Raw genomic sequence first — 144,179 nt, 5'->3', positions numbered from 1 at the left:
GCGCTTACATATTTCACATAGTGAACATATAATTCTCTAAATTCTGGACTTTTTCAGTGTAACATTATGTTATAAACATATTTTCATAACACTGGCTTCTTATTTTAATTGTTGCATAGCATTCCTTCAAGTTGCTGTACCGTAATTGACTTAGCCAGTCCCCTCTTTTGGACATTTAGATGGTTTCTAGCTTGTCATCATTTAAAAAGAAAAAAAAAATTTTTTTGCTCCCATTTTGTTTTTTCTGTGATTGAATGCCTTGACTCTGTCCAGATAGAGGGGAGCCACTTCACCTGTGCAACTGGAGCTGTGTTGATAACCTGTGGCCTCCACTCAAGGTTTATTCGAAGGTTAGAAGTGAAGTATGTGAGCTAGAAGGGCTTCATTAGGTGCTATTCTTTGCTGAATGGCACAGTTTGTGCTGAACTAGTCACAGAAAGATTGGTGGTTTGAATCCACCCAGCAGCACTGCAGAATCAAGGCCTGGTGGTCTGCTTCCATAAAGATTGTTGTTGATACCAGTGTTAATTTCTTGGTTTTGATCATTGTATTAGGAGTGTGTAAGACATTGCTATGGATCGAATCGTGTCCCCCTCAAAATATGCGTTGTACATTCTGCTCTACCTGTGGTTATAATCCCATTGAGGAGTAGGGCTATCTTTGTTACGTTAATAAGGAAGTTTTAATATAGGGTGTGTTTTAAATCAATCTCTTTTGAGATATAAATGAGCAGGTTAAGCAAGCAAGCAGAGACAGGGGAAGATAGATGCCATGCCACATGAAGGTCACCAAGAAGCCAAGGAACAGAAGCTGAAAACAGACAAGAAGTTACCCCAGAGACAACAGAAAGATAAAGCCTTCCCCTAGAACCGGTGCCCTGAATTTGGACATCTAGCCTCCTAAACCATGAGAAAATAAAAAGTCACCCATTTGTGGTATTTCTGTTATAGAAGCACTAGATAACTAAGATAGACATTAACATTAAGGAAAGCTGTAGAGAATTCTGCATTATTTTCACAACTTTTCTGTAATTCTAAAGTTATTTCAAAATAAAAAGTTTTTTAAATGTAAAAAAAAGAAAAGGAAAAAAGACTGTTGTTGAGTCCTGTCAAGTCGATTCTGACTCACAGCGACCCATGTGACAGATAAAAGTGCCCCATAGGTTTTCTAGAAGCTGTAATCTTTACGGGAATAGATCGCCAGGTCTTTCTCCAGCAGAGCCACTCAGTGTATTTGAACCACCAACTTTCTGGTTAGCAGCAGAGCTCTTAACGTTGTGCCGCCAGGGCTCCTTCCATAAAGATCACGGCCAAGAGAAGCCCTATGTTTTTTTTCTGTCACACATGAGGTCGCTGTGATTCAGAATTGACTCAATGGTTATAGGTTTGGTTTGTTTTCTTCCTTGCTGAAGGACTTGGCGGAAATGAAAGGATGAATGGAATTACACTCAAATACTGAGGCCAATGTGCTAGAAACGGGGTGTTTAACAGACTCAAACCAAGCAGGCTGAGCAGCAGACTTTTAACTTGGTAACAGATGGTTCACTGGTCAGAGCTCAAAAGGCCCGGGCTCCTTAGACCCAACAGTCTTGTGGGCATATGATTCAAATGGTCTTGAGGGCCAGAGGACCGGCCTCTGTCCACTTGCCAAGTCCAGACATGAATTATGTAACAGACATGAATTATTTCTCCTCCCCAGCCTGTGATAGAGACTTAAAACTCTGAATTACCACAGGCTGCATCCCCAACTCCATCTGAGCTCATCCTGTCTGGCCTAACGGGAAACCTCAGACTCTGGTGTTGCTTAAGCCAAACAGCACTCAGTTTAAACCCTGGTGAAAATGATCTATCTCCCCAAATCCTAGAAGCTCGATTCTGGACACCAAGTCAGTCTAGAGAGGTAAAGGGGTCCCTAGGGCCAAGACTAGGCTGAGGCAAGTGAGATGCCTAGGGTACAAAATTTAAGGGGGCACTTACCCTCAGGTGCTGAACCTGCACTTGTATGACCCAGACAGTGAGTGCCTCCTTACATTTTGCGCTCTAGGCACCTCGCTGGTCCCGCAGTAAAGTCACAAGCAAGGTCCTGGCTTGATCATTATCCTTTTTATCAAGCCCACTCTCCCCATCCCCCCACAATTAGGTGCTGAATAACTAGTTAAACCTGAGTCCCCAACATTGGCAGGTGAAAAAAATAGGCCACATGCCTTCTAAGAGGAAGCCTAAGGGAAAGGGCTAGGCAGACTTCTTCCCATGACCGGCCTGGGCTTCACTGACAAACAAAAGGGCAAGACAATCCAAGCCATGACTTAATCAACGGCTGGCACTTGTGTTTTAAAGCCCTGCTGAGAGAATTAACATTCAACAGCTGTGCGTATTCACACTGCCGAATGCGTATTACACAATATTATCAGACATTCTCCTACGCAGAGCAGAAGTATTGGCCCATTGGGTGATTCATGAGGTTCCAACACAAGCCGCCAGAGAAAGGGAGCTATCAAGATTTGGGTGATGAGAGAAACTGTAGCACATGGTAACAGAGGAAGATAGACCGGATATCTTTTCAGGCTGGATCAAGAGAAAGCTTTGACAGAATGAGACATGATTTTCTTTTATTTGAAGTGTTGCAGGTCTACAGCTCTTGGTGCAATTTGTTCCGTATACAGAACAACGCAATGAGTATTCCAAACCTGAACAGCTGGGAAAGGAGAGACATGTGAAAAACAAGGAGGGAGCCAGGTGAGTTCACACTTGAATAATAAATTCTGTTGGTAACAAAACCAGAGGAAGGGTTGGGGGCCTGCCCAGCTACCAAGGAACTCTTCACCAAGTCTCCACCAGCTTTGTTTCCTCTATGCTACTATGAGCGTGCCTCTCCCAGGAACAACAGCCTTCAAAGCTTCCCCGTTGTCTGAGCCAACAGCCTCCAATGATGAGATGTATGTACACTGAGCTTTGGGGTACAGGAAAATGCTAGAATTTTCTGTAATCTTCATGCGACCTTATCTGCTTTACTTTCTGTTCTTGAATATGTTTTATAATGTTCGTGCTAGTACAGCAGTGACTAATATTCATTCTGACAAGTTGTGCTCGAAAACTTCAAACGTTTGGAAGCCCCTGGCCCAAACAAGAAGACGAAACCCCTTAGCTTGATGTACAAGGTCCTTTGCAATTGACCTCTTTGACCTCCTTTCCCACTATTTGATTTCTTAGAGAACCAACTACAATAAAATGGATCTGGCCATCCAGTGACTCCCTTGCTCTTACGTCTTTGCTGGTAGAGCAAACAAGGTCGTATTTATCTGAATATGTGCAGCCTCTGACTACTTCACTAGCAGAAATTCCAGTCCTTTCCAGGAAACCCCTTCCTAAATAAGCTCTCCAGGGGTAACCGCCATGTTTGTATTTCTCACTGAAACATAGCCCATTGCTGTCTGCCAGGGAGAGGTGGTGACTCAGAAGCAATCAACTCTTGCTCACAAACATTATAACCACTCCCTCGTCCACTCCCAGCCCAGGATCAGCCGCTGCAGCTGCCCCCCGCCCCCACTACCCCCCTGCTTGGGAGATTAGAGACCATCAGCATCACTGCAATCATTACTCGCTGTGCACCCAGCCACACCAGCCTTGGCACTAAGACCTTGGCAAAGCAAGGTAAGTGAATCTGGGAGGTACAGTACGAGGATCCAGAAAAAAATTCCCTCCTCCTGGAATTCCCTCAGTCAGGGGTTTCCCAAACCAAAACTGCTGGGGCTGAGAGTGCTGTGTGTATTTTGCAGTTTAGTATCACACCTTGATGCCCAGGCAGCCAGGGAGTCAAGCCTTCCATCTACTGACGGTTCCCCAAGGTACCCAAGGCAGATCATATTTTCCAAGGATGGTATCCACAATATCTCCCACCCTGCATGATCTCTGATAACGAGACCTTGACCCTCCTCCCCTCAAGTGGTGAGGAGTCCCCTCCCCTTAAACTTTCAAAAGATAGGTTGAAGTCCCAACTCCCAGTAATTATGAATGTGACCCTGTTTGGAAACAGAATCTTTGAATATGTTGTCAGTTAACGTAAGGTCATACTGAAGTTGAATTGGGTGGGTCCCAATTCAATATGAGTGGTGTCCTTATGAAAGAGACAGGGAGAGAGACACATAGAGGGAAGACAGCCATGTGAAGATGGTGGCAGAGATTGGAGTGATGTATCTCTAAGCCAAAGAATTCCAAGGATAGCAGCCATCACCAGAAGCTTAGAGAGAGTCACGTAACAGAATCTCCCTAAGAGAATCAATATCCCTAAGAGAAGGAATCCACATGGCTGATACCCTGATTTGGACTCCTAGCCTTTAGAAGAGGAAGACAATAAATTTCTGTTCTTATAAGCCACCCAACTTGTGCTACTTTGTTACAGCAGTCCTAGGAAACAAATACACGAGGCCAGGTCATAAAAATGACATGTACTTCTACAAGGACCTCTCCAGGTATTACTTCATCATCCATGGCACCTAGCACAATAAAAAAAAAAAAAAAAAGCACAATAGGCAATAATATATACCAGCTGTGTGACTATGGGCACACTGCCTAAGCCCTTGGAGCCTCAATTTCCTCAACCACAGAATGGGGATGATATTAATGCCTACTTCATGAGGATTAAATAAAGTAACCCATGTTCGTACTTAGAGTGATGCCTGGCACACAGTAAGTAGTCAATACATGTTAGATGGGGCAGTGGCGGTTCAGTGATAGTTTTCTCACCTTTCACATGGGAGACTGGCTTTGATTCCCTGCCAGTGCACGTCGTGCTTAGCCACCACCCACTGTCAGTGGAGGCTTGAGCGTTGCTATGATGCTGAACAGGTTTCAGCAGATCTTCCAGATTAAGACAGACTAGGAAGAAAGGCCTGGCAATCTGCTTCTGAAAATCAGCCAGTGAAAATGCTATGTACCACAACAACCTAATCCTATCAGTCAGGGACCGACTCGACCGCAACTAACAACATTATTATCACCACCTGGCATTTGGTAGGTGGCCAATAAATATTTGTCCATTGATAAGTCGAATTGTGCTATACACAGACTGAAAAGTAGATGAAGATCTAATTTGCATCAAATGGCACAGAAGGTTCTCTGTGTCCCAGCTCTGTGAATGTCTCCCCCCTCAAGTCTTATTTATGTCAGCTGCCCTGCGAGCACCACCAGGTGACATCCCCCTACCCTGCTCCTGAGCCCAGTCTTCTCTGCATCTTTGCTCTTGCAGTTTCCTCTGCCTGGACGTTTACCTTCACTTGTCATTCCTCTTTCAGCTAATTTTAATTACACTTCAGTTCTCAGCCTACAGGGCATGCCTTTGGAGGCCTTTCTTGATCTCAAGACCAGATAAGGTGCCTCTCTCAGTGTACCCCACCATGGCAGTAGCTCACCATACAGCAGTTTTTTGCCTCCTAACCTCTGTCTCCCCCATCATCTGGAAGCTCCTAGAGGGCAGGATTTATGCACTATTCACGAGGTGTTCCTAGGATTAGAAGTGTCCAACCAATAATAAAAACCAGTTGTCGCAGAATGGACTCTGACTCCTGGCGACCCCAGGTATGTCAGAGTAGAACTGTGCCCCATAAGGTTTTTAATAGCTGGTTTTCCAGAAGTAGACCATCAGGCCTTTCTTGCAAGGCAACTCTGGATGAACCCAAACCTCCAACCTTTTGATTAGCAGCCCAGCATATTGCCATGTGCACCACCTGGGGGCTGCCCAACCAGTAATCCTGCTGCTGTCAGGTCGATTCTGACTCGCAAAGACCCCATAGGGCTTCCAAGGCTGGAAATCTCTACAGAAGCAGACTGTCACATCTCTCTCCCGTGGAGCCACTGGTGGTTTCAAACAGCCGACATTTTGGATTACAGTTGATTGCTTTAACCACTGCCCCACCAGGGCTCCTTCAACCAATATTAAAAAAAAAACAAAAAACCCATTGCCATGGAGTCAACTCTGACTCATAGTGACGCTATAGGGCAGAGTAGAGCTGCCCATACAGTTTCTAAGGAGCGCCTGGTGGATTCAAACTGCCGAACTTTTGGTTATCAGCCATAGCTCTTAACCACTATACCATCAGGGTTTCCCAACCAATGTTAATCACTCAACAAATACTTGTTGAACAAATGATTGCTAATGAACAGAAGTCTTGAAACATAGAAAGTTTACAAACTGTTCAGTGCCATTAGTTTAAGAAAAAGGAGAACTGTGCAATACATTTGGAAAAGATTTCCATCAAATAAAGTCCTACACTTAATAGAGTAACCTTAATTTATCTGGAAAACTAATTGGCCTGAAATGCTTTACAGAAAATGTTAAATAAATGAGAATGCCGTTCTCTAGTTTTTTCATTAGTTTCTCAAATAGACAAGCTCTCGGGAGGACAGAGGATGGGAAGAAGAAACCATGTAACCTTCACAGTGGCAGGATAGTGCCTTGAATACTTAGTTACTCAAATCAATATTTGATGACAGACTCAGAAATTTAGAGCTGAAAGGGACCTTGATGACTGACTGAAACTTGCTTGGTTGAAAACTGAACCAGTTAGACCCTGGGGTGTGAACCACAAAGCAGCTGCCACTGGCAAACAGAAGAAGGGAATACCTCCTTGCTACTCCAAGGATCTGGCCCCAGACGTCTGCATCAGGGCTTCCAATGGTTCTTTCTGGTTCAAACCTCTGCTAAGAATTTGCATTTCCAACCCCAGATATACTGAATCAGAATTCACAGTTTAACAAGATCCCCAGGTGGTTCGTAAGTATAACTTCCTCAGAACTTGTTAGAAATACAAATTCTCAGCAGGGAACTTGCTAGAAAGGCCAATTCTCAGCAGGGGTTCGAACCTGAATGAACAGTTTAGAAGCCCTGGTCTGCGTTGAATGGCTTTCCAGGAACCCCTGAGCAGCCCCTGCCAAGACTGGATTTTCTAGTTTAACTACCCAGGATTTCTTTATGGAGCAAGGAAATACCTGCAATAGTTTTTGTCTAAATGTGATTAGCACAGCTTTCTCTAGTATTCCTTTCCAGGGAAAGCACACCCTACTTAAGCTGGGAAAACATCCAACATTTCCATTGTGACAGGATCCACCACAGTGAGGCTAATAGCAATTTCTAACATAACCAAGGCCACTGTAATTTCCCAGGGAAGACTTTCTGGTGCCCAAGGCTCCACCTTGGTTTGCATGGTCAGAACCTGTTGGACCATGGCATGCCATAACCTGTGCTTCTCCATGGGTTGCATGTCTATTATCGAAAAATCCAAGACCATGACATAATGGTGCTCACCTTCAGAAAGCTGAGTGTGTCTCCTCCCTGCCCTGGAAAGTCGTATTCTTGACAGGACATGAAACGCTGGTCTGGGAGATTTTGGGTTACATTTTTTTTTTGCCACCACTCAGGGTAACACCGAGGTAGGTATGTCCACTCATAGACTATGCCCATCGTCTCTGAATCCTCCTTAGTTTCTCTCCTGCCGGTAGGTACCCACTTCATAAACCAAAGAAAAAACAAACCCATTGCCATCAAGTTGATTCATAGCAACCCTATAGGATAGAGTAGAGCTGCTTCATAGGGTTTCCAAGGCTGTAAACCTTTATGGAAGCAGACTGCTGCATCTTTCTCCCACAGAGTAGCTGATGAGTTCAAACCACTGACCTTTTAGTTAGCAGGAGAGTGCTTAACCACTGCTCCACCAGGGCTCCTTATTTTAAAAAAAGAAAAATGTTGCCTTTGAGTTGATTCCGATTCATAGTGACCCTATAGGACAGTGTAGAACTGCTCCATAGGGTTTCCAAGGAGCAGCTGGTGAATTTGAACTGCTGCCCTATTGGTTAGCAGCCAAGCTCTTAACCACCGTACCACCAGGGCTCCGCTGGCTCTCCAATCAGCCTCAAAGCTCTTCTACTTATTTTTAGGACCCCATGAAGATTAGCATGTGCTCATGAACAAGTCCTTTTAGCTACCACGTGGCACCTTCCATTACCTTCCTTTCCTTGTCTGATTGGCATCAGTGAAGTCTCCAGCTAGGTCCGCAGCTGCTCTGCTGCTGGTGCCTGCTTTCAGGGGCAGTGGAGCTATATCTCAGTGCCATAGCTGCCATTTTGTCAAGCCACCAATTTAGTTTGAGGAGCGGGAGGGAAGGAAGCCTGGAAACATCCCAACTTCTACTGTTTTCCTAGGGCAAGTACAGGTACCACTAGAGAATAGGAGGTACTGGGACAAGTTTGTGTGTCTGACTCTTTCTTTAGAAAGACTTCTTTTCCAGTGGTCCCTTCTCCCATACCTCTCCATAGCCTTTCAAGCAAATAGTCTCCTGGTGGCCCTGCCCCTTTAATCCTCCAGATACACGTGTTGTTGTTGTGTGCCCTCCAGCCGATTCCAACTCCTATCGACCCTATAGGACAGAGTAGAACTGCCCCCTGGAATTTCCAAGGCTGTGATTTTTATAGGTGGTATAATGGTTAAGAGCTACGGCTGCTAACCAAAAGGTTGGCAGTTCGAATCTATCAGGTGTTCCTTGGAAACCCAGCAGGGCAGTTCTACTCTGAACTATAGGGCCACTATGAGTTGGAGTTGACTAGACAGCAACAGGTTTGGTTTGGTTTTAATATTTACAGGAGAAGATAGCCAAGTCTTTTCTCCCGCAGAGCTGCTGGTGGTTTCCAACCACCAACCTTTTGGTTCACAGCCAAGCACTTAACCATTGCGCCACCAGGGCACCTCCCAGATATGCCTAGATGCATCTAAATTTCAATCAGAGCTGGATTAAGAAGATCTAATCAAGCAACTGCCCAGGGTACCAACCTACTACGGCACCACAACTCCACTGGAATAAATTGGAACTATTGCTACTTAACTCAAGTCCCTCCCCAACCCATCATTGTGAATGTTGGTCTGTCTTCCAGAGCAGACAGCACCTTTGAGCGGTAAAATGCAAAACATCCTTTGCTAGGACTGTCCTATCTCTGTGGACTATTTTCTCTATGTACATACATGTGCAAGTGGCTCAATGCAACCACACCTGAAGTCACCAATCGTAAAGATGAAGTTCTGAGCCTGAATCGGGGAAACAGTGCCACTTACTGAGATCAAGCCTTCTAATTTAAAAAATTTACGTATTAAATCTTTTCATAGTCCAATTATGTGTCATCTCGTTCAGAAAATTGTAACAGACAGAACACTGAAGGGAGGACAAGAATATCAGAAAAGAGGACCATATTTTTCCAGCCTTTATCATTACTTGGACTCTGTTTTGACTAGTGGGCATAATCTTTTTCTATATACAATTTTTATTAATAGAAAGTCAGTTTATTGCTGGAGTCACTAAATACATGTTGAATGCATATTTCAAAACTATCATATGGAAGGGACACCAACTTATTACCTGCGGGGTACTCCTGATTTCTGGTCCAGCCTTGAACCTAGAAAGAAAATCACCTCAGGCCTGGCCCCACCTGGGCCTTGGTTTGCTGTTCTGTGCAATGAAGAAAATAAACTAGAAGCTTAGCAAATGTTAGTTAATTGAGTGCCTTTAAATATCATATGGATTTTTGCCGTTAAAAAAAAAAATTTTTTTTTTTTTTTCCTGAAAGAAGTGGACAGCTGGAATATAAAGAAATCTTTACTGTGGAAGGGGTTTTGCCTTGACAATTTTGCTGCGGTAGTAAGATTTGATCTGAGGAAGTAGCGACAATTCATTGCCCCACCCAGGCAGGCTGGAATCCTTTCTTACAGCTCATTTTTCTCTGCTGCTTATATAAGCCCGGTTCAGTCACCGTTCTGGAGAAAAGTTGTGGGCGAAACTAGAGCCAGAATGAATGATGAGAAAGGATGTTTCCAGAGGCTACCATTTAGGGCCTCCACTTGGCGGGGGGAGGGTCAGAACCTGTAAAATGTGCGTGTGAACACACACAAACACATACTCATCACTCACCTGTACTAGCCTCTCACCCAAACCAAAAAAACCCAAACTGGAGTCGATTCCAACTCATGGCGACCCCACGTGTGTCAGAGTAGAACTGGGCTCTGTAATGTTTCCAATGGCTAATTTTGGGGGAAAAGATTGCCAGGTCTTTCTTCCTTCTGCATCACCTTTGGGTGGACTCATACCTCCAATATTTCAGTTAGCAGCGATGCACTTTAACTGTTTGCACTACCCAGAGACTCCAGTCTCTGTCTAACCCAGGTCTTCTCAAATTTGAATATGCATACAAGCCACCTGAGAAAACCAAAAAACCAAACCCGTTAGGTCAAGTCTGACTCACAGCAACCCTATAGGACAGGGTAGAACTGCCCCATAGAGTTTCCAAGGAGCACCTGGTAGATTTAAGACAGGGAACAGAGGGGTCCCCAAATCTGCAATTCACAAACAAATTAAAGTAACAAAATAACAGGAAATGGGCCAGGGTGCAGAAACAAAGCCATTCCCCAGAGCAATGGGGGAGCATATCAGAAAACAGCCTGGAAACTTCCTTAAAGTTGTCTTTCAGAAGCAGCAGAATGAAAGCAGCCCCAGGGACATGCACAGAACATCCACCTGTGACCGCTGTATGACCTTCCACCAGGGGCAGCGAGGGACTGCAAACGCAGCCAGGGAATCAAACTTGGGGAGCAAGAGACTGCGCAAGAGCAATACCCCATAATAAGTCCTGCTATGAATCCCAGAGGCCTCTGGGACAGGAGCCATCTTAGAAAGCTACTGCATGTGCACCTTAGTTAACATATCCCCCTTAGTTAACACATCCCTGTCCAGATGGGCCGCTTGCCAGAAAACCCTGCTTATACCTATGAATAAACATGCATCTTTCCCCACAACTCTGCTCAAGAATTTTTAAAAACCCATGCAAGTACTTTGTTCTGTGAGACAAGGGTAAGTGTTGCTTAGGCCCTCCTCATCTCCGCTTGCAAGCCTCTTCAATAACCGTGCCTTATCTTCTCATTCTTGACCAGTAAGAGATAAGCACCTTATTAATTAAAGGCATAGAAGCACTGGTAAAAGATTTGAACTGCCGACCCTTTGGTTGGCAACCATAGCACTTAACCACTATGCCATCAGGGTTTATCCTGTTAAAAATGCAGATTTCAATTGAATATGTCTGGGATGGGGCCTGAGAATGCACATTGCTAATAAGCTTCCAGGTGATGCTGATCTCCTGGTCTTAAGGCCACACTTTGGCACACAAACTGCATTCACTGTGTTACCGGCTAGGGATCAGGGCGAATCAGGGAGGTCAGAATCCAAAAGAAGAGATAAATATATGGGCCAGTGGGGACATTCTAATGTAAGTGCTAGTAAGGGTATGTATAGATGTGCATAAGCATAGAGGAAAAGAGACTCAGTAGAGGGGTCCAAGACTTAAAAAAAAAAAAAAAGTCCGGCAGAAATCGATGGACTTCCATCTGTGGATTCTCTTGACGGGGTCTAGGAAAGAAATGAGATCAGTTTGGCAAGGCTGTATTTAATTCCTTAGATGGTCACTTCCCTGGGCACAGTAATATTTTTAACTTACCTTTGTAGGAGTCCCTGGGTAGTGGACATGGTTAACTCCTTTGGCTGCTAACCCAAAGGTTGGCAGGTAGAACCCACTCAGAGGCTCCTTGGAAGGAAGCCCTGGCAACCTGCTTCCACCAAGTTGTTGTGGTGGTGGTTTGGTGCCACCCAGTTGATTGTCAACTCATAGCAACCTCATGTGACAGAGTGCAATTGCCCCATAGGGTTCTTAGCCTGTAATCGTTACAGGAGTAGATTGCCAGGTCTTTCTCCTGTGGCGCTGTTGGGTGGGTTTGAACTGCCAAACTTTTTTTTTTAATAATATTTTATTGTGTTTTTGGTGACAGTTTACACAGCAAGTTAGGTTCCGCTTTGACAATTTCCACATAAATAGATCGATGATATTCGTTACATTTTTCACTTTCTGTCAACTTTCTCATTAACTGTGTTCTGGTTCTTCCATTTCCAGTTCCCTAGTTTCCCTGCTCTCTTATCTTCTTACCTTTGCTTTGGAATAAATGTTGACATTTTGGTCTCATACAGATGTTTTTTAGTAGAGCACCTATCTAACGGGTAATATCCTTTATTTTTTTTATTGTACTTTGGATGAAGGTTTACAGAGAAAATCAGTTTCTCATTAAACAACACACATCTTGTTTTGTGACATTGGTTGCCAACCCCATGGCATGTCAACACTCTCCCGTTCTCAACCTTGGGTTCCCTGTTACCAGTTTCCTGTCCCCTCCTGCCTTCTTGTCCTTGTCCCTGGGCTGATGTGCCCATTTAGTCTCATTTTGTTTTATGGGCCTGTCTAATCTTTGGCTGAAGGGTGAACCTCAGGAGTGACTTCATTACTGAGCGAAAAGGGTGTCCAGGGGCCATATTCTCAGGGTTTCTCCTGTCTCTGTCAGACCAGTAAGTCTGGTCTTTTTGTGAGTTTGAGAAATTCTCATTATTACTATTTTTTTCTTTCTTGTACATTAAATGAAGGTTTGCAGAGCAATTAGTTTCTCAATAAACAATTAATACACATTGTTTTGTGACATTGGTTGCCAAACCCACAACAAATGTTAACACTCCTCAATCTTGGGTTCCTTGTTACCAGCTTTCCCGTCCCTTCCTGCCTTCTCTTCCTTGCCCCTGGGCTAGTGTGCCCATTTTGTCTCATTTTGTTTTATGGGTCTGTCTACTAACCTTTGGCTGAAGGAAGTGACTTCAGTGCTGAGTTAAAAGGGTGCCTGGGGGCCATGCTTTTGGGGTTTCTCCAGTCTCTGTCAGACCAATGAGTCTGGTCTTTTTTTTTGTGAGTTAGAATTTTGTTCTACATTTTTTTCCAGCTCTGTTCTGGACCCCCTATTGTGATCCTTGTCAGAGTAGTCGGCAGTGGTAGCTAGGCATTACCTAGTTGTGCTGGACTGGCTAGCGGAGGCTGTGGTAGTTGTGGTCCATTAGTCCTCTGGATTAATCTTGCCCTTGTATCTTTGTGAACTGCCAACCTTTTGGTTGCAACCATGAAAATGCTATGGAGCACAGTTCTGCTCTGCAACACATAGGATTGCCATGAGTAGGATTTGATGACAGCTGTGTTTTTAGAGCCCTGGTGGCACAGTGGTTAAGAGCTCAGCTGCTAACCAAAAATGTGGGCAGTTCGAATCTACCAGGCACTCCCTGGAAGCCCTGTGTGGCAGTTCTACTCTGTCCTCTAGGGTCTCTATGAGTCAGAATCTACTCGACAGCAAAGGGTTTGGTTTTTCTTTTTGTTCTGTATTCTGCCTAGTACCAGTACCAGTTTCCAAGTTGATTCTGACTCATGGCAACCCCATGTGTGTCTGAGTAGAACTGTGCTCCATACGATTTTTCAATGGCTAATTTTTTGGAAGTAGATCACCAGCCCTTTCTTACGAGGAACCTCCGGGTGGACTCCAACTCCCAACCTTTTGATTAGTAGCCGGTGTATTACCTGTTTGCACCACCCAGGGACTCCCTGCCTAGCACAGTGCTAGCATATAAATTCTCCATGAATATTTGTTGGCTGAATGAATTAATGACTTACCATGTTCCACTTAATTTAAAATTTAAATTAATTAAGAAGTATAAAAGATAAGCCATTTAAGCATCTGGGTTCTCCTTGCTGCGTGTAACGGGTAACGACCTTCAACCAGGTGATTTATCAAACGGGTCATCCTTGCCTGTGCTGTCCTCCCCACCCACCCTGTGGAATGCTGTGAGGGTAAAGCTGGAGGGTGGGCTGTGTGTCTGTCATTTCATGCACGCTGGAAGGACCATTTGGCAAGGGGACTGTCAGGCCTTTGCAGTTCTTGACTGCCCAGCCCAGGTCTCTCAGCAAAGTCCCTGCTGACCCTGCAGCTGCAAAGGAGAGATGGCCCCACGTCAATCTGCATGGTCTCTCCCGCCCTGGTGAACCCAGGAAAGCAAAGCCAGCAGCGCTCCTCATGCCAAAGGGTTTCTGCTAACGGTAACACTGGCAATAAGATTTTCCAGAGGGCTGCTTTAACTCGAAGGAGCCAAACCTCGAGTAGCGTAGCAAGGGCTGCCCAAAAGCAGAGGGGTCTGAGGGTGCGGCTGGGGCCTGGGAAGGGCTGGCCCGGCAGCTGGATGCCATTAAACTGTGGCAAAGGCTCACTTCTTTGTTGTTAGGATCAATTTAAAGTGCTACCAGCCCCTAGGGCAGGGAGTTAAATTCCAGGAAGGGGAGGACTCAGGAATATCCAGACAAAATCCTAACTTTCAAAAATAGGATGTCGTTTTTAAAAAGCTATTTATTGAAATAACAGACTCTTTTTTAATATCCACAATCCCACACCCCACCCCAGCAAATTCCCTGTTTTCATTTTGCCATGTTCTCGTCCATATCAAATGCAATTTTTATTGCTCTTTTTACCAATGAGTCATGCCTAGATTGTCTCTTCTTGCCCCTCCCCACTTCTGAAGCTGCTTCTACCCATTAATTACTGCCATTTTTAGGTTTGTGGGATTAAAAGGGGGAGTCTCCTCCCTTCCCTATGTTTCTTCGCTCACCATTACCCCCAACACATGCCACTGCTCCCTCCAGATGCCCCCTTCTTGGTTGGGATGTGTTTCACTCACTCACTCAAAAAATAAGTTGCCACGAAGTCGATTCTGACGTTTGGTGACCCCATGTGTCAGAGTAGAGCTATGCTCCATAGGGCTTTCGGTAGCTGATTTTTTAAAAGTAGGTCACCAGGATTTTCTTCCGAGGTACATCCAGGTAGACTCGAACCTCCAATCTTTCAGGTAACAACCGAGCATGTTAATCATTTGTACCACCCAGGGACTACAGGTTTATTGTCCAACCTCTGTTGGAAAGGCACCAACTAGGAAGATAAATGTGGTTTTTTAGCCTTATGCCTCTTCCCATCTTGAGTTGAACTAGAGTTGATCATTATAAAAGGATGAATGTTGTTAGGTGCTGTCAAGCCGGTTCCAATTCATAGTGGCCCTATGTACAACAGAACGCAACACCGCCCAATCCTGCACCATCCACACAATTGTTGTTATGCTTGAGCCCATTGTTGCAGCCACTGTGTCAATCCATCTCGTTGAGGGTCTTCCTCTTTTTCTCTGGCCCCCTATGAATAGGTGATGTTTACCGCCTAGAGCCCCAGCTCTGTGTGTTTTGCCCAACCTCAGTGTCTTAGTTTCCAAGGGCTGCTGTAACAAAATACCACAAATTGAATGGCTTTAAGGAAAAGACATTTATTTTCTTACAGGTCTGGAGGCCAGAAGTTCAAACAGGGTCTCGACTGTGTCCATTCCTTCCGGGGGCTTTGAGAGAAGAAGCACCACTGTGATAGTGTCAGTTAGGTTTTTGCCCCTAGCAGGACTATAACATGGGGCTTTTCCCCAGCTCCTTTTGTTTCCCATCTCCTTTGTCCCTGGCACAGACTTGAAAAAGTCCTTCGGCTCAGGTGGTCCTGATGATACTTCCTGGCTGCTGTTTCAACCTTGCCCCACATCCAGATCTCTTGTTTCTGGAGACTTCACTCTAATTCCCTTTGCTCACTTGCTTAGGTTTTCTGTAGAAGTATTCTTTATTATGACTAGGCTAATCCTCATGACTTACTAAAAAGTGCACTAACCTTTTTCCTTAGAAAATGGTAGGCAGGGGAAGTTAGGATGCAGAACGGAAATTAGAACTTTCGCTCCCTACAAAGTCTGGGCTAACATTCAGGTCTCCTGGGTCCCCATTTTGTAAGGCATCATTAGTGGTTAAGTGCTATGGCTGCTAATCAAAAGGTCAGCATTCGAATCTACCAGGTGCTCCTTGGAAACTCTATGGAGCAGTTCTACTCTGTCCTATAGGGTTGCCATGAGTCGGAATTGACTTGATGGCAACGGATTTGGTTTGGTTTTGGTTTTTTATTTTCATTGATAAGTTTCTGCTTTTCAGTGAAAAATAACTATGGTTTAGATTAAATTGAGGGTCTTGAAAACTGGTATTATGAAGACTAAGTAATAGTATAACTTTGAAGTCAGATAAGCCTAGATTGAATCCTGGTTGTGCCATGGATTAAATTTTGTAAACTTGAGAAGTGTACTGTTCTCTCGGCCTCAAGTTCTACATCTGTAAAATGGGGCTACTACTACCTGTCATGGATTGAATTGTGTCCTCCAAAATATCTGTCAACTTGGCTAGGTCTTGATTCCCAGTATTGTATGATTGTCTACCGTTTTGTCATCTGATGTGATTTCCCTATGTTTTGTAAATCCTATCACTATGATGTAATGAAATGAATTAGTGGCAGTCATATTGATGAGATCTACAAGATTAGACAGTGTCTTAAACCAATCTCTCCTGAGATATAAAAGAGAGAAGTGAGCAGAGACACAAGGGGACCTCAAACAACCAAGAAAGTAGTTCCAGGAGCAGAGCGTGTCCTTTGGTCCTGAGGTTCCTGCGTGAAGAAGCTCCTATGCCAAGGAAGGATTGATGACATGGACCTTCCTCCAGAGCCAACAAAGAGAGAAAGGCTTCCCCTGGAGCTGATGTCTTGAATTTGGACTTGTAGCCTACTAAACTGTGGGAGAATAAATTTTCTTTGTTAAAGCCATCCACTTGTGGTATTTCTGTTATAGCACAGTAGATAACTAAGCTACTGCCTATCTCCTAGGTTTGCTATGACGTTAAATGAGAAAATGTATATAAGACTCAGCACACTATCTATGTCGTACACAGTGCTCTACAATTGTATTTAGAAGTTGCTTACTAACAATTCCTGGGCACTAACTTTTGCATTAGAATACTAGTTTGTATTAATTAGGAAGTTTTTGACTGCAAATAACAAAAACTCCAACTCAACCAGCTTAAAAAATACGAAAAAGATTTTTTTTTTTTTAATCTCACATAACAATAAGTCCTCAAGATAGGGTTCCCCCAGGGTTGGTTAACTTGCTCGATCAACAATGCCACTAAGGACCTGGGTTACTTCCGTCTTTGTTCACTGCCATTCTTGTCACATTGGCTTTGTCTGCAGGCCAGTTGCTCTCATGTCTATAACATGGCTTATACACAACCAGCATCACAAATAGTCATGACAGCATCTAAGCAAGAGGAGACCATGTTTATGTATCTTTTAAAGAAAAAAGACCTTCTATTTCAGGCCATGAAACAGTAGCTGGTATTGGACACATCCTCCTGCCATAAACAACTAGAAAACTGGACACAATACATGAAACAACTTTTTTCCAATGTTGTACACAGGTAGCACTGGGTAATCACTGAGAAAATGGAAACAAAAGAGGCAATCTCTAAGATTGCACAGGCTTTATTCCTGGAGGCACTTTCTGGAATCGCAGGGTAAGGGGGCACCCAAGCAGAGCAGCCTCTCTGAGTTTAGGAGACAGAGATCAGAGTTCAGTGAGGCAAAGGTTGGGATTTGTGGAGCAGGGTACCAAAGAAGGGAAAACTGCACAGAGAAAGAACCCCCAGAAATCTCCATAAGGGGAACTTTTGAACCTTTGGCTGAATACCAAGCTGTGTAGGCTCAGGTTAAAACTCCACAAGTTGGACAAGAAACTAACTCTTGAAGATCTGCAAGCTGAGCAATTCCCAGTGTTCACACAGGAATGAGAGCTGTTTGTATTCCAACCAGCCAGAGTGGATAGTCTTCGCGGAACACCTAGGCATTCAATAGAGACCTCAGAAGAATCATGCCTTAGTAGTAAGGGTAAACTAACCTCGGAATAAAGGCTACCCGCCTTCACAAAGCTTAAAAAATAATCCTGAAAAGAATCAAGCTGATCTGCAGGTAAGTTAACTGCTTGTCCATACAATGCCCACCACTTTTTAAAAGAAAACAAAAACCAGATACTCAGCAATGTAACATTCATAGCATCCATTAAAAAATTACCAAGCATGCAAAAAATAAAGAAAATGTCACCCCAGCAGAAAAATTTGTCAATAGGAAACAGACTTAAAATTGAGTCATGGGGGAATTATCAAATAAGGAATTTAACCAGCTGTTATAAATAATCTGTTCAAGAATTCAAAGTAAAGCATGAAGATCATGAAACAATAAATTGAAACTATAAAAAATGAAATAGAACTTCTAGAGATGAACAGTATAATATCTGAAATTAAAAATTCACTAGATGGGCTTAATGGCATATTCAGTACTGCAGATGAAAAGATCAACGAACTTGAAGACGCAGCAATAAAAATTGTCCAAATTAAAGCAAAGGGAGAAAAAAGTCTGAAAAACAATGGGTAGAGCCACAGTAACCTGTGGAATAATATCAAGTGGACTAACATACATGGAATTGGAGTCCCAGAATGAGAAAAAGGGAGCTAGGGGATGAAAAATATTTGAAGAAATAATGGCCAAAATTTGATGAAAACTGTAAGCCACAGATCTTAAAATCTTAACAAGCCCAAGACAAGATAAACACAAAGAAAACCAGAGCAAAACACATAATAAAATTGCTGAAAACCAGTGATAAAGAGGAAATCTTAAAAGTAACCAGAGAAAGAAACACATAGCATACAGGAGAACACAGACAGAGGCTGACAGCTTGTCAAAAACATTGTAAGTCAAAAGACAATAAAATGACATCTTTAAAGTGCTGAAAGGAAAAAAAAAATATTCACATTCTAGAATTCTATATCCAGGGAAAACATTATCCTTCAAAAATGAAGGCAAACAAAAGACATTTTCAGGCAAAGTAAAGTTGAGAGAATTTATCACCAGTAGAGGTACACTACAAGAAATGTTCAGGAAGTTCAATCGAGAAGAAAATAATACCAGATGGAAATTAGGAACTAAACGAAGATAAAAAAGACATCTTTTCTTATTTAAAATTTCTTCACAAGAGAATTGACTGTTTAAAGCAAAAATAAGATTAATGTAATCTAAGATTCATAACATATATAGAAGAAAAATATATGAAAACAATAGCACAAAGGAGGGAAAGAGTATTGTAAGGTTCTTATATTCACATTGTTGTTGTTGTTAGTTGTGGTCAAGTCCATTCCAACTCATGCATGTAGAGTGGATCTGCTCCATAGGGTTTTCAATGTTGTGATCTTTCAGAAGCGGATTGCCAGGCCTGTCTTCCCAGGCACCTCTGGGTGGATTTGAACTTGTTAACATTTCAGCCAGTAGTTGAGCGCTAATCATTTGTACCACCTGATATGATGTGAAGGTAGACCATGTCAAGTTAGAGATGCAGATTGCAAACGTAGAGAAACTACTTTTAAAAAAGAATAGCAAAGAGGTATAGCTAAAAGCCAAAAGAAGGGATAAAATGCAATATGAAAAAAAAAAGTAAAACAAAACTCAATCTTAAAAAAAAAAAAAGAAAATAACAGATGAGACAAACAGAAAACAGCAGGGTGATGGAATTAAATACAACCATATTGAAATGTCATTAAATGTAAATGTTTTGAATACCCCAATTACAGGGCAGAGATTGTCAGAATGGATAAAAAAGCAAAACCCAACTATATGCTGTCTACTAAAATCGCACTTTAAATATAAAGTCACAGATACAAAAAAGTAAAAGGATGTGAAAAGATATACTATACAAACACTAATCATAACACTGGGAAAAAGGTCTGCAAAATATGTATCTGATAGGCCTTGTATTCAAAATATATAATGAGCTTTAAAACTCATTAATAATAAGCAATTCAATTAAAAATGGGCAAAATATTTTAATAGACAGTTCACCAAAGAAGATATACAGAACATACAGATGGCAAATAAGCACATGAAAAGATGGCCTGTATCAGGGAAATGAAAATTAAAACCACAATGAGATACCATTACACATCCACTAGAATAGCTAAAATTAAGACGTGACATCACCAAATGTTGACAAGGATGTGGAGGAATCATAACTCTCATACGTTTCTGGTGGGAATGTAAAATAATATATTCCAATATATTACTTTGGAGAACCATTTGATAGATTCTTATAAATTTAAATATAAACCTACTATGTTGTTGTTAGGAGCCCTGACAGTGCAGTGGTTAAGAATTACGGCTGCTAACCAAAATGTTGGCATTTTGAATCCACCAGCCACTCCTTGGAAACTATGGGACAGTTCTACTCTGTCCTATAGGGTTGCTATGAGTCAAAATTGACTCGACGGCAATGGCTTTGGTTTTGATTTATGTTGTTAAGTTGCCATTCAATTGGTTCTGCTTCATGGCAACCCCATGAACAACAGAATGAAAACATCCAGTCCTGTGCCATCTTCACAATCATTGGTATGCTTGAGTTCGTTGTTGCATGCACTATATATTTTAAGTAACTTCCAACCTAGGAGGTTCATCTTCCAGCACTATATCAGACAATATACTGTTGTGATCCATAGGATTTTCATTGGCTAACTTTCAGAAGTATATCACTGGGCCTTTATTCCTAGTCTGTTTTAGTCTGGAAGCTATGCTGAAACCTGTCCACCATGGGTGTTCCGCTAGTATTTAAAATACTGGTGTCATAGCTTCCAGTATCATAACAACACGCAAGCCACCACAGTACATCAAACTAACAGAAACCTACCAAATGATTCAACAATTCCACTCCAGGTATTTTCCCAAGAAAAATAAAAACACATGTCCACACAAAAACTTGCTTGCAAGTGTTTGTAGTACCTTAATTTATAAAAATTTATAGTAGACAAAAAAGGGAAGAACCCAAATGTCCATCAACTGGTGAATGGTTAGACAAATTATGGTATATTTTGTTGTTGTTGGGTGCCATCAAGTCCATTTTAACTCATAACGACCGCATATGACAGAGTAAAACTTCCCCATAGGGTTTTCTAGGCTGTCATCTTTACGGGAGCGGGTCGCCAGATCGTTCTCCTGCAGAGCAGCTGGTTAGCAGCCTAGTGCTTAACTGTTGCACGATCAGGGCTCCTGGAATACTGCTCAGCAATAAAAAGGAATGGACTGCCGATACATGCAACAACATGGATTAATCTCAAAAGCATTGTGCCTAGTGAAAGAAGCCAGACAAAAGAAGTTTATTTGTATGAGTCCATTTATATAAAATCTAGAAAAGGCAAAACTATAGTGATAGAAAGCAGATCAGTGGTGGCCAGGTCTAGGTGTGGAGGGAAGGGATTGACAGCAAAGGGATATGAGGGAAGTTTTAGGGGAGATGGAAATTTTCTCAGTCATGATTGTGATAGTGGTCACGTAACTCTCTACATTTGTCAAAACTCATCAAACACAACACTTAAAATTGGTGAATTTTATTACATGTAAGTTGTACCTCAGACCTGGTGGTACAGTGGGTTAAGCGCTTGGCTCCTATCTGAAAGGTTGGCAGTTCGAACCCACCAGCAGCTCCACGAGAGAAAAACCTAATGATCTGCTCCTGTAAAGACTACAGCCAAGAAAACCCTAATGGGACAGCACTACTCTGTCAAACGGGGTCCTATGAGTTGACAGCACCCAGTAACAAGCTATACCTCAACAAAGCTTAAAAACTAGAAAGAAGGAAGGAAATAAAGAAGAAGAAGAAAAAAAAAACAAAGGTAAAAACACTAATCATAAAAAAGAAAGGCTATATTAAAAAAAAAGGAGCTTTGGTGCTGCAATGGTTAAGCATTTGACTGCTAACCAAAAGGTTTGTGGTTCGAGCCCACCAGCCACTCCACAGGAGGAAGATGTGGCAGTGTGCTTCTGTTGAGATTTATAGCCTTGGAAACCCTGTGGGGCAGTTCTACTCTGTCCTACAGGGTCACTATGAGTCAGAATAAACTCCACGGCAATAGGTTTGATTTTGGTATATTAAGAAAAAGGAAACATTTCCAAGAACTCCTCCCAGCAAACTTACCCTCACATCTCATTACCAGAATTTCCTCACATGTTCTTGCCTAAATCAATCACTGACAAGAAATTGAAATTTATGAGAATTAGAGTTGAAAGCTTTAGAGTGTTCATGCTTTAAGAAATCAGGGATCATCCACTGAGACTGGGGATATGACCGGCATCCCTTGAGATATATGGCCCAATAGAGGTGGGTGGACCTCTCGGTGACATTGAGGTTCTGCTAGAAAAGAGAACGGGAGGTGTATTATTCAAAGTAACTGTAGCAGCTCTAGCAAATGAGCCCCCAAATTTCAGTGACTTAACACCATCAAAGTTTACTTCTTCTCCCATAACAGAACAGTGTGGGTGTGCCTGGTTGGGGGCATCCTCTCCATCTTGTAGCTCTGTCATCACTACAACCTTAGGTCTTTTCTTCCAATAGACAGCTGGGGGAAGACAGTATGAACAAGCCACACAACTACTTCTTAACCTGCCCCCCTCTCTTGAAGTTATGCATATCATTTTTGCTCATACTCACTGACAAGAGCTAGTCATTTAGCTACATCTAGATGGAAAGGTCATAGGGTCACTGTGAATCAGGCTCAACTCAACGGCAATGGATAGAAGGATAGAGCTGGAATTCAGTGCCTAGCAGGTGAGCTGATTCCCAAGTGAAAACTCTGCGCTGTGGAATGAGACACACATTTTGGTAGACAGCTGACTGTCCGCCATGGGTCAGGGTGGAGGTGGGACCACTGAATGCTGGGTGACAAACCAACAGCTTCTATTATATAAATGCTTTATTTATCCTTTCTCAGATATCCCCAAAGCAATGCTTTGCCATAAATATTCTTATTGTCCCCATTTTAAAACCAGTTGCCATTGAGTTGATTCCAACTCATGGTGACCCCATGTGTGTCAGAGTAGTACTGTGCTCCACAGGGTTGTCAAAGGCTGATTTTTCAGAAGTAGATCCCAAGCCTTTCTTCTGCGGCATCTCTGGATGTACAAGAATCTCTAAGCTTTTGGTTAGCAGCTGAATGCATTAACCATTTGTACCACCTAGGGACTTCGGCCCATTTTACAGATGTGGAAACTAAGACCCAGAGAAGTTAAATAACTTGCCCAAAGTCAGGATAGCTTTTGTAAGTTGCAGAGCCAGGGTGCTCACCCAGACGTTTTGAGTCCATATCTGGTCCTCTCGACCATTATTCTATATTGCTTGAGGAAAAGCTTCTTTCTTCCTCATTTGATGTTTTGAGTTTCTGGCTTAGGTAACTGCCAGAAGGAGCACTTTTGAGAATGGGGCCATGCTGGTGAGGAACAGGTGCCCGCCTTACACACATCAAGTGCTTTTTGGCACAGAATCATGGACCGTGGAGATGCTCTCCCAGCCCCTCTCTTCAGGGTAATGTTGACCCATGTCTGGGCAAATAAGAAAAGTTAGTACGTCTGCTCAAATAAATCCTAACTCTCATTCAGCAGGAAAGACTGGTTCCCATGACTCACATGACCGCCCCGCAAAAAAATCAAGTGTTTCACTGTTTCTTCACACTAGCATGCTGTGAGAAGTCGTAAAGTTGTTATTTTCCTTGGTTTGTATTATCTGTCTTTGACCAGTCGTGGCATTCCAAATATCACACAGCACAGAAGGGTGTCTCGAAAGGATGGCATAGAGGTAGGAAGGGAAAGCAGGAAAAAGGGAGGGCTGGAAGAGGGCTTTTCCAATTTATTTAAGATAGTGGGACGATCCACACCTCACTTTTTATTAAAAATAAAACACCACTATCACCTATAGCTGCCATTGTTGGCATGGTAGGTTGGAGGAAGAGGAATCTAAAGGAATTCATTCTGATTCAAAGTCCTTGGTCTATTACCCAAAAACGTGTTTAATCAAAACCAGTTGCCGTCGAATCATTCCGACTCATGGAGACCCCATGTGTGTCAGAATAACTGTGCTCCCTCCGTAGGGTTTTCAGCAGCTGATTTTTTGGAATTAGATCACCAGGGCTTTGTTCCCAGGCACCAGGGTGGACTCGAACCTCCAATCTGTTGGTTAGCAGTTCAGTGCATTAACTGTTGGTACCACTCAGAGACTCTGAAAATGTGTTTACAGTGGGTGAACGTCTTCCTCTAGAAGAGAGAGCCTCACTCTGGCCATTCACCTCTTTAATCATAGCTCAGGAACTTTCCAAGTTAATTTATTTTAAGCTATTTCTTGCAGGAAATCCAGCTCAGGGTGGCCATACCCTCCAACTGAAGCGCTAATCATTCACATTGTTACTCCAGTCTGGTCCCTGATCTGCATTTGGCATGCTTTGTGGAATCATTTTAATATTCCATAATCATTTTAATATACTGTGTAATCATGAGCAAGTGACTTAGGCTCTCTGGGCCTCAGGTGTAAGATCAGGGGTTAGACTAGATTAATGGTTCTAGGCTCTTCTTTCCCAAATAAAATCTTATATGGCACTCTAATGTTCGAAAGAAAAAAAAAGGCAGAACTACTCTAGGTGTTCCTGAAGCACTTATTGAGCAGACGTACTATGCGCCAGGCACTGTGCTGGGCCTGGGGATATAAAGCTGAGTAGGATACAGCCTCTGCTCACATCCTAGCGGGGGAGAGACATGTAAATGCAGGACAGACACGTAACTGTAGGACGCATGCAGTAGATGAAGCACTGGAGACATGCTCAGGAAATGGTGGGGACACAGGCAAGGCTCCCAAAGGAGTGAAGAGTGCTGCAGCAGACACCCCCTTCACATGCCCAGGCCCTCCTCTGGTTTCTGGGCAGCCATGCTGGCAGTTCAGCTCCTGTTGCCAGTGGCCCTCGTCAGCACACCTGTGTCTCTCCACTTGTCTGTATCAGGGCTCTGGGATCCGGCAAGTGCAGACCAGAGGTGTGGGGATTTAATGCCCCCACGGCCAACCTCCTGTGGGAGAAAGATGCAGTCTACTTCAGTAAAGATCACAGTCTTGGAAACCCTTTGGGGCCATTCTATTCTGACCTACAGCGTCGCTATGAGTCAGAATCGATTCGATGGCAGTGGGTTAGGGTTTTTCGTTTGGGGGCCAACCTCAACGATTGAGGTAGGAGAAAAACTAGTTGCCATTGAGTGGACTCTTATTCCTGGCAATCCCGTGTGTGTCTGAGTAGACTCTGCTCCATAGGGTTTTCAAAGGCTGATTTTCTGGAAGTAGATTGCCAGGCCTTTCTTCTGAGGTACCTCTGGATGAATTTAAATGGTCAACCTTTCGGTTAGCAGCTGTGCACATTAACCTTAACTGTTTGCACCACCCAGGGCCTCCTGAGGTAGGAGAGTCAGAGAATAAATGTTTGAGCCTCCTGACCCCTGAGGGACAGCTCTAAGGTATATTCTACACAGTTTGCCCACAGCGGTACCCCCCTCAGTATACCCACCTCAATAACACACACTTTATTGGTTTTCTCTCGTTCTGTGACTTGCTCTGCCTGCTCCCTTCTCATCACTTTCTGAGATCACTTCCTGAATAAACTTCTCACACCCAAGTCTGCCTCTCAGGCTTTGCTTTCAAAGGAACCTAAACTAAAAAAGTGGCCACGTGCGCTTCTGCCAGGACTCCCTTGGAGCCATGGACCACCAGGTGAGAAGTCTATACTGCTTGCAAAAGAGGTCCAGCCAGCCCCCACCCACTCCAGCCACCCCAACTGAAGCGGCAGACTTAGGCAGACATATGTGTGAGGCCATCTTGGAAGTTCCAGCACAGCTGGAGGCAGGCACATGAGTGACTCCGGCCAACACCACGAGCAGCAGAACTGCCTAGCTGGGCCCGCAGAATTGTGAAAAAGAATAAGTAGTTTTTGCTTTAAGACAAAAAAGAAAGAAAGGAAGGGAGGAAGGAAAGGAGGGGAGGAGGAAGAAAGGAAGAGGCCATCTGAAGTGTGAAAGACGTTTCGGAGGGAGGGGATGGAGGGAGCAAAGGCTTAAAGGTGAGAGGCAGCACAGAGGGCATCAGAATGCTCACCAGTTCAGTGCTGGCTGGGCTGTGACATTTGAGCCTGTTGACTGCATAGGATCTGGGGTTGGTCACCAGGCATCTCAGATTTCCACACTGCCCAGGACTCTCCAGACCACTCTAACCCCTCCGCCACTGTGTGCTTAGAGAAAGTAAACTAATTCTAATATTTGCCGACCCAGTGCGGACTGATGAGCAGTGCGCTTTTCAAAGGGTAGTGGAGGAGAGACAGCTGCCTGCTCCTCTTGGAGACGACATCCTTTTGCGGGAGCTGCTGTGACTGGTGGGTGGCAGTGCCCTCTCTCATCACACTAGGCTCCGAATTCCAGGGCGGCTAACAGAGCCTCATCCCATTCCAGCCTTCCCCTGGAAGCAGATTAGAGCTCACTCTGATTATCGCTACCTCATTGTATCTAATCTGCAAATGAGGAGTGAGAATTTACAATGTCTCTTGAAGGGCAGGAGGTATGCAGGAGAATTTTACAGTAACGAGTATAAGAAAATGGTTCTAACATTGTAAAACCACATGAACATAGTAAAAGAAATGAAAAAAAAAAAATAGTGGCACAAGGTAAAGGAAAATAATGGTAGCAAGGCAAGGAGGAACTGCAAGCAAGGTTACACAGAACTCAGCCTATTAAGTCCGATTCATTTGCTAGGGGGAGGCCACGGGTTTGACTAGAAGCTTTCTAACTGCTAACATTGAAATGAAAACACCACCAGTTACAATATTTACAGAGTCCATAAGGTAATAACAAACCAGTTGCTAAGGAAAAGCACAACTATTCTCAGTACTGAGACCAGAGTGAAATTTCTCCCTGGGTCCTACATGGACAGGATGCTGCCTGATGTAATGAAGAGCACCTGTAAACCTGTCCTTCCAGGAAACCCAAAGACAAAATGCATGGAGCTGTTTCTTAGGCCGTCCCTCAGTGTAGGCTGATGGCGTCCTAATAAAATGGAATTGAGTAAAAGCAACTTTATGGAGCGACTGTTATGATATATTCAGGTATCCAGCTCACTGATGGGCCACTTAATTCAGAATCCAGGGGTCGATTTTAGGATGTCTAGAATGTACAGACTGCGTTTACGTCAGGTAATCTTCCATAAATATTATTTCCCTCAGCTGAGCTTTTAAAAAAGATTGAGGTGCAGTGAATTTGAAATTATTGTCTGGTGGGCGGCTGTTCTAGGTGGCTAGTTAAGCACAAAATCACCTGCTCTAGCGATCAATCAGCCCAACGGGGGCAGGTCTCAGAGCCTCTTGGGAAGATGCCGGAGCCACATCGACAGCCCACCGCTGCTCAGAAGTGGGGCTGTGGTGTTTTCACGGGCAAGGCACTGAAAATTCTCCTCAGAAAGTAATTTTGAATTCTCTCTAACTCAGAGGTAAATGGGAGCCCTGGTGGCACAGGACCACAAGGTTTATGTCATAAAACATGGACACAATCATTTTAGCCTGGAAAAAAAATTAAAGCAGATGTGGCAGACCTGCTTCTGACATAGGGGTAGAAAAACCATTCAGTATGGGACTCGTGAAGAGGGCAATAGTGGGTCAGTGGTAGAATTCTTTCCTTCCATGCCAGAGACCTGGGTTCAATTCCTGGCCAATGCACCTCATGTGCACTAGCACTCTCCTGTCAGTGGAGACTTGCTTGTTATGGTGCTGAATAGGTTTCAGCAGAACTTTCAGACGAATACAGGCCAGGAAGAAAGGCCTGGTGATCTACTTCTGAAAATCAGCCAATGAAAACCCTATGGACTGCAACAGTCAGATCTGCCACCATTTATGGGGATGGCACAGGACTGGGCAGCATTTCATTTCATTGTGCACGGGGTCCACATGAGTCCAGGGTTGACAGACAGCTGCTAACAGCAACAAAGTACCCATAAAGTGGATGACTGGGCAAAATAGCACCCCATGTACCCTGCAAGACATACAAAGCTGCAAAATGTATCCCTGGCTAAGTGACTTGCTGAGGGGGTTATGAGCTACAAAGCAGTTAAAAATTATCTGAAAATGATGACTTTGATTTTAGAATAATTCATCTGTGAGTCCTTCTCTCCAGCAGAGAGGAGGTAGGTAGCAGAAGTAGCTGTTCTCGTTTTCCCACAAACCATGCCATCTGCTCATGAGAGTGCTGTGTTTACCAATGGGGCACCTCCAGCCCAGCCCAACGGGATCTCAACTCACTGAACAGAAGCTAGACAAGAGGAAGGAGCAGAATGGACAAGACTTGACTTTGGAAAGGGACTAGTGAAGAGACTGGGTGGGATTTGGCTAAATCACACCTTCCTGAGGTTGGAATGGACTTCCCTCATGGGTCAGCTTGCTCAAGACCACACATAATACAGTAAACCTGTGTCTCAGTCATCTAGTGCTGCTATAACAGAAATACCACAAGTGGGTGGCTTCAACAAAGGCAAATTTATTCTCTCATAGTCTGGTAGGCTACAAGTCCAAATTCAGGGCATCGGCTCCAGGGGGAGGCTTTCTCTTGTTGGCTCATCAATTTTCCCCTGGTCTAGGAGCTTCTCAGTGCAGGAACCCGGGGTCCAAAGGATGCACACTCCTGCTCTTCATTCTTGGTGGTATGAGGTGCTCATGTCTCTCTGCTTGCTTTTCTCTTTTATATCTCAAAAGAGATTGGCTTAGGACATTATCTAATCTTATAGACCTCATCAATATAACTGCCACTAATCCATCTCATTACATCATAGCTACAGGATTTACAACACACAGGGAAATCACATCAGATGACAAAACGGTAGACAATCATACAATACTGGGAATCATGACCTAGCCAAGTTGACAGATATTTTGGGGGGACACAATTCAATCCATGACAACCTGCTACCGTCCCCCTTACAGGTAGACATCCAACCTCTGACTGAATGATTAGGGAGGAGAGGATACCATCATATAATGTATTATTGCACTAACGCCGCTTATCACCAACAAGGCCAATTCGAACTAGGTGAAGAATACTGAATAGACTACCAGGAGAATGAACAACTCTGTCTTGCAAGAAGTACAGCCAGAGTGCTTCTTAGAAGCAAGGATGGCTTATAAGGAAACTTTGTCTCACATACTTTGGACATGTTATCAGAGAGGACCAGTGCCTGGACAAGGATATTATACTTGGTAAAGTAGAAGGTTGGAGAAAAAGAGACCCTCAAAGAGATGGATTGACACAGTAGCTGCACCAATGGGCTCAAACAGAGCAATGATTGTGAGGATGGCACAAGACTGGGCAGTGTTTCGTTCTGTTGTACACAGGGTCACTATGAGTCGGAACTGACTCGACAGCACCTAACAACAACAACAGGCCTATTCTGCCACTGGCTTAATGTAAAAGCAAGCCTATTGTTCTTTTAAAACAAAAAATTTCAAAATTAGCTGAAAATAACTACTCATATCTTTCTGTTGTCTTCTCCAACTGTTCTAGAAGAACCTACTTCCATGTAAGGTAACGCCTCTCTGGATGAGAATTGCTAGATTTAGCAAATAAAAATACAGGATCCTCAGTTAAATCTGAATTTCAGATAAACAACAAATACGTTTCATGTAATAATATTTGGGACATATAATAAAATATTATTCATTATTTATTTGAAATTCAAATTCAGTTGGGTTTCCTGTATTTTAGCTAGCAACCCAATTCTGGATGCATTTTAGTTTGTAAATGTTCCTTTAACAACGTAGTGCATAGAAATTAAGATATTATTCCAGGTGGACTCAGAAGTAGAGCTCAAGTGAGCTGATTAAGTCTAGTGGGAAAATGGTAGGGGGAAGAGGAGGAGAAACCCCAGCAGGTATGTGTGGTTGTTGTTCGTTGGCGTGGAGCTGGCTCCAATTCATGGCAACCTTACCTAAAACAGAAGAGTTGCCTGGTCCTGCAGCATCTTTACTATCATTGGTATGTTTGAGCCCATTGTTACTGCTATCTTGTCAATCCATCTCATTGAGGGTTTCCTTGACCCTCTACTTTACCAAACATGATGTCCTTTTCTAGAGATTAGTCTTTCCTGATGACGTGTCCAAAGTAAGCAAGTTGAAGTCTCGCCATCTTCGATTTTATGGAACATTCTGGTTGTATTTCTTCTAAGATTGATTTGTTTGTTCTTTTGGCAGCCCATGTATATTCAATATTCTTTGCCAACACCATAGTTCAAATGCATCAAATCTATGTGTGGAGAGTGGGGTAAAGTTTCTTTCTGTAAGGAGACAAAGCCCTCTTCCCTGGCACACTTAGCTCTGTGCCAGAGCATAAGGCTTGGTGAGTGAAGGTTGGTGGGACTGGGTACCTCCTGGTACCACCACATCAGCAGCTCTGGCCCTAAGTAAAAAATTTCCTTCAATGTCTCAAAGCTCCCTCCGGCTATTTCCAATCCCCCTGATATGGAAGTACTTTTTTTTTTTTTAACAATTGAAGCTGCTGTCTCTACTCATTTTCTGAGACATTTTCAGCCCAGATGATAGCATATTTGCAGAACACTACACACAATGTCTTATGCCGCTCTCATCTACTTGCCTTCCTTTTCATTTCCTTTTGCTCTTTTGGCATCAGCCTTCTTCTCATCCTTTGGAGCATTTGGAGTCTTTTGATAAATTAAATTAAATTATAAACTTCTCTAGGGCAAGGGCCATGTATACCCTTAACATAATAATAATGCCTCACTCCTGTGGAGAGCTTTTTTTGCAGAAGCCTCGTCTCGTCCCATTTTCTTATTTTCTTCCACCCTACTGTCCCCGCAGGAGTAAACACTCCAAAGGGTGTGGACGAGAGGAGGCGGAAGTGGAACATGGGCAGTTCTACATCATCTGAGAACACTTTCTCCACTGTCTCCCGTTTTAGTCTTTTAGGGCTCAAGGATCAGAAGGAAGTCACAGAGCACGACCTGCCCCCAGGCAGAGCCATGCTTAACCCATTCCAAACAGATGAGGCTCATCTGTTTTTGATATCTGTCAAACAGGCATTCCAGAACTTCCACTTGGCCCACCAGTATTGAACGACCCTTACTCGTCAGGAAATGAACGAAGGCTTCCTTTTTCCGCTCCCCTCTTTTAAACTCTTAATTCCACTCTCTGATTCTATTATTAAATCATAAGTTTCTTTTTGATTAATAACGCTTTGTTTAACTTCAACGAGGGGATATATACCTGGAAACAAAATGGAGAATATTTTGAATGAAAACAATGAGCTGAATGAAAGATTGCCTTCAGATACACTCCTTTGCCTCTGCTGAAGTAGGAGCCCCGGGTGTTTCATGCCTTCGTGTCTATGTCTATGGGCTGCTGGAGGTGGCTTGACTAACACACCAAGTCTGAGTGAATATAAGAACAATCAGCAAATTCAGTCACTGGGAGCCTTTTAATATTTTCATTCTCAATGTTAAATAATAAGGTGTTTTTGCCTGACCTCAGCAGGAAAGCCTGTTTGGATTGAGAGTGTGAGGACTCTCACAGGGTTTTCAGCGACAACGCCTCCAGTCTGACACAAGAATCAAGAGACAATAAGGGCTGGTTGTTGTGACCAGAGCTGCTGAGGGTCACTGTGATTGGGCATAGGAAACTCATAGCAGATTCATTTTCTTGGAAGTGAAGGTGGGTATAGTTTAGAGCGGCGGGAAAGTGAGTCTTCCTGCCCTGGGCAAGCTCACAGATTAACCAAACTAAGAACAATTGGTTCCAAACAAAAGCCTTACCATACAGGAGGTTACTCACTCTGGCAAATATCTTTCATAATGAAAGCACCTTTAGAACTCATGACTAACATATTGTGCTGGTCTGCTGAGGGTGCTGTGTTTCTTTAGTTAGAAACATATTCTATCCTTTTGTAGTCAGGGCCATGCAAAGGGCGTGGTGGTGATGACCAACTATCTGGAGTTATTAATTTTTGTTTATTTTCTACCACATAAATGGCTGTCCTTGGTCAGCTCTAATGACAAAATGGACTGTCTCCCACCACCAAGCTATCTACTTCAGTCCTCAATCTACTTGTCCTATGTTTTAACTATCTAGTGCGGCTATAACAGAAATAGCATAAATGGATGGCTTTAACAAACGGAAATTTATTTTCTTACAGTTAGGAGGCTAGAAGGTGCCAGCTCTAGGGGAAGGCTTTGTCTCTCTGTCAGCTCTGGAGGAACGTCCTTGTCTCTTTGAGCTTCTGCTCCTGGGCATGTGTCTTTGCCCATCTCTGCTTCCTTTTACACTTTGTAAGAGTTTGACTCAAGGCACGCATTACACTAATTCTGTCTCTTTAACATAACAAAAGAGAACATATTCCCAAAAGGGATTATAATCACAGCCTTAGGGGTTAGGATTTACAACACATATTTTTGCGGGCCATAATTCAATCTATAACTTTCCACCCACCCTTTGGCCCTCCCCCAAATTCGTGTCCTTGCCATATGCAAAACACATTCATCCTGCTACATCATTGCAAAAGTCTTAAATCAACTCCAAATCCTAATTTCATCTTATAAATCATCTAAATCAAATATGGGCAAGACTTTAGGCATGTTCCAACCTTTTTATCTGTGAACCTGTGAAATCTAGACTACAAGTTATCTGTTTCCAAATTACAATGTTGGAATAGGCACAAGGTAGATATTTCCATTACAAATGGGAGAAATTGGAGGGAAAGAAGGGATAATGGGCACCAAAACCCAAAAGAACAATTTATGTTAGATCTCAAGGCTTGAAAATAATCCTCTCTTCTCTGAGACCATCTGGACAATGACCCCCTCCTCCAGACTCTGGGTGTTGGCCATGTCCTCTGGGTTCTGGGTGGAGGTCCCTCAGCCCTGGGCTTCAGCTCTACCTTCCAGGCCCACTGGGAGGGCAACTCTGCTTCCTCAGCTTTGGGTGGCCCTATTCTCCTAGTCCGTCTGAGTGCCAACTTCACACCTTTGGCCCTGGCAGGTCTCATTCTTCTGCCCCTTGGGCATGGCAGTCCTGCTGCCTCAGCTTTGAGTCGGGCCTCATCCACCCCGCCACCTTAATGGCAGCCCCATGCTCCAGAACTAAGCTGGCAAAGATATGACTCTTTGATACCTAGGATGCTATGGCCCCACCCTTAGAGATCTGGGAGATCACGGCCCCACCCTTTGAAACTGGGAAGTCCCTTCTTCCCATGCTCCCTCCAACAGTTCTGGTGATCTCTGAGCTGCTCCAGAGATGGTCCTTTTCTTTTCTTGGAGGGCAACAGATGTAGCTCCTTTGGTCTGTTTCCTGCCTATAGAATTTCAAGAGTCAGACAGTGTTCACTCCTTTCATTCTTTCTCTGTCCCCTTCAGTCTCAACTGATGGATTTTCTGCTGTAGTAGTTGGTTAGATCCATTAGTCACAGGCTTAATCTCTTTAACAAAAAATTGCATAGCCACGTCCTTGGTGAACATTCTAGGACACGTGCCCTTAGTTTGTACCACAGAATTTTCCAAATCTTTAAGTTCTATTTTTATTTTTCAGTCTGTTTCTTCTTGCATTTTACTGTAAGCACCAAGGAGAAACTACATGGCCCCTTTAAGATCTTACTTAGAAATCTCATCAGCTAGATATTCAAGTTCATCACTTACAAGTTCTACTTTCCACCAAACATTTGAACATAATTCAGACAAGTTCTTTGCCGCTGCCTAAAAAGCGTCACCCTTCCTCCATTGTTCAACCATATGTTCATGATTTTTTTTTAAAGCCTCACCGGAAGCACATTTAACATCCACATTTCTAGCGACATGCTCTTGCTGGTGCCATATGTTTTCTCTAAGACAACAGAGACTTTCTTTATAGCTCTTCTCACTTCCTTCTGAGCTCTCACCAGAACCGCCTTTGATATCCATAATTCTACCAATAGTCTCTTCAAGGCAATCTAGGCATTTACTATTAGGAACTTTAAACTTCCAGCCCCCACCCATTACCCAATTTCAAAACTGCTTCCACATTTTAGGTATGTGTTAGAGCAGCACCCCACTCTTGGCACCAAATTTTGTCTTAGTTATCTAGTGCTGTTATAACAGAAATACCACAAGTGGGTGGCTTTAACAAATAGAAATTTATTTTCTCACAGTTAAGAGGTCAGAAGTCCCAATTCATGGTGCTGGTTCTATGTTGGCTCTGGAGGAAGGTCCCTGTCTCTTCTGAACTTCTGCTCCTGGGCAATCTTCATGTGGCTTGGCATGTATCTTCACCCATATCTGCCACCTTAATCTACTCCTTTTATATTTTGTAAGAGATCAACTCAAGACACACCCTATACTAATTCTTTCCCATTAACATTACAAAGTCAATCTATTCCCAAATGGGATTATAACTACAGCCATAAAAGTTAGAATTCACAACACATAATTTTTGGGGAACATAATTCAATCCCAACACCCTCCCTGGACACTTTTATTTATTCTTACTACTTCAATTAATGCCAATTGCCAATGAGTTGATTCTGACTCATGGTGACCCCATATGTGTCCAGGAGAACTGTGCTCCATAGGTTTTATGTGTATGCGTGTGCACTTTAGGTGAAAGTTTACGGTTCAAATTAATTTCTCATACAAAAATTTATACATATATTGTTTTGTGACATTAGTTGCAAACCCCGCAATGTGACAGCATACTTCCCTTTCTACCCTGGGTTCACTGTGTCCATTTGACCAGTTCCTGTCCCTTCCTGCCTTCTCATCCTGCCTCTGGACAGGAGCTGCCCATTTGGTCTCGTGTATCTGATTGAACTAAGAAGCACATTCCTCACATGTATTATTTTTTGTTTTGCAGACTTGTCTAATGTTTTCCTGAAGAGTGGGCTTTTGGGAATAGTTTCAGTTCTGGGTTAACAGCGCATCCGGTGGCTATAGTTGTAGGGGTTCCTCCAGTCTCTGTCAGACCATTAAGCTGGCTTTTTTTATGTGAATTTGAGTTTTGCTCCACACTTCTCTCCCACTCCATCCAGGACTCTCGGTTGTGTTCCCTGTCAGGGCAGCCTTTGGTGGTAGCCAGTTCTTCTGGTCAGGGGCTGACAAAGTCTCTAGTTCATGTGGCCCTTTAGTCTCTGGGCTAATGTTTTCCTTGTGTCTTTGGTTGCTCCATAGGGTTTTCAATGGCTGATTTTTTGGAAGTAGACAGCCAGGATTTTCTTCTGAAGCACGTAAGGGTAGACTGGTGCCTCCAACCTTTTGGTTAGCAGCCAAGCATGTTAACTGTTTGCACAACCCAGGGACTCCCATTTCAACTATTAACTGCTGTTATTTCATGATTGTGAGACACACAATTAATTTTATAAAACTTGGAGGAGGAGGAAAAAGTCTGTCATATGAAATATATGCATCCACTGTAAGCTCCCACCACCCGTCTGTCAGTTGGTTGTACTGTGGTGGCTTGTGTGTTGTTGCTATGATGCTGGCAGCTATGCCACTGGTATTTCAAATACTATCAGGGTCACCCATGGTGGGCAGCTTTCAGTGGAGTTTCCAGGCTAAGACAGAGTAGAAAGGAAGGCCTGGCAATCAATCTCCTATAATTACCAATGAAAACCCTATGGCTCACAACAGAATATTATCTGATATAGTGCTGGAAGATGAGCCCACTAGGCTGAAAGGCAACAGTGAACTCGAGCATGCTGGCGATTATGAGGATGATGCGGGACCAGGCAGCACCTACTTCTGTTGTACGTGGGTTCACCATGAGTCAGAGCTGACTCCATGGCAACTAAGAACAACATTGCAAGCTCATCCCTCTACCTCACAGCAAAGACGTACTGATCTTTGAGGACTCATTTCAAAGTCATCCCCTCTTTGAAAGTTCTTCTGACAACCTTTCCCAGGACCGATCACTCCCTTGTGTCTCTGCTCTACCTTGTACATTCTATCACACTAAGTCATGATGCCCTTCTTTATTTACACATCTCCCCTCAGATTGTAAGCACATTAGTCATCTCTGCATCCCTAGGGTCTAGCCCAATGCCTGGCATTAATTCACTCTGTTAAAATTTGTTGGAGACCTACTGTGTGTCAGGCACATTCCCAGAGTTGCACTTGTTTGTTAAACAAGAATTTTAGCAAACATCTACTCTGCAGTAACAAGGTGAGAGTCTGACAGTCTCCAGGCCCTTCCGTTATTAGACAGAGATGGGAGTAGTGTGGAAACCCTGGTGGCTTAGTGGTTATGAGCTAGGGCTGCTAACCAAAAGGTAGGCAGTTTGAATCCGTAAGGTGCTCCTTGGAAACTCTATGGGGCAGTTCTACTCTGTCCTATAGTGTCACTATGAGTCGGAATCGACTCGATGGCAACGGATTAGGTTAGGCTAGGGAAACCCAAAAAGGGAGTAGTAGATTATATGCGGTGCTGCACTGAATGCAACCAAGTGCCAAAATGTGTGGCTCAGACATTGAGCACTGAGTGGTTAAGAACAGGAATGAGCCGGCACTTGAACTTCGGGAGGACCAGGTCTTACCCTTCTCTGTAGCTTCAGCATCTTCCAAGACCTAGCATTAGGTAGGTTTGAATCAATTAAATTTCAAAACTTTCCAGAGAAATTCTGGGAAAAGCTTGGGATAGAAAGGGGAAAGAAATTACAGGGTGGGTGGACAGCTTCAGCAAAGGTTCGGTAGCAGGAATGAGTTTCTAGGAGCTTCTTTCAGGAGGGTTCATACCCAGCTAACCCTGTACTTGTTAATGGCAATAACGATGCATCAGAATAAAAGCAGTGCCCTCCTCCCCCAAACTGGGCAGTTTTCCCATTAACATCTGTGCTTGGATTTGCATATATTAATGAAAGGCTGTGGGGGTGGGAGGGGGCATGGGTATAACTCCCTGTAAGTTTGAATCATCCTTGTGAAGTTTTAAACAATGCACATTAACTAATTTCCCAGTACTCTGGGGCTGTTTGTATTCAAATCAAAAGCACAAAACCCTACTGTAGGAGAAAAAGAAGTCTCTATTGGCAACCAACTTTGTTCATTTAAAGAAATAAATGTAAAGTCTTAAGAGTGCATTCCATATGAAGTACTGTGGCTATTAATATACTTGGGGTTTTGAAAAAAACGAGTGTATTTGTGGGAAGCTGCTCCAATGAGTGCCATAACTGTCCTGGAGAGGGAGGGAAGTAGGCAGCAAGGGCAGCAAGGCTCATCCAGACACAGGGTAGTGGTGAGTCGGTTCTGGTCTCGCCACTTTGCTGTGAATCCTTGTCTCCTAACCACTTTAGGCTTCTGTGCTTCCTTCTAAAATAAAGGGGGTTGGAATCCATGGCCATTAAAGTCCTTTCAGCTCTTTCAAGATCCTTTTTTTTTTTTTTTAGTTTTTATTGTACTTCAAGTGAAAGTTTACAGGTCAAGTCAGACTCTAGTACAAAAATTTATAAACACCTTGCTCCAAACCAACCCAGTGCCCTCAGGTCAATTCCGACTCACAGCGACCCTATAAGGATGTGGTAGAACTGCCCCGTAGAGTTTCCAAGGAGCGCCTGGCAGATTCGAACTGCCGACCCTTTGGTTAGCAGCGTAGCACTTAACCACTATTAACACCTTGCTATATACACTCCTAATTGCTCTCCCCCTAATGAGACAGCACACTCCTTCCCTCCACTCTCTCTTTTCTTGTCCATTCTGCCACCTTCTGACCCCCTCTGCCCTCTCATCTCCCCTCCAGACAGGAGATGCCGACACAGTCTCATGTGTCTAAGTGATCCGCGATGCTCACTCTTCACCAGTATCATTGTCTATCCCATAGTCCAGCCCAATCCCTGTCTGAAGAGTTAGCTTTAGGAATGATTCCTGTCTTGGGCTAACATAATCTCTGGGGTCAGTCTAGTCTCAGTCAGACCATAAAGTCTGGTCTTTTTACGAAATCTGGGGTCTGCATCCCACTGCTCTCCTGCTCCCTCAGGGGTTCTTTGTTGTGTTCCCTGTCAGGGCAGTCATCGGTGGTGTCAGGATCCTTTCTGAAAATTCTCAGTAAGGGCCATGCGGCTGGATAGTGGGGTGCTTAGCTTGGACGAGAGGGTTAGCCGGGTGAGGAGTTAGCCTAAGGGCTTTGTAGACTCCCGTGGCTTACTCCAGTGTGGTGCAACGACGGGGTGTCCCGGGATAGGGCAAAAGGGATGAGATTCCCAGACAAGTCTTGCCATGGCCAACTTTTAAAGGTCGGAGGAAAGTTTATCGTGGAGTGGGGACCCTGAGGGGAGAGCTGGGTGGGATCCGACGCTTCCTCCCCTTTAAGCTGGTGGCCCCGGAGCTTCCTCCGTTACCTGGAGCGGGGAGGGGCTTGGGAAAGTTTGTGTTTGTTGCTGGCAAAGCGCCGGATGGGAGGCGCGGGCGGGCGGGCGCTGCGGTTCTTCCCTTCTGCTTTCGGGAAGCGGTCGGGGCTGCACATTCGGATCGGCGGGGCCGGCTCGGGTGCCGCGATCCCGGTCCCCAGGCGGCCCGGGGAGAGAAGGAAGGAGGAGGGAGGGAGGGAGCGGAGAAAGGGGCGCACGTACGCCCCAGCGCTGGGATTTATCGGCTCGAGAGGCGAGCGGAGCAGGCGCGCGGCCCAGGCGGAGGAGCGCTGACTCTGGAGCAGTCGGAGCTGGAGGAGGACGAGGAGGAGAGGCGGCGGGGAAGGCGGAGGAGGGGGAGAGTAGCTCCCGCCCGGCGAGCATGGGGCGCCTGCCGCCGAGGCCGCTGCTGCTGGCGCTCCTGGCACTGGGTGAGTGCGCGCGGGGATCCGCGTGGCGCCGGGGGCTTGCCGGGCCCCGGGGGGAGGGGATCGGTGGGGCGCGGCTGCCACGCGCGGCCTGGGCCGCCGGGGGTCCCTGGGCCGCTCCCGGGAGGCCCGGCCGGCTTGCGGCGGGCGGGCGGCCGGGGGGTGGGGGCGGCAGCGGCCGCGGGGCTGCCCGGAGCCAAGCGCAGATCCGCCCGGCCCCGCGCTCGGTGGGCAGGTCGCCGCGCCTCCAGGCCGAGCCTCTCCCCAACATGTGCCGGGGTGGGGAGTGGCCGGTGGCTGGCTTCCCCCCCGGCCCTCCCTACCTGTTGGCCGCCGGGAGCCCGGCTCACCTTGAACTCCCGGCCCGGAAGGTGCCTGCGATCCGGCCCGCGTCCGCAGCTGGAGGGCGGAAATATGAATCTTTGATATGCCCCGCCATAGCCGCCACGGACAGAATTGCTTTTCACACAAACCCACGCCGAGGTATCTTTCTAGAGAAGAGAGAGAATCCACCAACTTCCTTCTCCAAAGGTCACAGGGCCCCAGAGTGTTACAATAAAAAGCGGGGTACGAGTCTTTCCATCGTTTCAGTGATGACTAAATCTGCTTCAGTCATTTCTTCTTAGCTTTTCTTGAAGCAGCATATTTATACACAAAGACCTAAGAGCCTTTCCCAACTTTTTTTTACCTGTTACTTTCCCTTTCTCTCTGTCCCTTGTCTTCCACCTTCCCGGAAACCCTTGGTGCCTCTTGACCATTTGACCTAGCGCCCTGTCACCAACCCAAGGGATCTTTCATGGTTCCCCCCCGCCCCATTTTACACTCCATACACACAAAAACCTCTTCATAATAGATACACATGGTTATCTTAACCTGCCACAGACATACATGCATTTATTAAGTGCCCACTATTTTTTTTTTTTATGAGGGCTGGTCCTCAACTGCTTGGATAATCCTGGATCCTTTTGGTCAATGAATCCTCCGAAGTGACCACAGGTTCTCTTCCAATCTCTAGGGGAGACAGATCTGAATCTTTCACAGACTGCATGGAGTATGGCGGCCGCCCCAGCCAGGCCCCAGCTGTACATAGGGTAAATGTTCTGCACTTATGGCCAGAGGGTCCCAGTGGAGGCCTCTCACAGCCACTCCCTCCTGCTGGCACCAGGGCCCATGTGTCCCAATCCCTGTGATCCCTGCCTGTCTAGCTGCTGCTGTGTTTTCTTCCTTCACCTCTGAGGGGATTTTTCAAGCTGACTCCCTAGGAGAGCTCATCTAGCCCCACTGCTTCAGCTGCAACCTGTGTGCAGAAAGCTCCCACATCTCTCGCTTAATTTTGTGACATGTCTGTGGTCTCTGATCCTAGTGCTTTTAGCCTTTCCCTTTCACCACGGACACATGTATATTCTCAGCATGGTGCACGTGGATTCCACACCCACCCATTTGGTTTCCGTGTCTAGGTCAAGTAGGCCATGGCCCGTGGTTGTGAGATTGTGCACTGCACAACTCTAGGAGCTGCCATTCATTCCATGGTTTATGTGACAACTCCCCCTAGAGCTGGGCAGTTTACAGCCTGTGCATCAGCTAAGAGGGTGGGGGGAGGTAGAAGTTTGAAAAGAATGCCCCTGAGTAACTGTGGGAAGGAAGAAAAAGGGAGAAGAGGCAAAGAGGGGTCGGCAAAAACAAAGTAAATGTGGGGAAGGCACAGCTTGGGATGTCTTGGTTGTACACAGTGAATTCCGCCCTGGCTGTGTGTCTCATGTTAGCTGCACGGAGAGAATTTCTGTGATGTCACCAGCCAACACCTTTTCCCCTAACAGTTCTCTGAACTTGATGTTCCACACAATAACTGCCCCACAGGAGCTCACTCGGTGTGCCCGGTGTGCCTGCAGCCTGACCTCTGGGAAAGACTCCCTGTTTTACACCACTCTAGCACTGTACTGATTCCTGAAACTTAATATGAGGATAAGCAATATCATCTTTCCTCCTGTATTGCAACCTGAGCGGAATCTTGGTATCACTGTTCTCTTTGGCCTTCACGGTCACATAGTCCCTCAGTACTATGGGTTTTCCTACCGGACAGACTCGACGTGCCCTCTTGACTTCCTGTTGCTGCAGTTACTGTCCTAGCCCAGATCCTGACAGATCCCGACACAGATAACTTCTGTTATCTTCCTGCTTGGCTTTTTCCTCCAGCCGTTTTTCTAAGTTCATCATTGTCCTTTAGGATCATGTTTGGGGAGTCCCACCTTTGCTCATTGGTTCCTTATGTTTTTCTTCCAAGGAAGTGTTGCCCCCCATGTTCGCCCCCTGGTCTTCCCTCTCGCTGAGAAACTTCATCCTAGGTTACCTTTTTCTGTCCTTTACACAGGACATATTTGAACCTTCTAGCTTTCCCCTTTCTTTTAATCTTGGAATGGGCCCTCCTGCTTTTCTCCTCTTGGCTCTGTATTTCCTTTTTTTCCCTGCAATTCATGTCCTCCATGAGTCTTTCCTAACCACTTCCACTACCACAGTCATGCCAGAACCTGCTCAGCTTCATAGAGCAGGTTTTAACTTCTGTTGCCTGTGTCTGACCTGCCTTGTCATTCATTCAATACAGTATTTCTTGAGTGCCCAAAACACACATTAGAGCATGTTTGGCATCTTACTGAGTGGACAGAGGGAAGGGTGGACAGATAACAAAATGGCTAACTACAAGACAGAATGAAATACCTGATGTGGAAACCAAGTTCTGGTGGGAAGCGGGGAAGAGGATGATTCATTTTGACTTGAGATCTGGAGTTGGTTTTGTTGAAGAGGTGACATTTGAGCTGGACCTTGAGGATAATTAGAATTTTGAAAGAAAGGGTAGAAGAACATTCCAGGCACTGGGGAAAAACATAAAGTCTGAATAAGTGAGAGTACATGACTCATTCAGACATGGTATGTAAGTTCCATGTAACAGGAGGTAGGAGAGGAGCCCTGGTGGAGCAGTGGTTAAAGCATTTGGCTGCTAACCAAAAGGTTGGTGGTTCGAACCCACCAGCTGCTCTGCAGGAGAAAGATGCGGTAGTCTGCTTCCTTAGAGATTTATAGCCTTGGAAACCCTCTGTGGCGGTTTACTCTGTACTATATAGGGTTGTTATGAATTGGAATCTACTCAATGGCAGTGAGTTTTTTTTTTTTTTTTTGGTTGGTGGTGGGAGGAGGAGGATATAATGGGAGAACAAACCGGGAAGGTGAGCTTGAAGTAGGTCCTGGAGGCTTTGCATGGTGTGCTGAGAAATCTGGACCGTGAGGGGTGGGTCTGACACCCTGCCTGGGTACTGCCGGACAGCTTAAGCATCTCGCATCATAGCACTTATTTATCTCAATGTATTAGAATTATCTCTTGTTTAAATCCTCATCTAGATAATATCTCCTAGGGGTAGGGGCCACGTTGGACTTATTGCCACATCCTCACTACTAACGGGATGCTTGGCACATAGCAGGTGTTTGATTAATATCGGCCGACTAAGTGAATAAATGTATATATCTTTTAGCCATTGGAAGTTTGCAGGGGAGATTAGTGTAACACAGTGGTTTGGGTCTGAGGAGGGTAACTCATGCTAGTGTATGGCATGAATTGAAGAATGGAAGGTGTGGAAAATGTGCAGTGGGATTAAGATGTTCTCTTAGTTCGTGTCTTTTTTGTTTTTGCAAGTCCATTGAAATAGTTTTTAAATAACAAAAATAATACATCTATATTTAAAAATTCAAATAATATAGAAGGATATTGTATTAATTAGGTAGGCGGAACTGCTCTAACAAATAGACTGAAAGCATAGTGGTTCAAACAATAGATGTGTCTTTCATAACAGTCCTGAGGGGATGCTTCAGAGAAAAGTTCGGGGTGGGAACCCTGCTCCACACAGACATTCAGGCACCCGGGCGATGGCAGCTCTGCTGTCTGCAATCGGTGGCTTCCCAGATCATCACATCCATGACTGGCATCATCATCACTCCAGCTCCAGGAAGGGAGAAAGAGCAGGAAGGAGAATATGTGGAGACTTGGGGGGCCAAGCTTGGAAGTGGCACACATCATTTCTATGCATACTCCTTTGGATGAAATTCAGTCAGGTGCTGCCACGTAAAGGAAGCTGGGTAATGTGGAGTAGCCAGGCAGTCAGGTGCCAGCTACTCTGGAAGAAGGGAGAAATGGACTTGAGTGGACAGATAGCAGCTTCTGTGTCAGTTATAAAGGATGTAACTGACTACATCCCAGGCAGAGCCACTCGTATAGAATGTATAATGTATGTGTAGCTGGATATTTTGTTTGTTCTTTTCTCATAGCTTCTACACAGGGCTTTGCACCTCAGAGGCACAGAGTAACAATAGCTACTATTTATAGAGTGCATGTCAAGCATCAGATTCTTACATACATTCTCTTATTTAATGCTCACAACGCCACTTTGCAAAAGGTACTGTTCTGCTCTCTGTATTACACATAAGAAAACTGATGCCCAGAAAAGTGTAATAACTTGTCCAGAGTCATACAATTACTCCATGCAGAGCTAGGACTTGATCCCAGAACTCCATTCTGCCTCTGTTGAGGAAAAGTTGGTCGATGTTTGCCATAACTTTATGCTATGTGTTGCTTGAGATTGTTGTTGTTAGCTGCCGTTAAGTCCGTCCCCAACTCATGATGTCCCCATGCACAATGGAATGAAATGCTGCCTAGTTCGTGCCTTTCTCGTGATTGGTTGCCAGTTGGACCATTGTGATCCATAGGGTTTTCACTGGCAGAGTTTCAGAAGTATATTGCCAGGCCCTTCTTCCTAGTCTGTCTTAGTCTGGAAGCTCTGCTGAAAATTGTTCAGCATCATAACAACAAGTAAGCCTCTGCTGACAGACGGGTGATAGCTGTGCTTGAGGTGCCAAAAAAGTGAAACCAAATCCGTTGCTGTCGAGTTGATTCATTGGCTGGGAATTGAACCCAGGTCCCCTGGATGGAAGGAGAGAATTCTACCACTGAACCACCGCTGCCCCTACAAACAATTGTCATCTAGTGGATTCTGACTCATGACGAACGACCTCATGTGTTTCAGAGTAGAACCATGCACCACAGGGTTTTCAATGGTTGTTTATCAGAAGTAGGTTGCCAGGCCTTTCTTCTGAGGTGCCTCTAGGTAGACTCAAACCTCAACGGTTAACAACCAGATGGGTTAACTGTTTGCACCACCAGCAACTCCTGCTTGAGATTAGCTCAGGAGAAAAGGGATGACAGTGGTTTGAAAGCGCAAGTGTGTTTGAAAAGAAGGGCCTGGGTTGAGCACAGCACAGGCACAGTTCCTAAAGGGAGGAGCTGGTGCCCAAAGCATCGCGGAGAGGCAACAGCTCTGCTACACCTGGCAGGTCCCCATGCCTGTTCTGAGGAAAGGGGCCAAAATGCAGCCTTCTCCAGAAAGCTGGAGCTCGTGAATCTCTCCAGCTTAACGGTCTTTGAAGTGCTGTGGCCTTCAGAGATTCCTTGGCACTCATTTTAGCCTTGTTAACAGAATTCCTGTATCTGCCAAGCTGATTAATGCCTGCCCTGGCTATAATTATTCTTATTAGCCTGCTGAATAGGAACTCTAGTTGTCAGTGATCATTCCTTACAAGGCAATAGGGCTAGTCAGCATTTATATGGCGACTTTGTTTTAGTGATGAACTGCAGAGCTGATTCCTTACCCCGCGGACTGACGTACATTTTCATACTGGGGCTATATCTGGTAGTTAAATAAGGTGTGTGCTTATCTGTCAGTGTGTGTCTGTGTCTCACTGCATCAAGTGAAGTTGGGGGGAAGCTGTCAGTGCAGTTCATAGCTATTCAGTTTTAATTGCATTGGTTCCTTAAAGGTAGGGTAACAAGGCCACTTGACTCTGCTTTGGGGGAAATAACTGGAACGGGCAAAAATTCTTTGTCATTTATCTTATGGAAAAGGCGAAGTGCTGCAGTTGGCACGGCTAGTGATTTTCAGATCTTGGAATTTGTTTTTTCTCCATCACCAACTGGAGTGTTTGGGAAGCAACAGAATTATACCTGGTAGTTAACTCTGTCGTGTATGGGCAATGTCATTTCCAGCAGACTAGCGATGATGGCACTGTGTGTACGTTTGTGTCCTTTGAATGCTGATTTTTCCACACTACTCCCTAAGTGTTTGTGCTAGATTATGGAGTCACTAAGCAGCATGATTCAAGCTGAAGTACGATGTTCTGGGGGTTTAATTGCATCCTGTTTCATACCTTTATAAGCAGCTGGAACGTGAAAGCATTTGCATCACTGAGAATATTTCAGGCAAGGGGAGAAGCACTGTGTGTGGCTAGTGTTGTCTGTTGGGAATGAAATTTGGCTTAGAACCGTGAAGAACAGAATTGTGCTTAAGGGTTCAGGGCACATTTCAGAGTGGGTGCTGCCTTTGAATCCTAATGAACTAGAAGTAGTGTGCAGGCAGATAGGTGACTTCTCGGATGTTAAAAGTGAAACCAAGCCAAATATGCCCTACTAATGGCTTTTCCTTGTTCTTATTTGGAAATGGACTAGGCCAGAACTTTCCAGCTGCTGGACCATGGCAAGGGACCCACATGGGTTTCAGGTGGCATTGTAGGTGTGTCATGATATTGGTGCCCTCAGCCCCCAGGCATCTATCTGGAGCCCGAAGGCCAGTGGCTGCCTCTCAACCTGAAGCCCTGTTCACCCAGAGAGCCGCACAGGTATTATCATTTCCTGTGTGTGCCCTGATTTGACAAGGGTTGGCAGTTATGTCTTTCACCTGGTGAACCACAGCCCTTTAGCCCCAGCTTGGGGATGCTGTTTGAAGACGGAAGCTGAGACGCTTGGTTGACAGGGCGAGCGGCTCATTTATTCATTCAGCAAATACTGAATGAGTGCCTACTACTACACAGCAGCCATTGTTCACAGCGCTAGGGATTCAACAGTGAACAAAGCAGGTGCAGGCCTACCCTCTAAGGGTCCGGCACAGTGCACTAGAAGCTGTGGTTGGTAGTCCCACCCAGGAAGTGCAGCGCCACCTGGATGACTGCGGGGAGGGTCAAGAGCTGGTCCTTGGGAATACCTGCATTAGGGGACAGGAATGGAAGGGACAGTTCTAGAAGGAGTAATCAGAGGGGCGAGAGAAGAACCAGGAGAGCGTCCTGTCAGCAAAGCCCAGGAGGATGGATGTAGTGGGCCTGTTAAAAAGATGGCTTGTCAAAAGCTGCTTAGAAAAACCAGAAAGATAAAGACTGAGAGGAGCCCTTGGATTTGCAGACTGTGAAATCTGACCAAGCAGTTAAGGGAAGCTGAAGCACAGGAGTACAGGGGTGGGTGGGGTGGGTAAGGAACACTGAGGCGGAGTAGAGTCTACTCTTGCAGGTGGTGCTGGGAGGAGGTCGGGGGAATGACCAGGCCAGACCAACTTGAACAGGATCCAGGAGAGACTCCAGCAAGCCTACAGGCCAGCTGGGAGGCTCCCGTGGAGGAGGACAGGCTGACGAGGGGCAAGCAAGTACAACTTCTGGACCTGGACTCCAGAGAGGCTGGGACAGTGGTGTTGGGGCTCAAATAGAGGCCCTGACCTTGGAGAGTAGCAGTGTTTAACTTTCTCTTGAGAGAGGAGAGGAGGGAGAGGGGAAAGAGGGTTATGGACTGAGCCCTGTGGAGGGGGAATGCCTTCTCTGCAGAGTTCTCCACTTTTTCCCTAAGACTGGCCACAAAGTCCTCACACATGCCAGGTAGAGGTTATCTCTATCTTCCCTTTCGTTCTCCGCACACATTTAAACTTTACCCCCCTGTCCCTCTGGGTATCTTCCTCCGTGTTGATTGGTGGAGTTAGCCGACACCCTGACAGCTGTTGGTAGGTCTTCAGCTGTTAGGTGGAATCTCCAGCATAGGGACTTTGTGGCCATTTTATAACCCACCTTTTTCCCATCCCCATTAGCTAAAAAGAGTTCAGTAGTTTGTATTGCAAATAAACTATTATGTATTTGTTTTTAAACTATCTGTGCTCTTCATGGAAACCCTGGTGGCGTAACGGTTAGAGCTATGGCTGCTAACCAAAAGGTCAGCAGTTCGAATCCACCAGGCGCTCCTTGGAAACTCTATGGGGCAGTTCTACTCTTTCCGATAGGGTTGCTATGAGTTGGAATCGACTCGACATCACTGGGTTGGGTTTGGTTTTGGTACTCTTCATGAGCCCTGGTGGCGAAGTGGTTAAACACTCGGTTGCTAACCCAAAGGTCGGCAGTTCAAACCCACCAGCTGCTCCGCAGGAGAAAGATATGGCAGTCTGCATCTGTAAAGATTTACAGCCTTGGAAACCCTATGGCAGGTTCCACTCTGTCCTGTATGGTTGCTATGGGTTGGAATCGACTCGATGGCTACGAGTTAGTTACAGGTTCAGGTGGTACAATGCAGGAAAAAGACGTGGCAGTCAGCTTCTGTAAATATTACAGCCCTGGAAACCCTATGGGGCAGTTCTGCTCAGTCCTCTACTCCACGGCGATGGGTTTCTTTTGGTGGCTCAGTGGCTGGCGGTTTTAACCCACCCAGCAGCTCTGTGGGAGAAAGACCTGGCAATCTGCTTTCGTAAAGATTACAGCCTAGAAAACACTATGGGGCAGTTCTGCTGTATCATATGGGGTCGCTATGAGTCAAAATCGACTCAAAGGCTAAGTTAATAACAACATACAGCACTTATTTTGTGCCAGGCGTTGCACTTTCTGTGTATTGACTCATTTATAGACCTCATAATACCATGATGTAGGTACTATTATTACCCCCATTACTCAGGAAACCAAATCACAGAGAAGCTAAGTAACTTGCTCAAGGACACGTAGTAAGTGGCAGAGCTGCTAAGTTTCAGACCGGGATGGTCTGGCTTCAGAGCCTGGGCTGATAAGATTAACGCACTGTTCTGCCTCACTGTGTTGGTCCAGATCATTCAGAAGCAAGGAATTGATATAGTTTGCTAAAATGTGATAATGTTGGTTTCGTTGCCTTTTAATAAGGCAGGAGGCTTGGATTCTAGCCCTAGTTCTTCCACTCACTGGTTTTATGACCTTGGACAAATTGCTGAATAGCTCTCTTAGCCCTGGTAAAATAAGGGGTTGGACTAGCTGATCCCAAAGGCCCCCCTTCCATCAGAAGTCTTTGAATCAGGGCTGACCCCTGCCATTGGCCATATGGGCTGCTTGGTCTAGTCCTGGCTTCCCTGGCTCCTCGCCCATCTTCCTGAACACTCCTCCTGTCTACAGCCCGTGCCTCTGTTAGCTCTCACCTGGCATCTCTCTTTCACAGCGTGGTTCATGCCTTAGAGGGCTCTGGGAATTGCTTGTTGTTCTGTCATTGTATCAGCAACAACTTCCTCACCTCACGCCTTTTCCTGTGCTGTGAAGCCTGCTGCCTCCTGGGCCTTCTTTCCATCGTTTCTCTAGGTTATGGAGGTGTCCCCACCACCAGGTTAGCTGGGCTTTCAGACTTCTGGGAAAAGCTGTAGCTCCAAGAACATAGTAAAACCGATAAGGCATTTCTAGATGACAGGCTATCTTTCATTCTTACTGTTTTGTTTTTTTTTTTTTTCCAGTTTTGATTGAGGATATCAGCTTTCAGTAAGTTGGGGTTGGGGTGGAATAATCAAGTCTCTACCTTCAGAAATGTGACTTGTGTTTTCTTCCACATTCAGGCTTCAAGTCCAGAGAAGAGCCTGGTAGATGGTTATGCTGCACAGATTCTCCTTTTCCTAATACTCCCCAGACCACAGCAAGCAGACATAGACCCAGTGCCATCGAGTCGATGCCAACTCATAGCGACCCTGTAGGACAGGGTAGAGCTGCCCCACAGAGTTTCCAAGCAGACATAGACATCTTTAAAACCAAAAACCAAACCCATTGCGTCGAGTCGATTCCAACTCATAGATGTGTGCAAATACTGACACTACTTTGGATTTTACGCCCTTCCTGAAGGGTCTTTCAGTTGCCAAGTCAGCCCTGACTCATGGCGACCCCATGTGTGTCAGAGAAGAACTGTGTTCCATAGGGTTTTCAGTGGCTCATATCCACCCCTCCCACCCCCCGTGGGTGGATTGCCAGGTCTTTTTTTCCAAGACACCTCTGGGTGGATGCAAACCACCAACCTTTCAGTTAGCAGCTGAGTGTGTTAACCATTTTTCCTGAAGGATAGGAGACTTGAAATTCAGACATCTCCAATCGGTAGCCTTAATACACTAAGATATGTGTTCCTAGTGTTTGAGGGCCTTATCATTTCCACTGGTCTGAAAGGGAAGGTTCTAAATGATGCTGGATACAATGCCAACTAAAAAGACACATCCTGGAAAACCCACATATTGTTGCAGGAACCTGTGTTTACGGCCTCTGTCCTCACTGCATGCTGGCTGCTGCCCAGCCCTCCCTGGCTTCCTTAAGGTGCTGCTATTGCTTCTACTGCTCAGCCCGGTGATGTTATCTCACTCATTTTGGATGCCGATATCTTTGAGGTTTACCGAGAATCCTCAAGGGTAATTCTGGGCTGTGTTTGAAATAGCCTGCTGTCTTGTGATATTCTGGAGGCTAAGGGGTGGGTAGTGCTTTATAAATGTATTGCCCTCTAGGATGTACAGAATCTTAGCTGACTTGGTGGCTGTCTAGTGTGCTGTCACTTTGCTTATGTTACAGTGAGAGTTAAAAAATTTTTTTGGCACAGATGTTCATTTTTCCATTTTCTGAAGGCTGACATATCTGAATGTTTTCTTATTTATTAGAAGACATTATAGTTCATCATCTTTGATTGAGAAATCCATACAGTCAGTTCCAAGAACACAGCACCTAGCACAGAGTCTGGCATGTGGTGGGAGCGTAGTGATATTAGTTAGAGGGGACGTGGTTGTGACCCCTGAAGGAGTAAACAGTTCTGCCCAACTATTACCCTATGGGGCAGTTCTACTCTGTCCTATAGGTTGCTATGAGTCGGAATTGACTCGAAGGCAATGGGTCTGTTTTTTTGGAGGGTGTTATTACCCTACCCTGCAAACAAGACATTACTACTTTTCCTTGTGGTTTTATTCTTTGGTATCATAGCATCCGCATTGAGGGAATCTTTACCATGTGCCTTGCACTCAGGGGCATTGGTGGTTCCGTGGTAGAATTCTTGCCTTCCACGTGGGAGACTCAGGTTTGATTCCAGGCCGATGCACCTCATGCAACATACTTCATCCTGCCTGTCAGCAGAAGTTTGCATGTTGCCATGATGCAGAACAGGTTTCCGCAGAGCTTCCAAACTAAGACAGTCTAGGAAGAAAGGCCTGGTGATCTACTTCCAAAAATCAGCCAGTGAAAACACTATGGATCACAGCAGTCTGATCTGCAACCAATCATGGGGATGACGCTAGACTGGGCAGTGTTCTGTTCTGTTGTGCATGCGGTCACCGTGAGTCAGGGGGCTGACTCGACTGCAGCGGACAAAGCCTGGCACTCTGAGAGGTTACAAAGGAATTAAGAAATGGAGTCCAAAGTGGAAACAGAACCAATTTTAAGTGAACAGCAGAATGGATTGTAGGTGCCTGAGTGGATGAATCATGAGATAGCTGGGCAGCTGGTGCCTACTGGAATTACGGGGATGAAGCTGAGGACAGGAGCTGTTATTATGGAAAAGCTCCATGGAGTAGACGGGACTGGAGAGTGGTTTGAGCAGGAAGGCATTTCCCAGAGGTAGGAGTAGATCAGTGTATGTGGGTTGGTGTCCCATTTGGGGATTAGCCGGTTTAAGCAGTAGAATAAAAGGCACCTCAGGAGTTATAGATACCAAGCTCTGAGGAGGGGAGGTTGCTGGAGAGGACGAATGTGAGCAAAGTCACCCTGAAAGGTGCTGGCAGCTTCTGTAGAGCCCACAGAGCTGCTAAGAGCCCACATGGATGGCTGGGGTGGTCTGCCGGGCTTACAGGAAGCCAGCCTGCTAAATTGAGGTGATAAGTCAAGCCATAATCCTATTTTTGCTCGTTTCTTACAAGGAAAACAGCTCACCACACAATTACTGATGTTTCCCTTAGGTAGTTTATCAGAGCATTTCTTAAAAGGACCATCACAGATCAGTTTTAGAGGAGGAATGGGGATTTTTAGTTGGCTTTCTATGGAAACAAGGTTTATGCAGTCATGTGGTCTGTTCATCAGAGTCCCACTTTAATAACAATTTATTCCACAAACAAGCACCATCTGAACCATAAGGAAGAGTCCTCGAAAGCTGAGTGTTATCCTGACTTACAGTAACAGGATGAAGGTACCTCTGTTATCTGCATCCTTGCAGGTAGAAAGGTGGAATGCACTGCCCCTTTCTTCCTTCAGGGAGCCCATGTGCTAACATTGAGTCAGTTTACACCACAAGCAAAAAGGTAGTTATCACTCAGCAGATGCGAGTTTGGTCCTAAAAAAACAACAATAATGAGGCAAGCTCTGTGTTCTGGTAAATGTGTTCATTTAAGGCATTCAGGCCTCAAAACAAAGACAGGTGGAAACTGAGCACAGAATCAAGTTTTGGTGACTCCGCTTTCATGAAGTTTTCCCCTTGTCCCTCACTCTATTCCCTTAGAAACAAGATAATCTACGCACATAAGACTCACTTTTATTTATATACTACTGTTTTAAGCTGGGTTCTTTAGAGAAGCAAAACTAGTAAGATGCATAAATATATATATATAAAGAGATTTCTATCAAGGAAATGGTTCACAAGGTTGTAGAGACTAGAACGTGGGTCAGGCTAGAGGCTTCTGCTGATTCACAAAGCTGCAGGGACTGGCAAACCCAGGATTGGCAAGTCAGGCAGCAGGGCTCTTGCTCACAGGCTGCAAAGATCAATGAATCCCAAGATCAGCAGGCAACATTGTAGGCAAGCTGCTAACTCAAGTCCCAAGAACCGGAAGTCAGATGAACAGGAGCCACCTACAGGATCCAGAGCTAGTAAAAGCCCACAAGCCTTGCCAGAAAATCCACTCATGTTGGATGTGGGCAACACCCCCAAGGAAACTCCCTTTCAACTGATTGGCTACTCACAGCAGATCCTGTCATAGAGGTGATCACATTATATCAGATCTCATCATGGAAGTGATCACATCATCACACGACTGCCAAACTGCCTCATAACTGCCAAACCACTGAGAATCATGGAGCAGCCAAGCTGGCAAACAACCTTAACGATCACAGTTCACCCTTTGTCAGCCTGGCACCCGTACACATCTCCTTAAACCGTACATAATCTCTGAATAAAGACAATTATAAACTCATAATTGTGCCTAACGTGATATAACGAACACACATACAACTGAATATGCACAAGCTCTGTTTACATCATATATTTTATAAGTGAAGAAACAAAAATATTTGATGCACACGTACAAAGCAGCAATACTTGTAACAATTACAGTCCTTGTTTCTGCAACTGGTCATGGAGTCATAACTGGTATTTAGAACTACCTTCTTTCACCACCCATTTTGTTCTCCCTTGCCCTCAGCAAGCACCTCAGCTGATCATGGTTCTTCGCCTGGTTGTGTGACCCAAACTGTCATTCCTAAAGGGCCTGGGCCATTTATTTGTCACATCGGAATTGGGTTGTTGTAGTTTTCCATTGACTTTAATCACAGGGCGTGGCAGTACTAAGAGATGCCCTAAGGGATGTCCTGCATTCCAGACATTCTCTTCTTTACCTCCTTTATGTAATATCAATCCCATTTCTTCTTGGTAATCAGGTGATGATTGGTGTGATCAGTCACACCAGCCAATATGCTAAATTCCTTCTTTGCCTGTTGATACAGAGGTATAAGGAGCCCAAAGAGGCCAGGTGGCATTCTTAGCTTTCAGTTCAATGGAGTTAGCTGTGTGTTCCCAGTGGGAGCATTTCTCCCTTTGGAACTAAGATCTCTAGATCCGGAAAGCATAAGGTCACAGGGACAGGAAGCACAAATTTTGTAAATGAGTCACTAGGGGTAATAGTGAGTGGTACCCCTCCCATTTCCACCCCTTGATTCCTGGATCCATGAATCCTGGCTGTGGGAGAAACGGCACCATATATTGGATGCTGGTTTAGAGCATGTACAGCCTACTGGAGAACACTGCCCCAACCCTGCCAGATATTGCTACCTATCTGGCACCATAATTATGTCTTCAGAGGCCATTCCATTGTTCTGTCAAGCCAGGTGTTTCAGGATGGTGGGGAACATGGTAAGACCAGTGAATTCCATGAGCATGGGCCCATTGCCATGCTCCATTTGCTGTGAAGTGAGTCCTTTGATCTGAAGTGATGCTTGTGTGGGACACCATGATGGAGGATAAGGCATTCTGTAAGTCCAAGGATGGTCATTTTGACAGAAGCATTGTAGGCAGGGAAGACAAATCTGTATTCAGAGGAAGCGTCTATTCCAGTAAGAACAAAACGCTGCCCTTTCCATGATGGAAGCTGTCCAGTGTAATCAACCTGCCACCAAGTTGCTGGTTGATCATCTCGAGGAATGGTGCCATATTGAGGGCTCAGTGTTGGTCTCTGCTGCTGGCAGATTGGGCACTCAGCAGTGGCTGTAGCCAAATCGGCCTTGCTGAGTGGAAGTCCATGTTGCTGAGACCATGCATAACCTCCATCTCTGCCACTGTGGCTACTTTGTTCATGAACCATTGGGTAGTGGCGGAAGTGTTTGACTGGTTTCCACAGAAAGCATCGTCCTATCCACCTGATTTTGTTAAAATCATCCTCTGCTGAGGTCACCCTTTGGTGAGCATTCATATGAGACACAAATATCTTCGCTTCTTTGGCCCATCCAGAGAGGTCTATCCGTATATCTCTTCCCCATACTTCCTTGTCTAGCAATTTTCCAGACATGCTCCTTTCAAGTCCCTGACCATGCAGCCGAACCATTGGCCACAGCCCATGAATCAGTATACAGTTGCACATCTGGCCGTTTCTCCTTCTAAGCAAAGTGAACAACCGGGTGCACTGCTCGAAGTTCTGCCCATTGGAACCGGGTGCACTGCTCGAAGTTCTGCCCATTGGGAGGATTTACCTTCACCACTGTCCAGAAAGGGGCTGTAGTGCTGCCACTGTCCACTTTCTAGTGGTGCCTGCATATCGCACAGAACCATCTGTAAACCTGCCTCTAGTTTTCTCTTCTTCAGTCAGCTGGTCATAAGGAACTCCCCATGAGGCCATAGGTGCAGACTGAGAGATGGGAGGTAATGTGACAGGAGTGGAGACCATGGGCGTTTGGGCCACTTCCTTATGCAACTTACTTGTGCCTTCAGGTCCTGCTCAGGTCTTATCTTGAATATACCATTTCCATTTAATGATAGAGTGCTGCTGTGCACATCCAACTTTATGAATATGGGTCAGACGACACCCAGTTCATGATGGGCAGCTCAGGCTGCATGGTGACTTGCTGGCTCACAGTTAAGCATTCAGTCTCTACTAAGGCTGTTTCTCAAAAGGAGAATAGTTATCTGCAGAGGATGGCAGGGCTTTGCTCCAAAATCCTAAGGATCTGAACCATGACTCACCCATAGGGGTCTGCTAAGACTCCAAACAGCATCTCTATCTGCCAAAGCCACTTCAAGCATCGTGGGATCAGCTGGATCATATGGCCCAGGTGGCAGAGTGGCTTGCATGGCAACCTGAATCTATTGCAGAACCTTCTCTTGTTCTGGGCCCCACTCAAAACTAGCAGCTTTTCCAGTCACTTGATAAATAGGCCAGAGTAGCACACCCAAATGAGGGATATATTGCCTCTAGAATCCAAAGAGGGTCACTGGGTGTGTGCCTCCTTTTTAATTGTGGGAGAGGCCAGATGTAACAACTTATCCTTTCACTTTAGAAGGAATATCTCTACATGCCTCACATCACTGGACTTCTAGAAATTTTACTGAGGTGGAAGACACCTGAATTTTTGTGGGATTAATTTCCTGCCGTTTAGCACGCAAGTGTTTTACCAGTATCCAAAACCAGTGGCATTTCTTCTTTACTAGGTTCGATCAGCATAATATCATCAATGTTAATGGACTAGTCTGACATCTTGTGGAAGGGTAAGGCAGTCAAGGTCCCTGTGGGCTAAACTATGACATAGGGCTGGAGTATGGATATAGGCCTCAGGTAGGACAACGAAGATGTATTGTTGGCCTTGTCAGCTGACGGCAAACTGCTTCTGGTGGTCCATTGAAACTGGTGTGGAGAAAAAGGCATTAGCCAGATTGACACCTGCGTACAGGTACCAGAAGGTGTATTAATTTGCACAAGCAATGAAATTACACCTGGAACAGTAGGTGCAGTTGGGATCACCACCTGGTTAAGTTTTCGATAATCCACTATCATTCTCCAAGATCCATCTGTTTTTGCACAGGCCAAATAGGCAAGTTGAATAGGGATGTGGTAAGAGTCACCACCCCTGCATCCTTCAAGTCCTTGATGGTGGCAGTAATCTCTGCAATCCCTCCAGGAATGTGGTATTGCTTTTGGTTTACTATCTTCTTAGGTAGGAGCAGTTCTAATGGCTTCCACTTGGTTTTTCCTACCATAATAGCCTTTACTCCATTTGGCAGGGATCCAGTGCGGGGTTCTGCCAGTTGGTGTATGTATCTATTCCAGTTATGCATTCTGGAACGGGAGAAATCACTACAGAATGGGTGCAGGGACCCACTGGACCTACTGTGAGACAGACAAGAGCTAAGACACCATTCATAACTTGACCTCCATATGCCCCCACTCTGATTTGTGGGCCACAGTGGTGTGTTGGGTTTCCTGGAATTAGTGTCAGTTTAGAGCCAGTATCCAGTAATCCTCCCAAAGTCTGATTATTTCCTTTTCCCCAATGAACAATCTCTTAAAAGGCTGTAGATCCTGTTGGGGGAAGGCTGGGAGAAAGAGTAATGCTATAAATTTTTAGCAGCATGGTAAGTTCCTTCCTCAAGGGGACCTGGCCTCCAGTTCATTCAGGGGGTTGTGGGTCTTTAAACTCTCTCAAGTCTGGAAATTGATTAAGGGGCCATGACCATCTGTTCTGGCAGTTCAAGTTAGACTGCTGTTCACTTGACCTAGAATTCTTCCTCTTGTACAGACCAGGTAAATACTTAGTAGATTTCCTATCTGTTTCACTCCTAGGGACACCATGACTAAGTAGCCAACACCGTTAAGTCCATACAAGTCAGACTATTCTGATTACTGGTTTCACTCCACTGTCCATTATGGTAACCACACCCACCTTGTCTTTTTCAACTGAGTGCCGCCACTTGGCCCCTACTACAGTGGGGTCCAGTCAATCCCATCTTAGTTAGGTGTCTTAATTCAGTTAGGGCAGTTCCCACTGTCAAATCTGACTTACATAAGATAGCAATCACAAGAGTCTTCAAGGATGCTCGGGCTTCCTTCACAAATTTGCCTCAACTTTGTGGTAAAAGGTATGTCCTCTGGGCACTCCGTGTGTTGATCTAACCTGATAAATCCTCTCCAACATGCCATTTTCCCTGAGCCTTTGGATTCCTTCTTCTATAGTACACCAAGACAGGTCTGGTACTTCAGCTTGATTTAGCACAGACCACCGCATAATCCATGCTTAGGTGACCCAGCCAAATAACCTATTAGATCCTTTCCTAACTTCTCGAACTGAAACATTGAATGAAGAATCTCTGCCCCAGTCAATGACTCAGACAAGGCCCTTCAGACACAGCTGTGTTAATCTCATCAGATGGGGGTGGAGGGGCTAACGGTTTTACTGGGGAGGGTGACTTAGCAGACAAACATGGAGTAATCTCTTCAGATGGGAGTGAGAGGGCTGGTTCTGTTGGCAGGAGTGATTGAATGGAATTTAGGGGCTCAGTATCCCTAGCTTCCTGATGATGTGCCCATATGTCCCTATCCCAGGTTTCAAGATCCTATTTCTTTCCAATCAGTGCCCTCACTTTAACTTCAAACACCACTCGAGGTTGGAAATTGAGTTGGTGGTGTAATTCAGCCACTCTTACAGTAATACTCTGGGTTTGGTTTTTGGCAATATCAGCTCTGTTACTACAAGAAATAAGGCTTTCTTTCAAGGCACAAGTGGAAAATTTTAGCTTGTTTACATGGCACATGAGCTTTGACTCTGAAGCCCTGAGCTCATCTCTTTCTTTCACCACTTTGTCTAGTGAAAGTAAGGCTAACCAACCAGCTTCCCTATGCTTCTCATTACGACAAAATTACAGAAAAGTATCAAATATGCAGTCACCCAGAGCTTCACCTTTCACCAATACCTGATCTATTGGTGGTGATATTTTGTGTATTTGTATTGCTACCTCATGCCATGGATTAACAGTGTCCTCTTTACTACTGGCAGAAGAGTCATCAACATCTTTAAGACTAACCAGACTCGAGAACCAATTTAGAAAACTCATCTTTACAATTTTGTTTCCCTAGAACCACTCTCGATACCAAACGTCTTAGGCTGGGTTCTCTAAAGAAGCAAAACCAGTGAAGCACATAAATATGTAAACAAACATAATAAACCCAGTGCCGTTGAGTCGGTTCCGACTCATAGCGACCCTATAGGACAGAGTAGAACTGCCCCCATAGAGTTTCCAAGGAGCGCCTGGCGGATTTGAACTGCCGACCTCTTGGTTAGCAGCTGTAGCACTTAACCACTATGCCACCAGGGTTTCCAATAAATATATAGAGAGGGATTTATATCAAGGAAATTGCTTATGAGGTTGTAGAGGCTGGGGCATGGGTTAGGCTGGAGGCTTCTGTTGATTCATGTAGCCACAGGGGCTGACGAACCCAAGACTGGCAAGTCAGAAAGCAGGGCTCTTGCTCACAGGCTGCAAAGACTAATGAATCCCAAGGTAGTCAGATAAGACAGCAGGTAAGCTGCTAAATCAAGTCCCAAGATCCGGAAGTCAGATGAACAGGAGCCAGCTGCAGGATCCAGAGCTAGCAAAAGCCCACAAACGTTGCCAGAAAGTCCGCTTATGTTCAATACAGTCAGCACCCCCAAGGAGACTACCTTTCAACTGATTGGCTACTCACAGCAGATCCTGTCATGGAAGTGATCATATCGTCATATGACTGCCAAACTACATCTAAACAGCCAAACCACTGAGAATCGTGGACCAGCAAAGTTGACACACAACCTTAATGATCACAGCTGCCTCGGAGTTTTTTCTACGTTTGATTTTTTCATTCTCAAGTCGAGCTTCACTTCCCCAGGGATATGAGGATGTATTCTGACCCAGGCTGCTGCTGTGCTGGGTCCATTCCTTCGTTGTCAGCTCTCATGGAGCCACATCCTTTTACCTGAGAGCACAGCTATCAGTTCATACTGCTCTGCTTATTAGGATCCACCATCCATCCATTTGTCGTACAGTGGTGGCTCACATGTTGCTAGGATGCTGGAAGATATGTCACTGATATTTCAAATACCAAGGTCACCCGTGGTGAACAGGGTTTCAGTCAAGCTTCCAGACTAAGACGAATTAGGAAGAAATGAGTGGCAATCTGCTTCTGAAAATTAGCCAATAAAAACCTTATTGATCCAGCAGAATGCTGTTTAATATAGTGCTGAAAGATGAGCCCCCTTGGTTGGAAGGACTCAAAATACACAGTGGCCACCAACAGAGGACTTGAGCTACCAACAGTTATGAAGATGGCACAGGACTGGGTAACATTTTATTCTGTTTTACATTGGGTCGCCATGGGTCAGAGCCAGCTTGACAGCAACTAACAACAAGCTTATGAGGATGATCGTTTGATTTCTGTTTGTCCCAGACTGTAAGCATCATGAAAGCAGAACCATGTCCATTTTTGGTTATTCCATTGTATAGGAACTCAAGTCTTTGAATGATTAAATTAGTTTACATGTTTAGAAAACACCACTTGTGAACCTATATACGTATGGTACATTGTACGAGACATATGTGTGTGTATGTATATATATAGTCTTAAATTTCATACGTATACAGTATATACAGGCAGTCTCCAGGTTACGAATGAGATCCATTCCTAAGTCTGTCTTTAAGTCAGATTTGTAGGTAAGTCAGAACAGGTGCATACAGTTCTTATTTAGCGTTAGGCAGTCAAATGTTTGTCTTGGCATATAGTATCTATATTTTACCTTTCTATGCATATAAACACTTAAACACTTCCAAACCATGCAGTGTTTTCATGAGTGTCACAAAGTAGTACCTGCGTTCGTTATTACAAACCATTGTATGTATGTAACTCAGAATTTTAATATAATAGGCTTTATCCGTTCTTAAGTACTAGTTATCCCTAAGTCGGCTGTTTGTAACCCAGGGACTGCCTGTAATATATGCAATGCTTATGTAAAATGTATATTATGGACCTTAAATCATAGAATGGGCAGAGGGCAGAGATTATTTTTGTGTCCTCCGACCCGTGAGAGTATGTGAGATTATTATCTTTTTTTTTGTTACCATCATAGTATGTCAGAAAGAACTGCTTGTGATTTCATTTCTAAGACAGATCCTTGTTAGGTAAGGTCAGAGAAAACGGAGTCAGTACATGAAAAAGAAGTGAGGAGAAAGTCTCCGTTCTTCCTCTTGTGAACTTTCTCATTTTTTTCTTGGTAAGTTGAGTGGAAGACAAACGACTTCTTGGTTCTCATGACTGTCTCTCAATTCCCTCTACCCCTTCCTCCCTCTGTGTGGTGGTCACAACCTCTCCCATCCCAAACTGGTGTCTGCTCCCTTCCTTAGATTCGTCTTGGTTGTTCACATTATAGAGAAGCAGACTTCTTAGTTCTAATGCATGTTTGAGCACCTGGTGACTGGTTTAGTCCAAACCACAGGCTGTCTGCTTGTCATCACTGTTCCAACAAGCAGCCAGCTTGACCCAGTCTGAGGGAAGGGGCAGTGGTGCTGTTGCCTGAGCACATGCCTCACCTCGCTCTCTGCCTAGTTCATAGCTACTATTTATGATCTACCTTGTGCCAGGCATTATGCTGGAGCCCTGGCCACATAAAGATGTACACACAGCCCTCATCTCCTGTGGCTGGCAGTCTAGATGTGGAGGCAGGACATATACACAGGAAGAGACATAGCAGAGGAGAAGTGCCCCAGAATTGTTAGAAGTAAAAATTGCTGAGAGTTTAGAGACAAAGGAGAGCATTCTGGTCTAGTTTATGCAGAGGTGCTTTTGCTGAAAAAGTAAGACAACTGACATGATCCCCTATTCCTGTTTGTGCCTCTGCCTATATGTTCTCTGTGCCTGTTTATGTTTTCCTAAAGGGCTTTAGTAGAGTCCCTGGGTGGCACAAACGGTAAATGCGCCGGATTGCTAACCAAAAGGTTGGCGGTTGAAGTCTACCCAGATCGCCTCAGAAGACAAGCGTGATGATTTACTTCTGAGAAATCAGCCATTGAAAACCCTGTGGAGCACAGTTCTACTCTGACATAAAGAGCATTAATAAAATTAATGTGGCAAAATTTGGGGTGTGGAATATTGAAATGGTATCACTTCCTGAAGTGCTGAGTACTGGTCTCTTGACTGATGCTGTATATTGTGGTTGCTTCAACCATACACTCTTCACTTTCTGTGGTGAACCTGGCAAAGGACTTTTTTGAAAATTCATTGATGACAGGGTGTTTCTGAAATACCAAAACTGGTTGCCATGGAGTCAATTCTGACTCATAGCAACCCTGTAGGACAGAGTATAACTGCCCCCTAGCATTTTCTAGGGTTTAATTTTTACAGAAGCAGACTGCCACATCCTTCTCCTGAAGAGCGGCTGGTGGCTTCGAACCACCGACCTTTCAGTTAGCAGCCGAACGCTTAACTATTGCCCCATCATAGCTCCTTGTTTCTGAAATACATGAGATTAAGTAGCTCCTAGATGATCATCTGAAAGCCAGTTCTGGCTCAAAAGTTCCAGTTCTCAAAAGCCTGTCGAGATAGTAGTGACCGTAGTCATTAAGTCAGCAGTCAAGGTCCAGAGCTGGGGTGTGGTGAGGAGCAGGAGCGGTCTGCCTTCCAGGGGCTCACAGTCCAGCAAGGGCGGTAGATAAACACTAAAGCGTGGCGTGATCATGGCAGGGGATGTGGACCCCCCAGCAGGCGCATGTTGTGAACTCTGCCTGGGAGTTGGGGGTTAAGACGGGTAGAATCAGGAAAGAAGACTCCTTTGACCAGGGCCATGATGATACGTACAACCAGGATGCTCCTTAGAAGCAAGAAGGACGAGACTATGTCTCACATACTTGCGACATGTTGTCAGGAGGGATCAGTCCCTGGAGAAGGACATCATGTTTGGTAAAGTAGAGAGAGGGTCAGCAAAAAAGAGGAAGATCCTCAATGAGATGGACTGACACAGTGGCTGCAACAGCGGGCTTAAGCATAACATCGATTGTGAGGGTGGTGCAGGACCAGGCAGTGTTTCTTCTGTTGTGCATAGGGTCCCTATGAGTCAGAACTGACTCGATGGCACCTAACAACAACAACGTGACGATAAAGGAGGCTTTTCTCTGGCGGAAAAGGAGGTCAGGGAATTTGTCTCAGTCGGAGAGAACAGCATGGATCAAATAATAAACCCAGTTATGAGAGAATAAAAAAAAAGAAAAACAGTTGCTGAGTTCATTCCAACTCATGGCAACCCCAGGTATGTCAGAGTAGAGCTATGCTCCATAGAGTTTTCAATGGCAGATTTTTTTTTGGAAGTAGATTGCCAAGCCTTTCTTCTGGGTGGATTTGAACCTCCAGCCTTTTGGTTAGTAGCTGAACACTTACCCATTTGCGTCACCACTGGAACACTTATAAGAGTATAGTGGTCTTTAATGAATGAGGAGATCTTTTTTCGTGGTTGGAGTGGAGGATTGAGTTGTATGGTCTTTAGAGGGAAAAGGTTGAGACTGGAGAGAAAGTTGTAAGACTGTGATGACCTTGCGTATTACCTGAAGGAGTGTAAGCTCAACATTGTAGGTCAATTTGTCTGGGGTTTTTTTTTTTTCTTTCTGTTCTGCTTTTCCTAAAATGCTCTAAGTCCCTCACTTCTTTATTTACGTGGTATTTTCGAAGATTCTTGTATCTTTGAAGGACTCATTTCCTCCCAGTTTTTCTATGAAGCTACCATGCTATTCCATTCTCATTGTTGGGTACTTGGCTAAGTGTTGGCTCATCACCTTCACCTGATGGTGTGCACACAGTAGGTGCTTAAGAAAGAGTTGCTGAATGAAGAAATGAAAGGTCAGGTTGATGTAATTAAAATCATTTACTTAAAGGGCGTGTGGACTCAGAGTCTTTTTTTATTCAATTCCTTGTGCGCTTTTGCCCCCATCAGGGAAGTTGGACACAAACCTACACCATGGCATATGGCAACCTATGTTAATGTCCAAGGTGTTGTTGGGAGGGAGGGATGACCAAGGAAAAGGAAGAGCAGAAAATGGGTATTAAAAAAACCAAACCCCTTGCTGTCGAGTCGATTCCAACTCATAGTGACCCTATAGGACAGAGTAGAACTGCCCCATAGGGTTTTCAAGGAGTGGCTGGTAGATTCCAGCTGGTGGCCCTTTGGTTAACAGCCTGAACTCTTAACCACTGTGCTACCAAGGCCCCAGAAACAGTAAAATAAGGGGAGAAAGCTGCCCAAGGTGGGAAGTGGGAGAGAATTTCACCAAAACTTATCTCAGGTGTCTTTTGCAAGTTTAAACCCAATTTGAAGCCCCCATTTCCCAAGTTTTACCCAAGCCCCATTCTGTTTAAACAGGAGGCTAAAAGGAAGACCAGGTGTTCACCCAAAACTTGGCAGACTGTGTTGGCCAATATGAGCAGGGAGAGGATCGAAAATGGCTGAGTAATGTGGGATGCTGGGCAGTACTCGGGCCTCTAGCAGCTGTTTAATTTTATAGAATGCTCTAAGTAATCCTTGTGGATAGACCTTGCCTCAGCTTTTTCTGCCTCTGGTCCTTGGACAGAGAACTGTTTAAATCATTTCATCCTTATTGAGTTATTTTGGTCACTCATCAGTACAGATTGTCTCAAAGTGGTTTTGCATCTTTTTTGTTGTTGTTTAGCCACATAACTTCTCGAAACCTCAGTTTCCTTATTTAATCCTCTTAAGGTTGAGTGTTAAATTATACGAACATGACTGTCAAATGGTAAAGCAGTGCTAGAAATGTAAGGTGGTTTTTGTCAATTAGTGAATCTTTAAGGGCACAGCTGTCTACTCGATACTTCGTTTACTGTATCAGTTAGGGTTCCACCAGGGAAGCAGAAGCACTATAAATATTATGGAATGAGGAATTAGACTTCACGCAGTTGTGGGAGGAGCTGGGGAAGGGAAGGTCTGAGAAGGGGAGTTAGAGATCAGGGAAAGATCATGAATCAGCCCTCCTGAAGCACCGGCGGAGTGGACAAGTTGAAGCTTGCAGAGTCTGGAAGTTAGACAGAGTTGAACTGTGAAGGAGGAGAGGGTGGTGTGAGAATCTTTGGAGAAGTAGTTGCCTCTTCCTAGTGACCACCCCTGAGTTTGCAGCCAAGCATCTGGTGGTCTTGGCATCACGTTGGTCAGTAAGGATAGCAGTTGGGAAGGAATCAGAGGAACAAAGAGTAAGGACAAACTGGTCCCCACCAGCCCTGTGTCCTGCCACCTTTAACCATGAAGACCTCCACAACATGATGGCTGCTGCTTTACTCCTGCCTTTCAAATCTCACGTGAATTTTTATTCTAATTCTAACCTGCAACTACACAGGGAACAGCATTCTGGGAATGTAGTTCCTGCTTAGCCAAGGATATCCACCCACTGCCTTCCAGTGACCCTATAGGACAGAGTAGAACTACAACATAGGGTTTCCAAGGCTATAAATCTTTATGGAAACAGACTGCCACATCTTTCTGCCAGCGAACGGCTGACACGTTCGAAGCACTGACCTTTCTCTTAGCCACCGAGTGCTTAACCACTGTGCCACCAGGGCTCCCTTTTGATACAGTACAAAACCCCACAATTTCAGAATCTGGGATTCATGATCTGGCATGTCTCTGGCCTCCCAGGATTTCTCCAGGGTCACAGAATTGGAAATGATGCCTTGGTTATACGATCTAATGAAACATTAGTAAGCAGGAGTTCAGTTAGACAATGATCAGGTCTTTAAGAAGTGACTTGACATTTTATTCTTTTGTTGCCGGTGGCACCACATCTCCTCCTGTCTTCCTTGCCCTTCCTAGCTGGAGTGCTGGAGGTGATGGTTATCATGGCAGCAAAATCCAAGTCAAGTTGCATTGACCACGAAGAGCCTGTCAATTCCCTTGAAACACAAAGACTCCTTTCTATCACCAAGTTCTCGTTTGACTTGGGGAACATAGATACTTACCCCTCCTTCTAACCCCGTATGACAGCCAAAAGAAGATTGCAAGATATAAATGTCTACAGATAACATTAGAGTCAGAAACTGTCATTTACATGTTCAATGAGAACAATGTTTAAATCACCGGACCGCCCTTCTTCAGCCTGCAGCCTGTTAGTCACATTGTCCCTTCCTTGTACTTCTGTAGCCAGCCTTGGGCCTGCAGAGATTCAGGGAGTGCTTTCTATGATAATCTTAGCCCCTGGGAGAAATAACAGACTATGTGAAATTTAAAGGCCACACCTTGGACACTGTCGTCACTCAGACCTCTTTCACCTCTTCGATTGTCAGTTCTGATATTTCCTTCTGTGACCATAACCTCTTCCCTTTACTTCTTTCAGATTCCCTTGTCTGTTTTGAACTCACTGTTCGCTCTCATTGGGATCCCCTTGATCTTGAACTTCCCTTTTTTCCAGTTCACCAACCCACTCTCATGATAAAAAAAAACAAAAAACAAGCCAAGCCAGTTGCTGCTGAGTTGATTCTGACTCATGGCGACCCCGTGTGTTTCCGAGTAGAATTGTGCTCCGTAGGGCTTTCAGTGGCTGTGACCTTCAGAAGTAGATCGCCAGGCTTTTCTTCTGAGGTACCTCTGGGTGGATTTGAACTGCCAACCTTTCGGTTAGTAGTTAAGCACTTAACCATTTGCATCACCCATGGACGCCCATTCTCACTTTATTTGGCTCTTAATCCGGTGCAGAGCATGGTGATCTGCGTTTCGGCAGTGAGTTTGTCGACATCATAGTAGCCTCTGCCACATTTGGTTTTCCAGTCCTTATACTGTACAAATCTGTCTAAAGACATACTGCCAGAATGCTCCTTAGAAGCAAGGATGGCAAGACTTTGTCTCGCATATTTTGAACATGTTATCGGGAGGGATCAGTCCCTGGAGAAGGACATCATGCTTGGTAAAGTAGACAGTCAGCAAAAAAGAGGAAAACTCTCAACGAGATAGATTGACACAGTGGCTGCAACAGTGGACTCACGCATAACGATTGTGAGGATGACACAGGACCGGGCCATGTCTCTTTGTGTTGTAAACAGGTTTGCTGTGAGTCAGAACCGAATTAATGGCACCTAACAACAACATAACAGGACCATATTGTATTTGAGTAGTCTGCACCACACAGTCTCTGGGCCTGAGTCTTACAGTCTTGGTGGAGAAAATCTCAAAACCTGCCCACCTGAGCTTCCAACAAAGTCATGGCATCTTTACCGCCAGTCGGCACTCATTTATGGTCGTTCTGTGATGGTTTCCTACATCCCCCTACTGCTTATTCTAAACCTTTTTGATGATCCTCAGGATCTGAAACCCTTTCCACTACTTTACTGAAACAAGGGAGACCAACTTTCATGAGGTCCTCAAGCTTTTCACGCAAAAACTTTTTTCTATTTTACCCATCTATTTCTCTGTCCAGCCACTGAAAAGAGTGAGGCATAGGGTTCTGACATTTCTCCTATGTATATTCTCTCCATGTGTGATCCCATGCAGCCTGTGGCTTTAAATACCATCTGCGTGCTGACAACTCTTTAGAGAATATCTCTAGCTTGGGCCTCTCTCCTGAGCTCCAGATTATATATCCAAATGCCTACTCTACTGTACCTCCACTCAGGTATTTAATAGGCATCTCAAACTGAAAAAGGCCAGAAGGGAACTCTAATTTTGCCTGATACAAATTGACTTACTTCCCCATCTCAGTAAATGGTATCATCATGCCCCGACATGCCCAAGCCAGAAGCTCAGGTCATCCGTCCTTCATTCCTCTCTTTCTCACCTGCCACATTCAAAATGGCAGGGAACCTTTTCATTTTATGTACAAGATATATCTTGAATCTGACTGCTTCTGAGAGTTGCCACCACTACAACCAGAGACCAAGGGTTTGTCATCTTTTGCATGGTCTACTATAACTTCCGTGCTGGTGTCCTTGAATCCAAGCTGGCTCCACTGTAGTCCATCATTCACACAGCAGCCAGGAGGGTCTTTCTAAAAATCATTCAGGTACCATCGCTCCCTAGTTATATGTGCTTCTCATTTCAGCCAAAACCCAAGGCCCCCGCCTCTCTGTCTAAATGCATTTCCTTCCCTTCTCCCTCATCATTCATCATGATAAAAAATGATACAACCACACAAATCTGTCTTGGAAGAAGTACAGCCAGAACGCTCCACAGAAACAAGGATGGTGACACTTACGTCTCACATACTTTGGACATGTTATCAGGGTGGATCAGTTCCTGGAGAAAGACATCGTGCTTGATAAAGAAGAGGATCAGCAAAAAACAGAAGATGCTCCACGAGGTGAATTGACACAGTGGCTGCAACAATGGGCTCAAGTGTAACAACGATTGTGAGAATGGTGTAGGGCCGGGCAGTGGTTCATTCTGTTGTATATAGGGTTGCTGTGAGTTGGAACCGATTTGGTGGCACCCAGCAACAACACTGACCTTTTTTCTGTTCCTTGAACACACTAAGCTTGTCTGTCTTAGAGTCTTTACATTTGTTTTTCTCTCTGCCTGGAGCAGTATTGCCCCAGAGCTTCACCCCACTGCCTCCTCATTTGGGTGTGAACTCAAACATGACTTTTCTCAGACAGGCCTTTTCTGACCATGCTGGCTAAAGAAGCCCTACTCCTATCCTCCTAGCTCAAAACGCATTGTCGTGGAGTTGATTCCAACTCATAGTAACCCTATAGGACAGAGTTAGAACTGCCCCCATAGGGTTTCCAAGGAGCAGCTGGTGGATTCACATTGCTGACCTTTTGGTTCGCAGTCAAGCTCTTTAACCACTGTACCACCAGGGCCCCTACCCTCTAGTCACTATCAAATTGTCCTGTTTTTTTCTTGATAGCACGTGTCAGGACTCGATTTGTTTACTCTGTCCTCTAGAACAGTGCCTAGAAGGTGCTCAGAGGGCCTGACTGGCTGACTTTCTAGGGTAAACCTTTCACTTTTTCCCTTCATCTCCTCTTGTCTGCTTTGGAGTTTTTTCCATGATCGTGCCCTCTCTTCCTCAGATGCTTGATTCCTCCATTTCTTTTAGCTCCTTCTCTTCAAATCCTACATCACTTGACTGAAAATGTACTTCTACAAAGGTTGCTGGAGCCCCTGGGTGGCATAAATGCATCATACTTGACTACTATCCAAAAGGTTGGTTGGCAATTCAAACTCACCCCAAGGTGCCTCAGAAAATAGGCCTGGCAATTTGCTCCTTTAGGAGCAGCCTTGAGAACCCTATGGAGCCGTTCTCTTTACACACGGAGTTGCCTTGAGTTGGAATCAGCGAAGTCGGAATCAATCAACAACAACAGTGAAGGTTACCAGCGATTACCTAGTTATCAATTCAGTAGTCTTTTCTCAGCACCTATTTCCTTGACTTTTCTGCATGGTTGGCATCATCGATTCATTTTTTCTAATCAGAAACAGATGATAAATGGGAGTGTTCTCTAATGTGCAGAGCATGGATCTGATTTGGAAACAGGCCCTGCCTCGAAGGACCTTACAGCCCAGGAGAGAGCAGATGTGTATGCCCATAGGTAAAACGGTAGGTGTTACTCCCCATTCACTCCTTCTTAAAATATTCTGACCCCTCGTTTCTTAGTGCTGCTGTAACAGAAACACAAGTGGGTGGCTTTAAAGAAGAGGAATTAATTTTCTCACAGTTCAGAAGGCTAGAAGTTCGAATTTAGGGTACCAGCTGTAGGGGGAAGGATCTCTCTGTCAGCTCTGAGGGAAGATCCTTGTCTCTTCAGTTTCTGTAGCCTGGGCTTTCCTCTGTTCCTTGGCAATACTCACGTGACATCTGCCTTCCTCCGTTTGTGCTTTCTTCTGCTCTAGTCTGCTCTTTTTGTAACTCAGAAGTGATTAGGTTTAAGATACGCCCTACAAGTGATGTGGCCTCATTAGCATAACAAAGAAAATCCTCTTCCCAAATGGGTTCGCATCCACAGGTATAGGGGTTAGGATTCCAATACATATTTTGGGGGATACAATTCCTTGACCTCTGGGTAGGACATAAACCGTTTCTGATTCTCTTTCTCACTGGCTACTCTTCCTTTTCTGTTTTCCTTGCTAACTCTTTTCTTTTCTCTTGTGTCTTAAATATAGGAGTTCCCTATGGTTTTGTCCCTACCCCTCTTCTCTATACTCTCTCCCTTGGTGATCTCAGCCTACGCCTTTAACTTATATCTCCTTTTCGCCTGCATTTCTCCATGTATGTGACTCCACAGTGATTTGGTGCTCAGATATCTTTTGGGCACTTCTGTTCTAACCACCTGGTGGACATTTCAACTTGTCTAAATCTTACTGTTGTTTCCCCACTGTGTTCCCTTGCCAGCCATTAGCCTCCCTTTGACTTCTCTCACCTCACAGGTCTGTCAGTTGATCCTGCCTCTAGCTCAGCTCTCAGAGCCGCCGCCTTTCCATTCCTGACGTTACCCTTGTTTTGATTCTGATTATCTCTCCCCATCATCTTTTAGAGGGCCCCCGATTGATCTCTGGGTCTCTTATGTCTCCACTCCAGCTTACTCTTGATACACTGCTTTGATCATCCTCCTCTTCACCACACCCCACATGTGTCCCCACATATCCCCTTCCATGGCTTTGCTTATGCTCCTCCCTTCATCTCTAATTACCTTTGACCTCAGAGTCTCCTGTCCAGCTCCCCACCCCACTGTCTTTCAAAGGCCCAATTCAGATGTTGACAGGGCATGAAGCTTTTCACTAATCCCTTTGGATGGAAACACCTTTGCTTTCTTTTGAACCCCGTGGCACTTATCGGTACCTCTATTTGGTTCCTATATCCTTCCTTATATTACAGGCATCATACATGCCTTCAAAGATGATCCAGAGGCTGTTTTAGCTTTCTGCCTCACATATCACCTAGCTCAGGGGCTTCTTGCTCAATACTTGTTTGTTGAATGAGTGATATTATCTTATATTTGTCTAGTGTATCTCAGTGAGGCCTTAAAACCAAACTAAACCCACTGCCATCAAGTTGATTCTGACTCATAGCGACCCTAAAGGACAGAGTAGAACTGTCCCAAGGGTTTCGAAGGCTGTAAATGTTTACATCTTTCTCCCTTGGAGCAGCCAGTGGATTCTAACCATGGACCTTTTGGTTAGCAGCCAAGCACTTCAACCACTGTGCCACCAGGGCTCCTCAGTGAGATCTTAGCTGAACTTTAAAAAAAAATTATAAGAGCTCCTCTGATAGAATCTTATTTGCTTTCAGATGGGATTTTGAAGTACTGCCACATGCGACATCATACACAGTCTCTGCTGGCTCTGACTTGTTTAATGTGTATATCGCTGCTTTTTTGTCACTAAGGTACTGACTAGATGAAAGCTAGCATGATCCCTTCCTGCCAGATCTCTCAGTGACAGACTTGAGGAGACAAATGCTTTTCATTTGTCGAGTCAGGTACTCCAGTAAAGATTCTATAAGGGTTTACAAGTTTGACCTCCTCTGTGTTGGTTTCATTCACTGTAGAGCAAGCTCCCATGTAGACTGGGAGCTCCATGTGGAAATCCATAGGCCTCCAGCCTCTCTTAAAGGCCTTGTGGGGAATCAAGAAGGGGGATTTGGTCATCGGTTTACAAGGCAAACCAAAATACCAGCAGCTCTTTAGTTTCAGTATTTCAATTCTACCTGTACCACCAGATTCAATAACTGCAGATACCCATCTTACAAATGGTTCAGATTGGAAAGTCAGGTTGTTTGCTTCTAGGGAGCTCAGTGATATGATAAAATTTGAGCAATAATAGAAACAATTGCAGAAATCCTTTCCAGATACACTGTACTCTGCAGGTCTTGATTTTGAATAATGGTGATGATAACCTGAGAAATAAAATCTGTTTCCCATGGATATCATGAGGGGGTGGAAGAGGGTAGATACATAAAGTTTAGTCTTCATTGGCTGATTTCTCTAGATGATTTCTCATGGTTGCCAATGGCACTTACTGTAGTAAACTTTGCATGAGTAGTTGTTTATTTTGAAAAACTTGCCTGACTTTCCTTGCCTACTAGTCCACCCATTCCACGAGAAAGAATAAAGTTGAAGGCATTTAATTACTTCAAGTACTCTGAAGGTGGGGGAAATGGGAACCTGGAAATAATTAACCCTTAGTTGTTAATTATCTGTACTACTGAGACATTGGGGTAGAGGTCTTCTAAAACTCCTCTGTGTATGACTTTGGAATAACGCTCTCCTCACCCTTTTGGGGTATAAGTGTGTGATGTTAGAGGTGGTATCACTTAAAATCATGAAGGTGGTATATCAGGAGAAAAAAATTTGGAGAAACTGGAAATCATTTCTAACAATCCTGTTTCTCTATTTCCCTCATTCCCAATTCATGTTGAGAATATATAGTATTTATTTTCTTAGTGACTGTTGTCTGTGTTACTTTGCTGTCTATCTGGTTCATGTTGCCCTGGCAGGATTTGGAATATTTTGTAGGAGATTTCAAGGTGTTTCATCTTCCTACTCAGAGCAAAGAAGAAATCAACAGGAGGTGGGAATATCGACAAAACATTTGAAGACAAACCAACCCAGCCCGTCTTTGGCTTGACAGTGCAGTGTGCAGGCCAGATAAACCTGGGTTTGAGTTCCTCATTTAATAGCTATTAGGATCTTCAGCAGGTTATTTAACTTATCTGTGACTTAGATTTTTCATATCTATGATAGGGGTAGGAGTCCTGGGATGCAATAGTTAAGCGCTCAGGTGCTAACCAAAAGGTGGGAGGTTCAAACTGACCAGTGGCTTCATGGGAGTCTGGTCCTGTAAAGATTACAGCCTTGGAAACCCTCTGGGGCAGTTCTACTCTGTCATATAAGATCTCTGTGAGTCGGAATTCACTTGATGGCACAAAAAGTGCTGTCGAGTCACTTCTGACTCATAACAACCCTGTGTACAACAGAACGGAACTCTGCCCAGTCCTGTGCCACCCTCACAATCATTATGCTTGAGCCCACTGTTGAAGCCACTGTGTCAGTCTGCCTTGTTGAGGGTCTTCTTCTTTTTCGCTGACCCTCTACCTTAACAAGCATGATGTCTTTCTCTAGGGACTGGTCTCTTCTGATAACATGCCCAAAGTACACGAGAGGAAGTCTCGCCATCCTTGTTTTGAAGGAGCATTCTGGCTGTACTTCTTCCAAGGCAGATTTTGAACCAACAGTTCTTCTGGCAGTCCATCTATGTTCAGTATTCTTTGCCAACACCGTAATTCAAATGCATCAATTCTTCAGTCTTCCTTATTCATTATCCAGCTGTCCCATACATATGCGGCAATTAAAAATACCATGGCTTGGCTCAGGTGCACCTTAGTCCTCAAGGTGACATCTTTTTTAACACTTCAAAAAGCTCTGCTGCAGCAGATTTCCCCAGTGCAATACGTGGTTTGATTTTTGGCTGCTGCTTTCATGGGCGTGGATTGTGGATCCAAGTAAAATGAAATCCTTGACAACTTCAATTTTTTCTCCATTTATCATGATGTTGCTTATTGGTCAAGTTGTGAGGATTTTTGTTTTCTTTACGTTGAGGTGTTTGAAGGCTGTAGTCTTCGATTTTCACAGTAAGTGCTTCAAGTCCTCTTCACTTTCAGCAACCAAGTTTGTGTCATCTGCATAACGCAGGTTGTTAATAAGTCTTCCTCCAAGCCTGATGCCACATTCTTCTTCATATAGTTCAGCTTCTCGGACAACACGATAGGGGTAGTAATACCTACCTTATGGTTCTATTTTGTGGACTAAATAATATGTTATGAATAGTACTTGGCTCATTGCCTGGCATATAGTAGACACACATTGTTATTATTCTTCCTCTTACTGTATCCAAGTCTTGTTGAGAGGAATTTGAAGATCTGATAATAAATCAAAGTGACTACATTGCAAAATAAATATCTGAAAATTGCTTATATAGTTTTAGTTGAAATTATGGATTCTTTGATTAATCAAGTATTTTTTTATTATTCCACCCTACCATTTGTTTCTTAGTTGTACGTTCTTTCATTTTTGTGGTTAATCTAAGATTAGAACAAGTATCCTTGACATATTAGTGTCTGCTATAAACTACGAGTCAGAATTGACTCGACGGCAGCGTGTTTGGTTTTCGGTTTTTATAAACTAGAAGGTCCCTACAGGTGGAATTTGTGCTCGACTGCTAATCTAAAGGTTTGTGGTTTGAACCCACACAGCAGTACCACAGAAGAAAAGGCCTGGTGATCTGCTTCCGTTAAGATCACAGCCAAGAAAACCCTATGGAGTAGTTCTACTTTGTAACACCTGGGGTTGCCATGAGTCAGAATTGACTCGACTAACAGCAAGAACAGCTATAAAGCCTTGTAAGGTAAAACTGGTACTTTTACCACTTCCAGGATAATTTAAGTTGCATCTATACCACCCCACCCTCACCTTTTGTGCTGTTGATATCATACATTTTAATTCTTTATATATTTTAACCCACGTGTCTGTCAGTTTGTCGTACTGTGGGCGCTTGTGTGTTGCTGTGATGCTGGAAGCTATGCCACCGGTATTCAGGTACCAGCAGGGTCACCCATAGACGACAGGTTTCAGCTGAGCTTCCAGACTAAGACAGACTAGGAAAAAGGACCTGGCAGTTTACATCTGAAAAGCATTAGCCAGTGAAAACCTTATGAATAGCAGTGGAACATTGTCTGATATAGTGCTGGAAGATGAATCCCCCAGGTTGGAAGGCACTCAAAAGATGACTGGGGGAGAGCTGCCTCCTCAAAGTGGAGTCAACCTTAATGACGTGGATGGAGTAAAGCTTCCGGGACCTTTATTTGCTGATGTGGCACGACTCAAAATGAGAAGAAACAGCTGCAAACATCCATTAATAATCGGAACCTGGAATGTACTAAGTATGAATCTAGGAAAACTACAAATCATCAAAAATGAAATGGAATGCATAAACATCGATATCCTAGGCATTAGTGAGCTGAAATGGACTGGTATTGGCCATTTTGAATCAGACAATCATATAGTCTACTATGCTGGGAATGACAGCTCGAAGAGGAATGGTATTGCACTCATCGTCAAAAAGAAGTTTTCAAGATCTATCCTGAAGTACAATGCTGTCAGTGATAGAATAATATCCATACGCCTACAAGGAAGACCAGTTAATACAACTATTATTCAAATTTACGCACCAACCACTAGAGCCAAAGATGAAGAAATAAAAGATTTTTATCAGCTGCTGCAGTCTGAAATTGATCAAACATGCAATCAAGACGCATTGATAATTACTGGCGATTGGAATGCAAAAGTTGGAAACAAAGAAGAAGGACCAGTAGTTGGAAAATATGGCCTTGGTGATAGAAACAATGCCGGAGATCGAATGATAGAATTTTTCAAGACCAACAACTTCTTCATTGCAAATACCTTCTTTCACCAACATAAACGGCGACTATACACATGGACCTCACCAGATGGAACACACAGAAATCAAATTGACTACATCTGTGGAAAGAGACGATAGAAAAGCTCAATATCATCAGTCAGAACAAGGCCAGGGGCCAACTGTGGAATAGACCGATTGCTCATATGCAAGTTCAAGCTGAAACTGAAGAAAATCAGAGCAAGTCCACGAGAGCCAAAATATGACCTTGAGTATATCCCACCTGAATTTAGAGACCATCTCAAGAATAGATTTGACGCATTGAACACTGGTGACTGAAGACCAGATGAGTTGTGGAATGACATCAAGGACCTCATCCATGAAGAAAGCAAGAGGTCATTGAAAAGTCAGGAAAGAAAGAAAAGACCACCGTGGATGTCAGAGGAGACTCTGAAACTTGCTCTTGAGCGTCGAGCAGCTAAAGCAAAAGGAAGAATTCAGGAAGTAAAAGAACTGAACAGAAAATTTCAAAGGGCCTCTCGAGAAGACAAAATAAAGTATTATAATGACATGTCCAAAGAGCTGGAGATGGAAAACCAAAAAGGAAGAACATGCTCGGCGTTTCTCAAGCTGAAAGAACTGAAGAAAAAATTCAAGCCTTGAGTTGCAATAGTGAAGGATTCCATGGGGAAAAATATTAAATGATGCAGGAAGCATCAAAAGAAGATGGAAGGAATACACAGAGTCATTATACCAAAAAGAATTAGTCGATATCCAAACATTCCAAGAGGTGGCACGTGATCAGGAACCGATGGTACTGAAGGAAGAAGTCCAAGCTGCTCTGAAGGCATTGGCGAAAAACAAGGTTCCAGGAATTGATGGAATATCAATTGAGATGTTTCAACAAACAGATGCAGCGCTGGAGGTGCTCACTGGTCTATGCCAAGAAATATGGAAGACAGCTTCCTGGCCAACTGACTGGAAGAGATCCATATTGATGCCTATTCCCAAGAAAGGTGATCCAACCGAATGTGGAAATTATAGAACAATATCATTAATATCACACACAAGCAAAATTTTGCAGAAGATCATTCAAAAATGGCTGCAGCAGTATATCGACAGTAAACTGCCAGAAATTCAGGCCGGTTTCAGAAGAGGACATGGAACCAGGGATATCATTGCTGATGTCAGATGGATCCTGGCTGAAAGCAGAGAATACCAGAAGGATGTTTACCTGTGTTTTATTGATTATGCAAAGGCATTTGACTGTGTGGATCATAACAAACTATGGATAACACTGAGAAGAATGGGAATTCCAGAACACTTACTTGTGCTCATGAGGAACCTTTACATAGATCAAGAGGCAGTTGTTCAGACAGAACAAGGGGACATTGATTGGTTTAAAGTCAGGAAAGGTGTTGTGTCAGAGTTATATTCTTTCACCATACCTATTTAATCTGTATGCTGAACAAATAATTGGAGAAGCTGGAGTATATGAAGAACGGGGCATCAGGATTGGAGGAAGACTCATTAACAACCTGCGTTATGCAGATGACACAGCCTTGCTTGCTGAAAGTGAAGAGGACTTGAAGCACTTACTAATGAAGATCAAAGACCACAGCTTTCAGTATGGATTACACCTCAACATAAAACAAAAATCCTCACAACTGGACCAATGAGCAGCATCATGATAAACGGAGAAAAGATTGAAGTCATCAAGGATTTCATTTTACTTGGATCCACAATCAACAGCCATGGAAGCAGCAGTGAAGAAATCAAAAGACGCATTGCATCAGGCAAATCTGCTGCAAAGGACCTCTTCAAAGTGTTGAAGAGCAAAGATGTCACCCTGAAGACTAAGGTGCGCCTGACCCAAGCCATGGTATTTTCAATCGCATCATATGCATGTGAAAGCTGGACAATGAATAAGGAAGACCGAAGAAGAGTTGACGCCTTTGAATTGTGGTGTTGGCGAAGAATATTGAATATACCATGGACTACCAAAAGAACGAACAAATCTGTCTTAGAAGTACAACCAGAATGCTCCTTAGAAGTAAGGATGGCGATACTGCGTCTTACATACTTTGGACATGTTGTCAGGAGGGATCAGTCCCTGGAGAAGGACATCATGCTTTGCAGAGTACAGGGTCAGCAGAAAAGAGGAAGACCCTCAACGAGGTAGATTGACACAGTGGCTGCAACAATGAGCTGAAGCATAGCAACGATTGTAAGGATGGTGCAGGACCGGGCAATGTTTCGTTCTGTTGTGCATAGGGTTGCTATGAGTCGGAACCGACTCAATGGCACCTAACAACAACATATATTTTAAACTCCAGAAGGCAATACTAATATTGTATTATATAGCCAATATCCAATTAGATTTACCCACATTTACCCTTTATTTTGTTTTTTTTGCCTTCGTACATTTCCATGATTCCCTCTGAGATCATTTTCCTTTTATCTGAATCATTACTTTTAGGACTTCTTTTTTCTGCAATGAATTCTGTTTCCCTTGCTGAGGTTGCTTGAAAGTGGATTTATTTTACCTTCCTTAAAAAAAAATTGTACTTTAGATGAAGGTTTACAGCAAACTAGCTTCTCATTAAATAATTAATATACATAGTATTTTGTGACATTGGTTGCCAACCCCATGACATGTCAACACTCTCCCCTTCTCATACTTAAGTTCCCCATTACCAGCTGTCTTGTCCCCACTGCCTTCTCATCCTTGTCCCTGGGCTGGTGTGTCCATTTAGTTTAGTTTTGTTTTATGGGTCTGTCTAATCTTTGGCTGAAGGGTGAATCTCAGGAGTGACTTCATCACTGAACTAAAATGGTGTCCAGGAGCTATACTCTTGGGGTTTCTCCAGTCTCTGTCAGACCAGTAAGTCTGGTCTTTAAAAAAAATTTTTTTTTTAGTTAGAATTTTATTCTACATTTTTCTCCAGCCTTGTCGGGGACCTTCTATTGTGATCCCTGTGAGAAGAGTTGTTGGTGGTAGCTGGGCACCATCTAGTTGTGCGAGACTCAGTCTAATGGAGGCTGTGGTACTTGGGGTCCATTAGTCCTTCGGACTAATCTTTCTCTTGTGTCTTTGGTTTCCTTCAATCTCACTTGCTCTAGGTGGGGTAATACCAGTGGAGTATCTTAGATGGCTGCTCACAAGCTTTAAGACCCCAGATACTACTCACCAAAGTAGAATGTAGAACATTTTTTTTATAAATGTGTTCTGCCAATTGAAACAGATGTTTCCTGAGACGATTTACCTTCCTTTTTAAGATTATTTTTTCTGTGTATAGAATTCTAGGTTGGCAGTTGTTTTCTTTCAGCACTTTAAAGATGTCATTTCATTGTCTTCTGATGAGCATTGTTTCTGTTAAAAGTCAGTCTTCAGTTGTATTGTTGCTCTTTTGAATGCAATGTGCCTTGATCCCTGTAGATCTATTTCTATTGTCTGTGTTTTCTCTTTGGTTTTCAGTCCTTTGAGTCCTGCCATCTGCAATGTCTGGTAATATTTGAATACTGAAAATTTGTAGAGGCTCTGTGTGATGATTTCTTCTTCCCAAGATTTACTTTTTTTTTTAATAGCAGGCCAATAGAATAGGAGAAAGTCACCTTAATCCAATGAGGAATTGAGTTGTTTTGGACTGGATTTCAGTCTTGATGAGGACTACTTTTTTTTTTTCAGTTTTGTCCTCACTCCAAAGCTATAGCCCTTCCAGGATTGTAACTTGAAATCTTGAATGTTTACTATCGTCCATTTTCTTCCTTGGATTCGGAAGTCCAGTTTCTGTTTTCCCAATACTGTGAGATGATCGAAAATTTTCTTAACCTTTTAGCCTCTAGTGTTTACTTTCTGGTTAGCTTCTCAGTCACACACCCACACACCATCATAAAGGCAGTTACCTTGAGAAGAAAAGCAATGCAGAACGCCAAGCTCACTTCTCTGCTGTTTCCTTTTTTTTCTTGGATCTTGGTTCCTCAAACCCTGGCTTTCCTGGTGGCTCTAAACTTCTCTTGTTGTTTTCTTGGCCTTATAAGCTTCTGGAAGCTCTGAGCCACTAATTTCTACTTGGTCTGTACTTCTTAAAAACTGGCAAATGTCTCAAGATAAAAAGCAGTGAACAATGTTCACTGTTCAATGTTCTCAAGATAAAAAGCTGTGAACATCTCTCAGTGTATTTCTGTGATCTTGGCCCCTAGAGTCTGGCTACCTTAATTCCTCACCGATGTCTTCAATTAGCTGTTTTTTTAAAAAATTTTGTCCATCTTTTGTAGTTGTTCTCAGAGGAAAAGTTGATCTGATACAAGCTACTCTATCATAACAGAAAGCAAAAATCTCCTGGGAGTGGAAATCTCAATTATTGGTCTTTAGAACTTTATATCCTACTCATCTCCCCTTCCAAAAAAATATTATTTGAGGCAATTTACAATGAAATACGTGTACACATGCAATAAAACATTAAAGTAAGGGTAAAAGATCAACAGGACAAAGGTAGTAGGGAAGGCAGAGAGAGGCGTAGACATAGAGGGAGGAGGTAGTTACTAGAAGCTTAAACTATGGATGGTTGCCACAATTGGCCGTCATATGGAGTACTGAACTTCCTCAAAGGCATGGCTCAAACATGAATTTTATATGTTTTGGGGAAAAGAGACTTGGACATTAGAATAAGAGAAAAGAGAAGTGGAGTTAATAACAGTTGACTAGATTTTCTTTTCTTTGTAGGCTTTTGCAAATTTTTAAAAAATTTGAGTCGGAAAGCAAAGGTTGAGGGCTCTGAAACTTACCTAAGAGTGTTTGATCTATCAGACATTGCAACATGTTGTTGGGCCAAATAGTAATTGGAATTACGAATGGTTTGGCATAGAAGCCTTAATACAGCATACAAAGGTGATGCTAAAGTGCCCTTACATTGTCTTGAGTGTTCAGGTACTCTTGGCCTGTGGTTTGACATGTAAGAGATAACTATGCATATAGTTCTTGTTTTTTGGGGAAAGATGACACAATCTCCATCAACAGGCATTTTTTTTTCCCTCCTGATACTAGATTTTAAGAAATTTTATCATGGATTCTAGTGTCATTGAACAACACAGTAGTGTCCTTAATAGTACTTTCAAGGCTAATAAAATTGTTTTTCATATGAAGATTTCTTATATTGACACTTGAAAACAAATGAAGCCATAACTTTAAATTGTAACTTAGTAAAGACTTTTTTTAATGGAGATATAAACTTATACAGTTCAGCCTCAGAAGTGTTTGGGATGCTAATTTGAAATGCTGGTAGAATTTGGAAAACCAGAGGAAAATTTGCTCTTTTTCCCTCAGTTATCAACTGTTGGAATGAGAGGTTTTGACAAAAATTGGCAATGTGTGGCTATGTAGATACTCTTTTTGATTTGAAAAGAGCCATATGTTTTAATTTTTACAAGTTACATTTATTTTTAAGTATCATTAGCTGTTATTTAACAATATTAAAGGAAATCTGCACTAAATACCAGATTGCTGGTGGCAAGTTGCAGTTCTGTTACCAAAATTTTTAAATCTTGATTTGCAAGGATGAGGGGACATCCCAGTTCTGCATGCAAGACAGTGCTTGGGTTTATATCTTTTCAGATTAAAATTTGATCTTTCAAGCATCTGTTCATATCTGCTTTACTTTTCCCGGTGGCACTATAACATAGCTGATATGGAAGGTACTTTTGCAGGTTGAGTTGGAACATGGAGAAAGGAGTGCCTAAGTGATCCTAGGGGAGATGGGGAGGCTTCCCTGAGGAGGTGGTGTTGGAGCTGCCCCTTGGAAGAGGATGAGGAGATTGCTGGGAAGGCATTCCAGGGGAAGGAAGCACGTAGCAGAGCACATAGCAGTGGAGCACAAGGAAGCGTGACATTTCCCAGAAACTAAGAATTGTTTTGTTGGAGTATAAATATTAGGGGTAGGATGGAAGAATGGCAGGAGATGAAGCTGAACTGGTAGCCATAGGCCAGATCATGAATGATCTTGTATGTCATTGATTCATTCATTCAGCAAATACTTATTGAACAACTACTATATACAAGGGAGTCCCTGGGTGGTGTAAGCAGTTAACGTGCTAAACTGCAAAACTGAAAGGCTGGAGGTTGGAGTCCATCGAAAGATGCCTTGGAAGAAAGGCTTGCTGATCTACTTCTGGAAAACTAGCCATTGAAAACCCTATGGAGCCCAGTTGTACTCTGACACACATGGGGTCGCCATGAGTCAGAACTGACTCCACAGCAACCGGCTTCACTGGTACCGTGTTCCAGATCCCATTCTAGACACTGGCGTTCAGCAGTGAACACATAGACAAAAATCACTTCTCAGATGGAACTTGCATTCTAGTGAGAAAAGACAGATAATAAATAATATTCAAAGTCTATAAGCACACACACATAAGCCTATTAATGATAAATCATAAAATTTGGCAGGGGTGAGGATGTCGGGTTTGTAATTTTAGGGTGGGGAGAGAGGCCTCACTGAGAAAGTGACGCTGGAATAAAGATCTGAGGCTGGCAAAGGAGCCAGCGGGGTCAGTATTCTGGACTGAGAACATGTGCAAAGGCCCAGAGGTTGGAGTGGGTCTGGCTTTTTCAAGGAAATATCTGGGAGAAGAGCATGGCCGGAGTAAAGTGGAGGAACCCAGTGAAAGAGGAGCAGGAGATGAGGTCTGAGGAATTAAGGGGCCTCTGACCCTGGGAGGCCTGGGAGCCCACTGTAAGTATTTTGGCTTTTAATCTGAGTGCGATGGGAGTGATAGGACAGTTTTGAGCAGAGAAACCTAAGGTTTTAAAAGATCACTGGTGTGTTTAGTATAGGGGACAAGAGTGGAAGCCAGGAGACCAGTTAGGAAGCTTTGGAATAATCTATGTGAGGGAATGGAGCTTGGACCAGGGTAATAACAGTGGGGGTGGTGAAGAATGCTCTCTGGAGGATAGATTTTATCTGGTACGTGATCAGGAGCCATTAAAGATTTTTGATCAATGCAGTGACATGATTTCTGTGTTAAAAATATCATTTTGGCAGCCATGTGTAAGAAGGATTGGAGAAACAGGATAGGGAGCTGGATTGCTCTAGTTACTAAGAACAAATGTAGGAGACCTTACAGCTGGGACAGTCTAATGCCCAGAGACCTCATGGGGCAGGTTGTCAACCCTGGCCAACTTCTCGACAAGGGACAGGAATTCAAAAGATTTACATATGAGGAAAATTCTTTGAAAACCTTGCCGAGGAAGCAAGGTGAGTGAGTATGGATCAGATTTATTCTAGAGGCGGCTTGCATAGTAGATAACAGCAGACCCTTAACACATGCTGGGCACTGCCTTGAACACTACACTTCTATTAGCTCCTTTGATCCTTACCACAGCCCTAAGGGGAGCCCGGTGACTATTGTCTGCATTTCATAGGTGAGGAAACTCAGACACAAAGAGGTTAACACGAGGTTTTAGCCTCCTAAGAGTCTCCACCAGAGTGAAAAACCCCACTGGGAGATTCAGAATTAATCTGGTTGTCTCTAAAATTAAATGTAAAAAAACAAAAAACAAAAAAAAACCCCACCTATTTCCTTTTCAAACTGTGGTGATAATGGCTTCAGAAAAATTGATCACTGCTTAGTGGTTAGGTATTACGTCGATGCCCTTTGAGCTGCCAGTGACAGAAAGTAGCTTAATAAGAAACTTGGGGGGCGGGGGGGTGAGTGTCATTGCAAGAAACACGCCCAGAGTAACAGGCGTGTCTCTCCAGCGCGCATGCGCGGAATGATTTACAAGGTGTGGCTGGATCCAGGTGCTCAGATGATGCCGTCAGCCCATGTTCTTTCCATGTCTCTGGTCCAGGTGATGACCACGTCGTCTCTTCCACAGCTGATGGCTTCCATACATGGTGCGGAGGGCTGTCCACATGCAGCTTCAGAGTAAATCGTCTTTAGCGTACCCTGATTCCAAAGGGAGAGAGTGTCCTCCCTAGAAGCTTCAATAAAAAAGATTGCCTCGTTTGGGTCCTGGTGCCCACCCTAGGACTTGGGGCACCCCCCCCCTTGGCGGGGGGGGGGTGGGGTGTGAAGGGTCAGCGACATGTGAGGCCAGTTACCGGGAAGGAAAGGAAGCTGGGTAGCAGCTGTTAGTCTGCTTCGTGTTTGCCGGAAGTGGTGGGTTTGAGGTCATGAACACCATTCTGTAAGCGCTGAGCTGCCTTAGAAACTAGGTAGCAGCATGGTGCATCGCTACTCAGCAGTATTTGGAGTTGGCTCTACTATTCTAAGAAGAAATGTGACTTAGTTCTTCTGAGTGACCAACACCAGCCACTTTATCTTAAGGAGAGTGATTTAGGGTTTGGAGGCTTTTCCCGGAACTGGAGATCAGCTCTGGAGCTGACCCCAGCTGGGCTGGGAATGAAGGCTCAGAACCGACATTGTCCCATCACTATTTCTCTAATATAGCTGCTGCTTTTTTTCCTTTTCAGAGGAAATGATAATGGGTGGGGAAAAAGTGTTTCTCAACTTTTTTTGGACACTGACCCAAATTAAGATCATAAGTTTTTCATCATAATCCGGTATACATGTAGTTTTGTTTACCTTGCAATATTCAATCCAAATAATGAAACAGTATTTGCCCCTTATTAAGTCCAATGTACTGTGGTATTTTCTATTCGGTTTAATTTCATTTAAAAAAAAAACGGGTAAAAACCTATAAATTTATTTCACAACCCACTGATGGGTGGCCACCCAGAGTTTGAAAAACATGACTTAAACCGGTGGAAAACAACCATGGTAAAAACACAAAATTGAAAATAAATAATGGAAGTTACCGTTTTATTGAGCCCTTACTACACAGCAGATGCTCAGCGAGGCATTTCATTGAATTAACACATTGAATCCTTCCTGCCCCATTCTATAAATAAAGAAGCCAAAGCTAAGATATAGCGCTCAGATTTAAACTTCGGTCTCCTTGGTTTCACGTTTTCCTGTGTATCGTATTGTTTCTGTTCATAGAACATCATGAAAGAGCTCATTTGATTTGAATTAAAATGCTAAACACGGCTAGTAAATGCACTACAAAATTATGTTGAAGTTCATTGCAATGAAGGCTTTTTTTTTTTTTTTAATTATGCTTTAGGTGAAAGTTTACAGAGCAGATTAGTTTCTCATTAAACAATACACAGATTGTTTTGTGACATTGGTTGCCAACCCCGTGATGTGTCAACACTCTCCCCTTCTCACCCTCGTGTTCCCCATTTCCATTCATCCAGTTTTCCTGCCCCAAGACTTCTTAAAGGGCAGAATTCACAGGTTTTTTAGTCCCTAAGCACCCTGTGACTTGTGTGCCCCTGGGGAAGGGAGTGCCAGGGAACTTTTGGCTCTTCCTCAGCAACAAGCCACTGCATTCCTAACAACACCCACCATCCTGCCAGACACTATGCTCACTCTCTTTGTGCTTCTCTATTCTCATTCTGAATTTAGATCAGGTTGAAGGGTAGAGAGAGAGAAGGAAATGAGCCAGAAAATAGAAAATTAATACTCGGTAGAGTCTTCATATTTTAAAATTAATTTGTAGGCAATGTCAGATAACTGGAGTTAAATCATTTTATCAGCAGGCTGCTTTAGGATTTAAAAATTGGCATCCATCACTGTAAATCAGGTCTCAGGAGCCCCAGGAAATGGTCTCTAGGGATGAGGCGTGATATAGGATGGGCGGAAATGTAAATACTTGATTAGCTGGGTCCTTCCCTTTCACACAAAATCTAAAATATTTCTACATCACATTGAATGAGATGGTATGTTAAATAGTAACAGAAGGGAAGAAGCTATGTAGGTTTTAGGGTTAGCCTACTTTTAATACTTTTCTTCCTCCCTGTCAATCCCCAGGAACTGGTTGTGTGAGAGGCATTCATTTCAGTGGGGCAGACCTGGTTCATAGTCTAAAAATAGTCTCCACCTCCTTCTTCATAGACTCAGGTGGTGTTGTTAGTTGCCATCCAGTTGGCTCTGACTCATGGCAACCCCATTAAAACAGAATGAAATATTGCCCAGTTTTGGACCATCTTTGAGATCATTGATAAGCTTGAGTCAATTTTTGTGGCCCTTGTGTATTCTGAATACCTTCCAACCTAGAAGGCTTATCTTTCAGCACTGTATCAGATGATATCCTGTCGTGAACCTTAGGGTTTTCACTGATGGCCAAGCATTTCTTCCTAGTCTTAGTCTGGAAGCTCTGCTGAAACCTGTTTACCATGGGTGGTATTTGAAATACCAGTGGCATAGCTTCCAGCTTCCTACTCAGGTAGGATGCCATTTCCCCCAGCAGTTCAGATGTCATTGTTTCTGCCATGTGCCCATGAGCAGGAGTATCCACGGGCTTACCACTTTGATACTGGGAAGTCCTTCTGTAACTAAACACCCACCTTTCATCTCTTCTTGTTGCAGCTCTTTGTCAAGGTCGTGTGGTGAGAGTCCCTGCAGGGCGCCTGGTCCGGGTGGTGGGCACTGAGCTGGTCATCCCCTGCAACGTCAGTGACTACGATGGCCCCAGCGAGCAGAACTTTGACTGGAGCTTCTCATCCTCGGGGAGCAGCTTCGTGGAGCTTGCGAGCACCTGGGAGGTGGGCTTTCCAGCCCAGTTGTACCGGGAGCGGCTTCAGAGGGGTGAGATCCTGTTGAGGCGGACGGCCAATGATGCCGTGGAGCTCCACATAAGGAACGTCCAGCCCTCAGACCAAGGCCACTATAAGTGTTCAACTCCCAGCACAGATGCCACCGTGCAGGGCAACTATGAGGACACAGTGCAGGTTAAAGGTACAGTCCTCACCTTGGGTTATTATGCCAGGAGGTCAGACCTTCCTCTGCCACTTGGCTATGGGTGACTTTATCAAGGACTCTGGGGCTCTGTTCCCTTATCTGTCCAATGGATTAACAGCATCTTACCTGATTAAAGGCGGAGGATGGGCCAGGTGGCTTCAGAGGGTTCTTTCTCTACTGCATGGCCAGCATGGTCTGAGCCATCCTGTGGCTAGTTAGTTGGAACCAGCAGGTGTGATGGTGGAGAGCCCAGCTCTGGAGCCAGGTTACCTGCACTCAATTAGTCCAATTCCTGAGTTCCACTTGTCAGCCATGTGCTCACGGGCCTGTTATATAACCCCGCTATGCCTCAACTTTCTTGTCTGCAAAATAGTACCTACCTTCAAGGCAGTGAGGAGTAAGTGAGTTAATATGTGGAAAGCCTTGTAACAGTGCCATAGTGAGGACTCAAAGAAGGTTGGCGACAAGAAGTCAATGATCATGATGATGATGTTCAGGGTTATTGGAATAATAGACACTTCATAGCTCATGTTTTTCTTTGTGCCCTTCATTTGTACAAGAAGTTGTTACGGGTTTTATGTAGAGAAAGAATGATGTGGTTGTTGCTAGCTTATGACGGAACACAGAATTGACTTGGCTGTGCAAATAATCACACCTTTTGTGGCACAAAAGCTTAAGTGCTGGGCTACTAACTAAAAGGTCGGAGGTTTGAATCCACCCAGAGGCACCTTGGAAGAAAGGCCTGGTAATCTACTTTTGAAAGATCATAGCCATTGAAAACACTGTGGACCACAGTTCTACTTTGACACCCGTGGGGTCACCGTGAGTTGGAATCAACTTGAGAACAACTGATTTGGTTTTTGGTTTCTTATATATCTGGAATGATTTTTCTTTTTATCATTTTCCAAGTCCTTTTAGATTTACTCAGACATTCAATTCTCTGAATCTAATGAAGAAGATAGGGCAGGATATTTCCTTAATTTACACATGAGAAAATGGAAGAGCGTAGGTTAATTACTTGCCTAAAATCATACAGCTAATTAGGAAGAGAGCCGGAACAAAAGATTTTAGTTTGGGGTTAACAAAATAGAAACATTATTGTTATTATTATTACTTAATTATACATTTATTTGTAACCTGCCTTGTTCCAAAGAGGATTTAAGTCAGAGTAAGAATGTATTTTAAGATCAGAAAAGTAGGTGTGTATGATGATGTAAAAAGAGGGGTTGACCCAGGCATTGATTCTATTCGTAATGATTTGTAGAGGTAGATACCCTATGTCAGATACTGGCCCTTCATTAGACTCATAGGTATATATTTTAAAGTCCCATAAGACATCCTTGCATTTAAGTTGAATAAAGTATTATAAAGTATTTATAAAAGAGGTGTTTCATCTTCACTGGAGTCCCTGGGTGGTACAAACAGTTAACACACCTGGTTGTTGACCAAAGGGTTGGAGGTTCAGGTTCACTTAGAGGCACCTTGGAAGAAAGGCCTAGTGATCTACTTCAGAAAAATCAGCCATTAAAAACCCTATGGTGTGCAGTTCTAGTCTGACACACAGAGGGTGGCCATGAGTTGGAATCGGCTCAATGGCAAGTGGTTGGTTTACATATCCATTAGGTCAGATTCACCCTTGTCTTCCCTTATAATTCTCATCTTGAAGAGTTGGAGGGCAGCAGGAAATTTTCCCCCAGTGTCTTTCTGTTTCTTCTGCAGCCTTTGGAAGGCAGAAGGAAGAGGTGGTCTCCTTGGGCCAAGAAAGCAAGTGGATGACCAAGAGAGACTGGCTGGCTGCTCAGGCAGTCTTTGGAGGGGGCCGTGTGTTGTCCAGGTTCTCCCTGGCCTGCAGCTTCACCAGTGTTGTAGCTGTTTATCCATGTCCTGAAGGATGAACTAGCCTTGGGAACTGAGCCATGTCAGACAAACTCACAACTGATATGTGTACTGGGATGTCATATTTATTTTGCAAGAGATGAGTCTTTGGTCCTTCTAAAGATGTAGACTCTTTTATGTTATCCAGACTCATCCCTAACTAACTCAAGAACACTGAGTTAGTTTCTGAGAGGAGAACTGGGGGAAAGTCCAAAGAGATGATGAATAGTGATGACCCATAGAACACCAAAAACCAAATCCGTTGCCTTAGAGTCGATTTCTGACTCATTGTGATCCTATAGGACAGAGTAGAACTGCCCCATAAGGTTTCCATGGAGCAGCTGGTGGATTCGAGTTGCCAACCTTTTGGTTAGCAGCCGAGCTCTTAACCACTGTGTCACCAGGGCTCTGACCCACAGAATAGCCTGATAGATTTTCCCTGCCCCTTGGCAGAGGCCTCTCTCTTGTTAGCAGAGTTCCAGTGCCCATTGCATATAGCTTCTGTTCCTAAACAGCACTCACCATTACTCCTTGGTCTCCGGCCCTCTTTTTCGAGGCTCTGCAGAAGCCCTGAGTCTTCTTCTAATAGGCCCTAAGACACTGACAAGCTCAAGTTTCAGCTTTTTCTGGTGCTTTCCTATCCCGCGGATCCTCTCTGGTCATCATCGTCATTCTTGGGCATTTCCCAGGCCTTAAGCCACAGGCAGCTCATGCCAGCCTTTCCCCACTGCAGATCTTGCTGGCTGAACTGAACATGTCCAGATTCTGTAGGCTCCCTACTCTAGCCCTGTGCCCTGACCAAAGGGGCATTTGATAATATTGCCAATTGTTTTACAGTGATTTCTAAGTGCCAGGCACTGTTCTAGGCATTTTCTGTTATTATTAACTTGCCTAGCCCTCACATCAACCCCATGAAGTAAGTTCAGTTGTCATCCCAATTTTAGAAGTGGGGAAACTGAGGCACAGAGGCACAAAGTAACTTGCCTAAGGATAGCAGACGTATATCCCCAAGCCATAGATAAGGGAGTTTTCACCATCTGGTTCTAAGCAATAATAAAGCGGTTGCCATGGAGTCACCTCTCACTCAGGGCGACCCCATGTGTGTCAGAGTAGAATTGTGCTCTGTAGGATTTTCAATGGCTGATTTTTCAGAAGTAGATCACCAGGCCCTTCTTTTGAGAGGTCTCTGGGTGGACTTGAACCTCCAGCCTTTCCGTTAGCAGCCATCATGGTAACTGTTTGCACCACAGGGGTTTTATTAGTGCCACCTCTTTTTTTATTATATGTTATTTTTGTTAAGTCAGAAAGTCATTTGCGATGATCTGTGAATCAAAATGGGAAAATACACCCATCTGGGCATTAGAAAAGGGAAAGAAAGGAGAAAATTCTTTGGTCACAGCTACAGTAATGACTCGGGCCAGGAAGTCATAGAAAGGGGCCGGTACTTGCGGCTGTGGGTCCGACCGTGGACAGTTGGGCTGAAGCAGCTCCATTTTCTCTCCACAGTGCTGGCTGACGCTCTGCACGTGAGCGCCAGCGCGCAGCCCTCCCCGGCCCTGAGCCTGCGGGAGGGCGAGCCCTTCGAGCTGCGCTGTTCAGCCTCCACCACCTCGCTGCTGCACACGCACCTGTCGGTGATGTGGGAGGTGCACCGCGCCTCCTCCAGGCGGAGCATCCTCGCCCTGACCCACGAGAGCAGGTTTCGCCCGGGCCCCGGGTATGAGCAGCGCTACAATAGCGGAGGCGTGCGCCTGGACACGGTGGGCAGCAACGTTTACCGCCTCTCTGTATCCCGGGCTTTGTCCGCGGACCAGGGTTTGTACAAGTGTGTCGTCAGTGAGTGGATCGGAGAGCAGGGTGCCTGGCAAGAAATTCAGGAAAAAACGGTGGATGTCGCCACCGTGGTGATCCAGCCAACAGGTAAGTTTCTGGAAAGTACTAATTTTAGACTCAGTGTTATTGTCAAAACCTTTTCTGACAAAAATTAGGAGGTGAAGGAGAGGGTGGTATTGGTAGTATAACAAGGGGTGCCTTTGTTTTGGGCTACATTATAGTTTTGTTTTTCAACTGGTGTTTATCTGAATTTGTTTCCGTGGGAGCTGCAGCATAACAGATATTAAGACAATTCTTTCACTAAAGGATTAAGCACTGTAGTCATGTGGCCAGAATTAGGTCTGGCCTGGTGGTCAGAGGGGCTTTGGGTGGAGCTGCCCACACCCTGTTCCAGAGTGTTCTCTTAGCTTTATCTGTTTGGAGTTTCCTGCATCTCTAGATCTGCCTTTTGCCACAGCTGTTGGGAATGTGTACCTTGCTCACTACAAAACCTCTTATGTAACTTGGATCCTGTAGGCCTGCCTTTCGGGGCCTCTCAGATGCACCTTTCCCATTTAGGTGAGGCCTTCTCTAGGGCTGGCCCTCTCTTGCTTTCCTATATGATATATACCCCAGGAGCATCCAGGCCTAGGTTTGATACTCAGGAAACCCTTTGTCTATCATCTGTGAATTAACCTTTTTTTTTTTTTTTTTTTAATTTTCCTACTTCAATTATAGAAACAATTAAGAAAATATAAATGCATTTTAGAAAGCCCATTAAAAAAAAAAAAAGAAAGAAACAAAAACAAGCCATTGTTGACTGACTGCTCAACAAGCACCAGTGGAGAACCTACTGTGTGCCCTGCTCTGTGCTGGGCCCTGGGGTCAGAGGTGCTTGAGGCTTGTTCCCAGGTCCTGGGAGCTTCCAGCTTTGGTGGAGACAGTGTAAAGAGACCATTTCGGGGTAATGTAATTGCTGGGGATGAAGAGATGTACTTGGGTTTATGGGAGTCTAACATCTTCAGCTCTCAGAGTACTTGCTGCCGTTGCTGCTACCTCTTGTTTTTTAAACTGGGAAGACCTTGGCTGGACTCATTTCCTGAGTGTAAATGTGAGTGTGTGGCCTCTCTGTTGCTCAGATTAGAAGGAAAGCAGAGAAGAAAACACATGGGGGGTATTTTGTCTTTATAAGCTGCATTGTCCCAAGTTCTTTGCTCTGCATTTACACCACTGCACAGGAGGTGGGTTTGGTGGATGTAGGTGGCAAAAAGCAGGGTGGAGGTTCCTGAGTGACTGTGGCCATCCATGAGGTGGGAGCTGCTTTTAGGGAGGAGAGGGCTGGCCCCTCAAGTCAGTCCTGGTTCCACTGGCCACAGAAATCGCTTCCCAGATGAACTCAGGCCACCTCTTTTATCACAAGTGATCTGCCTGGAATCTGTCTTGAGAAACCTCCAGATATTCAACTTGCATCAAACAATTGTTTTAATGGGGCAAAAGGGTTAAGTGTTTCAGATTTCTACCACGTTACCTTTTTCTGCAGGAATTTCAGTTATAAAGGTACTTTTTTATTTCAAAGAAACCTCGAAACCCATCATATCGAGTATAACTTGAACACTCTTGAACCTATTAGGCAGGTTATTATATCTGACTCTTGCCCAAGACTAGGGGTTGAAAATCTTTTTTTTTTTTTTTTTTTTGGTGCCGCAGGCCTTGTGAACAGTCTGGTGAAGCACACAGACCTTCTCAGAATTAATGTGTTTTAATGCATAAAGTACAATACATAGAATGGCAAAGAAAAACAGTTGTATTGAAATAGCTATCAAAAGATGTTTCAAGCAGGTTTATTATATAGCAATACAGTCATGCATTGCTTAAAGTCCACGGTATGTTCTGTGAAATAGGACATTATGTGATTTGGATGTTGTGCAGACACTGTGCTATATACAAACAGTCCTGGATTATGAACGAGTTCCATTCCTAAGTATGTCTTTAAGTTGAATTCATACATATGTCGGAAATTAGGTACAGTTTGTATCTAACATCAGTTAGTCAAATGTTTTAGTATGGAAAATATAGCGGTGGGGAGTCTTGGTGATACAGTGGTTAAGAGCTCAGCTGCTAACCAAAAGGTCGGCAGTTCAAATACACCAGCTGCTCCTTGGAAGCCCAATGGGGCAGTTCTACTCTGTCCTATGGGGTCGCTGTGAGTCAGAATAGACACAGCAGCAGTGGGGATATAGCAATGGTTAAGTGCTCAACTGCTAACAAAAAGGTCGGCAGTTCAAACCTACCAGCTGCCCTGCGGCTCTGCGGAAGAAAAATGTGGCAGCCTACTTCTGTAAAGATTTAAAGCCTTGAAAGCCCTATGGGGTAGTTCTACTCTGTCCGATAGAATGACAATGAGTCAGAATCGACTCCACGGTGGTGGGTGTGATTTGGGTTTGGTACCCTTCTGTGCATAAACAACAGTAAAGAAACACTTCCAGATACACTAAAACATCTTCAACGTAATACAGCAATAACAGTAATGATTTTTTTTTTGTGCATCGCAAAGTAGCGCCTTTTTGTTATTCGAACCATTGTATGTACCTTGAATTTTTAATATAATAGGCTTTATGGTGGTTGGTTCATAACTATGGGTTATTGGACGTTCTTAACCCAGGGACTGCCTGTACAGTCTTATGGGACCATGAGACATATATGTGGTCGGATGTTGACCGAACGGACGTTAATGCCGCGCATGACTGTACTGTGCTTCTTTATTAATGCATTAAACAATAAAGTCTAATAGCAGGCCTAACAACTACTGTAATTTCTAAATAAATGATATTTCAAGATATCTGCAACAACTCTAATGGGATATAAAAATGTCTGAATTCCTTTGGGGGCAAAGTCCTAGGAACAGGTAATACTACATTGGTTTGTGGTTTACGTTCATTGTGGAAGAAGATGCTAAATTTTAGGTAAAGGTTAGTAAAAGTAAAGAAGAATTTTTTTTTTCCTGTCCAAATTGACAGATTTCCTGAATTCTTTTTGTGGATCCCAGTTTAAGAACCACTAGGGTGATGTCTTTCTCTTCTTATCCACACCTGCAGTACCAGTAGCTGCCTTCTTATTTATTCTTATCACATTGTTATGATAAATGGCACAGGGCTCCTTCAACAACACAACTGTGTTACCTATGTGGCAGTATTCCTCCCTTACGATAGGAGTGGTCTGGTTACTGCAAATCTTGGTTGTGTAATTTGCAGATGCAGTTATATCCCGCAGGAGAAAGCGTACACCACCAAAGGCTTTGTCCGAGGTCCCCCCTTGCATAGCAAATCCTTAGAACTGGTTGATTTTTTCCCTTCATCCTGCTCCCAGTAGCTTTCCCTCTCCCAGCAATGACCCCTCCTAGTAACCCAGAATGGTAGCAGAAGGGAGGTTGGCCATGTGGGAAATGTGGTTAGTAATGTCACAAGATACTGAGCCATTTGCAGAGAGAAAATTACAAAATGAACTATACAGTCAAAGGAACATTCCTGACAATATTTCTAATACCTCGGAATTTGTTTTCTCCATACATACATACAATCCACAACTGTTTTGTGGATTGACCACCTCTTCACTTAGCTGAATCCTTCCTGAACCTTCTTTTATCTAATAGATGGCTGGCTAGAGAGGGCAGTGGTGGTTCGGTTGTGGAATTCTCACCTTTCACGTGGGAGACCCCAAGTTCGATTCCCGGCTGATGTATCTCATGTGCAGCTACCACCCATAAGTCAGTGGAGGCTTGCATGTTGCTGTGATGCTTAACAGGCTTCAGTGGCGATCCCTAAGACAGACTGGGAAGAAAGGCCTGGCAATCTACTTGTGAAAATCAGTCAGTATAAACCCTATGGAGTACAATGGTTCGATCCCATTGTACATGGGGTTGCCATGAATCAGGGCTGAGTCCACAGCAGTTAACAACAGAGGACTGGCTAGCAGAGGGCAGCTGGGGCAGTATTCCAGGAGCTCTGACCGAGAGCAGTGTGATGGGGTGGTGCAAACCGTAGAACCAGCAGAGGCAGGCAGTGTCCATACTGAATCCTTTCAAAAGATTACCCTCACATGACTTTTGGCCCCTCCAAAGGAGTGAGGGAAAGAGGGGGAGGAATTTGGAGGGTAGATGGAGGTGAGAAATTGGGCTTTTAAATTCATTTTTCTAGTACTATGCTCACCTCATTTTCTGTCTTTTGTCAAGGTGGATCTTGAACAAGGCTTGAAATGAATACTTGACAATTTGATGAGCTTTGAAAATATTCATGTGAAAGTAATTTACTCCAAAGGGCGTGGGCTTTTGGTGTTGGGTCTTTGTCAAACTAGTTACCAGCCTTTTGCGATCGAGCTTATTGGAGACAGTGGTTGATGCTGAATGGCTCTTGCTAGAAGACCAAGATATGCCTCCACGCGAATCCCCTGGGAAACGTTGGCTATTTGTCATCTAAGTAATTGTTCCCAGAGCATTACCACAAATTGAACGTCTTTCTGTTCTGATTACAGACGTTCAGGCTTTTGTGTTGTTTTTTGTTTTTTTAATTTCCTGAATAGAGCAAAATGTTTCTATGTAAAAAAAACTTTGGAAAGAGAAAACTGAAACTAGATCTGCCGAGCAACTGTGATGTCAGATTCTTCAATGTTGCATCTAAAGATAGTCGACTTTTAATTACCCACACTAACAAGGGAGGGCAGTGGCATGGGAAATGCCCAAATCATTGTATTTTGGTTTTAGAATATATGTTTTGTGCTGGATCATCAGGTGGGTCTGTCAGATGGAATAAATGGTAGTCTAAATACATTATATTTCTAAGACATGACTCATAAGGAATACCATCTGGGTTTACTTGCCTGGTCCGTCTGTTTAGGATTTTTCGTCTTCTACTCGGCAGACAGTTTACCTCTACCTCTTAACCTCCTGCCTCCAACCCCACACTGACAATATATATCAGTCCTTACTGAGCTGTGCTTTCTCTGTAAAATCACCAAACCATATCACACACTTGGAGAAGGATGTGGCGGTCTGCTTCCGTAAGCAGACTTCTTATCAAACAGTAGTGTAACAGTGAAGAGCAGAGGCCTTGGAGCAAACAACCTGTATTTGAATCCCACTCTGTCACGTATTAGCTGTGTGACCTTAGGAGAGTTACGTAACTTCCCTGTGCTCAGCTTCCTTATCAACAAAATGAAGATAATAATAGTACCTACCTCATAGGGTGTTTTGAAGATTAGTACTGTATTTTTACACGGATAACATGTGTCTTCTGTGTGTGTTGGCCGTACCCTCCCCCTGTGAAACACCCTCATAAGAGCAGCCATGCCAGTCATCTTCCAAGTGTTGCTATAAAAAAAAGCATAATGTGCTTAAGAAAATACCTTTGGGGTAGGGCAAGGCTGGCAAACAAATACAGAAGGTGCATGTTATTTGCATAAAAACACAGTATTTGTAAAGCACTTAGAACCCTGTCTGACATATAGTAAGTATGCATGTGTTTGCTGCTTTTCTTTAATATTAAATTATCGTTAAAATTTTTTTTTATTGTGTTAAAAGATATATATAACATAAAATTTGCCATTTTAACCATTTCTAAGTGTCCAGTTTAGTGGCATTAATTATATTCACAGTGTTGTGCAACCGTCACCACTGTCTGTTTCCAAAACCTTTTCGTCACCCCAAACAGAAACTCTGTAACCATTAAGCAATCACCCTCCATCCCTCTCTTCTCTCAATCCCTGGAAACCTCTGATCTCCTTTCTGTCTGTATTTGCTTATTCTAGATATTCCGTATAAGTGTAATCATGTAGTATTTGTCCCTTTGTGTCTGGCTTATTTCACTCAGCATAATGCTTTTAAGGATCTTCCATGTAGCATGTATGAGAACTGCATTTCTTTTTATGGCTGAGTAATATTCCACTGGGGGCATATACCACATTTTGTTTATCCAGGCATCTGTTGATAGATACCCAGAACCCAGTGCCGTCACATATATCTGTTGATGGATATGTATTATTATTATTATGAAATAAAAAGAATGTGGTATGTTTCATTAATATAGTCAATAAATGTTTTTCAAATGCTTACAACTGTTCAGACCCTTTTGACTTAATTCCGTAAATGAGAACTGACAAGTAGATGATTTAAAGGGAGGGGCGTGGAAGGGGCAAGCACAATCCAGATTATTTAGACGTATTTATTTTTAATTTTTAAGTTCTAAGAGCAGCCGTAGCCAGGAATGTGTCTGTGGCTGAAGGAAAGGAACTGGACCTGTCCTGCAACATCACGACGGACCGAATGGACGACATCCGGCCCGAGGTGACGTGGTACTTCAGCAGGACACCAGACAGCACTTTGCCTGGCTCCCATGTGTTGGCACGGATGGACCGTGATTCCCTGGTGCACAGCTCTCCTCACGTTGCTTTGAGTCACATGGATGCACGCTCCTACCACTTACTGGTCCGCGACGTTGGCAAAGAAAACTCCGGCTATTATTTCTGCCACGTGACGCTCTGGGTACCTGGACACAACAGGAGCTGGCACAAGGTGGCCGAGGCCATGTCTGCCCCCGCCGGTGTGGATGTGATCTGGCTAGGTGAGTGGTATGGAGAGTGGCTCTTTACCCCTCTGGCTTAATCCCTTTTTGCATTATTCTGACGTTCTTTATATCAGTACAGCATACGTTAGCCTGGATATATCCCAGGCTGGGGGTGAAGGCAAACTGGCTGAAGTAGAATCTGGCAGGCAAAGGAAATGTTTAGATAATGTGGCCTCAGTTGTTTCAATACCCTCATTTGAGAGGATATCGTTTTCTTTTGTTGCCAAGAGATGTACAGGGTAGGAGCCCTGCTACATGGCTCTGTGAAATGGATCTTTGTCGCAGCGTGAATGCTGCCACTCTTGCCTTCCTTTTCCTAGATGTCTAGGTGCTCTCGACCAGGAGCTGATGCTTTTCCAAAGCCTGATGCAGAAGGAGAATTCCTTCCGTTAACAGAAAGCAGTTTTTCCACTGAAATGCCCTGGAATGCAAAAGTGACTTTTTTTGCAGTTACTGGCTAAATGTGGGTGGCTTCCTGCTTTTCTGCTGGGCGCTCTCACCCCAGGGGCCGTTTCACAGGTAGAGAAGCAATATGACTCTCAGTGTTGACCACCTTGCCATCCGTTTTATAACAGCTTGCCCTCTGTGTGAAGATCATTGTCATGTCCTGCTCTGTTCTACCATTCTTATCTTCCCCATCTCTTTTTTTCCTAGGTGTTTGCTTCTTGGGCCAGAGTTACCCTAACTTTCCCTAATTTTGGTTACTATCTTGTAATTGCAAGTAAATTTAAGAAGGCTGGGGCTGAGGGGGTTGTGGAGTGCTTTGCTTCCCTCCTCCATTATTACAAAGCTGAGGACAGGCCTCCCAGTCAAATTCTTCCCTGATTTGAGCTAATCTCTTTCTTTTCCCATGAGGGTTTTGAGCCCTGATGAAGGCAGTTGGCACCGTTGTGGTGGTTGTTAGCTGCTGGAGTCGGTCCCTGACTCATGGCAACCCCACGTACAGCAGAAGAAAACACTGCCTGATCCTGTGCCATCCCCATGATCATTCACGGATTAGACTGTTGTACCCCATAGGGTTTTTACTGGCTGATATTTCGAAGCACTGGGTTATTTAGAAGTAGATCACCAGGCCTTTCTTCCTAGGGCATCTTAATCTGGAAGCTCTGCAGAAACCTATTCAGCATCATAGCAACATGGCAAGCCACTTCGGACAAGTGGATGGTGGCCGGGCATGAGGTACGCTGGCCGAGAATCAAACCCGGGTCTCCCATGTGGAAAGTGAAAATTCTACGCTGAACCACCACTGCCTCATATTGTTGTGATTATTAGGAGGTAAAACAACCTTAAGGAGCCGTGGTGGTGCAGTGGTTAAGTGCTTGTCTGCTAACCCAAACGTTGGTAGTTTGAACCCACCAGCCACTCTCGGGAGAAAGATGTGGCAGCCTGCTCCTGTAAAGACTACAGCCTTGGAAACCGTAGGGGGCTGTTCTGCCCTGTCCTGTAGGGTCCCTATGAGTCGCCATTGACTCAACAGCATACAACAACAAAACAGGTCTTTATAGGCCAGGAAATAATTTACTCCTTCATCTGATACTGAACAGCCTCCTGCCCTGACCCCCAGCTCATACTTAGTTTATCCTTATCTCTGCATGGAAACTTTCCCCTTAGCGGCATTCTCACTGTTTCTTTTGAATGCTTTAGTTACTATTGGGTTAATGGTATCCAGGCCACTTTTTATGCCTCTGGACCTCATAGATAATAAGTTATTCCAGTTACAATGCATTTAACATCAAGGTGGGTCCCTTTTGAAGTGTGTGAAGCTCAACAGACCAGACTTGGAGCCTCATTGTTGTGTAGGTTAAGCATTCTATTAGGTGGTGCTTCCTGGATGTGTTAGTTTTGTAAATTTTTGCCTTTTTTCTCCTTTATTTCTGTGAGAGAAGGCTTGCAAGCCTAATTATGGCTTTCCTGTGTGATAGAGAGCCCTGATGAGTTTGTTTTGGTTTTTCTATGTCATATTTGGAAAACCAGAGGTTCCCCATGTAACCTAATGGAAAGGCGCCTGAGTAAATTCTCTATTTAGTCCTCATTGGTATATTGTCACATCACAGATCAGTGGTAACAGAATGCCATTTGCCTTATTGGCGGCTTGTAATACCAGATCATACTTCTCAAAATCCATATTACCAACCAAAAATTTAAACACACTCAATTAGTAAGCATGCATTCCAATGCTGAAAACACATGCCATCAAAAAAAATTTTTTTTTTTAATAAAAATTTAGCAACGAAAGGGTTTTTTAATAAGCCTTTATTTGACAAGGATGGGGAGTTAGCAAGTGAGAAGAGAAGAGGACAGGGAGAAGAAGATAAACAAGAGAATAAGCAGAAAGTTTTTTTTTTTTTTTACAGTCCAATCACATTGAAACTAAGCAGGGTGTGAGTCAAGGAGCCCTGGTGACTCAGTGGTTAAGTGCTTGGCTGCTGACCTAAAGGTTGGTGGTTCAAACCCACCAGCCATTCTGCAGGAGAAAGATGTGGCAGTCTACTTCTGTAAAGATTACAGCCTTGGAAACCCTGTAGGACAGTTCTACCCTGTCCTATAGGGTCACTATGAGTCGGAATTGACTGGAAGGCACACAACAACAACAGGGTGTTAGTCATCCCCGTCAGCAAAGTCATTCTTTGCTATCTGAAAAGTGAAAGGAGCGGGATTTATCTGGCGAGCTTTTCTTTCTGCCGCCTGAACCCTGTGCAAAAGACTCACTGTGAAGTACTGAACTGGAACAATGTTGGCCCAGCTAGAACTCTCCTTAGCAACCTTCAAAATAAAACAGATGTTGTCAGCACCAAAAGAAGATTTTTCATCTCTGGAGCCGAATTTGTTTCGCAGCTCTGATCCTCAGTGCATTGTGCGGGGCTGTGAAGTCCCAGCGCAGGCTCTTTGTGTTCCCTCCCCCACAGCTTCTGAATCCGAGCTTGAGGATTTTTTTTTTTAGAAAGTCTGCCTGCACTCCAATTTGAGGGCCTCTTTGAAGTACTAATGCATTGATCCTGGCATATCCAGGGGGAGATGCAGGCCCTGTCAGAAAACAGGAGGGTTGCTCCTGGGAAGGAATGGACTCCTTTTAACTGGGAGGGATTTGTAGGTGGCTGTGCTCTCTAGAGAGTGAGAAGAAAGAAAGAGATGAAATTATGGGAAAGGTTCAGCTATTATCCCCAGGATCCTGTCGTTTGTTTTTCTGCGGAGTCGGGAGAGTTATCCCTGACTGATGTTAACATATACGTAGCCCCGACCTTGCACAGCGCTTTGCATGTAATAGGCACTCAATAAATACTGGTTGAATGGATAAATAAGCCAGTACCAAAACATGGTTTATGTTAAAATATGTGCAATCATGTTCCACTTATAGATTATTCGCAGATGCTCTCACATGACCAAACCTACTGGGAGTGGAAGTGGTATCAAAAACAACTGCATTCTTCTCCTTTCTTCCTCTCTTAAATCTTCCCGTCCTTCCCTGTGCCAGTGACTCAAAGCATTACAACTGCTTGGACAGTTGTCAGGAGGTGAGTTGGGCCACCAGTACAGCAGCAGATCTTTCTCAGGACCCCCCCAAGTAGATTGTCTGCCCAGAAACCTGTGGGCCTGGTCTGGACTATGTAGTTGTCTCTGCATATATGCTATGGGTGTATAGTCATATGTGAATGCCATTCCAAATACAGCTTGGGGCTGGACTTGTTTGAGGTAACTGAGAAGTCATCAAGACAGAGAGGAAGACAGGTGACATGCCAAATACTCCTTTTACGTAGGTCATCTTATTTTGTATGAGTGTGAAACGTTGTCACAGAAAAGTTTTTAAGAAAGCTGATTCCTTGTTCAGATATTACACAAAACTCTCAGTTTCGCCACTTTATGGATTAAAAACAATAATTACCACTTATTGAGTGCTTCACGTGTGCCAAGCACTGGGCTAAGGGCTTTACATGCGTTATCTCTTTTAATACCCACAATAACTTTGAGAGACAGGTACTGCCACTATCTCCATCTAAAAACAACTAATTTAAAAAAATAGTTTTGCTTATCATTTTCAGGGTCAGGAATTAGGGAAAGACTCAACTGGGGTTCATCTCTGATCCACGTGGCGCCAGCTAGGGCAGTTGGGGCTGGGGATCCACTTCTAAGATGGCTTCCTCGCACATGTAACTCAGTGCTTCTGGGCTTCTCTCTCCACAAGGTATCCTATCCTTCAGGGCCTCTCCACATGGCTTGGGGTTCTCACAGCATGGTCTTCTTGGGGTAATCACACTTCTAACATAGTGGCTGGCTTCTAAGAATAAGGAAGTAGGAGTTGCCAGGCTGGTTAAAAGCTATGCCTGGAACTGGGATCACAGTAGAAGGTCCCTGACAGAGTGGGAGAAAAATGTAGAACAAAATTCCAATTCTTAAAAAAGACAAGACTTACTGATCTCATAGAAACTAGTGGAACTCCTGAGACTATGGCCCTTAGGCCTTGGAACTGAACCCAGTCCTGGAGATCACCTTTCAGCCAGAAGATAGGCCTGTAAGAGCTGTAACACCCAGGAGGGATGCGCATCTCAGAACAATCAGCCATACAAAACCAAAAGGGCAACATTTGCCCAAAAGCAAAGTTGAGAAGGCAGGAAGGGGCAGGAAAGCTGGGCAAAAGGAAACAGAGAGTCCAAGGAGGAAAAGGGGTGGGGGATGGGGGGAGTGCTGACACATTGAGGAGATTACAACCAAAATCATGAAACAAGCTGTATATAAATTGAATGGGAAACTAATTTGCTCTGTAAACTTTCACCTAAACCACACTAAAATGTTCAAAAAAAAAGCTATGCCCCTGAAACCGTCACAGGTCATTTCCTCAGTTTTCTATTGGTCAAAGCCATCACAGAGGCCACCCAAATTCAAGGGACTGGAGAAATGGTCTCTTAATGGGAGAATAGAGAGGTCATATTGCAGAAAGGCTTGTGGGGTGGGATATATTGCTGTGGCCGTTTTTGGAAAATAGAATCTACCACAGTGGTTAATGCTGGTTTCTTTTATTTCACAAAAGATACTTAGGTTGGCTTGGAGAGAATTATGGCCCAGGGTCAGTGGTCCCAAGTATTGTCACCTCCTTATGTGGAAACAAGCTGGTCTTGGGAATGAGCTTCACTTTTTTTTTTTTCTTCCTTTTTTGTTAACATATATATATAATACAATATTTGCCAATTCAACATTTTTTAGATATACAGTTTAGTGATATCAGTTACTTTAATCATGTGCAGCCATCACGCATAATCATTGCCAAATTTCCGATTACCATGCACAGAAACTCACTACTTCCTAAACAATGATTCCTCCTTCCCCCCTCCCTCCTGCCCCGGTACCAGAGAAACCAAAACCAAACCCACTGCCATCAAGTTCATTCCGACTCATGGTGACCCTATAGGACAGGGTAGAACTGCCCCATAGGATTTCCAAGGAATGGCTGGCATATTGGAACTGCTGACCTTCTAGTTATTAACTGTGTCCTTAACCACAGTGCCACCTTCCCTGCCTCTGGTAACTGCTAAATAAACTTTGGTCTCTGTTATTTAAAAAAAAAAAAAAAAAAAAAAAAACCCGTTGCCATCAAGTTGATTTTGACTTGTAGCAACCCTATAGGACGCAGTAGAACTGCCCCATAGGGCTTCCAAGGAGCAGCTGGTAGATTCGAACTGTCAACCTTTTTTTGGTTAGCAGCCATAGCATGCTGTATAGCTCTGAACTACTGTGCCACCAGGGCTCCTTGGTCTCTATACATTTGCCTATTCTTGAATAAGCTTCACCTTTTTTTTTTTTTTAAAGCAACTCTTTTACTGTATTTCAAGATTTTGTGGGTCAAGAATTCGGGCAGGACTCAACTGGGCAATTCTTCTGTTCCATGTGGCAGTGACCAGGATGACTCGGTGGTATTCTGGTGGCTGAGCTGATCTTGAGCATCTAAGATGGTCTTGATGTTTGGCACCTTGGCAAGGATAACTGGGAGGCTGGGCTTAGCTAAGCCCCCTCTTATCTATGTAGTCTCTGGGCCTCCAGTGGGGTCTCTCCAGCAGTCTGACTCTCCAGAAGTCAGACTTCTTACATGGTACCTCAGGGCCCCAAGAGCTACGACTCCAAGAGACAGGAAATGGAAGCTGCTGGTAAGCTTCTCTTTTGAAACTCTAGAGCGTAAGAGTCCTAAAAGCTGGAGAGTTCTGTCCTCATATGCTCCGGGTTGGTGCACTGAGGTGGATGAGTGGGTTGAAGCTGACTGGGACCTTCGTGTGCTCTAGTGTATTAACTAGACAGAGATCAGGGCAACGTGTGAACGGGTCTGGAGAGTCCAAGAGCACTTGTAGCAGTCAGAAGGATCATGGTGATTGTTTTAAAGGGTGAGAAAAAGCCTCTTGTACTTAGAATTTATGTCCTACTTTGAAGGGAAAAAAGAAAAATATTTAAGTTGGCTTGCAAAAGGAAGCATGATTTAAATAAAGCAGGAGACATAAAAATAGAATCAAGCTCAAAAGGGACAAAAAAAAATCAATAGATATTGTAAGGTGGTTGGGATGAATTAGTTATTGCATCTGAGCACTGAACTTGCCTCTGAATTTTTGAAGAGTTGAGGCAGAGGCTTGATTATACAGTTTTCATCTGATGAAAGAAAAAATAAAGCCTTTTAGAGAGACAAACTTTGTCTTGGCACTGAATCCATCATGTATTTTTTTCATTTAAGGGGCATTGAGTAACATAATGGACAGTGCTTTCAACTGTTCTTTTACAAAAGACCTAAAGTGATTGTTTAAATGGATGTCTCTTATATCCACCCTGTATAAAAGCTGAGGGCATAAATCTTAAGCAATGTGAAGGAAGGAGTTTCTGTAAGAAACTGAATTACTAGAGGGGACAAATGGTGCTTTGTGTTGATCCAATTGAGTATATGGCTAAAACTTAGACAATCTAGAGAAAATGGCTAGTTAATCTGCACATTAAGCCTTTCTCTCCACTATCAGCTGTCTTAAATGAGCCTTTGGCAGGGTTTGGGTACTAATCAGTTCATGATTGAGCTCTCTGCCTGAAGTCCTAGCCTTCTGTGGTGTTAATTGGAGAGGGTTCCACAGGCTGCCATGCAAGGCTCTGGAGGAGGCAGAGCTGAGTTCCGCTATTAAGGCTTAAGAACCTGATTTGCATTCTACCTCACCAGAGGACCGTCCCCTCTTCCAGCAGTGTGCCAGCAAGTAAGGTAATTATTTTTCTTTAAAAGGAGCTGTTAATCTGCTAAGTACTTGGTAGAAACTTCAGAATTCTGTGCCATATATGGGAGATGATTTAGATCTGCCAAATTTTAAGGGCAGCTATTACCAGCTGTTGGTCTCAAATTATCTCTGCAGCCAAAAGAGCATGTGGTCGAGAGCACCAGCTTTGGAGACAGGGAGGCTAGTGTTCGAGTCCTGCTCCCCCACCTTCTATGTATACGATGTTGGATGTGTCACTTGGAGTTTCTGAGCTTTGGTTTTCTTGGTTTGAGCGGATCGTGCGTATGAGGGGCTCATTAGTGCAGTGCTTGGCGCTTAAGTGCTCAACACTAATGATGATTTATTAGTGTTTGAGGGACAGTCAATTTATAACATACTCTTCCCCACCAAGTTCCTAGCCAATTAAGATCTGGAGTCTGTTTTGGGCATGGAGGAACTAGGAATCTGTGTGTCCTGGAAGCAGCTGCTCCCAAAGGGAACTGACCACACCCAGTCCCTTTCCTAGTAATTCACTCTTTGTTCTTTAGGAGGGAGTGAGTGGGGATGACAAGAGAAATCATGAGTGTGACATTGGGTGTGGGTTATAGATGTTCCATTCTAATGGTATCATTTTATTTAATTTTGTTTTCGTGGTGCTTTAGGTGGAAGTTTACAGTTCAAATGAGTTTCTCATTCAAAAATGTATACACATATTGTTTTGTGATGTTGGTTACAATCCCCACAGTGTGACAGCATGTTCCCCTTTTCCACGCCAGGTTCCCCATGTCCATTTGTCTGTTCCTGCCTTCTTATCTTTCTTTTGGACAGGAGATGCCCATTTGGTCTCGTATACTTGATTGAACTAAGAAGCGCATTCCTCACGTGTGTTATTGTTTGTTTTATAGGCCTGACTAATCTTTGGCTGAAAGGTGGACTTCTGGAGTGGCTTCAGTTCTGAGTTAGCAGGGTGTCCAGGGGCCATAGTCTCGGGGGTTCCTCCAGTCTCTGTCAGACCAGTAAGTCTGGTGGGCTATGTGAATTTGAATTTTGTTCTACATTTTTCTGCTGCCCTGTCCTGGATTCTCTATTAAGATCCCTATCAGAGCAGTCTGTGGTGGTAACTGGGCACCATCTAGTTTTTCTGATCTCAGGCTGGTGGAGGCTGTAGTTAATATGGCCCTTTGGTCCTTTGGGCTAATATTTTCCTTCTATCTTTGGTTTTCTTCATTCTACATGGCTCCAGACAGGTTGGGACCAATAGATGTATCTTAAATGGCTGCTTGTAAGTTTTTAAGACCTCACACGGTATTCACCAAAGTAGGATGTAGAACTTTTTTTTTCAAATTTTATGGTGCTTTAGGTGATGAGTCAGAATCAACTCGACAGCACTAGATTTGGTTTTATTTGATTTAGGTCAAAGTTTACAGCTTAAGTTAGTTTCTCATTCAAAAATTTATACACATACTGTTTTGTGACACTGGTTGCAATCCCCTCAATAAGACAGCATGCTCCTCTTTTCCATCCTGGGTTCCCCGTGTCTGTTTGTCCAGTTCCTGTCCCTTCCTGCCGTCTCGTCTTGCTTTTGGGCAGGAGTTGCCCATTTAGTCTCCTATATTTGTTTGAACTGAGAAGCATGTTACTCACTTGTTTGTTTTATAGGCTTGTCTAATCTTTGGCTGAAAAGTGGGCTCCAGAAGTGGTTTCAGTTCTGGGTCAGCAGAGTGTCTGGGGGCCATAGTCTCGGGGGTTCCTCCAGTCTCTGTCAGACCAGTAACTGTCATCTTTTTTTGTGAACTTGAGTTTTGTTCTATGTTTTTCTCCCGCTCTGTCTGGGACTCTCTCTTGTGAGCCCTGTAAGAGCAGTTGGCGGTGGTAGCCAGGTACCATCTAGTGCTTCCGGTCTCAGGCTGGTGGAGGCTCTGATTCATGTGGTCCTTTAGTCCTTTGGACTAATATTTTCCTTCTGTCTTTGATTTTCTTCATTTTCGTTTCTTGTTGATGGGATGGGACCAATAGATATATCTTAGATGGCCACTTGCAAGTTTTTCAGATCTCAGACACTGCTCACCAAAGTAGGATGTAGAACATTTTATGAGCTATGTTGTACCAGTTGACCTAGATGTCTCCCAAGACTGTTCCCCAGCCCCCAGCCCCACCAACTCAGTCTCTCAAGGTGTTTGGCTGTGTCTAGGAAACTTCTATGCCTTTGTCTTGGTCAGGTTATGCTGACTTCCCCTATATTGTGTGTTGTTATCTGTCCCTTCATCAAAATTGACACTTGTGTATTATCTAGTTAGTGATTTCTCCTCCCCATTCCTCCCCACCCTCGTGACCATCAAAGAGTTAATGATATCATTTTAATTGCTCTGAAATGGCTAATGCTGAATACAGCTTCATGATGATGCTTGCATTGAGGTAGGTTAAGTGCCGCCTCCCCCCAAAAAAAATCCCAATAACAATTGCTTCTTATATAGCCTCGTCTATTTAAATGTTAGAGAATATGTAATTGCTATACAAATGATGAAGGAGCCCTGGTGGCACAGTGGTTAAGTGCTCGGCTGCTAACTGAAAGGTGGCGGTTAGAACCCACCAGCCGCTCCGTGGGAGAAAAGACCTAACGATCTGCTCTGGTAAAAATTACAGCCTGGGAAACCCTATGAGGCAGTTCTACTCTGTCACATGGGGTCACTGTCAGTCGAAATCGACTTGAACGCAGAACAACAACAACAACATGCAACTCTTTTTGACAATTGGTTAACATGATCAGCTGCCTCTAAAGTACATGCCCTGTCACTTGGGGTTAATAAAACCTCATCTTCAGTAGAGACAAGGGCATTCATTCTCCTGTTTCCTCTAACTCAAGCATGCAGCCTGTTCGTCTAACTAGCTGTACCAAGTTAGCTTGGTTTCAAAGGGGGCATTAGAACATGGCCTTGTTGTACACAGTTCAGGATTAGTGTCTCAGCTGTTGTCATCACTCTCGTCTTCTGGGAAGAAGAAGTCTTTGAGAAAGCGTTAATAATCTGGGTGTGTAATGAGGTTGCGCGGTTTGGTCCGTACTGGGAGCCAGGATGTGGAGCCAAAGACACTCATTTAATTCTGCTCACACGCAACAGGAGCTTAGTCTTCTAATTTTACTCCTCTGGGATTTGTTGGTTGGTTGGTTTGTTTTTCATTTAGGAAACGTACATGACAATAGTACCTATTTCATAAGGTTGTTAGGAAGATTAATTGAGAATGCAGGGTAAGTGTGTTGCATGGCATCTGGCATATAGAAAGCCCTCAATAAACTCCAGTTGTTATTATTACTGTTGGTAAAATGGGGGTAATAGACCTTATCTACTGGCCAGCAGTCAGTTTGTCATACGGTGGTGGCTTGCATGTTGCTGTGATGCTGGAAGCTATGCCATCCATAGTTCAAATACTAGCAGGGTCACCCATGGCAAACAGGTTTCAGTGGAGCTTCCAGACTTGGACTAGGAAGAAAGGCCTGGCAATCAACTTTCAAAAATTAGCCAGTGAAAACCCTGTGGATCACAACAGAATATTGTAATAGCGTACTGGAAGATGAGGCCCCTAGGATGGAAGGCAACAACGGACCCCAGCAGGCTGGTGATCATGAGGGTGGTACAGGGTGGGGCATCATTTCTTTCTCTTGTACATGGGATAGTCATAAGTTGAAGCTGATTCGACAGCACTTCATAACGATAACAACACACCTACCTTCCTTATAGAATTGTCATGAGAGTGAAGTGAGGTTGCCTGTGTGAAAACTTCAAGGTCAGGTCCCTGTACACAGTAGGCACACATATTTGTGTTTGCAAATTAGTCAGCGATTCTGAAAGCTTTTCATTGTTTTGGAACTTATAACGCAGGCGTCTAATGACCCGTATTCAAAGAACAAAGTATTCTGTTTGGAAGGGCCACCCTATTTGGAGCCTGTAGCTCAGGAGATAGTGCACACCATCCCATCACCACCCCAGGAGCCAGGTGAGTGAGTGGATCCCTGCTTGTCAAGAATGTGAACGATGCCCCATTCACACTGGCCTCAGCGTTTACACAGGGTTTAGCCTGTGAGTTGTTGGTCCGCATGTTTTCAACTGTTTGGAATGCAAATTTTCAAACAAACACACAAGTAGAAAGAACCACCCAGCTTCGACAGTGCTGATACTCTGCAATTCTTGTTTCTTTTCTTTTTCCTTCCCTGGATAAACACACACGCGCACACACATTTTTTTTCCATTTTTATTTTTTTCTTTCTGGAGCGGCTTAAAACACTTCTCAGACATGTCATTGCATCATTAAATACTTTAATAGGCATCTTTAACTGATCAGGATCTTTTTTTTTTTTTTTTAAACATAACCACCATTGCATTCTTAGCTGGTTTCTTGATGAGATCAAGTAGAATATAATGGTAATCAGTAGTGGGATGCGTATGCCAAATCTGAGCATTTTTTATGCAAAATGTTAAATTTAGTTCAATTCAGCAAGCATGTTAATACTTTTTATGTACAAGGCACTGTATGCATAGCACACATGGATGAGTAAGGGAGGTAGGCCCTGACTCTGGGAAGAGTCTTATGGAAGGGGCTATAAGACGTATTTACAGGCAGCCAACGTTCAAATAAAATCCTTAGAGAGCACGGAGCGTGGCAGGTGGGAAGGGCCCCATGAACGTTTGTTGAATGAGAAGTAGAGGTGTGGCATGCTGGGTGAGTTCAGAGGAGGGATGCTCTATTAAGGAGAGGCTACATGGGGAGGTATGTGTGGATAGGTTTTGAGGACCACGCATCATCTCTGTAAACAATTTTTTTTTTAATTTATCGTAAAACAACATTCAAGGAAAATTTCTGCACATGCACCAAAAGCAAAGAGGAAATAAGAACCCACCATTCCAGTGTAGTGGAATTGTACCTTCTCTAGGAAACCCTGGTGGCATAGTGGTTAAGAGCTATGGCTGCTAACCACAAGGTTGGCAGTTCGAATCCACCAGGTGCTCCTTGGAACTTGAGGGGACAGTTCTCCTCTGTCTTATAGGGTCACTATGAGTCGGAATCAACTCAATGGCAACGGGTTTCTTCTAGGAGTTCAGATCTAAAGTCAACCTACAATGCTGGTGTGTAGTTCAGATGCCCTCTGAACACCCTTTAAATCACTAGAACCTGCATCTTCTAACTCACCAGCCAAGAACCCAATTGTTTTTGTTTGTCTCTGCGTTTAGACAGAGGCTTCCTCTTCTGGGGCCTGAGGGTTAGTGTTAAGGGAGAATGAGGAGACCGAGCAGGTCAATGAAGGGATTTTTCTGTCCTGCCAAACTGGAATTCCTATAACGTAGATGCATGCATGCTATACCTGTCTTGTACTCTCACGTCTCTATATGTGAGGTGGGAGTGGAGTAGAACGGGAGGATCCGTTCAGTCATTTATTCAACAACTTACCGAGCAGGTGCTCCAGGTGCTGAGGCAGAGGGACCAGCGGGAAGAAAAGCAGATGAATCGGAAGCATATGGATGTTTAGGGAATCCTGAGAGCTGTTGTCTGAATAGAGTATAGAATATGTACAGGAAGGCAGTGGGTGGCGGGGCTGAACAAATGAGTTGGTCTCACATTTGGAGGAGCCAGGTAGAGGCAGGTGTTCAGTAGGTGAGAAGACAAACCATCAGAGGGTTTCCCTGGTAGTTAGTTGTTACCAGCCTGGACTGGGATTGAGAGATTATTTTAATAGTCTTGGCTGGAGGCAGTGAGGGCCAGAATGAGGGTATTGTTCATGAGAGTTGCGCTTTTATTCAACCACAAATATTTATGGAGAACCTACTAGGTGCGAGGCCTGGGAGTAGGGGAAATGGAGGAGACACTTAAGAGGGAGAATGTATGAGATTTAGGAACCCTCAGAGTGGAGAAGAGCCCTTGGGTGGTACAAACAGTTAACATGCTCAGCTCTTAACCAAAAGGTTGGGGGTTTGAACCCACCCAGAGGCACCTCAGAAGAAAGGTCTGGCAGTGTATGTTAAAAAAATCAACCACCGAAAACCAGTGGAGCATAGTCTTACTCTGACACGCATGAGGTCACCATGAGTCAGAGTCGGCTTCACGGCAGAGTGGAGAGGAGTAAGGGAGAGGAAGGGCAGGGGACAGCACACATTTTAAGCTGAGGTGACTGGGAGACTGAATGGTAGATGTGTGGTAACAGGAACAGTAACTGGAAAGTTAGTAACTGGAGTGGGGTTTGTAGCTGTGTGTGTGTATATATATGTATTGGCAGAGGGGGGTGGAGAGTGGGGTAAATTAGGTTAAGATACCCTGATGGAGACACCAAGTCGAGATGCCTACAACATAGCCCTCTGCCAGTGTTTGGGTCACAAACCTAAGGAAGACTTGGGGCCAGGGCAGGAGAGCAGCTGGGTTCTGATGCTCTGGTGAGTGGGGTTTGGCCTGGCCAAGAGGTAGGTAGAGGGGTAGAGAGCTGCTCTAACAGTTGGTGTTTGGCTAGTTTGACTGCCTTTTCCATGTGTTCAACAGTCTGACCATGAATAGTTCCATCAACTGACTGTGTCTCTTTTTCATAACTTTTTAAAATAATTTTTATTGTGCTTTAAGTGAAAGTTTACAAATCAAGTCAGTCTGTCACATACAAGCTTATATACACCTTACTCCATACTCCCACTTACTCTCCCCCTAATGAGTCATCCCGCTCCCTCCTTCCAGTCTCTCCTTTCGTGACAATTTTGTCAGTTTCTAACCCTCTCTACCCTCCTATCTCCCCTCCAGACAGGAGATGCCAACACAGTCTCAAGTGTCCACCTGATACAAGTAGCTCACTCTTCGTCAGCATCTCTGTCCATCCCATTGTCCAGTCCCTTCCATGTCTGATGAGTTGTCTTCGGGAATGGTTCCTGTCCTGGGCCAACAGAAGGTCTGGGGCCCATGACCGCCGGGATTCCTCTAGTTTCAGTCAGACCATTAAGTCTGGTCTTTTTATGAGAATTTGGGGTCTGCATCCCACTGTTCTCCTGCTCCCTCAGGGGTTCTCTGTTGTGCTCCCTGTCAGGGCAGTCATTGGTTGTGGCCAGGCACCATCTAGTTCTTCTGGTCTCAGGATGATGTAAGTCTCTGGTTCATGTGGCCCTTTCTGTCTCTTGGGCTCATAGTTACCGTGTGACCTTGGCGTTCTTCATTCTCCGTTGATCCAGGTGGGTTGAGACCAATTGATGCATCTTAGATGGCTGCTTGTTAGCATTTAAGACCCCAGACGCCGCATTTCAAAGTGGGATGCAGAATGTTTTCATAATAGAATTATTTTGCCAATTGACTTAGAAGTCCCCTTAAGCCGTAGTCCCCAAATCCCCGCCCTTGCTCCACTGACCTTTGAAGCGTTCAGTTTATCCCAGAAACTTCTTTGCTTTTGGTCTAGTCCAGTTGAGCTGACCTTCCATGTATTGAGTATTGTCCTTCCCTTCACCTAAAGTAGTTCTTATCTACTACGTAATCAGTAAATAACCCTTTCCCACCCTCCCTCCCTGCCTTGTAACCAGAAAAGTATGTGTTCTTCTCAGTTTATACTATTTCTCAACATCTTATAATTGTGGTCTTATACAATATTTGTCCTTTTGCCTCTGACTAATTTCACTCAGCATAATGCCTTCCAGGTTCCTCCATGTTATGAAATGTTTCACAGATTCGTCACTGTTCTTTATCGATGCATAATATTCCATTGTGTGAATTTACCACAATTTATTTAACCATTCATCCGTTGATGGACACCTTGGTTGCTTCCAGCTTTTTGCTATTGTAAACAGAGCTGCAATAAACATGGGTGTGCATATATCTGTTCTTGTAAAGGCTCTTATTTCTCTAGGATATATTACGAGGAGTGAGATTTCTGGGTTATATGGTAGTTCTATTTCTAACTTTTTAAGAAAACGCCAGATAGATTTCCAAAGTGGCTGTACCATTTCATGACCACTTTTAACAGCTTTTGGAAAAGTACCACTTTGGAAGAATTTGTTCAGAGGTTGGGAGTTGAGCTATGAAGGAATGAAGGATTAATAATAATTAAAGAGTTGATCATGGTTTAGGAGAGAAGAGAAACCACCACAGGAAGCCTCATAGTGCTTGAAGTTGCACTGGTCAGTCAGGTTGGTGTGATGGCCCATCAGGGAGCTGGCTTCTTGGGTCACATTCCCTGTGGCAGTAACTTAGCTATGGCATTCAATTTACCATCAGTGTTGTTAGGTGCTGTTGAGTCAATTTTGACTCATAGCAACCCCATGTGTTACAGAGTTAAACTTCCCCATAGAGTTTTCTAGGCTGTAATCTTTACAGGAGCAGGTCACGAGGTCTTTCTTCTGTGCAGCCATTGGATGGGTTTGAGCTGCCAACCTTTTCATCAGTATCAAAAACAAAAAACAAACCCATTGCTGTTGAGTCAATTCCAACTCATAGCAACCCTATAGGACAGAGTAGAACTGCCCCTTGGGATTTCCAAGAAGCAGCTGGTGGATTCGAACTGCTGATCTTTTGGTTAACAGCCTAGCTCTTAACCACTGCACCAGAGAATACAGAAAACAGTTACATTTGGTTCATTTGAGAGATGAGGATGTACATTGAAAGGTGGTAAAAAGAATATAGCCTTGGATTCAAATCTGCCACTTTTGAGCTGTGTGGGCAAGTTGCTAACCTCTCTAAACCTGTCTCCTCAGATGTCAGGTGGAATTGTAAATAATAGTTCATATGTATATATACATGCAGATACACATGTGTGTGTATCTCAGTCATGCAGGCACCAGTCTAAACGTTTTTACGTATACCTATTAATCCTCCTAGTAGCATTATGAAGTAGTTAGTATTATTATCGCCATTTTTACAGATGAGGCACTAGAGAGGTTAAGTAATCTTGCCATGGCTACGCAGTCAATGGCAGAGCCAGGATTTGCACACAGCCTGGCCCCAGAGTCCCAGCTCTTCCCCACTGCTTTTTCCTGCCACACAGTTTGTCGTTCAGGTTAATGTGGTAACACACATGAAGGATCCTACTCATTGCGCTGGAAATGGAGTGGGGGCTCTCAGCTGCTGCAGCTTGCAGATTGTCCATGTGGTGGTGGTCCAGATAAGTCTTGACAGGACTGGGAGCGGTGAGATCTTGCTGTAACCACAGCCAGTTCCAATCTGTCCTTTGCACATATAAGTGAATTTAGTTGTCCTTTTCTGCACCCAAGTTATACCAATAATCTGTGGATGTGGGGTAATTTGTGAATTTTTCTTAAGCATATTGTGGTATAAGTATATTTCAGTTGTATCTGTTCCTCATTCAGTTGTTGCTAGAGAAGCTGTGGATGTGTGAGCACTCTGGCCCAGGAGATGGGAATCTCCCAACTGTGTGACCTTTGCACGTGTCTGTACAACAAGGCTGGGTGGTCTCTCAGGCACTTCCCAGCTCTGATGCCAGTCTGTGGCATTTCTCTACAGAGTCCGCTTTACAGCCAGGTGTGCTCCATGACGCAGGTGAGGGCCACGGTGTTTTAACTTTACACAGCACAGAGTCCAACTTCACCGGCAATTATATGCTTGTGATGATGACATTTAAGGGAATTAGGATTTTGAGTTTTTTCCATTTCCTGGCCCACTGAATCATTCTTGGAGAAGCCGTGATGTTACAAATTTCATTAGAAGTAGAAATCACAAAAGCACAGTGCCTTGACCTCAGCAGTTTATAATCTGTATGAGTCATAAATAAAAGTAATGTTAAATAAGACTAAAGGTTTGATCAAGATGATAGGAATAAAGGCAGTGTTGGCAAATGAGAAGTTCTGTTTAAGTGGGGTTATTTTTCTCCTAGAATCCAAAGTTTTCTGCAGAAGAAAATGTAGCCATTTCTAAAAGTCCTAGTTTGCATTAATGTAGCACATATTTATTGAGTGCCTACTGAATAAAAGCAATGTGTTTGGAACAAAGATGAGACCCTCAAGCAAAGAGTAATAATGTAGTGTGATAACTGCTATATAAGAATACACACATGGCTTACAGGAACACAAAGAAAGAGTGTCACTCCAAGGATCCTGGAAGGCTGCATGAAGGAGGTGACATTAAAGAATGAGTGGGGGTTTGCAAGGCAATCAAGAAGAGAAGGGCCATTCCAAGCAGGTCTTCACAGAGCTGTGAGACTGGTGCCTGGAGAATGCAGGTAATTAGGTGTAACTTGTGTGCAGGGGTTATAAGGAGAGGAAACAAGGCTACCAAGGGGTTCTGATACCATTTCCTTGGCAAATATGGAGGAAGGCCTTGGGGCAGTAAGAACAGAAAAGTGGAGTTATGGAAATGCTTTAAACCTCAGAGGAAAGAGGGTGTTTTATACAAGCGGAAAATAACAGGAATGTCTCAGTGGCAGAGGAGACACTAGCTTTCCTTCCACCACTGTCAGATTTTGTGCAGGTGAGGAAGCAGGGTGCTCCTGGTGGGCAGGCCTTACTAGAGCCAGATTCTCAGAGAGAGGGCTTCAAGGTTAGCAGGATTGTATGGGTGAGTCACATTTCCTGGTGAAGAGTGTCCTCTGGAGAGTTTGAGGTTGGGGGTTGTTTATTGATCGCTAAACGCAGATTTGGAAAGCACCGCGGAAAAGTCAGAGGGACTATAAAGTGAGGATAAGAAAATGCAAGGGGAAGTGATGACCTGAGGACCTTTCATTTTGGGGCATGGCCAAGAATGACAGGAACCCAGGCCATGGTGGGATTAATTGGCTCAGATTCTGGAATGGGCTCTAAAACCAAAACCAGTTGCCAATGAGTCAGCCCCGATTCATGGTGACCCTACGTGTTTCCGGGTAGAACTGTGCTCCATAGGTTTTTTTTTTTTAATTAAATTTTATTAAGCTTCAAGTGAACGTTTACAAATCAAGTCAGTCTGTCACATATAAGTTTACATACATCTTACTCCCTACTCCCACTTGCTCTCCCCCTATTGAGTCAGCCCTTTCAGTCTCTCCTTTCGTGACAATTTTGCCAGCTTCCCTCTCTCTCTATCCTCCCATCCCCCCTCCAGACAAGAGTTGCCAACACACTCTCAAGTGTCCACCTGATATAATTAGCTCACTCTTCATCAGCATGTCTCTCCCACCTGCTGACCAGTCCCTTTCATGTCTGATGAGTTGTCTTCGGGGATGGTTCCTGTCCTGTGCCGACAGAAGGTCTGGGGAGCATGGCCGACGGGATTCCTCTAGTCTCAGTCAGACCATTAAGTAAAAACCTAACTTGTATCGTTCTATATAGCCTTGTATCACTCTCCATCTGGCAGTTCAATGCCTCCTGTATTTAGTCCCTCTTTTTGATTATTGTGATCTTTTACCTGTTGACTTCCATGATTCCCTGTTATGTGTATTATTTTATTTATTTATTTTAATTAATCTTAATTTGTTTGTTTTTGTGATTTCCCTATTTGAGTTGATATCAGGACGTTCTGTTTTGTGACCTTGTATTGTGCTGGTATCTGATATTATTGGTTTTCTAACCAAACAACATCCTTTAGTATTTCTTGTAGCTTTGGTTTGGTTTTTGCAAATTCTCTAAACTTGTGTTTATCTGTAAATATCTTAATTTCTCCTTCATATTTCAGAGAGAGTTTTGCTGGATATATGATCCTTGGCTGGCAGTTTTTCTCCTTCAGTGTTCTGTATACGTCGTCCCATTCCCTTCTTGCCTGCATGGTTTCTGCTGAGTAGTCCGAACTTATTCTTATTGATTCTCCCTTGAAGGAAACCTTTCTTTTCTCCCTGGCTGCTTTTAAAATTTTCTGTTTATGTTTGGTTTTGGCAAGTTTGATGATAATATGTCTTGGTGTTTTTCTTTTTGGATCAATCTTAAATGGGGTTCGATGAGCATCTTGGATAGATATCCTTTCGTCTTTCATGATGTCAGGGAAGTTTTGTGTCAGGAGTTCTTCAACTATTTTCTCTGTGTTTTCTGTCCCCCCTCCCTGTTCTGGGACTCCAATCACCTGCAAGTTATCCTTCTTGATAGAGTCCCACATGATTCTTAGGGTTTCTTCATTTTTTTAAATTCTTTTATCTGATTTTTTTTCAGCTATGTTGGTGTTGATTCCCTGGTCCTCCAGATGTCCCAGTCTACATTCTAATTGCTCGAGTCTGCTCCTCTGACTTCTATTGCGTTGTCAAATTCTGTAATTTTATTGTTAATCTTTTGGATTTCTACATGCTGTCTCTCTATGGATTCTTGCAACTTATTAATTTTTCCACTATGTTCTTGAATAATCTTTTTGAGTTCTTCAACAGTTTTATCAGTGTGTTCCTTGGCTTTTTCTGCAGTTTGCCTTATTTCGTTTGTGATGTCTTGAAGCATTCTGTAAATTAGTTTTTTATGTTCTGTATCTGATAACTCCAGGATTGTATCTTCATTTGGGAAAGATTTTGATTCTTTTTTTTGGGGGGTTGGAGAAGCTGTCATGGTCTGCTTCTTTATGTGGTTTGATATGGACTGCTGTCTCCGAGCCGTCACTGGGAAACTAGTTTTTCCAGAAAATCCGCTGACTGGTACGCTGGCTCCAGGCTCTGAAAACAATCGCTGCCTCCCCGTATTTGTTTGTTCTCTGTCTCTAAATCTGTGTTTGTTGTTCAGAGTTCGTAGATTGTTATGTATGTGATCGATTCACTTGTTTTTCCGAGTCTTTGTTGCAAGAGGGATCCGCGGTAGCGTCCACCTAGCACGCCATCTTGGCCCCACCTCCCAGTAAGGGCATTTGATGATGAGCCAAGTTGGAGCTCTATTAAGTTTGGCAGAGTACTACCGCGGCCGGTGTCCCGCTCCCGCCGCCAGCACAGCCAGGCGCGAGTGCCTCCATAGGGTTTTGAATGGGTGATTTTTCAGAAGTAGATTGTCAGGCCTTTCTTCTGAGGTACCTGTCAAATCTCCAACCCTTTGATTAGCAGCCGAGTGCATTAACTGCACCACCCAGTGCTGCCCCAGTGGGGTCTTTGGAGGCCTGTGGACACTGCTTGGCATTCCAGGGACAATCTCGGTAGAACATGGACCCTGAGCTCCTTAAGAAATCCTCAGAAGACTCACTTCCCGGGGAAACTGACAGCAGACCCCATCTCTATGGAAAGACCAAGGCCCTGAGACTCCTGATTGGGGATGTTTGGCATTTGGTCTTGGGAAGTTTTCTCGGGGGGTGGAGGGACTCGCGGGGAGAGTGTTTTAAAAGTTTTGCAAAAACAAATGTTACAGGATCCTTATAGGTTCCTTTGCATTCAATGCAAAGACTTTCATTTAACTGTCAGAATTTCATTTCATTTCATTTAACTGTCTTTCCTTTTGCTAACTCTTGGTTCGTTGCTCTGTTTGACTGTTTTCTTCTCACCTCTCTCCCTCGTTCAGAGCCAGACTATCAGGTGTATCTGAACGCTTCCAAGGTCCCCGAGTTTTCAGATGACCCCACAGAGCTGGAATGCCGGATCGTGGACGTGAAGCGCTCAGACGCAAACGTCCGTTTCACGGTTTCCTGGTACTTCAGGATAAACCCGCGCAGTGACAGTGTGGTCACCAGTGAGCTTCTCGCGGTAATGAATGGGGACTGGACGCTGAAGTACGGAGAGAGGAGCAAGCAACGGGCCCAGAACGGAGAGCTTATTTTTTCGAAGGAGCATATGGACACGTTCAGTTTCCGAATCCAAAGGACTACAGACGAAGACAGAGGCAGTTACTACTGTGTTGTGTCTGCCTGGACCAAACAGCGGAATAACAGCTGGGTAAAAAGCAAGGACGTTCTCTCCAGACCCGTCAACATTTTCTGGGCATCAGAAGGTAGGAGTGTCATTCTTGTTAATTACCCTTTTTTTTGGCTTAAGTCACCCCAGCATATGTTTTCAGATGCAGGTTATCACATTCACTAGGAGTCCAGGAAATACATTCTCAAAAGCAGGTATAATAACTATTGCTTTTATCTATAGTAAGCACTTGATAGGATTATAGAGTCAAGTTGATTCTGACTCATAGTGACCCTATAGGACAGAGTAGAACTGCCCCACAGGGTTTCCAAGAGCAGCTGGTAGATATGAACTGCTGACCTTTTGGTTAGTAGCCAAGCTCCTATCCACTGTGCCACCAGGGCTCTTCTGTAGTAAGAGTCTCTTTAAAATGGTGATGCTGGGAGAAAGGTCAGTGTGTGAGTTTCTTGCGTTCTAGAGAGTGAGCTAAGGACCTGATTGGTGGTGGAGGGTTGTTTTGTAGATGTTCTAAGGATCTGTGGCCGAGACTGCACAGGGCAAACTATTGATACTTTATTGCTCAGCTGGGTGTCTTAGGCAAAACCCACGGAGGCCTTTGGTGTGCCAGTGTCCATGAGTTCCCACTGGGGTGCAGACACTTTTGAGGTGCCGCATTGCCAGTGGGTATCCACAGAGCTGTTGTTCCTGCCCCTGAGGGACTAGGCATCCATTTGGAGAAATTGATTTCTAGGGTGAGGTAACAAGAACTTAAGGGATGGTAAACACTACGTTTGATGCATCTACTCCTGAATGCTCAGAGCGCTGTCTGCCTTGGGACGTTAGGCTGTCCTCATCGAGTCTTTTATCCTGTTCTTGTCCATCATCAAAGGAAGCCCAGGCCTCCTAGGTCCTTTTTCATGCCCCAAACATTCATCACCATATGGTCCTCTGTTTGCCTTCTTTGACGCACTACCATCCCTTCTACATCCCCAAGCCTCGAGCAAGACCCTCCAGAACTCTGTCATCAGCAAAACCCCGTTTCCTGAAGCTCATCGCTCCATGTTCTTTCTCTTACATTAAACTTCACTGACTTCACTCTCACCTGAGGGCATCGTTTCCTCTAGAGCCCTCCTAAATGAAGACATTTTTCCTCTCACACCCCTTATCCCTGGGTGGTGCAAACCATTAAGCTCAGCTGCTAACCGAAAGGTTGGGGGTTTGAGTCCCCCCAGAGGTACCTCAGAAGAAAGGCCTGGCGATCTACTTCTGAAAAATCCATCAGTGAAAACCCTATGGAGCACAGTTCTGCTGTGATACACATGGGGCCACCATAAATCAAAGTCAACTTGACAACATCTGGTTTTCTTCTCTCAGTATACCTTCTGTCTTTCGAGATCGCTCTAGTACTTTAACAACTCTTCAACCCTACTTGGGCCCACAATCCATTAATCCCACCACCTTACCTTGTCCTTTACTCCCGTTGTGTTGTGTCTTTACTTCACTCTTAACCTAGAGTGACCATTTGGCCAGGGTAGTCCAATTTACACCTGTTGCCCTGGTATAATTATTATTAGCACCTTCTTTCATTTTCAGATATGTCCAGAGAGGAACAGGGATAAGAAATCTAGCCACCCTGTAGTCATCTGGCCTAAATCCCAAGTCAGCCATAATCACTGCTTTGCTCACAGCCTTAACTTCCTTGTCCCTCTCGTGCGTTGTACTACCCAGCTCTGCCGTCTCCCTACCTGCATCTGCAGAGCTAAGTGTGGTTAGAGGAAAGCATTCAGACATGTTGAACTGTTCTCACTTTAAATCTATGACCATTACCTCACTCAGGTGGGCCCTCAATGCTACCTGGGAATCCCTCTGCATTTCCTTAATCTGTTTACTTCCCCACTTTCCGAAATAATGATTTCAGACCTTCTCTCCCTGCAAGTCTCAAACGCCTCCTCTCCCAGCCTCACACTCAGGTGTTGATCCTGCTTTCTCTTTTTCTGAGAAAATAGAAGCAGCCAGAAGAGAATTCCCATTCTACCCCATCCACGGCACCCATATTACTCAGCCTTATCTCTAGCAAAAGCCAGTCCCCACCACTGCTCAGACATATAGTTCCAGCAATTCTCTCCTCTCTCTTACATCATCGGTGTTTCTTTCTACTGGCTCTTCCCCATCAGTATGTAAACATGTTGTTAGATTGCCTATCTTAAAAAAAAAAAGCTAAACTGATTTTGATCTATCTCCATCTGTCTGTTCTCCACACTTATCTTACCACCCATTACTCTCTCCTTCCTTTTGTAGCCAAAGTATTTGACTTATCTGTACTTGATGTCTCCATTTTCTCTCCTTCCATCCTCTCTGATAACTCCTCTAATCAGGCTTTCACCCCACTGCGCCTATTAAGATTGCAAGTGATCAACGCATTGCTAAATCCAATTCTCAGTTATCTTACTTAACTCAGCAGGATTTAACAGAGTTGATCATTCCCTTCTCCTGGAAGCACTTTTGTCCCTTGGCTTCCTTGGCATTTGGGACATCACCCCCTTCCAGCTGTTCCTCCAGACCCACTAGCTGTTCCTTCTCAACCTCCTTTGCTGGTTCCGCTTCATTTTCCTGATCCTCAAACATTAAGCTGCCTCAAGACTCAATCTTTGGACTCCTTTTGGATCTCCTCTACATCACATGAATTTAAATACCATTTATACACTGGTTCTGACACCCCACAAGTGTCAGAATAGCACTGTGCTGCATAGGGTGTTCAGTGGCTGCATTTTTGGAAATAGATCACCAAGCCTTTCTTCTGAGGTGCCTCTCGGTGGATTCAAACTGCCAAGTTTTTGGTTAGTGACAGAACACTTAACTGTTGGCAGCACACAAAGAGTCTTGTCTATACCTCAGAGACTCCTAAATTTACATTTCCAGCTCACACCTCTTTCCTGAACTCCAGACTCAATATTCTCTTGCCTTCTTGGCACTTCTGCTTGCCTAATGGGCATCTCAAACTTCAGTTCCTTTCTGCCAAACCTCTTTTTTCTCAGCTTTCTCAAGCACCATTAATGGCTCCATAGTTGCTCAGACCAAAAACTTTAAAGTTACCCTTGACTCCTCACTTTTCACAATTTATTTGGAGTCTAACCACTTCTCACACTCTACTGTTCCAAACCACCATCATCACTTACCTGGATTGTATCGGTAGTCACCCTGCTTTTGCCCTTGCATACAGCAGTTAGAGCGGTCCTGCGAAAATGAAAGCCAGATCATGAAACTCCTCTACTTCAAGCCTTCGAAGGCTCCCCATCTTACTCAAAACAAAACCAAAGTCCTTGTATTGGTCTAAGATGCTTTATACCAACTGACCCCCATTACCTTTTGGACCTCATGTCTTAACTCTCCCCAGCCACTTCACTTCAACCACTCTGCCTGACACCTTTCCCCAAATACACCAGGTATGGACCAACCCTGGGGCTTTCCGCTTGCTCATCTCCTACCTAGAATGCTTTCCCTCCATATAGATACAGGATTGTGCCCTTATTTTTTTCAGGTCTTTATTCAGATGTTGTTTTGGGGGTGACATGAGGCTGTCCCTGGCTACCCTACTTAGAATTGTGATAACACCCCTCCACACACACACACTCACTCACACACACTCTCCATGCTTGCTCTGTTCCTTCCCTCCTTCATTTTCTTTTGAACATCTATCACTATCTAGCCATATCACATGTTTTCCTTATTTATTTTATTTGTTTTCTTCCACTAGCATTTAAATGTAGGAGTTTCTGTATGTTTTGTTCACCATTGTTTTCCCAGTGCCTGGCACATGGAAGGCTCTCAATAAATATTTGTTGACTTAATGAATGGACGAAGGAACCCTCAGGAGAATCAAGAAAGAATGTGGGTGGCTCAGTGAAACCTTAGAAATAGGAGAGAAAAAAATAATATACATGTTCTGCTAATAGATGTGGAACCAAGCGTTCAAGAAAACCCAACATAAAAATCTCATCACTGAACAGATTACAGGATTAATTGTTTTACTGAAGGATAAGAAGAACGTGCCTAATTCATTTATTCATCCATTCAACAAATATTCAAGTGCCTTCCGAGTGCCTGACATTGTGCTAGTATGATATAAATGAATTCTAATGTGCATATGCTTAGGGATTTTTTTTTTAAAGAGAAGTTGGGAGTAACACATTTAAACATCAAGTTAGTGGAGCCGTAGATACTTGCTTAAAATGTTAAAACAGCATCTCTGAAATTAAAGTGCAAGCTAAATGGAAATAATTGGATCTATGACTGCATATGCTCCAATCATCTTAGTAATAAATCTGTTCTGTAATGTTACCTTGGTATGATTAGCATAGCGAGCCTATTTCTCCCTCACTCTGCTCCTCCATGCAGGCTAGTGTAGCTAAGAGTACTTTCCCTGCACCCAACAGAACCTCAGAAGAGAAGAAGCAAATGGCATCACCAAGAACCTGACCTGACTGTTGCATTTAAGTATTATCTTCCCAATTCACCAAGAGTAGGCTTTAGCTCACGTCCTCGGGGGTACGAGTAGCTTCCCAAATCCTCTGAGTTCACTCTTGGTAAAAAACTCAAGGCTTTAAAAATCCTAAAAACCAAACTCTCGCCCATGGAGTCCCTCCTCCCTTTCATCATGAAGTCATTTCTGGCTACTCTGCTACGTCCAGGGGGTGGTTTTCAGCCTGTTTACAGATATACAAGATTCTCTTCTGAGTGTCCAGATTTTGGGAAGTGCTATTGTGTGCCAGTTTGCACATCAGTTACTGTCTCTTTGACATTTTGCTTTTAAATGTATATACATTTTAATTAATCCTGTTGGATATCATCTCCTTCTGGTCTTTCATTCCAGACTCCGTGCTTGTGGTGAAAGCAAGGCAGCCAAAGCCTTTCTTTGCTGCAGGAAATACATTTGAGATGACTTGCAAAGTGTCTTCCAAGAATATTAAGTCACCACGCTACTCTGTTCTCATCACTGCTGAGAAGCCTGTGGGAGACCTTTCCAGCCCCAATGAAACCAAATACATCATCTCCCTGGACCAGGATTCCGTGGTAAAGCTGGAGAATTGGACAGATGCCTCGCGAGTGGATGGTGTCGTGCTAGAGAAAGTGCAGGAAGACGAGTTTCGCTATCGAATGTACCAGACTCAGGTGTCAGATGCGGGGCTGTACCGCTGCATGGTGACAGCCTGGTCTCCTGTCGGGGGCAGCCTATGGCGAGAAGCGGCAACCAGTCTCTCCAATCCTATTGAAATAGACTTCCAAACCTCAGGTGAGCAGGGAGCCATATTGGATCATAGACCGAGCTGCAGGAGGCCTTAGGGCTTTGATCTAATGTCTTCTTTTGTTTTAACAGCCTTATTGAAATGTAACTCACATACGATACAATTTACCCATTTAAAGTGTTCAATTCAGTGGCTTTTAGTATATTCACAGAGTTGTGCAATGATCACAACAGTTTTTCACCATTCCTCAAAAGAATCCCCACACCGCTTAGTTGTTACCCGCCAATCTCCCATTTCCTCGCCCTACCCCCCAGCCCCTGACAACCACTCATCTACTTATTGTCTCTCTAGATTTACCTATTCTGGGCTTTTCATATAAATGGAATCACAATCTGTGGGCCTTTGAGTGTAGCTTCTTATCACTCATATGGAAACTCTGCGTTTAACTTTTCAAGGAACCACTAAACTCTTTTCTGAAATGAGAGCGCCATTGTACATTTCCACTAATAAAGAATGAGGGTCTGATTTCTCCACATGCTCACCAACACTAATGGTTATACTTACTTTTTGATTATAGCTGTCCTAGTAGGTGTGATGCTGTGTGATGTTCCCTGTCGTTTTGGTTTTGATTTGCATTTCCTTCATGTGTTATTTCTCTGATGATGTTGAGTATCTTCTCTTGTGGCTTATTGATCATTTGTATTATCTTCTTTGGAGCGATGTCCATTCAGATCCTTTGCCCATTTTTAAAATGAGTTATTTATCTTTTTATTGTTGAGTTGTAAGTTTCTTCATGTGGTCTGGATTTAAGTCCCTTATCAGATACATGATTTGAAAATGTTTTCTCCCATTCTGTGGGTTGTCTTTTCACTTTCTTGGTATCCTTTGAAGAAACAAAATTTAAAATCTTGATGAATGCAATTTATCTATTTTTTTGTGTGTGTGTCACTTGTGTTTTAATGTCAAATCTTGCTTAATCCAAGGTTACGAAGATTTGTGCCTATATTTTCTTCTAAGAGTTTTTAGCTCCTGTATTTAGGGCCATGTTCCATTTTGAGTTCATTTTTGTGTATAGGGTGAGGAAGGGATCCAAGTCATTCTTTTGCATGTGGATATGACTGGATATCCACATGCAAAAGAATGACATTACTATACGCAAAAATGAACTCAAAATATTAACTCAAAAAGCTGTCCCAGAGCCCTGGTGGCTCAGTGGTTAAGAGCTTGGCTGCTAACCAAAAAAGTTGACAGTTTGAATCTACCAGCTACTTCTTGGAAACCCTATGGGGCAGTTCTACTCTGTCCTGTAGGGTCGCTGTGAGTCAGAATTGATTTGATAGCAATAGATTTTTTTTTTTTTCATCCAGTTGTCCCAGAATGACTTATTGGAGAGCCTTTCTGCCATTGAATTGTATTGGCACCCTTGTCAAAAATCATTTGACCATAAATGTAAGGGTTTATTTCCAGACTCTCACCTTATGCCAATACCACATTGTCTTGATTACTGTAGCTTTGTAGTAAGTTTTGAAATTAGGAAGTGTGAGTCTTCCAATTTTGTATTTTGCTTTCCAGATTGTTTTGGCTACTCTAAATCCCTTGCATTTACATATGAATTTTAGGATCAGCCTATCAATTTCTGCAAAAAAGACACCTGAGACTTTGATAGGAATTGTGTTGATTCTGTAGATCGATTTGGAGAAGAGTCCGGGTGGTACTGTGTTTAAGCACTTGGCTGCTAACCGAAAAGGTTGGCAGTTGAAACCCACAGCCACTCTTTGGGAGAAAGATGTGACAGTCTGCTTCCCTAAAGATTACAGCCTTGGAAACCCTCTGGGGCAGTTCTGCTGTGTCCTATAGAGTGGCTATGAGTGAAAATTGACTCGACAGAAATGCCTTTTTTTTTTTTGGTCATCTTAATACTGTTGTCTTCCAATCCAGAAACTTGTGATATCTTTCCGTATATTTCAATCTTCTTTAATTTCTTTCAGAGGTATTTTGTAATTTTCACTGTACAAATCTTGAACTTCTCTTGTTAAATTTATCCTAAATATTTTACTCTTTTAATGTTATTCTATGTGGAATTGTTTTCTTAATTTCATTTTTTGGATTGTTCATTGGTAGTGAATAGAAATATACTTGATTTTTATTTATTGATCTTGTATTTTGCAACTTCGCTGAATTTGTTTATTACTTCTAATAGCTTTTTGTGGATTCCTTAGGTTTTTTTTTTATACAATTTATTTTTTGTTGTTGAGAATATACATAGAAAAACATATACCAATTGAATGATTTCTGCATGTACAATACATTTCAGTAACATTATATCCTTCAAGTTCTGCAACCATTCTCACCCTCCTTTTCCAAATTTTTCCTTCCACTTTAAGATAAGCTCACTGTCCCCTAAGTTTCCTATCTAATCTTTTGAGTTGCTATTGTCATTTTGATCCCATACAGTTCTTAAAAGAACGCAATGCTCAAGGCATCCCTAGAATTTTTTTAAATTAAAGATTATGTGATCTGCTTGCTAATAGGAATAGTTTTACTTGCCTAATTGCCCTAGCTAGAATCTCCAGTGGTGCAAGTGGACATCTTTGACTTGTTCCTGATCTTTGGGGGAAAACACTTAGTGTCTCACATTTAAATATGATATCAGCTTTGGGTTTTTCATTGATGTCCTTTATCTGGTTAAGGAAGGTTCCTTCCATTCCTAGTTTACTGTTTTTATCGGAAGGAGGTGCTGGGTTTTGTCAAATGCTTTTTCTGCTTGTTGAGATGGAGATGATCATATGGGTTTAGTCCTTTATTTGTGTATGTTTTGGTGTCTGTAGGAGTCAGTTCCATCTTGTTTTACATTTGTCGTTTGATGCCTCCTTTAAACTGTTATGTGGAAGAGGGACACATAAATTTTTTTGTATGTATTTCTCGGTGAGGAATGGGTATTGAATCTATTTCTCAGTTCTTTAAGGCTCAGCATAACAAATAAAATCACTGTAGCTTCCAGCTTGAATAGACTGCCTAAGGCTTTTACTTTATTTAATCCACAAAGTTGTTATGGCCAGTTCACATTGTAATTAATTAGGAGAACCAAACCCACTGCCGTTGAGTCAATTCTGACTCATAGCAACTCTACAGGACAGAGTAGAACTGCCCCATAGGATTTCCAAAAGTGGCTGGTGGATTCAAACTGCCTACCTTTTGGTTAGCAGCCGAGCTCTTCACCACCGTGCCACCAAGGCTCCTTAATTAGGTGACCCTGCTATCAAACCTAGTGGCCAGCACAATGTTATAGCCCTGAGTAGCCCCAGTAAACGCTGACTCAGAACTGGAGAGCCTTTGCTTCCTAAAAATCAACAGCACACCTTAAGGCAACACAAAACAAAAAGATCCTCCCAGGTGTCCGTCTTCCTGTCCCCTGACTTCAGGGCTCTTTCCTCTTGGTATTGAGGACCGTGTTCCCAAGGGGCCCCACTGAGTCATGGTTTATTGACTTAGTGTCAGGGAAGAAAGTACAGTGAATGTGATAAAATGTGATTTTAAAAGAATAACAATGAAGTTTTTTTCTCCTTAAAAAAGAAAAAATGAAAATATAGTCAAGTAGAAAGATGGAAAAGAGAACCCCCCATAATCTTACCATGCAGAGACTCTTAATTTGTGTTGTTCATCTTCCTAGGATTTTTCCCTTACATGTTTTCTCCATGACTTTGAGATCAGGCTGTATACATGATGCTATGACCTACTTTTCCTCCTTGAATGTTATAAGCGTTTTCCATGTTATAGCAAATTCTAGGTAAATACCAACTTTAATGACTCTATGTACTAGAATTTGGTGAAGCATTACCCTTTTGATGGATGTGTAGATGACCTGCAATTTTTGCTTTCACAAAACACTGCACTTAACAGTCTTTTTTAGCGGTTGGAGTTGGAACATGGTTTGTGTCCGTGTTTGTATTTAAAAGCTAAGTGGAACGTGGTGTACTCTCTGCAGACTAGGAATCAAGGGACCCCTAGTGACTGGCTGTTCGCTTAGATTCTACATGCCATCATCAGTCATCTGTGAAGCTAATCAGACAGATCCCCTTATAAAAGCATCATTACCCCCAAAATTGACTATAATGAAAATATTTCTAAGCCTGGGATACTGGCCCATATTAACAGTGAGCTGTTGATTTCATTAGCAGGAAATGTACCATTTTGAAGAGTTTGCCACAATGAAGGTCTTTCTCCCCAGACCTTGTCTTCATTGTGAGCCATAGCACAAATGCTCTGTTGATCTCCACAGCCGTGGCCAACAGGGGAAATGAGAACCAAAAGTTGTGACCTAGGAGGCATTTGGGGTTTTGTTTGGAAATACAAAGAAAAGAAAGCAAAATTTGTCCAAATTAGGTAAGTCTTTCTTTGCTATTTCAAAAATTAAGTGAATAGAAGCAAAAGTCCATTGTGAGGATTTCGTACTGTATTGTCATTTTGAGTTCTCTTAAAAGGGGCCTGAACAATTTAAGAAAGCCCTCTTAGTCTAGATCTATCTTTAACCATAAAATTCCTAGGCAGAGAAAAAAAAAGGGGGTGGGAGATCCCATTGCCTCACCATGGTTGCTGCTAACCTTTAAAAAAAACCTTTACTCACCCTAAAAACCCTTTGCCGTTGAGTCGATTCTGACTCATAGCAACCCTATAGGACAAAGTAGAACTGCCCCATAGGGTTTCCAAGGAGCGCCTGGTGGATTTGAACTGCTGACCTTTTGGTAAGTAAGCAGGCAAACTCTTTAACTACTATGGTACCAGGGTTTCCGACGTGTAATCACAGGTGGCTATATATGGCATAAAGCACCCCCAGTCATCATCACAGAGCCATCTCTGAGCAACTGGCATAATTACTGCTCTGTTGTTGTTGTTGTTAGGTGCCATTGAGTAGCTTCCAACTCTTAGCGACCCTATAGGACAGAGTAAAGCTGCCCCATAGGATTTCCAAGGAGCGGCTGGTAGATTTGAACTGCTGACCTTTTGGTTAGCAGCCGTAGCTCTTAACCACTACACCACCAGGGCTCCAATCACTGCTATAAAAACCACAACCAAACTCATTGCCATCGAATCAATTCCAACTCATAGCGACCATATAGGACAGAGTAGAACTGCCCCATAGGGTTTCCAAAGAGCACCTCATGGATTCAAACTCTACAGACCTCTTGATTAGCAGCCGTAGATCTTAGCCACTATGCCACCAGGGTTTCCATCACTGCTACAGGCAAAAGCAAATCTGAGCTGATAAGAACCTGAGGGGGCCGTGGTGGAGAGCTGAGTTAATTGAAGGGCATGATGTCCAGAAGTAGGTTAAGTTCCCTTGTCCTCTTTGCTTTCATCCTTTCCCCATTTCCTGGGACTGCCACTCTGTTATATTCTCTATCCTGCTAGAGTTAAGAACCCTCCTGCTGCTCTTTGGCTAATCAGAACTCACAGCAGCACCCACCCAGGCCTGCCTGATCCCTCTAGTGTCCCATATTCTACTGCTCTCCTTCACTTTTCTCCCAGAAAAATACCGATTATTCATATATCCTTGGTGTTAGGAAAGCAATCTGAGGAATCCGTCTTGTTACTAATCGTGTTGAAATGAAAATATAAACATTTCAGTTCTTTGCCTTGTTGTATTATAGGGCCTTTTACTCACTTTCTCCCAGACATTTCTTCGGGATGGTTAAAAAAAAAAAGTGCTTTGGGGTACTTCTTCTTTACTGGCAATCTGATTAAGGAGGTGGTAGTACCTGTATTCTCAGCATCTTATGAGTTTCAGAATCAGTATCTAAGACCATCTAACTTTTCTTCCCTGGAAACCCAAAGCAAATCCCATAGCACTGATATTCTGGAACCTTCTTTCAGGTCACCCCTTCCTAGCTAGTAGGGATTAGGCTAAGGTAAACACTGAGCTCTTAGGGATCAGCTTGGCTTAAAACTGTATAACATTCTCACCTAAAAGGGAATCATATTGTTACTGTTAGTTGCCATCGGATAGATTCTAACTCATGGTTAACCCCACGTGTGCAGAGTAGAACTGCTGCATGGAGCTTTCAAGGCTTTGACCTTCCAAAAACAGATCTCCAGGCCTGTCTTCTAAGGTTCCTTTGGGTGGGTTCCAACTGCCAACCTTTCATTTAGTAATCAAGTGCATAACTGCTAGAGCCAAGGAGCGGGAGGGAAAGGGGGGAAGAGGAGAATGCAGTACCTAGCCCCTTCCTCTGCCTAGAGGGGAGATGGGAGCTACGAATTCCTTCCATGGAAAGGATACTTCTTTTATTAAGTCACTCCTTTGTGCCTAGTAATCAAATAGCACAATAATACTTATGCCTGTAGTCAAATATATCAGATGGACACTATGGTAAATGCTCTTAAATTCTAGCACTAAGTTCTCTTTATGCATTCAGTCTTCATGTCTCGTGTTTTGTTGCTCACTTGTATGTTCATTATCTTACAACTCGAAAACTTAGAGGGGAGCACCTCTACCTTGCAGTGAGTAGAGGGTACTGAGAACTTAGCATGGCCTTCTGGCCTTTGGAAAAAGGAAAGGGGTCTTATGTAAAAGTAAACTGATTATTGGGGTGTGGGGTATTCTCAGGGCGTGCAGGACAAATCATGTCTGGGTAGTTTTTTAGAGGAATATCTAGGATGCCTGGATCTCTCTTGGCAGACAAGCTGTGCCTTCAGCGTTCCCACCATACTTTATATAAACAGTTGTCATCGTTAGCATGTCTGTGTCCTTACTGTACTTCAGCCTCTTAACAGCAGGGACCCTGTCCCCATTCTCTCCATCAGAACCAAAGGCATCCCTGGTTCATTCCCAACCCTTCTGAATTTCCAACCAACCCTGAACTAGAAGTGAACCACACTAAACCAGAAATAACCCACACGTACTGCGAAGTGGGAGGAGGGGGGAACTTCAAATGAGACTGTGGTCATCATCAGAGAAGAGGTAAAGGAAAAGCCAGAAGCAAAAATAACTTTAAAAAGTTATTATTTTGGTTATAATCTTAAGATGGAGCTCATTTGGGTGTGCCTAATATGTAAGTCCCTCTGAATATTAGAAAAAATAGAACACTTTCTATTCTGTGGGTTTCCAGACCTGTCCCAAGGAGAAGGAGCCACATTTAGATGCCTATTAGAGTGCCGAGAATGGAATATTGAACTAAAGTGTGAAAGAGAACAGTGAGGCCAGCATGGCTTTCTTTCAGGTCCTGTATTCAATGCCTCTGTGCATTCAGCCACACCATCAGTCATCCGGGGAGATCTGATCAAACTCTTCTGTATCATCAGCACCGAAGGAGCAGCTCTGGATCCAGGTACTTCTCTCCATCGCTTTTCTTTCCCCATGTTGCTTTTTGTCATCTCCACAGTGTTACACAAATGTAGAGGACAGGGATTGAATTGTCTGTTTATCTCCCAAATGGCCTGGTTCAGTGCTTTGTACTCAGCGGGGGTTTAATAAACACTTGTTCAATGGATGCACCTGTCTTTTGGATGATTTGGAAACACATCCAAACATTTGAGTCTGAGTTGTCAAGGTGATCAGTGGATCACCTTGGGGCTGATTCAAGCTGTTTGGAAACCCACTGGCAGAGCCCAGCCCCTTCGCTTGTGTCTTTCATTTATTTGAGCTCTTTCTATGTACAGATGCCATTCTAGATGCTGGGAAGAGAGGACTGAAAAGGTGGTTAAAGTCTGCCCTCATGGAGTTTGTAAGCTAGTTAGGGAAACAGACAAGAAATAAATTGCTATGTACTATAATATCAGAGGAAACCCTGGTGGCGTAGTGTTTAAGTGCTACGGCTGCCAAACAAAGGGTTGGCAGTTCGAATCCGCCAGGCGCTCCTTGGAAACTCTATGGGGCAGTTCTACTCTGTCCTATAGGGTCGCTATGAGTCGGAATCGACTCGACGGCACTGGGTTTGGTTTGGGTTTTATAATATTAGAGAGTGATAAACGCTATGAAGAAGTACAGAACAGAGTAAAGGAGTAGCAAGTGACCAGAGGGTGCTATTGTAGTTAGAATTCTTAGAAAATCTTTGTAAATCATTTCTTTGTAGAAAGTATTAGCACTGCCAACAGGATATGTAAGAGCTGTGGAGAGGGCATCAGTCTTACACCTTTCCTGCTCGGCCTCCTTCAGTGCCAGTTGATGTCTCTCTCTTTCATTCTTAAGAACATTAAGTGCACTTGGCATGCCTCTGTTAGGCAGGACTGGACTCTCTTCTGCACTTTCCTAAAGACCCCATAAAAAAAAAAAAACCTGTTGCCTTCCAGTCAATATAGTGACCTTGTAGGATAGTGTAGAACTGTCCCATAGAGTTTCCAAGGAGCAGCTGGTAGATTCAAACTGCTGACCTTTTGGTTAGCAGCCGAGCTCTTAACCACTGAGACATGGAGAACTCAACTCATCCTCTAGGGGCTGCCCTTCTCTCCTCTGAGTGCTTTGACCCCAGACTTTCCTCTTACTACCCCATCCCATTACAAGGGAAACAATGGCTTCTCGCGGATTTGCACCTTGAAATGCCCAAGTTGTGCAGGGTTAACAAAGTTCTGTGTGAAGACTACTGAAATATGGCCTTGGGGAAGAGACTTGAAACCAGTGTTCATTCTGTATTAAGAGGTAAGTTTTGAAGCAAAGTGGGGTGACCTGTAGTAAAACCAAGCAGTGTGAGAAGGGACCTGAGCATAGCTGGTGTCCTGCGACCAGAAGCCTGGATGGCCGCCCCCTGAGGTCTGGCTCCCATAGGACCTCTAACTGAAGGTCACAAGTATAGGGAAGTTCAGGTGGCAGCTAGTTCAGGGGTCAGCAAACCTTTTCTGTAAAGGTAATAAATATTTTTGGTTTTGTGGGCCATAAGGTCTTTGTGGCAGCGACTCAACTCTGCCATCGTGAGGAGAAAGCAGCTGTAGATAACATATAATTGAATAGTGGTGAGTATATTCCAATAAAACTTTATTTCCCAAAACAGGCGATGGGCATGACATGGCCTGCGGGCTGTAGTTTGCCAAGCCCTGAACTAGGTGATTCGTACCAACGTTGGCTTTCTTAGAGAGCTGAACATGGATGAGCTTTAGTTGCTGTTAGCTGCTGTTGAGTCGGCTTCAAATCATGACAACCCCACGTATGACAGATGGAATGTCGCCTGGTCCTGTGCCATCTTCACAACCCTTGGTGTGCTCCAGCCCATTGTTGCAGCCACTGTGTATTTTGGTGCCTTCCAACCTAGGGGACTTATCATCCAGCACTAGACCAGATAATATTTTGTTGTGATCCATAGGGTTTTTATTGGCTAATTTTTAGAAGTAGATTGCCAGGCCTTTCTTCCTAGCCTGTCAGTTTGTCTCACTGTGGTGGCTTGCATGTTACTGTGATGCTAGAAGCTATGCCACCAATATTTCTAATAGCAACCTGCAGGGTCACCCATGGTAGACAAGTTTCAGTGGAATTGCCAGACTAAGACAGACTAGGAAGAATAGGAAGAAAAAGGACGAGCTTTAAGGATAGGAAGAAGGAAAAAAGCGTGTGGGAAGATATAGGAAAAGGAAAAGAAAAAAAAATCCAAAAACTCTTAGTTGGTCAGCTCCATTCATGGGGGTAAGAAATGAGGACCCAGGTCTTGAACGAGCTGCCATTACTGTACCTGAGATGTGGAGGATTAAGGACACAAAGTTGGATTCAGGAGTAAAAATAAGGTAAATGTAAAGGAGACAGCCAGGGAGACGGGAAAGAAATCTCTTTCAAAAGTTGGGATGATATAATATCATTTTTATGCTTAAAGTTCATTTATGATATATATAAAAATAAATCCTTTAAATGCTCTTTCTCAGTAAATTAAGGGGTCACCAGTCGTGCCCTCGATATAAAAGTTTTTTCCTCCAGAGTATTTGGAGCAGCTATAGGTAGCTGTTAGCGTGTGGGTCACAATTTTCTAGAACTTTGCCCTCTAGGACTGTGTGGGTGGAAGATGCTGAATAATTAAACACAAATTGTAAATTCATTTTTCCTCATGCCTCCTGTGGGCTGTGAGGGAATTCTCTTTTTGAAAGGACATGTTGAATAAGTGGGCTGAGTACCAAAGCACTTCTGTGCCAAGGTGGGATGGGGGCGAGGCAGATCATGGCCCTTTTAAGGAGTGTCTTAGGTCAGGTTCTCCAAAAGCAAAGCCAAGAGACAGTGGGCACGTAATTAATTGAGTGAGTACTCTCAGGAGAAAACTGTGAGGCGTGAGGGAACCAGGAGAAGCCAAGGGAAGAAGCCAGGCAGAGATGTGAGTTCAGAGCAACTCTGACTCCTCACAGGGAGCTCAGGAGCATGAATTATACCACAGAGTATGTCCCACCTTCAGGCAGGGGGCCCGGGATTTCATATCCCCTCATTAGTCAATCATTGCCTGCAGGCTGAGTGTCTGGGGAGTGAGGGTATTTCAGACCCTCCAGGAGATGGCTTCTGTCGCTGAGGACAATCCTCTAGGGAAGGGTACAGGTGTGAGAGCCTTAGCAGCCAGCACCTGCAGCAGTGGGGGCTCTGTGCACCAGCTGTGAGAGCGGGGCACCAAACATTACTGCAAGAAGTGATGCCGTTCCTGCTACCAGGATTGCTCTTATAGAAGGCCTATATATTGAACTATGGCAATGATGATGTCTGGGGCAGCCAACATTTATTGAGCACTCACTACATCCCAGCTGCTATTCTAAGCATTTTATAAACGTGGTTAATTTAATCATGGGTACTGTTGTTATTTTCATTTTACAGGTGAAGAAACTAAGTCACAGTGGACTTCAGTGACTCACCCAGGCACCTGGCAAATAGGTGGTGGTGCCGGGATTCTAGCCCAGCAGTGTGGCTTTGGAACCTAGTGTAGTGAGTCTGAGGGAGTTTGGGACCGATCAGGGAAAAAGATAGGGCCGTGAAATAGTAGTGTCACACAACAGGCTATTAGAGCCGAAGCATCAACAGTTTGCATGCAGGGGACAGTCCCCAGCCGATTGAGGCCCTCCAGAGGCAAGCCATGCAGGGAGCCACCAGAAGGGAGCCCCCAGGGGAGAGGAAAGGAAGGAGGGGACTTGCCTGTTCCTGGGCGATGTTCCTCTGCAGCAAAGGGGGAGTCTCTGGGCCAGAGAACTCCAAAAGGCAGCACACCTTCGGGTCCTTCTAACTATCTTGGGCTAGCAGACATTGGGTACAATTTCTCGGAGTATGTAAAGAAGGCCAAACCCAATGCCATGTAAAGAAGGCAGGTGCTAAAAAATCTGCTTATTTGGGCTATTTTAAAAAACAACTGAATGTGTAAAAATTTGAGTTTGACTCTGGGAGGCTTCTTGGGCTAATGGACCCAGCCTGTTATGAAGAAGTAAACAACTTAGGGCTAATACCCCGAGGCCATCTTTGGCTCATTTACAGTAGACCTGGCCACCGTTCCTAGAGGTGCCTTGGAGGAAAGGCCTGGTGATCTACTTCTGAAACATCAGCCATTGAAAACCCTATGGGACAGGGCTGACACATATTGGGGCCCCATGAGTGGGGGATAGACTCGATGGCAGCAGGTTTTATGGCACCGAAGTCACAGCAGGGATCAGGGGTTAGTGTCTAGGCACAAGTGATGGAGAACAGTTGAGATTTTTCACTAACCACCTCTCACGCTTACAGGTGACAGCAGCACCAAGTTAGTTTTCACCGACTACATGAGAGTCATCTGGGTACCTCCTCTCACTCCCTCTGCCCTCAAGCAAGTTTGTTTTCTCAGCAAGAGTTGACTTACATGCTGGGAAGGATAAAATGTTATGGCCAAGTGCCACAGTGGTACAAATCAAATGCTGTATGCTGGGGGTTGATGGGGAGAAAACAAAGATGTTTTGAGCATCAGAGTAGAGAGCAGTCCTCTGGTAAAAAAAAAACAAAAAAACTAAACCCATCGCTGCTGAGTCGATTCCCGACTCATAGTGACTCTGTAGGACAAAGTAGAACTGCCCCATAGAGTTTCCACGGAGCGCCTGGTGGATTCAAACTGCTGACCTTTTGGTTAGCAGCCATAGCTGTTAACCTCTGCACCACCTGGTCCTCTTGTAGGTGGTGGTGAAATTTGCCTGTGGCCCTTACCGTTTTTACAAGGAGTTGAAAAAGGAGCTTTTGGGTAATTTTGCTAGAATAGAAACTTTTCCTTTTGAGTTTTGCTTACATTCTTTTTTAATGAATGTAAGCATCTGAAAATAATTTATTTGCCTTATAATGTGCTGTCTGGGGTTATTAGTGTACTTTTCCTAAATGAATAAATGTTAGTCTTTGTTGAATAAAAATCGTGTTATTTGATGTGTATATAAAAAGCTTTGTCAGGTGAATTGAGGATAAAACAATGCTTTGGGCCTTGTAGTACTCTCTTGACTGCTGGCTGTATCTCAGAGCTGACAAATCTGATATCAGCTGGTACTAGGGAAGAGGAGAGGTCAAGGGTTTGTGACCTGTGCTCTGTTTCCACATTCCAAGAGAATTGTACCACTCATGCCAAAGTCTTCTTTCTCTTAATGCCCATATTAATTTATCTGAGTCTGTTAGAACCTTAATTTTGCAGAGTACTTTACAATTTGGCAGCATTACTCTCTGGGACTGTTAAAAACAGTGTTCAATTTTCTCAGCTTGACATTTTTTTCCTCTTGTTTTGAACTTAAGCACTTCTGCAGGGGGGGAAAAATCATGGTGAACACTAAAATCTAAACTATTTACAGCTCCAAATTTTGTGCCATCCGTTTTATGTTCTTTGTGACTTTAGTGTCCTTCCAGTCTTGAGTTCTTCTGCCTGAAATGTCAAAGGACCCTGCTTTCTTTGAGAGACAGAATATGGAACGACACCACATACTAGCTTTGCATTTTGCATTATCTGTAATAATGGCAAACCAAAAGCAAACCCATTGCCATAGAGTCAATTCTGACTCATAGCATCATAGGACAGAGTAGAAGTGCCCCATAGAGTTTCCAAGGAGCACCTGGTGGATTTGAACTGCCAGCCTTTTAGTTAGCAGCTGTAGCACTTAAGCACTTTGCCACCAGAGTTGCCATAGGCAGGTAGCTGTAAGTTGGAATCAACTAGACAGCAGTGGGTTTGGTTTTTTATGTTTGTTTTAAGGGAGGTAGAGGAGTCCCTGGGTGGTGCAAATGGTTAAGTGCTTGGCTACTAACTGAAAGGTTGGGGGTTCGAATCCATCCAGAGATGCTGCAGAAGAAAGCTTGGCAATCTACTGAAAAATCAGCCATTGAAAACCTTATGGAACAAGGTTCTACTCTGACACACATGCGGTCACCATGAGTCAGAATGTTAACTAGTAACAGAATGGTGACTGGTAAGGCAGGCAGAACGGTGCCAGCCTGTGTTTTCGTTAGGTGCTGTCATGTCAGTTCTGACTCACAGCGACCCTGTGTACAGCAGAATGAGACACTGCCTGGTCCTGCACCATCCTCACAATTGTTGCAGCGTCCATCGTTGCAGCTACTTTGTCAACCTATCTTGTTGAGGGTCTTCCTCTGTTTCGCTGACCCTCTGCTTTACCAAGCATGATGTCCTTCTCCAGGGACTGGTCCCCCTTGATAACATGTCCAAAGTACATAAGATGAAGTCTCGCCATCGTCGCTTCTAAGGAGCATTCTGGCTGCACTTCTTCCAAGACAGATATGTACACGTTAGCCATTATTATGTCCGCCCATTACGCTGACACCGGGGTTTTGTGTTGGGTTGTTCACAGACGACATGGCCTTTGATGTGTCCTGGTTTGCGGTACACTCCTTTGGCCTGGACAAGGCTCCCGTCTTCCTGTCTTCCCTGGACCGGAAGGGGATTGTGAACACAGCTGAGAGGGACTGGAAGAGCAACCTCAGCCTAGAGCGTGTGGGTGTGCTGGAATTCCTGCTGCAAGTGCATGGCTCCGAGGACCAGGACTTTGGCAACTACTATTGTTCCGTGACTCCGTGGGTGAAGTCACCAACAGGTTCCTGGCAGAAGGAGGCAGAGATCCACTCCAAGCCCATCTTTATAACTGTGAAGATGGATGGTAAGAACGGCACACAAATATTTCTGTCGGTGTTTGCAGAATGTCTTCTCTCCATGCTGTGGTGCAGCTGATAGAACCCAGGTTTCCACCATTTGAGGAATGTGCCACAACATGTCCTGCTTTCTCTCTAGACCTGTCCTGGGCCTGCACCCAGGAAGAGCACAAGCAGCTCTTGCTGTTCTCACAGCTTTGGTGTTGTGTTCTCTTGGCTCCATTGGGAAATGATTGCCAAGACTTACTGGAAAGATTGTTGATGCCTCCTCACCTCTTCTGGGAATTTATTGCAGACACACTTTACTGTATCCTAGGGTTGATGTGGATTTGGCCAGGCAGAAGTGGAGGACAAACTTGAGAGAGGGGGTTCAGGTCTTCAGGTGAGGCTATAGAATGAGTGCCTACTTCTCTTACCCTCCTGTTGTTTTTTCTTCTTGGAAAAGGGAGGCTCATCCTTTAATGGAGTAGATATTTCATAGAACCCCAAATGGGAGGGTGAACCCCCTGCCTTATTGGCCCACACAGACCATCAAAGTCAACCTAACTAGAATCTGAGGGTACCCCTCCCACCCTTCTGCTCTGTGAGCATTTCAGAGAGTGGAGACAGAGGTTCCTTGGCTAATAAGAAACAACTCTTTGTTCAAAAAAAGCTTCAGAAAGTAAATGTTAACTAAAATAACTCCGTGGAAATAATAAACTCCGGATGCCTCCAAAGATTATTAGAAGCCTCTTCAGTTTGCTTCCCTCACGATAGGTCAGTTTTGGGGAGGCCTGGATTGGAACCCCAGCTCTTCTGCATCTTCACTGAGACTTTCTGAGTCTTAGTTTCCTTTCTTATCAAATGAGCATAATAATCTCTCATGGGGCTGTTGTGAAAATTAAACCATATTAAATGTAAAATACCTCGCACAATGCCGGACATGAACCCAAGAGACACTGGTACTAATGGAGGATGGGAGATGGGATTTTGGGCTTGTGGGATCTAAATGGTGTCAGTGAATTTCTAAAACTTCATCATTTACACCATCTTAGCATCTTAGAAATTCCTTGCTTGAAGCCACTCCTCATGAAAATCCAGATTTACCACACAAGTGAGGGAGTGATTATACACATTGCTCCATAATTTACTATAGTGTTACTTAAAATAGCTCCCCTAGTGCACTTCAGTTATTTGATGCCTATAATTGATTTATGCACAGGTTTTTTTTTTAAGGATGCATCTGCCGCTGAACGTGTGGTGCCCTTACCCTGACTTTTAAAAATCAATCTGCAGCCAAAACCCTAAAAAGCAAGTTGACATTCAGAAGCATCAAATGAGATCTCTTTTCTGTTTTTTTTTTTTTTTCTCCTCCAGAGAACTGGATAGGGAAACATTTGCTCATTTTTCAACAGATGTGGATGAGCCGCTCCTATCTCAAGCGCCATCCTAAGCACAGAAAAAGGGTGAATGAGACCCAGTCCCTGGGAAAATCCCATCCAGTGGGGCGGGAGGCTGTGGTCTCTACCCGGAGGCCATGTCCATAATGTCACTGACCTGGCTTCCCCTTTGATCTCCCCCTCCCAGTGTTGAATGCCTTCAAGTACCCCCTGCTGATCGGCATCGGTCTGTCCACTGTCATCGGGCTCCTGTCCTGCCTCATCGGCTACTGCAGCTCCCACTGGTGTTGTAAGAAGGAAGTCCAGGAGACGAGGCGTGAGCGCCGCCGTCTCATGTCGATGGAGATGGACTAGGCCGGTGCCTGCGAACCGGAATGAGTGAGGGACGTTCTAGGAGCAGTTTGGGCAAGAAGAGGACAGTGATCTTTTAAAGTGAAGTGTGTTACACTCAAAACCAGCCCTCTCTAATCTCAGGTGGGACCTGGCGCTCTCTCTTTTCTGCATGTCAAGCACTGAGCGCGGACATGTTTACCAGCACACAGCTCTTCTTCCCACGGCACTTTCTTATGTAACAATCGAGTGTGTGTTTTCCCAGCTGCGGCTTTTTAATGGTTAACCTTTGTCTAATTTTTTTCTCCTACTGGTTTATAGATCCTCTGACTTCTGAGTGTTTATATCTTTGTGTTGTGAGGGGTTGCGGTGAGGGAGGGGTGATGGTCTTCAGAGTTCTTGGTCTGGAGTGAGAATGGGGGGAGCCACATGCTCAGAGAGCTGCTAGATGCGACCCTCTACCCGGGCTTAGAAACAACCCAGACCTATGTTGAAAGCTAATTTGTGGCTTATGCTACCCTGCCCCACCCCTATTTTCAGGGGTTTAGACTATATTTGAAATCTAAACTCGCAGTATGTTTCTTCTTGAGCCCAAATGCATTTATTTTGCTCCTCTGCCCCCTTCCCATTTCTTTTGTGTTTGTTTACGTGAGAGTGCTGAAATGGCGGCCCTGGAATCTAGAATCTGGCTCTCCACCGAGCACCTTATTTTACCACCTTAGCCTTAAGAATGAATACGAAGAAAATACACGGCCACCTCTGTCCAGGGCAGTGACAAGGTCTGCAAGGAGGAGGCAGCGGGGGCCAGGAAAGGAACAGACATTGACTCTGATACTTCTGAGGCTCCTGTGCCTCAGGGACCCCCAGGGATCCTAGGAAGTTCGATTTTTGCAGCTCATGCCAGGAGGGGCACTGGTGTTGGGAGCATATTAGGGTGAAGAAGCCACCTCCATTCCCCTCTCTTTCCCTTTCTGGAGGGCAAAGGCATAGCTCATCAAGGGACTTCCGGGAGCTCCCATAGAAACCCCACATCCTTCCTCTGCTGCTTGGGCTCCTTAACTTGAAGGCAAATTGCTGCTTGCAAGACTGACTTCAAGGAATCAGAAATTGCATAGAAGAATCACTCATTTCCTATGACCTTTTCAGTCCTTCAAGTATTTTTAAGACACCCTGCAGGGGGTTAGTGAGAAAGGGTGTATTTTGTGATATGTTTGCTTTCCTATTAGGGACATGAATAAAACCTAGCAATTTATTGTCACGTGACCAGCCTGCAAAGTCGATTTGAGAGCGATCTGTTCTACCCAACTGCTCATATCAGGAGTAGGATGGTGGGCAGAAGGATCTCTTCCATGGCCCCAGCTTTAACAGTGGTCCCCCACTGCACAGCACTGGCCCGGGAAGCATCCCAGCGAGGTTTTCTGAGACTCGCTGGTGGCTCACGCCCTTGCATTTCAGTCCTCTGTGCTTTGGTCCTAGCTGTGAAGGATCTAACACTGCTCTGTCTTCCAAAGGGGAAAAAGATTAGTTTGTTTTGAGCAATAAAGTAATGCAAAATGATGGCCATTCATATGCAGCTCTTTGTCACATTGGCCAGAGGAGCCTCACGCCCCTGGTTCACCGTCCTCATCCCTGTTCCCCTCACTCTGCTGCCCACAGTCAGTTCTGCACATATCACCGAGTCACCCTCATAAGGCAGATGGCCGCCAGGTTTTCTCTTTTGGTGTTGCCCACTGTGGCGACCATCCACGTGGTAGAAATTCTAGATTCTGTGCTGACGATAGCAGTGCCAATGAATTCCAGGCCCAGAGTCTGTGATGGGGAGACGGGCAGCAGATGTGCCTCACCAGAAGGTGAGTCAATAGAGGCAGAGGAGGAAGTCCGAGGAGGACTGGATTTTGGTATTTTCCACACGTCATTTCCTGACTGTGCTATTTCAGAGGAGGTGGGTCACAGATTATTGCACAAATGGGAGTTAAAGGGAGAACACATGTAAGCAGGTGCTGGCTTAGCAACAACCAGTGCGTCTTATTAGAAGATTCAGGATTGTTGCGCTGCAGGTCCTTCACAGTAGAAGAAAAGGGTACTTAGCTTTGGACGGGACCAGGTGGCCCCAGCTGTAGGTAAAACCATGGACTGGGTTATGCCAGACATTTGATGGTGGCAAAGGTGACGTACTTACACAGTTTACCTTTTCCTTTCAAACTGATGTTGCGGTTCGAAGCTGGAATTAGGGAAATGACCTCCACCCCACCCCGCCATCCCTGGCCCCAGCAAACTGCCAGTCACCTGGAGGACGAGAGAGATGTCCCAGGGGGTTGCAACCAGGGTCTGGTTCTTTGCAGGGAAATCAACTTGCCTGGAATGTGTGTCTTTTTAAAGTGTAAGATACACCCTTTTATTGTACCAAATAGGGCTTCCCACAGAGCTCTTCTTGGAAGATGTTTGTGCCAGAAGCGCTGGTGGGAAGGAAAGAAGGGCCTGGACATGATTCACCTGGGTGAAATTATACTTCTCAGCAAAAAGAAACTAAACGTTTGGGGTTTTTTTTTTTTTTTTTTCTAATCATAAAAAACATCCCCAGAAAAAGCCTAAGCTACATAAAAAAAAAAAAAAAAAAAAATTTTTTTTTTTTTTTTATGTTCACATAGAAGCCTCAAAATTACTTTAAATTGTTTACTTTATGATGTTTACATACAATTTTCACTTTTCTAAAAAGAAAAATGCAAACTCTGCCTTTTTTTTTTTTTAATGACTTTTCAGATTTTTCATAGGACAGTGGGACTCTGACTCACCAACTGGATTTAAATCTTAATTTAGAAGCTTATGGAAATACGTGTGCTTTTCTCCCTCCTAGCCACACAGCTTTTGCTACAATCCTGGTAAAGGAGGTCTCCTGCCCAGAGCCCTGTCTGTTTTCCCTTGTGGCTCTTGCTTCTTGCTTTGCAGACTGCCTGCAGCCGTGATTTCTGTCACTGACATCTGTGAGCCAAAGACTGAGCCTTTTTGGCAAGAATACTAAGCAATACTCCACAACTTGCTACTTTCAGAAAACTTTTTTTTTTTTTTTAAGCTTCACCGATGACAACAGAGGAAGAAGGGAACTGGGATTTGGGTAAGTTCTCCTCCACTGTTTGACCAAATTCTCAGAGATGAATATGGCGTGCAGATCACTAGGAGAAAAAAAGTTGACTTTCTTCCTATTTTAGCGTGGCACATATGGGTCTGCAGAATTTTACGCAGACAAAGAAAGGGTCTTGTGTATTTTTGTCCATAGCCAATGTTATATGAACTAATTGTATTGTTTTATACTGTGACCACAAATATTATGCAATGCACCATTTGTTTTGTTGTTTTTTTTTTTTATTTCATTAAAGGAAGTTTAATTTAAATTGAAGTTGTGTGAGGAACGTGGTATTGGCCTCTCTTCTCTCATCTTTTCTGCACGAGGGTCTGTGGCTGAATTTTGGTTGCAGCATAAACACCTTCTGATCTTTCTGAATACAATAAAATCACTAAAGATAAAAGAAGAAATGAATTTAATGGGGACGGATGTTAGGATGCCCACCAAACAGAAAGGTGAGGTCTTAGGATCCCGTTGCTTCTGGAAGGTCTTGTGTTCTTTTGCTGAATTCTCATGACCTTTTAGGTCCCCTCTCAGGAAGGAGAGAAGCTAGATAGTGTTTCTCTCTGCAGATGAGGAAACAAACACCCAGCGCTGTGACCGGATTATGACTGGGACAGAACAGTTTTTCTGCTCATGACCCGGTCTGGAGCCAAACCAGCCGAAGAGGTGCCAACCCCTGTAATATCTAAACAAGTCTTCTTCCCCAGGCCGCTGTGTCAGCCGCTCTGAGCAGGAGGGAGCAGTGGGAGCCTGACTCTGCTGGCCGTTGGAGCAGCTGTAGGGCCTTGGTTGGCCTCCCCCTGACTCTCCTGTTGGTCCTGGGCAGGGACCACTTCATGTTGACGGTTCTTCAAGGGCTGGGACCTAGTCACTGATACCCTCCACTGATTGGCACTGTTCCTGGCACCCAGAAGGTACTTGGAGTTATGAATGCACAGTTAGTGCTCTACTGTTGGAAATGACCCATCCTTGCATACTTCTCAGTGAACCAGGAGGATTTTGCTCACGTAAAGCACGGATATTGTCAGAGTTGGTTTTTAGCAATGTCATACCGATCGCTGTCCCCTTCCCTGCCTCAATTTAAATTGAAAACAAAACAAAAACTTGTTTGCACGTTGACTGTGTATACCAGGCATCGGTGCCAAGCATGGGGGAAGCTGCCACTTACTCACTTGTGGGCCTTGGCACACACTCTTTGCCTAGAAACCTCTTTACACCCAGCCCTCTTTCCACCTACCATACTTATCTTTCAGGTCCCAGGAAGCCTTATCTGTCCTCTAGGCCAGGTAAGGCTCCTCTGAGAGATGCCCTGGTAGTCTGGAAGGGCCACAAAGGCAGGGACCACTCTCCACTGTGGCCCCCATGCCTGATAGTGACAATGACTAACATTGGGATTCTTGCAATGGGCCAGATGCTGAGTGAGCGCCTCATAGATGTTATCTCAAACTTCACGTCCTCCTGAGGTAGTCACAGCAGAACTTGTCTCAAACTGGGCCATCCAAATAACACCACTCCATTTCCTTGAACTCACAGACCAATGTGCGTGGCAGTCACTGCTTGGGGCTCATTGACTGCTCTGGTACACTGCGGTGGCTCTGTGCTACCCATGGAGGTGGTGCTCACCTGAGTCCTCTCTCTTCTGTTTATTTTTCACTCTGTTTATGCCAACAGTACTTGTTCCTAGGCTTACATAAATTAATTGAATAGTATGTAAACAAGTGAAATATGAATGCCAAAGAAAGAGGCGTTGATGAAAACTAACATGAATTCTCTAGAAAGACTCAGTGGGGGCAAATGGCCTTTTTTTTTTATGTTATCGATTTAGGTGCGGACAAGCCAACTGTAAAGATTAAGGGAGAAAAAAAAATTTAAAAAACATGGACAGATTCTGCACTCAGTTGACTTTACAAATGTTTTTAAGTTCTTGTACCTTTTTAAATAAACCTGGGAGCTGTAAAGAAGACATTATAGGTTTGGTGTTCATCAGAAAAGTGATAGGAGACTCCTGGCAGCAGACCCATGCACAAGGGAAGACCTGGGTCTAGGTGAGGAGATTGGTGAGTGAAGTTGCATATATACGGCTTAAGCGTAAATCAAATGTGTAAGATGCATGTGAGGCTTTTTATGATTCCCTACTTAACCTGACATTTTCTATTAAGTGATCAACTAACAGCCCTAATTATGTCAGATAAGAGGGTTTCTACTATTATTGTTCCCATTCTTGTAGAGGAAGATGTTGAGACATAAAGAAATTGCTCAAGATTTGAACCCAGATCTTTCTGACTTTGAAGCCTAGACAGGGTTTAAATCACTACATCAGCCACAGTGCTTGGATATTTTAGACATCAATAAACATTTGTTGCATAGATTCGTAAAAACTGGACCCTGCCCTTATGAAATGTATGATCTTATAGGAGAGGCAGGTAAATAATTCCTTTAAAAGTAAAACTTTAGTGGTCAGTTCAAGCGTACTGCCATGACACAGAGGAGGGGGTGATGAACTCAGTCTGGAAAGCTTTCACACAGGAGAGGCAAACCTGGGTCCTAAGGCTTTAAGATGGCAAGGCATTTACCAGGTGGGAAATGGGGCAAGATTCTAGTAGAGAGGCTAGCATTTGCAAAGTTAAAGAGGGAAGCAATAGTAAAAAAACCATCAGGAAATACAGTGGTTCTGTACTCCTGGAGGGTGAAAGTCAAGGGGCAGAGTGATGGGAGAGCCAGCTCACAAAGGTCATGTCATAGAGCTTAGACTCGATCCTCTAGAAATATTGGGTTACCGTTGAAGAACTTTAATCAGGACAGCAAATGGCTATATATTTGCATCTTAGATTGTTCTGGCAGGAGATTTGGGGGTAGGGGACAAGGCTGGAAGATGAATGGAACTGCATGAGTCCAGGTGAAAAATTGAGGCACCCAATTTTGACAGCAACAGATAGACTGAACTCACAAAAGATTTTAGGAAGAACTGACAGCACTTTATAAGTGGACTGGAGCACGGAGGCCAGTCGTGGGGCTAGGTGGATATTGGTGCATTCTACCTCAAGGGACAATACCAGTGAAAGAGAAAAAATGACCGGTTTTCAACTTGAATTTGAGTTTCCTGAGGGGCATTCAAGTGGAATTGGCCTGGAACTTCAGGGAGAAGTCGGGTTGGAGACCTGGCTGTGATTATCAGTATGTAGATGGGCAGTGAGAGGCAGCAGCGTGAAGAGAGAAGGGCTGAATGTCTAGATCCTAGAGAAAGATACATGTAGCTGAGGAAGAGGATTCTGTGAGAAGGGACTTCCGATGGGGTAACAGAAAATCCTGGAGTGGTGTCAGAGGAGGAAGAAAAGAATTCCAAACAAGTTCATCAAAGTCCAGCCATACCGGATGCCGCAGGCCAAGTCAAGTAAGGACTGAGCAGTGTCCTCTTTGTGACCTTGGAAGTCTGAGTAGATTGGAGCCAACCCAGATTTCAGTGGGCTGAAGTGTTTGTGAGCAGTTACGAAACCAAACAGAATACAGAGCACCAGGGAACTCTGTCTGTCAGGTGCTTAAGAAGCGGAGGGAAGGAAAGGTGGTTGGAAACTAGGGTAAAAAGAGGCTATTTAGTAGGATAGAGGTCCCTGGGTAGCACAGGTGGTTTGCCCTTGATTACTAATCTACACAGTGGTGGTTCAAACCTACCCAGCAGGGCAGCAGAAGAAAGGCCTGGTGATCTGCTTCTGTAAAGAGTACAGCCAAGAAAACGTTGTAGCATTTTCACTCTGTTTTTAACACATGGGCTCACCATGATTCAGAATCAACTTGGCAGCAGTGGGTTTGGTTTGGGTTTCCTTCAATAGGACACGAGACCTTTGAGCTTCTATGGGCTGAGCAAGCAGTGAATGGATACCTGTTTCTAAGGGGACGGCAGGGATCTAGAGCCCAGGTAAAGGAAGCTTCCTGTTCCCTCTTCTCCTTCCTCCCCCTCTTCAGGGCCTATCCTGTTGGTTGTCAGCTAATCCCTGATAAGGAAATTTAAGGGATAGCCCTTCCCGAGGGAGTACTCACGTAAAATAGGAGGTGGCCTAGGAACCCCCCTGGCCTTTGTCTCTGGCCATAGGAATCCATTCATGCTTTTCCCCACAAGTAAGAGGCACTGTCACCTACCTCGAAAACTTTCAGCCTTGGTTAACCAGTTGTCAGCTGGTGAAGCCAGGCAGTGGGAAGTGAGAGTGCAGACCATGAGTTTGAGACCTGGGTGGCATTCTCCATCAAAGGGGCCAAGTTGCTTCCCCACTCGGGCCTCGGTTTCTTCCTGTGTTATGTGAGGGAGTTGGCTGAGACTGCCATGATCCCCTTCTGCGGTGTGACTGCCTGGCGTTTTGTACCCCTGGATCTGAGTCTTAGCCCTGGGGCTTTCTACATGGTGACTAGTCTGGGAGCTATGGAGTAAGTATCAGGAGATCAATGAGTTTGACCCCTATTGTAAGGGAATGGCTGCAGGGGGGGACCCCAAAGAGGTCAGCAAGAAGCAGATCATTATTTTTAAATGAGGAAAGGGGCATCCCCTTTCCTCACCCTCCAGCTATTCACTATCCCCCACACCCTCTATCTTCTGAAAATCCTGAGTGGCAAACCAGAAGGTGTAGTGGAAATGGCACTGAACCAAAAATAAGAAGGCAGGCTCAGAATCCAGCTATTTTCTAGCCAACTGATCTTGGATAGATTAGTTGAGCCCCTGGCCTCAATGTTCTCATCAGTAAAATGGGATTAATAATACCTACTACATAACATTACGAGTAATTCCACAAAATTGTGTAAGTGAAAGTGCCTTGCACAGAGCCTGATATGTATAGGGTCCCTGTTTAAATCTTTTTGGAGCCTGAATACT

The 144,179-nt window shown here is 44.1% G+C and overlaps 1 protein-coding gene across 1 annotated transcript; it reads left to right on the top strand.

Moving 5' to 3' along the window:
* Nucleotides 1–38,182: 38,182 nt before the first annotated feature.
* Nucleotides 38,183–138,833, top strand: PTGFRN (prostaglandin F2 receptor inhibitor). Its single transcript, XM_003409611.4, has 9 exons — nt 38,183–38,489; nt 83,616–83,984; nt 87,369–87,782; nt 93,905–94,285; nt 114,876–115,301; nt 120,075–120,494; nt 127,665–127,772; nt 134,191–134,496; nt 136,055–138,833. The coding sequence occupies exons 1-9, from the start codon at nt 38,441–38,443 to the stop codon at nt 136,219–136,221; spliced, it is 2,640 nt and encodes an 879-aa protein (XP_003409659.2). The 5' UTR covers nt 38,183–38,440; the 3' UTR covers nt 136,222–138,833.
* The last annotated feature ends 5,346 nt before the right edge of the window (nt 138,834–144,179 follow it).

Source organism: Loxodonta africana, chromosome 3, assembly GCF_030014295.1.
Source record: "Loxodonta africana isolate mLoxAfr1 chromosome 3, mLoxAfr1.hap2, whole genome shotgun sequence".
NCBI classification, from domain to species: domain Eukaryota; kingdom Metazoa; phylum Chordata; class Mammalia; order Proboscidea; family Elephantidae; genus Loxodonta; species Loxodonta africana.
The sequence above is the reverse complement of the archived record's forward strand: the minus strand, read 5'-3'. Positions and strand labels throughout refer to the sequence as shown.

Coding starts and splice junctions, on each gene's coding strand:
- PTGFRN (XM_003409611.4), top strand. CDS start 38,441: ATGGGGCGCCTGCCGCCGAGGCCGCTGCTGCTGGCGCTCCTGGCACTG. Junction 38,490..83,615: donor GCTGGCGCTCCTGGCACTGG/GTGAGTGCGCGC, acceptor TTCTTGTTGCAG/CTCTTTGTCAAGGTCGTGTG. Junction 127,773..134,190: donor AGGAGCAGCTCTGGATCCAG/GTACTTCTCTCC, acceptor GGTTGTTCACAG/ACGACATGGCCTTTGATGTG.